General features: G+C 39.9%; 3 protein-coding genes across 4 annotated transcripts; all 3 read left to right on the forward strand.

The window, feature by feature from the left end:
• Positions 1-47,216: 47,216 nt before the first annotated feature.
• On the forward strand, positions 47,217-55,184 carry LOC126387955 (protocadherin beta-15-like). Its single transcript, XM_050040771.1, has 4 exons — positions 47,217-49,942; positions 53,061-53,122; positions 53,228-53,340; positions 53,704-55,184. The coding sequence occupies exons 1-4, from the start codon at positions 47,411-47,413 to the stop codon at positions 53,973-53,975; spliced, it is 2,979 nt and encodes a 992-aa protein (XP_049896728.1). The 5' UTR covers positions 47,217-47,410; the 3' UTR covers positions 53,976-55,184.
• Positions 55,185-61,053: 5,869 nt separating this feature from the next.
• LOC126387956 (protocadherin alpha-C2-like) lies at positions 61,054-71,139 on the forward strand. Of its 2 annotated transcripts, none has more exons than XM_050040773.1 (3): positions 61,054-63,644; positions 65,855-65,891; positions 67,747-71,139. In XM_050040773.1, the coding sequence occupies exons 1-2, from the start codon at positions 61,209-61,211 to the stop codon at positions 65,864-65,866; spliced, it is 2,448 nt and encodes an 815-aa protein (XP_049896730.1). In that variant the 5' UTR covers positions 61,054-61,208; the 3' UTR covers positions 65,867-65,891; positions 67,747-71,139. The 2 variants fall into 2 exon arrangements, with proteins under 2 accessions (XP_049896730.1, XP_049896731.1); XM_050040774.1 differs by having other exon boundaries at positions 67,750-71,139.
• A 10,520-nt stretch (positions 71,140-81,659) lies between these two features.
• On the forward strand, positions 81,660-109,798 carry LOC126387954 (protocadherin alpha-C2-like). The gene is made up of 4 exons (XM_050040770.1): positions 81,660-84,433; positions 89,484-89,542; positions 97,932-98,017; positions 107,064-109,798. The coding sequence occupies exons 1-4, from the start codon at positions 81,893-81,895 to the stop codon at positions 107,372-107,374; spliced, it is 2,997 nt and encodes a 998-aa protein (XP_049896727.1). The 5' UTR covers positions 81,660-81,892; the 3' UTR covers positions 107,375-109,798.
• Positions 109,799-116,206: the final 6,408 nt, after the last annotated feature.

The raw sequence follows: 116,206 nt of genomic DNA on the forward strand, positions 1-116,206 counted from the left end.
TGCTGAATGATTTATTTTGCTGGCACAAAACTATTTTTAGTCGCAAATGCGAGTAAAATGCTCGCACATAGAGCTCTGTGGAAAACAAATCACTGCCGACAAGTAAAAAGTCATAAATAATAACTTTCACTGCTCAAAGATACTCACATGTCTGGAAAACAAACCACTACAGCGGCATATTGAGTGCCAGGTGGCCAGCGCATTGCCGTTAAGCCCTTTTCACACAGAGCGCGCAAAGCGCAGACCTCCGCCGACGAACCCATTCATTGTGTATGTGCTACCGCCAGCGCGCACCGTTATTGGACAGCGCATGGACACTCACATAAAAGTGCCGCGAGAATAAGAAAAAGAAAAGAAATAAAGTCAGATTAAATATTCCTTCCGCAACAATTTTAAGACCTTTGAGTAATGAATTTAAGACCAATGTAAGACATTTCTAATGAATTTAAGACATTTCCAGGCCTTACTTTTAGATACATGAATTTAATTTTTTCAAGGATCCGCGGATACCCTGACACTAGTTGCCAACGGCTGCCAACTGCTAGTAACAGAAGAAGAGGAAAAACTTTGAGGCAACAACAACTTGAATTTCACGGGTGAGTTTCTTATCAAAGTCCTCTTTTTAAAAATTTGAAACAACCGGAGTTGATCCTACGAGACGAGACGTAGGCCACATAAAAGGCTTTTCTCGCAGCGCCGCCATGAGCGCCTGGAAATAGAGCAGTGGGCTGAAGCAGAGCGGCGCGGCGCGTCGGCCGGCGCCAGTGTGGGTTGGTTCATAGAATATAATGGAGGCGGGCGTTTTGACGCGCGGCGTACGGCGGCGGTGTGTGTTGCACTTTACCGATTCCTACATTATATTCATTATACTTGCTATACTTAAGCAAGTATATAATAAACACAAACAAACACAAATTTATTCTAACTGTTGCACAGTACAATTAGATGAAAATTGACATTTGTGTGTGGTGTGTATTTCAGATTTAGAGCTTGTATCATCTCCCTGAGAATATACTGTATAATAACAAAAAGTGATTCTCTGATTTCTACAGTAACACTATTAAAATTAACCACAACAAAGTAATAAAAAATACTTATATGCATTCATGCTTGGGCACTGTTATTTACGTGACAACACCTGAACATAACACACACACACATTGGCTGTTTGTTTCTACCGCTCCCCTCGCTGGAAGCGGACCTCCGCCGCCTCCGCCTTGATTAAACGCTGAAAATTAAATAAAAGAGGGAGACAGGTGTCTCCTATTTTATCTTATTTTGTTATATTTCTCCCTCTCCCCTCGCTGGAAGCGTCGCTCAGTGCTTTAGTGATTAGATAATGTCGGGCTCGGTCGGGTTCGGACAGAAATATGCGCCCGTGCCGCACTCTAATGGAAGTGCATGTGACGTTTTGTTTTGTTTTTTGTTTTTGTTTTTAGAATCTAGGAACCGTTACGCCAAATGTGATGGAACTTTGGACCCAGTTCCAAAAAAGAAACGGATCCGGATCCCAACCCTACTCTGAGCGCAGCGCTCGGACGGAAAATCAGAGCGGTGCGCGACGCCAAGGGTAGCGGTGCCACTGCTGCCCTCTCCATAGACAATGGGACAGCCTGCGCAAAGCGATTTTACAGCTGATCATGTGTAGAGGCCTTTAGGGACCGTTCGCCACGGTACCGCTGCTGGGCAGGGTGGAAATAAAGCCCTTTTCACACAGAGCGCGCAAAGCACAGACCTCCGCCGACGAACCCATTCATTGTGTATGTGTTACCGCGGCGCAAGAGCGCACCGCTCTGCCGCCGAGCTGAGCGGCACGCGAGGGGGGCGCATGTCGCGGCATCTGCACGCCGCCAGCCTGCGCTCGAATTGAAATTTTTTAATTTCACCACAACGCACTGTGACGACACCTCGGCGCCGCACGTCCAATAGCAGATAAGGGCCTGAAGTAGACCCGGAAGCGGTCACCATGGAGCTGTAGCTCCTGAACGACCCTGAACGACCCTGTACTCCCCCAAATCATGTCCTCTGCGCCCTACCCCGCGGTGGGTGCCGCAAAAGCTCTGTGTGAAAGAGGCTTAAGTCTTGCAGAGTTTCAGAGGACCTGGAGAATGTTTTAGGATAGTAATAACATTATATAAGATAATCATATTGCAAAGATAATATATATAAGATAATATCAGACAAAATTAAATTGCAATACTTTTTCAAAACTTGATGATTTTACCTTTCTGTACATTTTGTATACAAATTCATTAAATAATTTTGCATGTAAATGTCTATTTGCATCACGTTTATTATGGAAAACACATTATTTGATCAATTTACATTGTGCCCCTAAAGTTCTTTGTGCGCTCCTTACTTTTTCAACTTAAGAGCACATGTGCTCCTTGGGAAAAAAGTTAGCGTCAAGCCCTGACTACTCTACTGTAGTTGTGGAGTTCAAGCTTCTGCAGTTCTACTGGAAGGGAATTTCCTTTTGCAACTGGAAATGTCACACCCCTTGTGGATGAGGATGCAACTGAAGACACCTGGGAGTAAGAAGATATGATGGAAGCCACCTGTTCAGAATCCACCAAGGGTGGCATGATTTCTGAATGCAATTTGTTTCCCAGATGAATATTACTGCATGGATGTTTAAGCACAAGGTCCTATGGGTAAACTAAAGTTGTCTCACTCTATTGTCAAGTTTGAAAAATATTGTAATAGTTTGCTTTGTGTTATCTCCCTAGCACTTGACAGAAACACCAGCAATACATTGAATGGCATTATGTTTCTGTTGTTGCGTTGGGCATTCTTTACGACTTAGTGGAACCTGTCCACCCTCACCTTTTCATTCATTTATGAAAAACTACAATAAGGCATTACTATTTCTGTTTTACTTTAGACTTTAGGTTGAGGTCACTCTTCTGAATCAGTGCTGCAACATTCTGATGTACATGACCTGAGAACACATCTATAATAATGTTATTCTCAAGGCGATTTATGATTTGTGAATAGTTCTGAAAAACAAATTTAATATAAAGGGGTTTAACAAATTCTGAACAGTAGTGACTAACTCAACATGTTCTGATAACATCTTGTGCATAGAGATGACCTACAGTTTTATATCAAGCTTTTCATCATGACTGGAAAGTTATTCATCCTTTAAATGAGTCAGAATTGGTATTTCAATTTTTCATTCTGAGCCAGGAGTCAAATTATTTGGTTCGGTTGTTCAAAATATGATTCCATTGATCTAGATTTATATATCTCTTTGTATGGTACAGTTAAAGTTGACTTGAGACTGAGATAAGTTATAGTCTGTATGTTATAAAATACAGTAGCAGAGTTTAAGTCCCTAAATTAGTATGCAACATGATCATTATTGTAACAGCAGACCCAACAGTGCTAGAGAGTCACCTTTATAAAAGCATATCAAATATTAATCAGTTATGAAGTGAAAGTGTTAATGACCCTTTTTGATGAGGATTTAAGAGTGATGGTCCCAAGAGAATTAAGCATTTGGCAATTTAGTTGCCTCTTATCCAGTCAAAGTGTGGCAAAAGCATGCAGAAATGGACAGCTTGCACATGCCAGTGAATACAACCTTTATTTTTGTGGTAGTTTCAAAGAAAGTATGAAGATTGGGCTCTTTATATGTGATAAGAGGAGAAGAGATAGATAAGGAGCTCCGACCATTTTCCACACAATCTTCCACCAGTGACTGTGCAGCTTTAATGTGCAACAGTACCGAGGGATTTTCTCAGTATTATTGCTTTACTCACAGGGAGGTCTTTAAATCTGCAGTTCTCTTAGCAGGCTGTTGTTCATAGCACTGATAACTGTTGTTTTAAAAGACAGTGACTTCAGGTCAATGACACTCAGATGTGACTGAAAATTGAAACTGAAATACAGTAATAGAATATGCATAAAATTGAAGGTGTAAACATAAGAATAAAGTGAAAGGTACATTTATGCACGCAATATAAATCCAATGAACAATTATTTTTAAAACAATAATTCTGTCAAATTACTGTAAACCAGTCTTCTATGTATTACACTCATCTGCAACTATGCTGCATTTGCAGTTTACATTTAATGGCACCATTTAGTGTGAAAGGAGATAATGGAATATTCGCACAGTATAATGCAGTAAAAAATGAAGGGTGTGGGGGTCAGGTTGGTGATTGGATTTATAATCACGTGTCCACAAACCTGACACCCCAGGTTTGTATCCCTCTTTTGAAGCTGTCAGTGTTTAAGTTTTTTGTTTGTTTTTTTCTGACAAAATGCATGCTCTGTGCATGGGCACACTCTGTCTTGTTTAGCATTCCCAGGAGCACTACGACCAGTAAATGTGAGGATACACTTCCATCTGCTTCTAGAACAGCTTTTCACAATACAATGAGCACAGAGAAATCACACGTAAACATTAGAAATGAGAAGGGATTTAGTATAAAAATGACAACAAATAGTTATCTAACACGATATATAAATCTCACACAAGTATTTACTTAAAAAACGCAATTATAGATCAATGATCAAATCTTCTCATATTTCTGTAGGGTTGATGAAACATAGTAAAGATGAACATTTTTCCTACTGTGACAACACAAAAACCCACTTTGATGATTTGCATAAAACAACCTCAATCTTTATATGAAATGGGAAATGGCAAGATGTTCATACTTAAAGGGCAACTTCTGATTTTTCAACCTGGAACTTATTTTCCCAAGTTTTTGTGTCTAAGGGACTAACTGGAGCGATAACTTGTGTCCAATATCAGAGACAGCACTGCAGCTCACAGCAGTAAAACAGGCTCAAATGTAAGCACTCAAGGCATTTGTGCACATCACTTTGCATCCACTAAAAGTGCTTGTTTTTGCCACTGACAGGCTCAAATTATTATTATAAGTGTCTGACAACATCATAGAAAGATCAGTAAAGAGACAGACTTTAAAGACAGATCCTTTTTGTTTAACCCAAAACAGCCCTGAAGTAGCAACTGCTAAACCACCAGATTACATTTAAAAAAACAAACAACAAAAAAAAAAAAAACAGTAATTTAAGCATGTATAGTGGCAGCATATTTTCACATCTAGCTGGGTGAATTAAGAGTTTATTTTAACCAAACCAGAGTTTGTTGAAAGAGAGAGGGAGAAACAAACCAGGACGGCTTCCGTGACTTTTACTTTGTTTCTGTCGACTCTCAATGAAGTGTGTTTTTTAATGATAAACTTGCTGTTTATTTAACTGGGGTCAGGTGGGTTTGGCAATAGCAATTTCCAAGCCATTCTGGTTTAATAAAAAGGATCTTTCTTTTCAACATAAAGGTGAAAGGCGGAACGCATCATCCAGTGGATTTGAGCTAAGAGATGAGCAGGGAAATGCTGCTGGTAAGATGGAGGGAAGTTTACCACAGTCCATTTACATATACTACTCACATTGTTATTATACAAAGCTAGCTGAAAATTGGCAAAGTATCCCTTTAAGCTCTATCACACAGGGTATTTTCTAATAACAGTTTCAAAACCTTTTACTGAATTAATCACCTAACATAATATCCCAAAAAGTGAATCCTTAAATCACATTACTCTACAGCATTTTATTAAAAAGAATATCACCATAGGAAAGCTGAACACATACACACAAAACTTTTGAAAATATACTTTTTAACCACAGCTTCTTTAACAAAAATATAGCTAAATATGTTATACATTTACAACAACAATCAATTTAAGACTTGTGTGATGACATGGTTCAGGGACCTCCACAATAAAGGGGATGATATTTCCTGTAATGTTATGAAGAAAAACTCAAGGCTCAAACTCAAAAGGGCTTTCTGTTGTCGAAAAAAACAAACTGAGGCAAATTAAAATACTGAACAGATAATATTACATCCCGTCATAGTTATATAAAATGGGCACAAGGGATGAGAGTAAATGTATACAATGTGGTGCTGCTGAAGAAACACTGCTCCATCTGTTGTGGGACTGCAATAAAATTAAGAATATTTGGTTTGGCAGAACAAAGGAAGAGATAATCCACATTAATATAGCCATTCCACTCACACCTCAATCATGTACAGTGCTTTCAGAAAGTTGTCAGAGCCCTTCACTATTTCACATTTTGTTATGTTGCAGCCTCACCTTTAGTAAATTCAATTGATTGGACATAATTTGAAGAGGTAAACACCTGTCTATAGAAGTTCTCACAGCTGACAATGCATATTAAAGCAAAACCAAGGTCAAAGGAACTGCTTGCAAGATCTGAGACAGGATTGTGTTGAGGCACAAATCTGGGGAAGGCTCGAAAAAACAATCTGCTGCATTAAAGGTTCCCAAGAGCACAGCGGTTTCCACAATTCTTAAATGGAAGAAGTTAAGGACAATCAGGACTCTTTGCAGAGCTAGCTGACCAGTCAAACTGAGCGATCGGGGGAGAAAGACCTTGCTAAGAGAGATGACTAAGAATTCAATGGTCACTGTGGCTGAGCTCCGGAGAATGATCCAGTGCAGAGATGAGAGAAACTTCCAGAAGGACAACCATCACTGCAACACTCCACCAATCTGGGCTTTATGGCAGAGTGGCCAGACAGAAGTTTCTCCTCAATGAAAGGCACAGGAAAGCCAACTCTGAGCTTGCAAAAAAGCACCTTAGGCCGCATCTCATTAAGGGCAGCTCGTATTTTTCATGGCCAACATCATACAATATTGATTTGTCAAACACAGCAACAATCAATCCCTCCTCCAAGCATATTCCTTTGCTATTAGTTGAGGCTGCCACTTCACCGGTCAAAGTTCACCCAAGTTGAACTCTAGGCGATGCCAAGATACAAATTTGCTTGGCCATGAAAGAGAACGTTTTTGGGGGGTTTTTTGGTCCCTCTGCTCGTATTGACAGAAGGTGAACTGGAGCAAATATTCACCAATGTTAATTTCACTCATGTGTGACCATGCCCTCGTGCTATGGGGGTGTTTTCCAGCAGCAGGGACTGGGGGTCTGTTCAGGGTTGAGGGAAAGCTTAACGGAGCAAAGAACAGAGATATCTTAATGAAAACCTGGTCCAGAGCGCACAAGACCACAGACTGGGATGAAGGTTAACCTTCCAACAGGACACTGACCCTAAGCACACAGCAAAGACAGGAGTGGCTGATGGACAACTCTGTGAATGTCCTCAAGTGGCCCAGCCAGAGCCCTGGCTTGAACCTTATGGAATATTTCTGGAGTGGAGAGACCTAAAAATGGCTGTCCACCACCAATCCCCATCCATCCTGACAGAGCTTGAGAGGATCTGCAGAGACAAATGGCAGAAAATCCCAGATTCCAGGTTTGCAAAGCTTGTCACGTCATACCCAAGGAGACTTGAGGCTGTAATCACTGCCAAAGGTGCTTCAACTAAGTACTAAGTAAAGGGTCTGAGTACTTAAGTCAGTCAATACTTTTACATGGACAATTTAATTCCACTTTTAATCGGAATAAAAGGCCATTCCAATTAAAAGTGGTCATGTATACAGTCATTCCGATTGAAAATTAAATCCGATTAAAGGCCGTGGTTTATTCCGTTTGTCATTCCGAATTAAAGAATTTTGTGTGCATGTATATACTCATTCCTCTTTAAGTTCATTCTGGTCTTTCTGCGCATGCTCGTTTCCTTGCCCTTCTGGCGCGATGACGTATATAGCGTGCATAGCAACGGGCTGCATAGCAATGGGCTGAGATAGAGCAGTCAGACTCATTGCACTCACCGGTTTCCATTCGCCACAGCACGGTCTTCTACCTCCCTTCTCCTCCTCAACAGATGAAGCATTAGAAGAACAAGGTTGTTGTCGTACTGCTGCTTCAAGAATATAAGCAAAACACGCCTGAAAAAGGCACTAAGAACTGCGTCGTCAAGCATCTTGTTATCCGGAGCGAGGACTACAGTGTTTTCTTCCGGTAAACGTAAAACACGTAACATCCGCACCGCCCCCTATCCAGTCAGAAACCCTCCCTGCCCCAAACCTTGCGCAGACCTGAATAAAGGCGATTAAACTGATCTCCCATGTAAACCCTCATTTGGAATGAATATTTCCCATGTAAACTACCTGGAAAAACTTTAATTCTGAATGATTTCATTCAGATTTATTTCATTCCGAATGAGAAGCCATCATGTAACTGTAGCCAGTGTGATAGTTCAGTTTCTCTTTGTTCATAAATTTGCTACAAGTTTTAAAATCCTATTTTTGCTTTGTCATTATGGAGTATTGAGTGAAGATTGATGAGGGGAAAGAAGTGGAGGGGTCTGAAAACATTCTGAATGCACTTTATACTGGGAGCTTTGCATAACGTCAGCATAGTATACTCAAAGAATAAAAAGATCTTTCTCTTGTTATGTATAGTCACAAAGACGGTAATCATGAAAAACTGAATTGCTTTAAATATACCAACTCAGAAAGAATGGATGACTGCAGCAATACAAACGATTAAGTTGAAAAAAGGTAGCTTTCAGACTGCAAAATAATAAGACAGGATGCACTGAAACATGGGCGCAAGTACTTATTGTCGCTATAAAAGGAAAGAAAGGTAAAAAAAAAAAAAAAACGGGGGAAGAAAAATAAAAAAAATCGAAGCCAACCATGTTTTTCCCTTTTTTCTGATATAAACTTAGAATTGTTGTCTTCATCTTCTGTTTGAGCTGTTGTACAAAATTAACATGTACCTGTGCTGTAAGTTGAATGTACAGTTAAAACTGAAAGCAACTTACATTGTTTATGAGTGCTACTGTTTGAGAGGTGCATTGACAAAGGGTTGGTTTAGTTTTATATACTGGTGAGGAGGAGGTTTGCAACAGCAAGACTCACTTGTATGTTGACTCATTGTCAGAATTGTATATCTTTGTTTTTCTTTTTGTTTTTTGTGAGTCACTACTGAAAGAGAGAACAAAAAAGACTGGGGCAACTAAGATTAAAGGACTGAGAGGTGCAGATACAATTCTAGTCTATGACTGTATGGCTTTAAAGTGTAAGCACTTTTTCTTTGCACCCATTTGCAATAAAACAATTCAAGCTAAGGTTGACCTATACACATTAAAATTCTATAATAATTCTCTTAACACAATGGTGAGACCCTCAACTAAAAGAAAGAAACAGTAGAATAGTGTATGAAGACCTAAAACCAGATACTATCCTATGAAGAGCCCTGTCTGACTTAATACTTTCTCTAAGAAAATAATACATTGTATATTGTATGACATATTGACAAACTGTTCCAGAAAGGAAGGGACAAGGCTGCCTCCAATGTGTCCCCAGGGGAGCGGAAAGGCAAACAGTGGTTACAAAATAATGACGATCTCACAATGAGGACATCTGACAATGGGGGTGCAACTGTTATCTGGAGTAAGAAACAATATATTGATGAAACCCACAGACAGCTCAGTGATAGGGAAGTCGATGCTCCTCTCTCCTGTAAAATATTGCAACTTACCAAAACTGAACTCAAAAACATATCTGTCTCCACTATGCTTAATAAATGGTTCATGGGGAAAGAATGTGATTTTTTTGTTGCCCCACTGGCTTTCTTTTATCTGCTTTGTAAGACCCATAGTGAGACCTAAACAATCACAGAGACAGACCTATTATTAGTGTCCCAATTAGTGACACTAGGACGATCACTGAACCAGCAGTTAAATGCATACATTTTCATATTAAATCTGAAAGATGCTGTCTACTTGCTTTGTTTAAGTTACCATGGATTTAGAGGCTCTGCACAAAATAATACACATAAAGAAATTTCAGACTAGGGCTGGGTATCAATACACAATACCTATATTTACCGAAATAACCTAGTAACGAGTAGTTGAGTCCTTTTTGTATCCAGACCTAGAAAAAAAAGTATGTGTATGGTTTTCTCACAGCCAATCACTGCAAGCATTCTTTGATTTAATGCAATGTGTGATTGGCCCACTACTGCAGCAGTCTGCGGTGTGGTGAAGTCAAGTGTGGTGTATTTGACAGAGCTGGAAGCTCAGTGTAAAGACATGCCACTAAAGTGTTTAGAATTATGGCTATACTACATGCCTGTGGCATCTAGTGGTATTTTATGCAGCTGAATGCTTCCATTCAGGTGGCGGGTATTGGATGAAGTAGGAAAAAAATGTATCAAATGAAGTACTTTATTGATATCATTATGACTGTAAGGGTACTATATTGGTACAGGTATCTTCATTATTTAAACGATACCCAGCCCTTTGGCAGATGCAAAAACGTCACCCCCCAAAAAATAAATAAATAAATTTTTTAAAAAAAAGACTTTGATGTTTGTTGCCCCCACCTCAATCCCACACCCCAGGACAAATGGAAGGAAGCTGTGTCTACAGTAAATCATATATGAGTATACTTCATATTTTTTAAGCTCAAAAACACATCTTTTTGATTCCCATCAGTTCCTCAACAAAGTCAACCAAAATATTACTTCAGCTTAGAGCTTTACTACTTTTCACTTGTTGGACCTCAAAATCTCTGTCAATCATTATGAACATCTGCACAAATCTATTGTATCTAAAGTAAACACTGTTTTCATCTCAGGAGGTTTTTCTAATATTTGTTTTGGCAATGACTTTGAAGGCTTTAAGATATACAGAGAAGATTTTTTTATACAAATCCAAGCAATAGATGATCTATCAGTTTGAACTAAGGGGTTATAAAACACACTTGTAAGAGTGAACTTACTTGAGGGCCAAATCACTGAAAAGTAAAAATCTAAAAATAAAAACGAGTCCCAATGATCCAACCCCAGCACATTTTTTTTCCATTACACAGAACACACGAGTGTATGACATCAGACCGATAATAAGATTAAAAATTAGCATTCTTCTCAGTAACCCCACCTTCACCTTCCAAAGTGTCATGTCTACTGTTCTATAAGGGCTCCAACAATAAAAGAAAAAGCGGAAAGCAGCAATATTCATTCCCCTATACAAGCCACATCCTTATTTCCCCAAAACCCATGGGCAGCTATTTTGCCCATTTTGATAGCATGACTACTGACAGCACACAAACTAATGACTTTGCTAATTGCAACACCACATCTTTAACCATGCCAGAGTTTGATTTTGGTTGCTTTGCTGTATATTGGGCACACAAAACACACACTCAAAGTCTGCACAAAATATGAATATGCAGTTTGATCTCAAAACTCAAACCATCCAATAAACCAGAACTTCAAAGATGCAGGTCACAAGAAGCCAAACTGACCTAAAGTTCAGGTTATTGAAGTTTTTCGAAAACACACCAGTGATGGGGAGGGCCAGACTCAAAGATCTCCTCCAGCTGGAGACCTATTCAATAGAAACCCTCAGGGCAGCGTTTTCTCAAGGCCAGAATGCTGGAGTTAAGTTTAGCTTTTTCTTAAGATTTCATTTCTGTTTGTACATTAGAATATGTGACCATTTGGATATGTGACTTCTTTTAAGCAACTCATTAAAAAACATAACTTAGCACCCATGTGGAGATACTGAAGGATACTAAAAAACAATAGGAATGAATACATAAACTGGGTGGCATTACATTTCCCCACACAACATATTATGGTAATGTAACATCATTTGTGGGAGATGTGGCAGCTGTAAAAATACACACCATGTTGCTGCTGTAAAAATGTTTCTAGTTCTTGCTCTGGCACACCATTTTATAGTCTGGGACTTTCAAATGTTATCAAAGATATTCATAATGCAATGTCCCAGTCAAACTACCTCACCTTGTCATAAGTGTATAATGGAGACATTGTGACGGGACCTGAGGTTCAGCCTGTTTCAGAGTCCCACAGCTTGTGTGACATGTGACAAAATAAATCCCGGCGCACTTCTTTCAAGAAAGCCATATAAATAGATTTAGAGAGGAGAAAGAAGATTGCCTGATGATTGCCTGATGGGATGTTAACATCAGGTAGACAAGCGATTTATTGTACCATGGAGAATTCATTGTGGACCTCACAAAATAGGAGATATATGGTTTGTTTTTGCTTTCAGCTACAAAGCGAAGCTGCCAATGTCGTTTTCTCCAACTGTACTTTGGAAAGACACAATGAATCAGTCATCACTGTCCCTTAGCTCAATCCAAGCTGTCACAGTCTATGAAAGAGTAAATGAGTTATGGGAACATAAGCAAGAGCAAGTATTGTGAAAGCAATCATCACTGGCCAAAGAACCATCTCCTGAAAGGGGCTCTGGGAGGCAGTGATGTGTTGCTTTACAGGCTCAAATATATAAACATTAAAAATAAACATTATAGAGGCTCCAAACACTTGTTGGTTCACTTCATCTGTAGATCTAAGGGAATGGATGGAAGGAGCAAGATGGCAACAAAATGCTATTTAAATGAATGGGAATATGGTGCCACAAAATTACTTAATATTTCTTTGCATGACTGTTGCAACATCTATAGGTAAATAATGACATAAATGTAAGATTATTTGTCATTTATGATCCATTCAAAAACATTTCACTGGTTAAATGCATATTTTCAGTTAACAGTGAAATAACAGTGTGGACACTTTTACTGAAAGAAGTGTTTCACTGCTGGACATAACTAGGCTGTCTATGCAGTAGAAAACACAAATACTCTTGAAACTGGTGCTACATGACCAGAGATAACAGAGATAAAGGGCTACAAGAATCTCTGCACCACACTGGACCATACACACTCCTGCTGTTGGGTGACATAAGCTAACCACCTGAAAACAATATGGTGGCCAGCTGGTAATAAACAGTCTCATATTGCAGTTAACAGTGAGCTAAAACATGTTTCTTCAAAAATTTGTGTGATATTTGCAATATTTCGACTTGCTGACATATTGATGTCATACTGTTACGCACGGCAACAACAAGCATGACTGAAAGCAAAATTATTACCGACTTCGCAGTGGTTCCAAAAAGAGGAGCAGCTTCAGTAGTGAGGAATAAACTGTGGCGTCATGAGGCCTGGGGCATCCTTAAAGTTTTATGAATAGCCGCAGACTTCTCTGACTCTTTTAGCGAGTTACCACTGAAAGGGATCTCATTGAGCAGGTCCTTTAGTAGCAGCACAGTGTCTCTCCCTCTCCTATCTTGCTGTGACACAGGAGTCGGTGTCATCAAGTGAATTTGTCATAAACCTTTGGTAATGTAAACCTATGTGATGCTTGCGGCTCAACAAAAACTACATATATGTGATTGTCTAATAGTTATTGTAACATAACAGCCTGTCACAGGTTACAGCGTAGTTATTGGAAGAGAAATGACAGAGCATAAATGTCTAGGTGGAAAAAAAAACAACTCAATCGATTAGGATTTTGCTGAGACAGAAGGAAATTGCCTGTTGATTTATATATATAGATCCCAGGTTACATTTTTTGTATTTGGGAGCTGGTTAAATGTGTCATTTGTGCTAGATTTTATTTTGCTGTACTTTAAATACTGTATACAGAATGTGAATCTCACTCTTGAGTTACTGTTGTTGTTTACAATCTAAGGAAATGAGAGATCATTTTTGTTTAGTTTTTACTGAATAACTGAAGACAAACTGTTAGGTGAACATGAAAAATTATATCACTTATTTTGTTGCAATGCTTTGTTCTTATATTAATAACATTTTTTTTTACTAATTTGTCATATTGTTAAGAATATTGTTATAGCAAAAATACCTTGAAATACCGTGATATTATGTTAGGGCCATAGAACCCACCCCAATTGAGAAAAAGGCAATGCAGAGACAGATTCTTGTTTCATATTAAATCAGTGCTGCCTAGTTTTACTGTTTGATCTGAGATTTTTCAGCTTCCGTTTTCACAATAAAGTAAACAGTATGGTGACTACTTCCTGTTCACAAACTCTTGTATTACAGCTGAACAGTTGATCCAAGTTTGGTCTTAGTTTGAGAGAAAGAGAGAGCAAAAGACAGAGAGAGGTGCAGCACTCTCTCTCTCGATTTGCTTCTATATTCTTTGTGTCCATGGTGGCTGCAGGCATACAAAAATGAGGAAGTACAATCTGTAGTTAGAACAACAGCCCCACATTTGACAACAATGCTGGCAAATGGGGAAAGAGATCTTGGCACTAGCAAGGTGAAGGAAAGATTAACCTAGATAATTTACACATACTAACCACATTGTTATGATATGATACAAAACTGGTTGAAAATCTGCAAAGTATCCCTTTAATGAAATGACATATTGAGCTAATTATAATGAATGTGTACTGCATATATATGGAAATTCACAGATTGACTGCGCGCAGTAGGTGATACTGTAAGTAATTCATGTCTGTGAGGTGCTGATCCAAAACCTCAGCTGCATGTACCCCAACCTGCTGATCACAGAAATTATGGTTAAAGGGAAGAATGGGCAATGGGCCCCTGTGAAAAAATCCTCACCCTCTGGCAGCGCCCCACGGAAATGCCCCAAACGCTGTACGGATTCAAACATATCAGGGATTATTAAGAGACCTGAGAACAAGGTCAAAGACTTGCAGAAGAACACAGAGCAAGTTAAACTTAACTTCCACTTCATCCCCGAGGCTCTGAAAATACTTAGGAGATAGTTGAGGCAGGCTCTGTTGAAAGCTCCCCCGCCGGCACGCAAAGCTTTACTTTTGATGTTAATTCCTTGAAAGCTGTTTCTTTAGCTGGGGATTAGTGCATGAAGAGCTAGGCTTACCATGCTCTGGCTAATAAAGATGAAACATCTAACACAGGTACTCGTACATACACTCGCCTGGGAACAGTGCCTATAAAGTTGCCTTAATTATAGGGAACTCACTTCGCTTCAGTAACTATAAGAAAAGGACGACATTTGTACTTTGAAAATACTGTGGTATTAAATGTTGAAAATCCTTTGTATTCTTTAGACACAAGTCTTGAGGTAAAATAATGAGTATATAGGCACATCACTTTCTCAGCTCATGCGATCAAAGCTGCCTGCATTTCATAGCATGCTCTCAGCCTCCCCAGCTTAGGTCTCTTTACCATACTGCAAAAGACTGACAATTATGAAGTGTGTCCATTACAGCTGCTGATTAGCCTCCATGTCTGTTCTGGCTTGAGCGACTGTTGTAGCTAATGATTCTGTGGCAGCGTGCATAGAAAACCGACACCACAATTCATCTGCTCGGCCAAAATCTCCATGATTAATAGGTGTTTCACAAGAACATTCGCCCCTTTGAATATTTGAAATGGTTCTCCCCATCACTGAGTCTCTGCTTTGACAGTTTAAGAAGTAAATTAATCAATCCAATCACTGCATCCATCCTGCTTTCAAGTACAATGAATGGCTTTCCTTTCATCACTTACTTGGCTATTTTTCAATAACTAATACCAGGATGATTAATTCCAGTGACCTTTATTTAATAAAAGGTATACATATTACTGAACATCACAGTATACATATTGACAGGAAGACAATATCAGCTAATTATCTTAATATGCTTTAAAACCTGCACTGTGTAACACTAAAGCAATATATAGTGACCTCAAATCAAATCCTATTTCACAATTCAGCTTAATGGAATTTCATTAGCCGTTAGACCACACCATTCTTGTATAGTAAACATGGCTCTGTTTGTTCATTCTCTGATCATCCTTGCCATTTGTGTCCTATGAAAACTGTTTTTACAGATACATTTCGATTATGGATAAATCTATGACCCAGCTTGCTCTTATGGGAAATGCATTAATATACTATCGTCACGGTTGTCAACTTGCATATAGTTATATCATAAGGCAGGAAGGCACAATTATGTTAAAGCCAATGAAGTCTGTAAGAGGGCGGTAAATCTTATCTATCTAATCTATAATGATATGGCTGGAAAACACATTTGCCCCACTTGTCAGCATGCATATTTTGTCTAGCTAAAAAAACATATTAAACAGCTGCATAAAAGACTCTATGGGAAAATGGTCTCTGAAATTCCTGTCAAGTTGTAAATTTAAAAAGCTGTTAATTAAACCATTCATTTCCTTGTTTCATGGGGCCAAATTGCCTCACTGGCAAACACTCCCTTAGAGTTTAATAGTCTATGTTGTAATTACTGATTGTCAACAATATTGTCCTTGCATAATTGTCCCAACTTTGTCTCTCTGGGTAACAAATCTAACATCAGGTATCCTTCACATCGTGCTGGCATTTTACATTTACTGTTTCTGAACGCTCAAGCACAGTGAAGAAAAGGTGATTCACCTGTATATAGATGACATTAGAGTCCATTTCCTGAGGGCGCCAAAGGACAACATAAATCATCACCCTTGTGTCACTATAAATGGGCTCTTTGGTGCAATTTCACCATGGAAGTCGGGTACATTTAGCTGGTTCACTTAGTGCCCAAAGCCAAATTTAAGATTGAACAACCTTACTCCACTCCCTGGCGCCCAGCCTTTATTAGTCATTTCCAGTCAAAATCTTAACACAATAATTATTCAGCCCTTCACTTTAACATATTCAGTGTGCAACACACATACTGTACGCTCATGCATAAAACCATATAAATGTAGTGGGTTAAATAGAGAGAGTGACGAGGACGTACATTTAGGGCTGTGACAGTATGGATTTTTCCTCCAACAGTTAGAAAGCTATGTCTCACAACAGTCTGGCAGTTAGGAAGCCAAAGCAGTGCATTTTTCAATGAACTTACTATATTGACTCAAAAAAAATGCAGTTATGACAGTGATGACCTCATCACCCTGGTAGCATCACGTGACCATGCTTTTGTAGTGATGCAATTATCATCACAGGCACATTGTATTCTTACATTCAGTGTCTGGAGAATGATGGTTTGTATATTTTAAACACCCCAGGACTTGAACCCAAATGTCACCCATTAGTGTTTCGAGGCATATATCACTACACACATAAACACAGACGCAAACAAAATGCACTGAAAGGGAAAAAATGCAAGGAGTGCTAAATTAAATGCCCAAGGTAGTTAAGGCAGTGGGTGAATAGTCCAAAATATAGGGGAGGCAAATTATATGACGCATGATGGGATAAATCAAAACCTCAATCTCTTTTGATTTAGCCTAAGGACTGTCAAGTGCCAGTGATCTTTCTTGCCTTTTCACCAATATCAGTAGAACATTTTTCAAGAGTACTATCTCTTATACTGTACTTTAAATTCCACAACTCAGAATTGAGCACCTATGTGAACTAAACTAACACATTTTTTTGCTGATATCTGATATTGATATTAATGTTTTAAGTTGTGGGTTTTTTTTATTTATTTTGTTTTGTTTTTGTAGATGCTGTTTATTTTAGTTTTGTTGTCATTTATTCCCCCTTTTGTGCCAGGGAAACAAAGAAATCTTCATTAAAAAACAACAACAAAAGCAACAACAACAACAAAACTGAACTGTTTTAGAGCCATTCGGTCCTTCATTACTCTGTATTTAAATGAACACAAATCCAATAATACATTTTTATGGAACAACTTTTAATATAACCCTTCACATGAAAATCTTTTTTCAAAAAACTACTAACTGCTTCAAAATCCTTTTTACTATATTTAATATCATAATTTCCTCTCTAATATCTATTATATATTGCTGTGAAAACACCAACAAATGTATCCTTCAAACAACTGTATTTACTTGAGTTTCTTACCAAAAACTACACTTTACAACATCACATTTGAACATCATGAGAACAATAGTATTTACCTTTGCCCAATACTCATTTTAAACCACAGAGAGATTGAACACATTATAATGGAACTCAATGCTACTTCCGTCAGCAGTTACTTTTGGCCACCGGCTGCTAACTGCCAAGGTTAACTAGCTCTCCTCCTGCTAAAGTCAACACGGTTTTGTTGTTCACAATGTAGCATAATCAGAAAACAATAGGGTGCATCCCCTGACGCATCAATAGTGAGTTTTCTGCATCGTTTTGTCCCCATGGCGTCCCAGGGAAGATCACTGTTCGTCCCAAACACGTTTTCTATTGTCCCCGCGACAACGGGAAGCCATTCATTTCAAGCCCTGTTTTTTTGCCTATGCAAAATTGATGTGACAACAGAAAACAATGGACACTGCCACTACCAACGACAAGTCAAATATCGGCCTACACTGATGGGCAGCCAATAAATCAGCGGATCCCTTATTTTTTGGTACACAAATGTGACAATGTGATTGTTAAAATTTTAATGTGCAAGTGGCTTAACATTTTGGTGTGTAGCATAAATATAAAATTGCTAAGCAAAAGGTAATGCATAACAGTAAAAATATTTGCATTTAAGTTACCCATAAACTGTGTAGTTTATGAACTTCCCCACTGAAAGTGTAAATGGATAGGGTAAAATACCAAATGGCTTTGATTTTCTTTCAAAGTGAATATAAATCCAGTTTTATACTACAAAGTAGTATACTGCTGACATAATTTTCGAATTCTTGTAATTATTTTATTTTTCAATAGAATAAAACTCATTGCTATGAATTGCATCACATGAGAATTCAATTCTTACACCCAGGCAAAACAAGGGAGAGAATTGCATTACCCGGTGATGTCATCAGATAAGTTGGCATGGAGAGGCACTATTAAAACAGTAAGGATGAACGTAGCTTGTATTACTGAGACATGTCATCAGCACATAGGTAGCAGGGATTCTCCATGCATTTTTTTTCCATCAGGTGCCCGAATACATTTAGAACTGTAAAACCTGATAAAGACCAAATTTGTCCCAATAAACCAGGCTGAACACACCAGGTCATTTTGTTTGATAGAAAACAGAGAAAAGCATGTGTGAAGTTTACTTCCCCCCAGGATTTACCCTCAGTATGATTAATGTTTAGTGTTAGTTTTTAAAAGGATGAGTAATACAGCACTTCACACATTATCCAATAGCTTAAAGAGAGCAGTGGTCTCTTTGGTAAATGTTGAAGGAATGGGTTTGTGATTTAGCATGGTCCAATCCCACATGGAATTACAAAATGTGCACAATTATTAACCACTTAATTTTTTCCTTTCCGACTGGTAAGATGCTCTTCAACAAAGTGTCTAACATCAAGTTCACCTGAAAAAGAAATCAATTCAAATGACCATTAAAAACACCAGCAATTTAGCTGCTGCAGTTTCATCCCAGCCATCTCCCTTACAAGTGTAATGAACCAGGTCCAAAACAATCCATCTTGTCTTACCGTTACATAATTTTATGTAGAATTCATTCAGTGTTGTGCATGCAACAGGAAACTTTGTGTTCAACTGGTATGTTGGTATTTTAGCACATTTACTGATGCTGATTTGTTTTTTTAAAAAAGCATTTTTTTTATTTGTTTGTTTTGCCCAGCACTGATTCATGAGTGATGCTTGGTGGTGTTTAGTGTGTTTCATGTATATCTGGATCGATGAGTCTGGAGTAGGGGAGTGAGTTAAATTACCTAGCTTAATTAGCCTTGAATTACAGTAAGAGACTTATATAACATTATTGGACAAACTGACCCACATCCATTAAAATGCTCATTGATTTTATTGGACAGCACCTTTGTATCACATCATGCATACATTACTGTTAAAAAAAACAGCTTCCACTTGCCAAAACTATACTGAGTGAGTATAGTTTGATGTTTGAGGATATCAAATTAAAAGCTCTGGGACTCATCAAGCTGTTGGTCTTTCAAACTGGCAAGGCAAAGATCAATCCTAAACCTGACATGGACATGTAGCAGCTACAAAATGTCACTGTAGCTACGGTATACAGTATGTACTTGATAACTTTGTTCAAAAAATTTTAAAAGAAAAAAAAATGTTACCACTCCAATCCAGTACAGTAGTTATCAGACTACAGGTTCAGATATGTTCAGACTGAAACTAACAGCTCAAGTAACTAATCATTCCTTCAGTCATTACTGAATGGAAATCTCACTTTTTAATGTATCTTACAAGAAGTATCACATAGATAATTAAATCTAATGACAGTCTATACTTGGGCATTACCTCATTAAGTGCACTTTGTTTTATGTGATAACTGTGGAATGACTGCTGAGATGGCAGCTGATTGAGTACCTTGTCTGTTAATTGCAATCGTGCCTTTTTATGCTGCACAATGGATTGACTTGTTGAGGAGACGAATGTTTTCTTATCTAACCAAGTCCCTGGGCTGTTGTGTTAGAACCCGGTTATTAATAGCATCACTATTGATGAACTGTCAAATGCTCAGCATTCAGCAGATGGACACTTGTACTTGATAACATGTTCGAGGCTAGGGGCCATGTTCCATTTACAGAGCTGAGGGACAGTAGTGCATGTACTGAATCATACCTGACAGCTGCACCAATGCTAATTTAGAGTAAGCACATGTTGTTCATTACTGAGTGATGTGTGTTGTATTAAAAGATGAATACCACAGAAACACATAACAATGCACGTCCGACAACCCTTTTAAAAAATTAGCTTCAGTGTGTGTGTCAGTGTTTGAGTGTGCACACATGCATTTCTTTAACAGGGATCACTCCTTGTTTGAAAAGGAGACAAGAGAAAGGCAGCATATAAAAGGGGGCTGACCACCTTACCAGCTTTAACACTGTTGTCCCTATAGTAGCACCCAATCTGGATAAGTGCTTTATATCGATTCAGCAATCCGTTTCAGCCCCTGCTTTTGATTTTCCCCATTAGGTCAAAAGAGAAGGTGAACCTATTATCAGCATGCTTCATCTTGATAACTACCATTTGTTTTTTGCTTGTTGATACAGGCTGCTCCAAAACTGAATTGTGTGTGTGTGTGTGTGTGTGTGTGTGTGTGTGTGTGCAAGAAAAAGAACCAGAGATTGCTTCAGTCTCTCAAAGTGTGACATTTAGATGTGCGCTTGATGTATGAGATTCATGAGTTGTACTCATCCGTCTCCGATATTTAGTATTAAGTCTTTACATGCTAAAAACGAAAGGAAATAAGAGTGAGTAATTCAGAATGAGGACAGTTACGAAGAAGTTGAATTATAATCTCATCAAGAGCCTGTAGATAATCCTCTATACGTCAGTTCATGAAAAATCGAAGGCCCTGGATTTTGAGCTTCTGTCAAATCACAGAAGCTCACTTTTTGCCATTATACAGAAAAAAAGTCTGACATAAGTTTTAATGCAAACTTCAGAGTAGCAAAATAGTTGCTGCATACAAAGTAATATTTTACTAAAATGTAGGTCTGGGCAATATGTCGATATTATATTGATATGGTGATATGAGTAGGGATGCACCAAATATTCGGTAACCAAATATATTCAGCCGAATATTGCAAAAAAAACACACATTCAGTATTCTGTGGAATAAGTGAAAAACAAGGCCGAATAATAGCGGCGTGTTTTGATGACACAATCAAACAGCGTGCGGTGACAGACGGAGTAAAATGTCGGCAGTGTGGCGATATTTCAAAGTGTTGGGGAGTGATAGAAGAAAAGCGGTTTGCAAAGAATGTAATACTGAACTATCTAGAGTAGTGTTGTGGAGTATACTGGTATCAACGGTAGACTGCGGTACTAAAACACCACCGTACATGATACCATAATGTTGGAGTACCGTAGTACTACGGTACCTCAGGTACCACTACTGTGGGATAAGTTCAAAGTCCAATTGCAAGAGGGTGAGTGTCCATGCGCTGTCCAATAACGGCGCACGCTGGCCATCTGGCACTCAACATGCTGCTGCAGTGGTTTGTTTTCCAGTGACATTTCAGGTATTAACTGAGCTATTGAGTATCTTTAAGCAGTGAAAGTTATTATTTATTTCTTTTTACTTGTAGGCTAGATTTGTTTATACGCTACAGTGATTTGTTTTCCATAGAGCTCTACGGTGCGAGCATTTTACTCACATTTGCGACTAAAAATAGTTTTGTGCGAGCAAAAGAAATCATTCAGGAGCACGCTGTGCGAGTACAGATTTCAACCAGCAGCAGAAACGAAAGGTGAATCCTGCCGGTTGTGGGTTGAACGGGGATCACATATTCAACATTGTAACATGCATTATGACAACTTAATAAGGTTTATGTTTGTTTATAAATGAAGTGGAGGAGCCTACAAGTGTTTGGTTTAGTTTGTCTCAGAGGCTGCAAAGGGACTCCTGCGAGAGATCAAATTTAATTGGGGGCGGAGAAAAGTATGAGGGAGTCCGCAGTCATTCAGTTTGTTGCCCTAACCAAAGATACTGGATTACTACTGTACTATACAGTATATACTATACTGTACTATTACTACTATTATTACTGGTTTATCCACCGTCTTTGCCCTAACGTCTTGGGGGTCCTTCTTCTTCTTCTTCTTCTTCTTCTTCTTCTTCTTCTTGTGTAACCTTGTGTGTGTTGGCGGTTAATACAGCATTACCGCCTCCTAGTGGATTGGAAGCGCATTACACCTAAATTGGGCGGGCGGCGGGAGGTCCAACGGGAGGTCCAACGCTTCCAGCAAGAAGAGAGGGAGAAATATAACAAAATAAGATAAAATCGGAGACACCTGTCTCCCTCTTTTATTTAATTTTCAGCGTTTAATCAAGGCGGAGGCGGCGGGAGGTCCGCTTCCAGCGAGGGGAGCGGTAGAAACAAACAGCCATGTGTGTGTGAGTTCTGTTAAGGTGTTGTCACGTAAATAACAGTGCCCAAGCATGAATGCATATAAGTATTTTTTATTACATTGCTGTGGTTAATTTGAGGTAATAGTGTTACTGTAGAAATCAGAGAATCACTTTTTGTTGTTATATATTCTCAGGGAGATGATACAAGCTCTAAATCTGAAATACACACCACACACAAATGTGTATTTTCATCTAATTGTACTGTGCAACAGTTAGAATAAATTTTTTGTATTTGTATGATTGCATTTGTGTTTATTATATACTTGTTTAAGTATAGCAAGTATAATGAATATAATGTAGGAATTGGTAAGAGGAATCGGTAAGGAATCGGACCGTTAATAAGGAATCGGTAAGGAATTGGAATCGTTAAAACGAGTCCCAACCCTAGTGTTGTCTATGCCTGGATTTAAAGGCTAAGTAAGGTGATGTAATTTTCTGAACTTATCAGACTGCTCTAGCTGCTATTATTTACCTTTACCCACCCCCAGTCATTATATCCACATTACTGTGGATTATTTATGAAAAAACATACATATTTTGTGAAACCATCAATAGTCAAACATGCAATATCGTCACAATATCAGTATTGAGGTACTTGGTCCAAATAGGGTTGGGCAATATTGAAATGCCCCCACTGACAACACATTTTTATAAACATGAAAAAAGTTGAGGAGAGAGCTACCCAGCACACATAGCTACAAATAGATACAGATAGAGAAGCATATGACGTAATACCCTTAATTGGTTCCAATAGGCACTATGCGCTATTTTGCACAATAGCATGCTGAGATCAATAAACCAAATCAATCAACTGTAATGTTTTTGTTTTTTTTAACTTCATAACACGTTTATCAACATTGATGTATAGAATTAGGATAAAAAAGATGTGTCATTGAAACAAACCGACTTGCGGCAAGTCACAAACTCGCTGAGGTTAAGTTTTGCAGTAACGACCAAGTGAGAAGAGGAGCAGTACATTTTCAAATAAGAAAAATATCACTAACTGTTATTCCTTGTTGTTTGTTGCCATTAATAGGGTTGTCAAAAGTATCGATATTCTGAAAAGTATCGATACTCAAACGCTGTATCCGGATACAATACTAATTTACAAAAGTATCGATACTAACAGTGCACGCCACCTCAGCGCCTGTCGGGTGCGCACGACGGGTCCGATGGACACGCGCTGTGCACACAGCGTCTGGCAGGCACAGAGCCCTCGCTGCAACCCGGCTTGTTGTCGTCGCTGTGCATGCATGCACACATTTCTGTTGCTGTAATATGGCCAGCGCGGCTGCAGGAGGATCAGAGCAGCCAGTTTTGGTCAAAAATGATAAAGGAAAAAGCGTTCTTTGGAAATATTTAGTGAAGTAAACACAGCATCCTGCAGACGGCAGGTACAGCCCCTCCCCTCACTAGCAGCTGAGCAGCTGAGCAGCTGGTGTCGCCAGCATCAAACTAAAATATAACTTCTAACGTTATTGCGGGAGCTAAGCAGAAAACTTTATCAGTCATGCCCGTCTGTAACATTAATAGACAATGTTAGTTTAACAGGACAACACAATTATGTGTGTCTGAAAGGTTATGTTAACTGTAAAGTCACAGATTGAAGCTGAAAAAACGTTTGGTTTCCTAAACTACCAACTCTATTTGATCAGCAACGGAAATATGGTGCCAATTCACCAGAAGCACTTAAAATAAACAGGGCTGTAGATAAATACATTTGTATGGACAGATCTTGTTTCTGGTTGTTCCTAATTTTGGGGGATTTTTTTTGTTGTTATCATTGATGTTACTGTTCTGATCTTTATTTAAAAAATGACATGCCTCTTAATTTTTTGCTGCTGTATCGAAAATGGTATTGAGTATTGAATATTTTCCTGGGTATCGATATTGAGTTTGAAATTTTAGTATTGTGACAACCCTAGCCATTAATGGCATTTTGTTGAAACATGATGTACTGAAGGTACCTCAGATGAACAAGGGAGAGCCGCTTCCCAGTGAACAGCTGAGAGGCAGAGACTACGAGGATAAATAGCGTGCAGATCAGCATGTTTTCACATCTTGGTGAATTAAGGGTTTATTTCAGGCAAACCAGAGTTCATGGATCAACTAACTAGATGACTAACAAGACTAACTAAGATGGTGTTGATGAATTTTACTTTGTTTCTGTTGAGTTTCAATTAAGTGTGTTTTACGATGAGTTAACGAGGCAAATGAGGTGATGTTAAGATTGGTATACAGCTGTATTTTTCTGTTCAGTAAGGAAATTGGTGTACAATTAGACCAAAAGTTCTCAGTCTAGTGAGTGTGACACACTTTGCGTTTGTTGGCAACATAACAACAAACGCCATTTTCTTCTGAACTTGACTGACCATGGCGGTCATTTCTATTCACTCTATTTGTATGGGTGAAGCACAGAGAAAGCAGGAGAAAGAGAGACACTGAATATTGTGACAAATTCAAACGTGCATTGCATGATTGAATATAGTTCTGTTTTTGTGAACACAGATGACCATTATCGTGGCCAACCAATACTGATTTTCTCCATATTGCTCAGCCATATCTAAATGTATTGATAGTAGCACATCTACTATACCAGGATAGGCATGTTACAACAGATGGCACAATCAATGTCTATACATGCTCATTAATAATCTGTAACATATATTGTAAATGCCATATTGTGCTTTCGGTAACTAGGATGAGCCCAAATCCTAAATGTGAAAAACATGACCTTTCTAATTTGGATACACTTATGTTAATATTCTGGCATTTAATGCATGATTGCAATCAGTGAGCAGCACACAGTATGAAAAACATAGAGCCTCACCTAAAATCCTTTAGACCATGGCATGACAAAGCTCATATTTTGAATACTAATTAGCATTAGTAACACTAATGGGCATCACTGTGTCCTAAAAACACATTTATGGTCAGCATATCAAACAGCAGAAACAATGTCTGACTTTTGCGCCCATGAATTCATACTATCTTTAGCGAAAAGTCTAAAACATTTACTACTGACCATCATCTCCAACTTGCTCAAATAAAAAAGCTGCAGCTTTCTTTAAAAAAAAAAGAATAGCACATATGTTTTTCTCTGTGACAAATAAGGAGGATAAACATATCAGAACATATCCTGTCCAAGGATAAAGATCGACAATCAAGACTGTCCTGATATCCTCTGCGGTCCGCCACAGCTCCATTTCTTCTTGCTCCAGGGAAAAAACTGCAGTGTGTCATCCAGCTGAGAGGGTCATTGCTTGCCAGTTGCTCTCCACTGAGCAGTCGCCTAATGCCAGAGCAAAGAGGAGGGCAGGGAGGATTGCCTCCGACACTGCCCACCCAGGCAATCAACTGTTGGAGGATTTGTGGGAGGTGGAATTAGTCCATCTCCACTGGCTCTGCCTGCCGCTACTGCAGCCTCTTCCCAATACCTGTCCGCCTACTCAGCTAGCCCTCCAACCTGAACTACATCTCTCAACTGACTGCCTCAGTACAAACCCTATATGCTGAATGATCTTTTCTGTTTACCCACTAAAACTAGTTGTACTACCACGTTTTGCTTTACAGGACTGTTACCTTTCCAGAAAGAAAAATTCTTCTGCTGATGGTTTACAATTTCAGTGAGATTAAAGATTCAATCCAATTTCCTCCGTTTATTTATTTTTGTCTGAAGTCTGTCTCTCTTTAACACTCATTTTTGTGGTCCTGTAGGTTTCTGTATCATCTACTCCAGTGATTCCCAACCATCTTTTTATCTGACATACTCCCACAGCCCTGTCAGCTGAGCTCAAGTACACCTTCATTGACACCACCCATTATGTCCTAATGTGTTCACATCTGAATCTATTTTAAACTGGATGTTATTTAACACTATTAAGGGGATGGTTCTGTATCTTGTCTCTTTTGAAGTTGTATGAGGTACTTATCCATAGTGTATTACATACAGTAGATGTCAGTTGGCATGCCCCCAGTTTGGAGAGGCAGGTTGGAGTCTGACATGAAAAGCCAAGCAATGTACTTCTGTGGAGGGGTCAAAAACAAAACATTTTAGCAACCTAAAAAAGTCCCACCTAAAAAAAATGTTTAAGTATACTCTTAATATATTTTCACTGCTTTACCTTTGGAAAGCGATTTTCAGTGAGGAACTGAAATTGACATATAGCTCTCATCAAAGCCAGACTCCACTGAGAAAAACGGTGATTTAACATCAGTGAACACAAGAGTTTGTTGTTTTGTTCATGTTGTGACTTTGGCGTTTAGAAGGGTGAGTTGGGATTGACGAAAGTCACACAATAACACAAGCTATCTAAGTGATCAAGGCAGCAGTAGACCAACAGCTCCTCTATTTAGTAAGCGTAAACAAAAACTACTGGTTTTGTCAATGGAATCTGGTAGCTCTGACAACCACAAAAATGGGGAACTGAGGCCATTAATGGCTTCAGTTAAAGGTAAAGTAGTGTTAATACTCTAAATATAGCATACATTTGATCTGATAATGATTTTTTAAGGTTGCTAAACAAACATTTTACTGCTGCTCCCCATCCCCAGCAGTGCACTGCTTAGCTTTCACGTCGGTAGTTCAATTCACGGTCACAATTGTTAAAATGTTTTCATCCTCGACATATTGATGCGTAGGTCCATTCATTTGTACTACTGTAATACCACTTTGAGCGGCAGTGCAAGGCGCTTCAACTATTTAAGCCTATATATACATTTTGGCTATCTATTTGACTCCTCTGCTTGCTAGTAACTAGTTTTACTTGCTCTCAATTGCAGGTTTCAGCATGTGGTCTTTCTTATTATTCAATAATACTCATCAATACTCATTTATAATTATTATTATTATTATTATTATTATTATTATTATTATTATTATTATTATTTATTCCATCTTTTAATTCCTTTTTTAAGGGGGATTTATGGTTGTGCGTTAACTTGCGGTGGTGGGAGACATGTTGTGGGTAGTCAGCCTATCACTGGTAACTAGGACAATACATACACTGATCTGCTCTATGTAGATGGTTAGTGGGCAAGTGGAATAATGTCACTGTTGCTTTTTTTTCTTCTGTCAAATCCTTCATAACAGTGAAACTACAATACGGCGGTGAGTAGTGGGGTTGTGGACAGGAAATATGGAAGGAAGCTCCAAAGTTTCCTTCAGTGAGACACTGTTGTTAAACTCAGTGCCTCCTCAGTGTAAATACCATATATCAATGTGAAGCAGTGCTTTCATAAAAATGGACGTTCTAGCTCAGCAGAGTTTGAGAGAGTCCCATGCGGTTGTTTGTACTAGACTATATTATTCATTTAAAGAAAAAAATATCCTCGTGTCAGCCTTCACTTGAAGTTCATGGAATACCATGCTCTTTATAACACAGGGGTAGAGGAGTTTATCGTTTTATTCACCAACACTTCAAAACCTATGTCCTGCTGACAACTGGCGATGAAAACTCTCCTGGGGCAGTAGGTTGGGGTAGGGGTGCTGTCTGATGACTGAAAGGTTGCTGTTTTGATATCTGGTAGCAGCAACCTGTAGGTGTACAACGCGCAGGAGACTGGAGGGTGACTGATATTGCATCTATGTTACACAGAACCTCTATGGAGTCCCTTTGAACATGGCACTGAAGCCCAAACTGCTCAAGCAGCTCTGCAGTAGAGGCAATCCTGCTCTCTGACTTTCCAATTAAACACATGTCAAAGGGGCTATTTGTGTATGTATCTACAAGGGATGTTCCGATTACTCAGAGTAGATTAGCCGATGTACTGTTCATCTAGGCCTGCAACTAAAAAATATACTGGTTTGGCAATCAGCCATGAAAATGTGCCACTTCTTTAGTGCAAATTAATTTGCCAATTAAATTGCAAAGAGTGGTAATTAATTTATATGTTACAGGCTTTACCTGAAGCAATGAACATTTACAAATTTAGATATTAATCCAGTTTGGCATGTTATGACATTGATACATTCAGCTAATTATAATTGGCTAGATGAAGCACTCCTATAACTGCTCCAAATACAGAAAAGAGGAGGAGGAGCTTTGGGAGAAGCAAGTTATATAAAAATGGTACACCTTGTACATATACACTACTTCAAATATATAAATGACACATGTTTTAATGTCTAATCAAGGACATTATACTGAGAAATGCCAATTGCCAGGGGGCATTTTAGTTTTGACGAGTTCTGCCTCATAATTGTTAAGGCTTTGAATCACTGTGTTGGAAAATGGCAGTGGTATGACATGGCCACTAACAAGAACTGACACATAAATATTAAATATTTTGGCATGCAGCTGCAAAAAAAATGTATGCTAACTTGTTTTCAAGATTTATGAATATTTTCCCAAGCTGTTCACCTGTCAAAGTGTTGTTTAAATTACCTATATTAAGAAAGTCATCATATGCTGTGTAATCAGTTTGTTTTATCATACCAAGTATGCTAATTAACAATATTCATAGGTCAACACTGTTATTTTGTGCCAAAGAAACAAATATTATTTGTTCCACAGAATAAACCAAACTGAGACGGCAGAATCATAAGCACAAATATTGATATGCTGAAACAGTATTATTTCTTGAACTGAGTATTATGTATCAAATCCCTGTACAGAAGCAGTGGAGTATTACAGCTTTGGTGGATAGTTCAGTTGAAATCTGCATCTGCAATCTAGCCCAATCATTTAAAAAAATCATACATTGCAAGTGAAATCAACAATCTAGCCTTGTGATGAACAATACATTGCAGTCCGGTAAGCAAATATGTGGGAATCATCACTTATTTTAGACAGTTTGTTATTTTTGTTGAGCCATATTCATGGTTATGGGAGAGAAATGTTTTCCCTGTGAAAATATTGTTCCAGCTATTGAGGAGGAAGGCTGATAAAACTCTGTCCACATAATATCCATATTCCATTAGAAAAAGATTAGACAGATGCTGACCTCTACAGGTGTGATTCTGCCTTGCATTCTTGACAGATATCACTTCAAATTATTGAGAACATTAAGGTGCTTTTATCTGAACTAAAAACTGAAATGAACTACCATAATTTACAACTCACAAACACACACACCTTACCAAGCAATGTTTGTAGGCATGCATGCCTGTATGTACTGCATAGACGTTTCAAGATAGGATGACATTAGTTTATTAAATTGAGCAAAACGAGGAGCATGAGGTACTGTAAGAAATGCCGAGACACTGATAGATAATGAAATGTCTCACTGGAGCCAAAATATAGTGGCAGACCAACAGGGGGGCAGACAGCTAAACCAAATAACTGGGCTATCAGCCTCTGCTGACAAACAGCCACAAGCCTGACTGAACTGGGAAAAATAGAGCAGTGGAGAAGACATGGTGGCAATGGAGCACAAAGTGGAGATGACAGCCTTTAGGACACAAGTGACAGCAATTGAGGGTAGACTGAGTACAACTGAGTGTCAGGCAGAGGGAAAAGCCATGCTGGTGCAACAAGCATTAATGGTGACTGGCACATGAGCTAAAGACAGACACAGGGGTCTCATTCACAAGGTCCTCTCAGGCTGCAACTTGCTGCTCACTGGTCAGCTGAGTATATAATGATGTTTCACTGCACAGGTTTTGAAACCTTATTTATTCAGGGAAAGTTGATAAAGTTTTATTATACTTTTTCACTACTGCCAAGCCACTACTCTAAAAAAAAAGCTCCAAAGGAGCAGTTTGGGTTGCATCTTTAGTCTATTCTTAGTTAACAGAACCTTGCAGGGAAAAACTGACACAGTGGCTATTTAATTCTTACAGTGTAAAATTAACACAAACAGTGCTTATGTACTAGGGCGTTACTTTGTGTTGAAAAGTCTTCAACAAGTGCGATCTTAGGCAATGTAATAGGGTGATTGGCAAGAGATCAGAGCATTTCATTATGGCGATTAGGAAAAAACAGAGCGTTAAAACTGTCAATATAGGTTTCATTTCAACATTGGGGGGGTGCTTAAGAAGCTGGGGTACCTCCTCTAGGAAATTTGTTGAAATTTGGAATATTGTAGAAATGTCTATAATTATGTAAAGGAAAACAGAATGATTTCCATTCTGTTTTCCTTTCCATTCCCTGACATATAAAAATATTTATTCTCCTGTAGATCAACTTTTCTCATTTCATGTTATCCCTGCTGAGTCAACACACATGTGGATTTACATGATTTACCCTTTCATTCTCTTGGTTTGGGGAAGTAACTTCTTTCAATGTGAATGTGGCACCTATTCACATCACTGAAACATTAATTCATTTATAAACCCCTAAATGTGTTGTTATTTTCACACACAGAGAATGGAAAACTTGGACAAGAAGAAACTGGCAATAATCTGTTAAAGTTACTGAGTGTTTTGTGGTCATTTTAGAATCAGCAGACTGGGGGGATTTTTTAAAGCTTACATGACTTTTTTTGGACAATGTACATTTCTTTCTTCTATACTTGCATTAAACTGGATGTTTTCTTATTGTGCAAAAACCTTTCTCAAAGTGCTCTCATTTGTTAGTTATCATTTCTTGGTGCAAGCTATTTTTCCAAATATCCTACACAAATTGTACTTTTAAAACGTAATGATGACAAAATCTGCCTTTTCAAAAAGTGGTGGGGACATGTCCCCGGTAAGGATGCACGATAATATTAGCACTTCATCGGTATTGGCTGATACTGGCTTTAAAATGAACTATCAGAAACAACCAGCATGCGTTTTCTTAATTTGCAAAATTAATGAATATTACATACATTGGAAAGTATTGTATTTCATGTCTCCATCTGCTGGTGGGCAGCAGCTGGTGGACACAATAGGAATATGCATGCATAATATGATGTTCATTCCACTAAAGAAGAGACTTGATGATCACTAAAATTAGAGAGGGGAACAAGTGGATACATCGACACTGATACTGGTATCGGTCATCGGTCAAATGAGTTGTTACACATTGGCATATCAGATATCAACAACAAAATCCAATATCATGCATCCCTAGTCCCTGGTGTCCTCAGCATCCACAGTATAAATGACATCTCTGCTTCCACAACTCAAATCTAAATGCATTGACACTGATATAATGTGTATACGACCTTTAGCCTTTGCACTACCACACACCAACTTTAATTTTAAAAGAGAACAACTTAGGAGTGTAAGAACTCATATTGGAGGACAGATGGGTCCCAGACCAGTTCACAGAAATGACCAACGTGTCACACTGACTGGCCTTTATAAATAAAAACGGTTAGACATTTCCCAACACCATGTGAAATAAGACAATAAATCAAGAGGACATCCAAAGGTGGCAACAGAGGATCTTCTGAGTGAAAAGAGCGTCACCCATTATAAAAATATGTTCTGTAATATAACCCCTACATCCTAAGACGCACATACAGTAATACATCATATTACTCATCTACTGTACAAGTCAAAATTTATCACCAACATGACTGATGTCTGAATTAATATGAGTGGTATCCAGGGCAATATGAAGCTATAGTGAGACTGCTAGACTGAAAAACGGCTGAACACACTGACAAACAATCAGTTTTAGGATGTTATATTTTCAAATGATGATCAACAAACATGGTCAAAAACAGTAGTGATGGTAAATTCACTGTTACCATCCTCAATGTTATTAATGACAATAATATTGTCATTTTAAGACAAAATGTAATGCTCTTAGAGTCAGGCCAACAGAAAGTGAAACTTCAGTAAACCATCTAACTAAAGTGACATTTTGGATAACAACATAATGTATAGTTAGAATATTCTTGGTAACATTTAAATATAATGTATGTATGCACAAGACAGAGGGAAATAGGAACGCACTGATTTGATCCACTGGACCATATCGGGTGTCGCCCAGATGTGACTGATCCATAATGAATTAGTTTCTTTTCAACATTGTTATGAAATCCAGTGTTCATCAGTTACTTTCATTCAGCCAAGGCAGGACTCTATTTTAATCATACAAGTGTGACAACAGGCTTAGGGTAGTTGGTATCAAATGCTCAGGCTGTGTGGGCATCTCCAAGCACACCTGCTGTTTTAGTTCATGTTAAGAGCAACAGCGCAAAGCGCAGGAGGGCTAAGTGATGCAGAATGTAGATCGGAGGGTGTGGTGATTAACGCATATGCTCTCAGCCAGTCACATCGCTGGTTTCAACAGTTGTGCCAATCAGTGACGCTTGACAATAACTGCTGAACAAATGGAAAGATGCTTCTTTAGAAAATCACACTGTTGTCTGGATGGTGCAGTGACAGTGTAAACACACAACACATCCAATCTGCATCCAGAGGCAGATGAAGTGGGTTTTATCTAATTTGTACAATGATTTAATAAAACTGTTTAGTAAAGTCGTTTATTTGATCGCATAATTCCAACCCAAATTCAGTCATAATTCTTGTTGTATATACTGTAGTTACATCATATCATAAAATGTGATACAGCAGCATTTGCTTTGTACTGCTACTGATTTTTTTGTTGTTGTTGTTGGAAAAGAGGCTGTAATAAACAGGATTAATGAGTTCCAGTAATCTGATGTCTCTGACATAAACAGGCTGAATACTGAGTTATAACAGACCTGTCTGATGTGTATAAAGGTGTGTGTGGTTATTTTGTAGCAGCCCACTTTCATTTACATGTAATGTAAGGTAAATGCAGTGAATGGCTGTGCATTATACCACTACGCTCTAGCGCAGCACTTCACAAATACCATGCTGCAGATTTATAATCATATTTCTCCTGCTGCCTTCAGGAGGCTGCAGGTATTTAATGAACTTAAGGTTTTAGTAGAGCACAAAGTCTGAGACCCAATTTTTACCAAAATACCAAGAACTGTCTTTGTGCTACCTGGACCTCCCATCTCTTTGCACCCCTTTACCAACCAGTGCACCATGCACTTAGTGCTGGGCACCAAACTACCACACAGAAGGAAAACATCAAACAATTGGAGCACTGCTTGTACTGCTCATTGTGCCACCATCAAAAAAGAGCCCTTAGCCTGTAGAGCCAATACAACTCTGTCCACATGATACCTTATTTGTGCCAATTAGCTTCACACAGCAAGGTATACACTGCTTTTTTTCCCCCCTAAATTTAAGATTGGGAAAAGAGACACAGCACAGGTATGGGATTAAGAATCTATGTCATAAAAACCTATTATGGTTCTCTATTATTTTATGGATTTTCTTTTTTAAAACTGTTATGAGTCCTCATAGTATCACTATTTTTTATAATTCATTGTGTTGTGGATTTTTTTTTTTTTTTTTTGTACTGTGTAGTGTATTTAAAGAAAACTGTGCATTTTTACAGCAAAGCTTGTCTGCACACTTGAACATGACCTGTTCTTGTAATGTTTTAAGATAGGGTTTATCATCTTGCTCTTGTGTGGTATATGAATATAGCATTTTTATCGCAACCAGGGCATCTTACAGAATGCAATTTTCTTCAAAGCCAACAGATGTTTTCTCTCTTATCACAAGTGCTGACTGGTTCTTTGATGAAAGCAAGGGTCAAAAACACATTGTTTTGCTTATTATTTTAGAATGGCTTTCCAAGACCTTGCTTAACACACAAGACCAAAAAGGAATACAATACAGGGATTTATCTGTGTGTTTGTTTCATACAGTTTACCAGGATCAGGCAGAGGACATCTTAAATATTTGTTTTAGGTCCTTCGAGTTTCCATGTAACAGGATAGCAGCATACTGCATATTGTAAAGATATGGTAAAGACTTGAAAGTATAGTAACGTAACCAATATTGCCATTACATTAAAAGCCTTACAACTCTGACTTTACTAATGCAGCTTTAGTAATCTAGTGAGAAAACTGTGTTAAACATGGGGTGCCAAGAAAATCTCTTTTGATAGAATCTATAACCAGAAGCTGTAAAGTAGCCATTATTCCAATTACATACAGTTCATGAAAGCTATTACAGTACTTGTTCAGTGCACAGGATGTGATATGTGTCATAAGTGTGTGTGTGTGTGTGTGTGTGTGTGTGTGTGTGTGCATTTGTGTGTGGTAGCAGTCAGAGTTAACCTTATGCTGTGTTGACTATCAAGGTCTCAGTTTGTTTACTTTGAAGCACTGACACAAACGAGTCAAAGTGGCAAGTTGCACTTCAGAGACATGAAAGCTATGTCACTGAGGAGACGATACAGCTCAGCAGAACCAAAACTACGGGGAAAAAAGGCTTTACTTAGGTATGCTTGGTTAATAATTGCTAGTTGTTGATTGGCTGTTGTAAGAGGAGTACACTCTGCAGAGGGCTGACATAATAATAGGTTTGGGCTGATAGAGAACAAGAGGAGAGATTTAAGGAGCCAACAATGGAAAAGGCAGGCTGCTGTATTAGAATGTTAATGAAATATTAAAATGCAAGTAAAAATTTAAATACTAAGAACAAATCAGCATGTAACAAGAACCTGGAGACCAATGCAACACAGCAGAGCCCATATGAAAAGATGCACTAATGGGCTAAGATACAGTCATGTAGTGCATACGTAGAGTAAAAGTCACTTAGACATGGAGAGGATGGACATATTTTAACCTTACTGGGCCTAAGGGTTGAACAATTAATAACCAAGTCCAAAACTAATTTTCAAGACTTACAGTAAGGGGCGCCCTACACACAGTCTGAGCCAGAGCAAATGTGAGATGGACAGGCCTCAGATTAGCAGTCAGTTGCCAATTTATGAAATACACCTTGCTAAAACTAATGCAGTCTAAAACACACTGACCCAGCAACGACTGTGACCTTCAATAAAGTTGTAACATTCAGTTGTTGAAACTGTTTGTGGTGCTGCTGAATCATAATGTGTTAAGTGTTTCAATGATTTTGCTCAACCCCTTTATTTCAATGAGGGTAGATTAAATACCTGTGGGTGTTGTATAGTATAGTATAATGGTGGAGGAAAAAAATCCAAACAGCATAGTATCACAACATTTTTGTGTGGATATATTGTATTGTCCCACAATGCTAAGTATTTTTTCATTATATAAATCATTAATATGACAAATACAAATTAAACCTAAGGTAGCCTACTTGAATAATGTAATCAATTGCTTTTCAGTCCACTAGATACATTTAGCTACTACAAAAAATGGCTGGAGTGAAATGAAGAGTCTGAAAACTTTATCTTATTAGATAAAACAGATGTTGACAAAGTTTTCCTTTGGGGACATTATTTACAGTTGAAAAAGGGTGATAAATCACAATATATCACAATACTCAGCATATCACAACATATTTTAAATTGCAATACTATTGTATTGTGACTTGAGTGTTGTGTTAATATTGTGTCATGGATCCTCTTGTGATTCCCACCCCTATAATGTAGTGTAGTACAGTATATGTTTTTATTGTTTTGGTATGAGATTGCAATGCTTTTAGCTAGGTGCACATAATGAACTGGCAAATGAAAGTCATTCCACAGAGGGTCATGCACAAAGGTTTCAAAAGGTTTTCTAGGCAAGCTTAGGGGCTGTTAAACATGGAGAAATTACCAGTCAACTCTTCTATTAAAAGGTGAACATACTAGACTAAACAACCACAGAGAGCACATACACACTGCGCAGAGCCAACACATCACTGGCTGTCTTGCTGCATTCACGTTTCAATACCATGACAGTGACACTGTTATATGCTGAACAACACATCAGAATAACAATGCCATGATAGCATACTTAAAAAAACACGTTACTCACCATTTCATTCGTGAAGGGGGCAGTGTTAATCTCTCCAGTCTTTGGTGCACCTGGGGTGAAGTTTCTCTCTAAGTTCAACGGCACAAAATGGGCCCTCCGTATGTAAAGCATGGTTTTCCTGTGTTTCGTAAAAAAAGTGTGTGGGGGGGGGGGCTAAACTTTAAACCGTGGCAATTAAAGTCAGAACTTACTGAAAAAGTTACAAAAAAGGCTATCCACTAATGCTGCTGCTGCTGCTCGAGCAGTGTTGAAATTACTGTGAGAACAACGCCTTTATGCAGGACTTACTTACCTTAGCCAGCTTCTGTCCTCACGCCATGCTCTCTGAAAAGACTCTGGTTTCATTGTACAAACTGACTCGGTGACGGTGTACAAAGACGTACACGTCAGTTTAATTTGTCAACTCCAAAATAACTCAGGGTCGTCGGCTGCAGTACCATAGAGTAGCGGCAGCAGCGGGAACGTAGGAGAGGGGCCTGAACTGATAGCCGGTAAGATTTAAACTTCGCTGACATTGTTGAACTCTGAACTCTCTGGTTTTACTCACTTTCGCCTCCTCCAGACGCTGCTGCACTTCGCCTCCATTAGGATATAAACTTGCGTCAAGGGGAAACTAAGTCAATTTAGCAAACTACGTGTTTTGCGCATTGCGGTAACAAAGTCCTGCCATATCAATTGGGTGACTCCATAACCTGACGTTGACCCGCACGCGCAAATGGGGGCGTGGTTTCAACTACTAGTTTATGGTCACCTGAGTAAAAAGCGCGTGTGCTGTGCCGGGAGCCTAAACAAAACACAAGCTGATGTCTAAAACAAAATGCAGTGATAAATTCTCAGTGAATGTTCTCACTTCAGTTTGTTTTCCATTAGCCTTGAAGCGAAGACATGTTCCAAGGATACAGCAGTAATTTTACAGTTAAAATAAGAACCAGATGCTTCTCTTTTCCAAGTCCACCTAAGGCTGGAGTTTTCTTTAAAATAGTGAATAAATAAATAATTTACACATGTAATGACTTCTCACACCAAACGTTTCATTCGGATTTGAATAACTGTACTTTCTGTAACTCAGATATTGAAACCCTAGAACAAAAAACATGGTGTCTAAAGCTTGGCAAACTGCAAATACTAGGCTACATTAACACAAATACTGTACTTGAGCTGTTTGTGCTAACTTCCTACATGAGTAAATCAGTTTTGTACAACTTTATACTTCTACTTAAATACATTTTGTAGGGCTAAAATATTGTACTTTTACCCCAATATATTTATCTAAATAGTTACTGGTTATTTTACTGATAAATGTAAAATATACTCAGTAAAGATTATCTACGGTAACAGTATACATGAATTAGCCAAAATTAGCTTTATTTTGACCGATTAATAACAGTAAAATCCCTCCCTCTAACACCTGCAACAGGAATATCCTCCTGAAACCCAGTGTCCTCATATGAGGACATCACATTTTGGGTTTACTTGACCTTACTTCATTCTACTTAACTTAGACCTGTTGTCCTTGTTTGGGACACTTTGTTGTGCCATCTAGTGGTAGTAAGAGCAAAAAACAAGATGGCAGCCATCTCTGCAAAATTAGTCTATAGCCGATCCCGACACAAAAGTGTACAAGGTCCTGATCACATTTTGTGGTTGAAACTCGTTTATTTATGATTAATAATGTTTGTAGTTAGAAATGGCAACAAATTTGACAAATGTTAGCACCAGTAACAAGTTAAGAAGCTGCTGTAGGAAGTATTCGTTTGAAGACATTGGGACTTTATTATCGTCTTGTTTGAAGACATTGGGACTTTATTATCGTCTTGTTTGATGACATTGGGACTTAATTATTGTCTCGTTTGAGGACATTATGACTCAATAATCATTGACAATGTTCAGTTTTTTATACTTATTGGGTCCTACTGATCCCAAATAGCTAGGAGAAATTAAAATGAGGATATGCAATGCTGAGGAAGCTACTTTGAAAGCATAGCTTTGCAAGCTAACAATTACTTCACAATGAAAGGTGAACTATATCAAGGCTAGCCTCGGGAGAAATCCGGATTTGGTTGACCAGAGCTACTTAGAAAACTAAGTTCAAGATACTTTGTGCAGGAATGATCAAACTGACAATGAACATGTGATACGAATCTCAAATTTGGTTTTGTAGGCTTCACAGTGTCAGACAATTGCCTTACATAGGTCCAAGTGGGAGTAGCACACCACGCAGGTTTACTCAGTTAGCCATGTAACTTCTAAAATAGCACAGCATAGTTATACCTATGCTAAAATAGCATAGATACAACAATTTATCTGAATATTTATTAAAAAATAGTAATAATCAATACTCAATAACTGACAACTAACATATTCAAGTTTAGCTTTACAAATTCTGTCTGAGGAATGCATTACCTGGGCGTGTCTTCACAGTGGTCAGGATGAAAGAAAATGGGGTGGGGCTGTTCAATCGGTGTGCAGTGACAGTCGAGATTATTGTAAATTAAATAATAAAAAAAAACATTATTTTCTTTTAATGGACCAAAATTGTAGTAGTAGTTATCTACACAAAAATTGCAAAAAAGTACTTGAATCACTGTGCAGATATGAATGTAGCGGAACTACCAGCAAGCTACTGTAAAATGTAGTTAAACTACTAGTTTAATTACAAACAGTTCACTACTCTCCAACACTGATGCAGTGGTTAGCATTGTCACCTCACAGCAAGAGGGTTGCTGGTTCGAACCTAGGGTGGAGGAGCCCTTCTGTGCGGAGCCTGCATGTTCTCCTTGTGTCAGCGTAGGTTTTCTCTGAGTACTCCAGCATCCTCTCACAGTCCAAAGACATGCACATTAGGTTAATTAGTGATTCTAAATTGCCCATAGGTGTGAATTGGAGCGTGAGTGGGTGTCTGACTGTCAGCCCTGCGATAGTCTGGTGACCTGTCCCGGGTGTACCCCACCTCCTGTCCAATGTCAGCTGGCTCCAGCCCCTGCATGACCCCCAACAGGATAATAAGAAAATGAATGAATGAATATCTGACAATATACTGTTCACATTTTCTCTGCATAACGAGTCCTTTTGCATTTGATATTTAAGTACATTTCAATACAAGTACAAGTACTTGTAATGGAGGAGTGCTTCTTTGTTGTATAGGCTTTCTAAGAAGCAGGCATGTGACAGTGAGCCAGCATGCACAATACCAAGACCCTGAAAATAAGGCAGCTAATAAATTCAGCCATCATTAATTGTATTGTGCTTTTCCTTCTGTGACATGTCAAAATGTCTTCTGTGAAAAAGGTCTATTGCTACCTTTACTTTAAGGTCCTGAACACCGTCACAAGTGTTTTTAATAACTCTGCTCTGATTGAACGTAGGTGGAATGACTTGAGGTCACAGGAGAACTTTGCGTAGGCCTACTCAGAGTGATAAAGGTGTAATTTGTACCGCACAAACAGGTCCAACAACACTAACAGGAGAGTGGGGGAGACATGAATCAAGCACTGTCTGTACAAGCACAGTCCTGATAAATTGTCTAATCAGCCCAAATAATTAAAATCGCCTGTGTGGGTTTACCATGGGTGTGCAGAGCCTTTAAGTAAAGGGTCTGAATACTTCCCAGACCATTAGTGAATCTAGTGCTGACACAATTAGTCGATTGACAGCAAATTAATCGCCAGCAATTTTAAAAAGCGAGTAAGTCATTTGTCAGACAAAAAGTCCAAAACTTAGTTGGTTTTAACTTTTAAAATGTGAAGATTTGCTGTTTTTCTCTGTTTCGTGTAATTAAAAACTGAACGTCCTTGGGTTTTGGACTGTTGGAGTGAACAAAACAGGTATTAGATGTTACCTTGGGCTATGAGAAAAAGTGATGAACAGTTTCACTATTTTCTGACATTTAATACACTGAATGACTAATCAAGCCATTGCAAAAAATTAACATATTAATCCATTATGAAAATAATTGGTAGTTGCAGTCCGGGCTGAATCCAAATGACTAAAGTGTCCTGCAGTCTTTGCAAGCTGTCCAAAGATTAAATTAAAGTTTTATTCAGTGGCCTGAATAGGTAGCATACATAGAGATTGTAACTATGTCATCAACTCTGAATTAGTCTCAACTGTTAGGTTACATCCCAGCAGTGTGCACATGGTCTGTATTCTAATTGCACCCCTTTTAGTCACTAGAACAATATACTAAAATAATAGTATATAATACAGAATTTGAACATAAGACTGACTTTATTTGTGCTACTTGCAAATGCAGCATATATTAAGCTGTCTTTTTACTGCAGACTTTATTATGCCATTCTGTTTCTTGAAACCTCCCATGTCATATAATGTCATAAAAATAGGCAAAAGAAAATGATAAAAATGACATCTGTGATTTTCTTGATTAGAACTGCTGAAATGATAGCTGAAAGCCTTAAAATATAAATACCAAGCCTTTATGATAGGTCAACACTGCAGGTCAAACTCAGACGGAAAAAAGCAGCCTCCTCTCCTGTCTGCAGTCTGCCTCTCCTTTCCTGGAAAAGTAATGATCATAGCAACAGAGGAGAAGCTTCTCAAATTGGCTGTCTAACAGTCTGTCCTCTTGGGAAAGAAGACCATACTAGACAGACTGAACAGTCTCTCTATTGAAGCGTGGTGTTGGTGTGTAGTAGCGCAGAGACATCTGCTTGTTGGTGGGGTAATTGTTTAGTCTCTCAATAGCCGACGATGACCTGAATTGCTCTGTAATCTCTGAGTCTGCGTTTAAAGAGCCACTTTCTTCCTCATATGCAGAATTGTCCTCATTTTCTGCTGTTGATGTGTAAATGTAGGCAATTCTCTGATGACTTTCTGGGAGAAATGGTTATGCTTTATATTAATATCCTTGTATTGAGCATCAGTTGTTAGCTAATAACAGCCTTAGAAGTCCTTATAAAATGGTTATTATCATGTGTCAGTCAGAATGTTGTGTTGATAATAGCATCATAAACAGATTCTGATTATTAGACATTTGTAGGCACTTAAAGAAGTGTATTATTATGCATCTATTAGGAGATTACTATCCACCTATTAACAGTTAACTATGCTTCTTGCAGCTACTGGATCCACACAATGCCTTGTCAACCTTAATAAATCCTTTATTTTGCCCTTATTAACAGTTAACACTTTGTGCAGGTTTCAGATCTTAAGCGAGAACAATGCCTTCGGGTTAATAAATCCTTTATTTACATTTTTTTTAAAAAGATAGTAAAAGATACAGGGAATGACACATAGCAAAGGCCTATGGTTAATATTGAACACAGGCTGCTGCAGTGCAAAGTCGTTCTTAGTGTGCTCACTCAAGGTGAGCTACTGGGCCACCCTATACAATTATTAATAGGTAAGTGTACTTTCCGCAGCTCCTCCATCAGGAATAAGCACAAAACACACTTTAAGACAGCCTGACCCTTTGCTGCATGTCATCCCATCTCTCTTTAGATATCTTAAAAAAAAAATAAAGTAATAAGTACATAATAAAGAATTTATTAACACTAAGGCATTGTTCTTACTTAAGATCTGCTGCAAAAGCATAACTGTTAATAAGTGCACAATAAAGCATTAATTAACCCTAGCAAGGCATTGCTCTCGCTTTAGACCTGATAGCTGCAAACAGCATACTTAGCTGGTAATAACTGCATAATTAACTGCTTATAAATGCATAATAATGCTTTTCTTGTAAGTGCATATAAATGTTTTATAATATGAAAATGTGTATGGTGCTATTATTAGTACTTCAATAGTTTTATTAGATAATAATGTTATTAAGCATCTTAAGGACTTATAAAGCTCTTATAACCTACTTAATAAGACTTATAACAGGACCTTAATATGGAGCGTTGCTGGAGAAACTACCAGTATTTGGAACACATAAGATCAGAAGGGGAGTAAGAAGTTTGTAACAGCAGACATGATGACTTAGAAAGTGAGAAGCCCATGAGCACACAGTCATAAATGTTTGTAAGTCATTATTAAAGGAACCCATCTACTCTGCAGTTACAGATATTACTTAAGAAGTCAGCAGTGACATTTAGAGGACATACTCTGTCAGTGTGGAATGGGGAAACCTGAAATGCTTATATAAAGCATTATATTCCCATATGTTACTGTCAGCTTCCCTCTGCAGACATGTCTGTGTACCGTCAATGCCATGGCAACAGTGTGTCATACTGTCACTGTTTGGCAAGGAGGCAGTTGCCTCATGCACACATCAATTTGTAAATGGGAAAACAGATAGAGAAACAGGCTCTCCAGCTCTGCCTTTCACTTCTTGGTGGCTGTGGGTTGCCCAGACAAGAATTTAGTGATGATTCCAGAAGGCTTCTGAGCAACTATCAGTGTCAAGAGGTTCCTATGTGACAACTGCAACAATAACTGTGCTCCCAGCTGTCCCTCTGTTCCTCTGACATCCATGTCAAGTTCCAACAAACACACTGAGTCCAGCTTAATAACTCCGGTGGTGACCCATGTGCTGCCACATTTATAAGGGGCATAGAGAAGGATAGGTTCACACCAAACTGAGCTTCCAAGGTTTTCTTTACAAACAATATACACACAGTTTAATGTTGGTAATAATACTTATGTAACATAATATTGAAAAATGACGATAAATATCAAAGCACTGGCTCCATAACAATTTCTGTAAAAATGAAATGAGAACAAAGGACTTTACATTTCATCTCCTCTAATTCCTTTCGATTGCTGATTTTTCTGCACTCTGACAGAAAAGAAAACATTTTTTGTGGTGCAACAAAGATTTTAATAACAAACACAATCAGCCATACGCATGAGGTAATATCCAAATTGATTTTTTGCAGACTATTGAATTGCTTAATTTATTAATGAAAATCTATGTTTACAGATGGAATACCCAAATTGAAGCCAAAATCCTTTTCTTCTGGTAATGTTATTTGCTCTGAGTGAGTGCTTCTGATCAACTCAAACCATCACTTTCTTTCTGACCAACCCACATGTGAATGTTTGCACATGCCTCACACTAGCGCAGGATCTCATTCCAGCCCAGTCGTCAGAGGAAAATGTTGGCATCATACATTTCTGCAAACTACAAATGCCTTACATTTGCATGTGTCATATCTATAATATCAACATTTCTAACGTGATGCAGTATATCAGCCAACTTTGTCTTTAAGAGGTGGAGGGGTTGGTGGATAACGTGACACCCATGAGAGATGCCTGCCAAGCTGCAGACCACTGTTCAAGACAAGCAAACAACACTGGCTGTTTTTCAACTGAGTGTCCAGCTGCTTTTTAGCCTCCAAACGTGGGTGTTCTTTAGAAACCCCTTGCTGTTTTTCCATCAAGAATAGTGCTGGGGAAAGTGATTGTTTTTTCTAAAACATCACTGCTTTTCTGCTGTAATAGTGCAATGAAAAGTGAGTGCTTTTTGCCAAGATATCAGTGCATTTACTGCCAGGATAGTGCCATGAAAAGCAGTTGTTTTTTACAGAGACATCTGTGTTTATCCAGGCAGGATAGTGCCAATAAAAATGTCTGTTTTTACAGAGACATTGGTGTATTTCCAGATGAGATAGTGCCATAAAAATTGTTTTTTACAAAGACATTGGTGCGTTTCCTGCCAGGGTAGTGGCATGAAAAGCAGTTGTTTTTCACAGAGACATCTGTGTGTTAACTGCCAGGATAGTGCCACATAAGGCGATTGTTTTTTACAGAGACATGGTTGCATTTCCTGCTAGGGTAGTGCCATGAAACGTGATTGTTTTTTACAGAGACATCTGTGTGTTTCCAGGCAGAATAGTACCATGAAAAGCGATTTATTTTTTTGTAGAGACATTGGTGTGTTACCAGGCCAGATAGTGCCAAGAAAAGTGGTCGTTTTTTAAGATATCACTGCTTTTCCAGCAGGGCTTTTGCCCCTGAGACCTGGTATTTTAAGCCAAAACATGATCTTTTCCTTGCCATAACCAAGTGGAGTTTGTACCTAAACCTAACCACATGATAACCACAATATTGTTGAAAAGTAAAATTTCAACGTATCCGATACAAAAATTTGCAGTGTGTTTAATAAGTCCCATGTTATTTCATTTTTCTGTTTTGAACCTTGCTCTCATAGTCTGTTACTAATATAACAGGAAATACAAGTTGTATTTGTATACAATGTGGCAGGACAAACAGGAGAATAGATGGAAGAATTTCCCTCATTACCACAGCAGTCAATCATGTGAGAAGTCATTGCTGTCAGTTTGCTGCTGGCTCTTCATACCAGGTGGTGCAGAGCATCTGTAATGTCTCACAAGAGGTTAAATAAAATTCTAAATAATTAGGTACACTCAGACTACATGACAGACATTTTACCATTAGAGCGGAATGCACAACACTGTGTCCAACTAAAACCGCTTAAGTGTTAAAAGCTGCAGAATATAGGCTAACCTGTTCTAATCCTGCAATTTTAAAACTGGGAAGTAGTTAAAGACAAAGGGATTGATATTCTACTTTTGCCCTTGAGTGAGAGAAAGAGGGAGGGAGAGAGACTGTGTATGGGTGTGTGTGTGCGCATGAGAGAGAGAGGGGGAGTGACAGAGAGATAATCTCTTTTGTATTTTTGATCCCTAAATGTGGTGGTTGTGTCCCCTTATCCCAGCTACTTAGTCTCTGCAGTGCGTAAGTGATGCCATGCACTTAGGCTGTGAAAAGCAGGTCAGTATGACCACTGAGAGAAAACCACATGTGCATCACATGGATAGCCTTGGGATTATTCCTCACAAAATGTCTTAATTCCTCTGTTCACTAATGATCCAGGGAAAATGCCCTCTAATCTCCATTCCATTAATTAAAAAGAGCATGAGCCCATGGAAAACCTCACCATCTGCTGCAGTTTCATTCCTGCAGACAGATTGTGTTTTCAGCTTTTAACCAGGGGAACTGGGTTTTTCAGAGCAAACGGGTGGAGCATGCATTGAGGTGGATGGTAAACAGATACAACTGCTCTGTTTGAGTATTAATACACTGAACTATATGCTGAAACGTCTGTTTTATTAAACAGGAGCAATCCTTGCCGGGGTATACTGTGTTGATGTCTGGGAATTGGAGCTGCTTCCTGAGGACAATTTTACAACTTACAGATATCAAACCCACACTATTCATAGAGTCACTGCACATTCCGCTTTCGAGACTTCATAGTTGTTTTATCATGAGTTTCTAGCAACTGTTTTTTTTATAAAAAACAGATGTACTTTCCTTTTTATAATGCGAATGCTGTAATGCAGTCACTGTATTCTACTTAACGGGGAACTACACCCATTTTGAAAACTCATACATGTTATTCCTGTGGTCTAAGACAGTCCAAAAATATTAGTAAACGTGAACAACTCTCTCCTAAATCCACAAACTAGAGTGCTAAAGCTCAAATTTGTGATATCATAGATTATAAAATGTGGAGCTGCTCCACTGATGACATATTCACAATCTGACCTTGTCACTTATCGACATTTGGTCATGGACTTTCAACGTCAAGATATGACTTGCAAGGTACCCTTAGTGCGTTGGTTGTTGATGTTCTGGGAAGACGTATCAACCTCTGCCTGTTACATGCATTGTCTGTTTTCAAAATACACTTCCGTTTTCACAGGAAATGTACAGTTTGCACACAGTCTCTTTCAAAATAAACACACTATGTAGGTATAACACCACAGATTGAGTTTTTTTCCCTTCAAGAACAAACGCACGTGGTTGAGTTTAGGAAAAAGGAACAGGGTTTGACTTTACAATCGTACAGAAAGTGAACACCAGCCTCCTGGGTGAAAGGCGGTGATTATTTGACCCATCCACCACCCCTCCTGCCCACCCAACTCTGACTGACTGCCACCAGCTGAACTTTTGCTGTTGTCCTGTTGCGTTTCCCTGTGATGCTGCTGGGAGATGTTAAACAAAAAACAGCGACGATTGTGTATCACGCTGATGTGAAAAGATGGCTTTTTTTTGTCAATGTGTGACACCAGAAGTCAGTGACCAAGCGCTGGTTTTTGACAACACTGGAGTGAGACCAGGTTGCCATTGACAGTAAATGGTGCAAGATTTTCTAGATGACACCTAGGGGAATTTTCTGAGCATATAAGCACATTTTTTGTTTAAGAACTGAGAACACTACAATAAAAATAAAACTCATTTAAAAAAACAAAACATTTTGTGGGTCCATAAAATCAGTCTCCCATGGAGCAGCTCCAGACTTTATACATGATGACATGACAAGTTTGAAACTTATTTCTCTGGTTTCTGACTTTGACAGAGAGTAGCTAATGTACATATTGGAATTCTTAATTTAGGTGGTGTTCCCCTTTAAGGATTGCTATCACTCTTTATTAACTGGGTATGGTCTTGAAAACTGGGTTGAGTAGAGGCTTCTTCTTCTCTTTTAAAAGAGAAGAAGAAGCCTCTACTCAACCCAGAATTGAGAACTTAAGTCATCCATGGATGACTTAAGTTCTCAATTCCAATCATAAACAAAAAAAAGGATTTTCACAGTGATTTCCTTCCAGTCTCAGCTTGTTATGAAAATTAATTTATTGAAAAATAAATAAATAAATAATTCCTCTCCAAATCTTTAGAAGCACAAATTCAAATACATCTTTACTGCACTGTAACACATAACAACACTTAATCGAGTAAAACATTTTATTCAAATGAAAGTAGCTTGATAAAGAATTAAAAGCCTACAACTGTAACTTTTTATTGGTTTAGTGAGATAGAGTAAATATGCTGTTTATATCCGCTTATGCTAAACTCCATCCGTTGAAAATAATGAAACACTCCTATAAGAAATTGAATCAAGTACGTCTGACCTGCGGTCAAAGCCTGGAGACTATGACATGAATTTGATCGGGCTAGTAGGCAGGAAAGATTATCAGAGCAGATGTCGTTTCCCTCCTATTGGAACAGTAGGGCCAATAATAAACACACGCACACACAAACCCACACTAATCTGAGACAGGCTAGTAGCCCTTGCACATCCCTTTCTCTCTCCTCTCTTTTCTCTCAGGCAGACAGCCGCTGTTCCAGTCCCACCAATGTCAAGTTTTTTCCACACTGTATTTTGCACAATTCTGCCTTAATCATCTTGTATGAGTGCACCAGACACATAGTGCTGGGTGTGAGTTGCGGCACTGCTTCAGCCTACAGATGGACACACGCGGAGAGAAGAAAAGACTGTACTGTGGGAAATGGCACGTAGTTTGCCATTTTGCGTTGTTCATTTGTTTCTTGGATGCAGTCCGGGGACAGATTCGTTACTCGATCCCTGAGGAACTGGAGCATGGAGCTTTTGTTGGCAATATAGCAGAGGACCTGGGCTTGGATTTGGGAAAGCTCTCTGCGCGCAGGTTCCGGATAGTCTCAGGTGCCAAGAAGCAGTATGTGGAGGTAAATTTAGAAAACGGAGTTTTATTTGTCAATGAAAGAATTGATCGGGAAGAACTATGCGAGCAGAGTTTGTCCTGTTCTTTTCACTTGCAAGTGGTCATTGAAAACCCTCTGGAGCTGTACAGGGTGGAGATGGAGATCTTGGATGTGAACGATAACTCTCCTAGTTTTCCGTGGACCGAGTTTAATTTGGACATATCGGAGTCCGCTGCGCCAGGATCCCGTTTCCCACTTGAGAGCGCACAGGACTTAGACGTCGGGTCCAACTCGCTCCGCACTTATTTGCTAAGTGTAAATGATCATTTCCTTCTGGATATACAGACGCGCAGTGATGGCAGTAAATTCGCAGAGCTGGTCCTTCAAAACCCACTGGACAGAGAGCAGCAGAGCGCGCATCAAATGGTCCTGACAGCGGTGGATGGAGGCGCGCCAGAGAGATCCGGCACTGCGCAAATTGATATCACCGTTTTGGATGCAAATGATAACGCGCCTGTGTTTGATCAGTCATTTTACAGAGTGAGGCTGGCTGAAAACGCACCCAAGGGCACAGTTGTCATAAAACTCAATGCGTCCGACTTAGATGAAGGTCCCAATGCTGACATCACCTATTCATTCAGTGGCCACGCGCCCATCAAAGTGCGCCAGCTTTTCAGCGTGGACTCGCGCACAGGGGAAATCAAAGTTAAAGGAGTGATAGATTATGAAAAGTCCAGGATGCATGAAATTTATGTACAAGCAAAAGATAAAGGCCCCTCTGCTGTAGCAGTTCACTGTAAAGTGCTGGTGAACGTTTTAGATAAAAATGACAACCTTCCAGAGGTGATTTTAACATCAGTGTCCACACCTGTGCAGGAGGACGCACCACCGGGAACGGTGATAGCCGTCATCAGCGTGATGGACAAAGACTCGGGTGAAAATGGGAATGTGGACTGTGAGATCCCCCATCACGTCCCATTCCAGCTCCACTCATCCTTTAAGAACTATTATACATTAGTAACGTGTGATTTTCTGGACAGAGAGGCGGTCGCAGAGTACAACATCACCCTTACTGCGCGAGATATGGGCTCCCCACCTTTATTCACAAGGAAAACTATTTTGGTCCAAGTGTCTGATGTGAATGATAACGCGCCCCGCTTCAAGCAGCCCTCCTATACGGTGTATCTGACTGAGAACAATGCGCCGGGAGCATCTGTTTGCTCTGTGACTGCACTGGATCCAGATTCTGGTCAAAACGCATACCTCTCCTATTCTATACTGGAAGGTGACATACAGGGAATGCCCGTGTCCACATACGTGTCCATAAACTCGGACAACGGGAACATTTACGCACTGCGATCCTTCGACCACGAACAACTTAAAAACTTTCAGATCACAGTTCAGGCTCAAGACGCAGGGTTCCCACCTCTGAACAGCAACGTGTCAGTGACTATTTTTATTTTGGATCAAAACGACAATGCACCTGTAATTGTTTCACCGGTTGCGCAAAACGGCACCGCGCCCAGCGAAGCGGTGCCCAGATCAGTTGACGCCGGTTACCTTGTCACCAAAATCAGCGCGGTGGACGCAGACGCAGGTCAGAACTCGCGTCTTTTTTATCAGATGCTCCAAGCAACAGACCCGAGCTTGTTCAGCATCGCTCTATACACAGGCGAGATCAGGACGATACGCCAGTTGGTGGAGAAAGAACCCACGAGGCACAGATTGGTCATTCTTGTGAAGGACAATGGTCAGCCGCCCCTCTCGGCCACTGTTTCCATCATTCTGTCAGTGGTTGACAGCCTGCCAGATTCGCAGCCCGATTTGGGTGACCTGTCACTAAGCCCACATCACAGCTCCAACTTCACCCTGTACTTAATCGTGTCTCTGGGCGCAATCTCCTTCACATTCCTGGTGGCTATTATCGTCCTGGTTGCAGTGCGGAGACTGAAGGGCAGGCCGTCCAGCAGAGAGTCCAACTTCCCCTCCATCGGCGGGTGTTGCTGCTGCTGCTCCCGCTCAGAAGCATCCACCACCACAGAGGTGTTCAAAAAGTCCAACTTAAATGTTCGGATGTCTTCAGGCGCGTCCGGCTGCGCGGAGGCAAACAGCAACGGGACGCTCCCTCAGGTCTATTGCTACAAAATGTGTCTGACACCGGAGTCGTCCAAAAGTGACTTCATGTTCCTTAAGCCTTGCAGCCCGGTAATGTCAGTTCAGCAGAATAATGCCAAGAGCACAGATTACCTCACCTCTGGCTGGAGCGCACTGGACCGTAATGAACTGGCCAACAACAGAGCAGCGACCCCAAACGAGGTAACACACTGAAATCCATCGAAGCATACACATCAGCACAATAGAGGGGTTATTTCTGTTATCATTTCAGAATTACACTTATCCCCAAACTATATTCATCCAGCTATGTCTCTAACTAGTCCGCCTGCTGTCTCACTTCAATTAGAAATGACAGACAGGTTGACTCAGGGGCAAATGTCAAAATGCATTTTACACAGTAGGGGGCGCTCTAACACATTATGTCATTTATTATTAATATAATTATGATTTTGATATCATTACTAATTGAAATATTATCGAAAATGGTTTTGCAGGAGATGTTGCCAAACTGTTAAATACCATAATCATTAAATATGTGGAAAAATAATCAGATGAACCTCACATATATGATATTACAATTACTTCAACCCCAGTTTGTTATCTTGGATAAAAACTGTTTTGCAGTTTTGTGCAAGTAATGCTCTGGAAAATATATCCTCAACCCAGGCCTACTGTAATGGGGGTGGGAGGCGGGTTAAAAGGCAGAGGTGACCCTGGCCCAAAGCCCCGGGGGCCCTTGCTAAGAGTTATGCACCGCTGTTGGTGCAGGAGTTAGTTTGGATGAGAGGCCCAGTTTGGAAAATTTAGTCCCCCTGCCTTTAATTCATAATGGCTGGCCTACTTTAACTAACCCACAAGTAGTGAAAACATAATTATGATAACAATATGGCAAATTACCACAGTATGTCATGGTGTGTGACATGCATAAAAGGTGTTGCAGGGATAGAAGAAATATATGTTTTTATCACTTGAAGTTGTACTCAATACTGCTGCTGTATTTTTGCTGAAGTCAACAACATCAGTAAAATATCTATCAAAGTTAACCCTCACATCAGTCACACTAACTTTGCAATTGATGTGACATCTTCTCCATCATTATGAAGTAGCTCTGGGGAGCATTTTATGTCCCTTTCTCAGTTTAAGACATGTATTAGATAATGTAGTAAAACTTGACTTTGTTAGAGTTTCTTTTTATGGAACTTGACTGTCGGCTTTCAACATGAACGTCAGACACAAAGTCATGTCAGTCACACCGATTTCGACTATACAGTATGGTGCCTTTAGCCCTGCCATTATAGAGTGCTGCCAGGATGACGTTTTTCTGTAGGCTGATGCGTAAGTAAGCGTCACACTGGTTCCCTTGTCAAAAAGCCTGGGGATTTCTCCATTGGACTTTGGATCATTGCTGGAAATCAGCTCTGTGGCAAACAAATGTTTATGATACTTACATGTTCTGTTCAGCAAGATAATCCTCATAAATGTACACCACTTTCATGATTATTGAAGTCTAAATGCAATCGCTAGAGGTAAAAGGCTAACGTTGGGCTTTTAACAAACTACACTACAGTCGCATTATGTAATGTCACCGCCATAACAAGACTGTAAAGGCTTGGCTTGGCTTGGTCTGATGATGTTTAGTAGTTTGATTTAGCCCCTTGTTAGCAACCGCCTTTTTTAAGACACATAGAAGCTCCAGAGTTCACAACTGGAGTATTTCCTAATGTATTTTATGTTGTAGAACAAAACATGAATGTCTCTCAATCTTGTGTTAACAGCAGAACTTGTTGCAGACATCTAACCAAAAACCCATTGAAAAAACCATTGACTATGAGATAAGGGAACTGGGAGTGCAAAAATGCTAACTAATTTCTGGGTTTTGGGAGATCTTTCTTGGGGCGCTGTATACATGACTGCATCCAGACAAGGCTGTAGCCATGCAGTAACCATTGGAGGGGGGGGCACATCTATTGGGGATAAAGTATTATTTATTGTCACATTTATAGTTCCAGTGCAAAATGACACATTGATGTTAACATTACCTTTTCACACACTTCCTGACTGAAGTAGAGTATTAATATTGGTACGGTGTGATAATAATACATTTCCATTAATCAACAACCAATTAACAAATCTTAATGTTATGCAAAGCTAGAGAGTGGAATGTATTCAGAATGTACAGCTATCGGCTGTTGGCTAGAAAATGCACGGGATGTATGCTTGCGATATAACGTTCATACAGGTGTTTAGAATAACACTGTAAGGAGATAACCATTCATAAGGTGTTCACTTTCATAACACTTAAAAAACTATCACAATCAACAATGATTTAGCCAACATTACAATCAAAGTACACTCTAGTTTTCCAAATTTTATACATTGATAGTAATAAAACAGAGACACATTAGGGTGTTTGACACTGACTGTACCTGCCTACAGCAGACGAGCAACGGCTTCTGCTATGACAAACCACACACCGAACTGCAGCACACCGCAACACTAGAACTGATAGTAGTAATAACAGCATTTTTTAAAGTTCTTTTATGATTATAATTACATTTGCGAATTATTATTTTGGACTAACCAAGTCTCACTCTGAAGTCATCGAAACCTGGTGGTTGGTCACTGACTTCCGGCGTCAGACACTGACAAAAAGCGTCAGCATTACACGCAGCCAGTTGCCATTATTGTGTAACGGCGCCCAGCGGCAACAGGAGGAAAAGCAGTACACAACAACTTAAGTTAAGGGGGCAAAAAGTCCAAGTGGGTGTGTGGGTTGTGTCGCGGATGGGTCCAGCAACCACCGACCTTCATCCAAGATTGGATCCCAGATTGGATGAAGGTTGGTGGAAGGTCGGTAAGATTGTAAAGCCAAAGCCTGTTCTTTTTTCCTAAACCCAACCATGTGCTTTTGTTGCCTAAACCCAACCACCTGTGTGCTGGCTACACATAACATGTGTGTTTGTTGCTGAAGGAAAGAAATGTCAATTTGCGGTGTTGTACCGACATAGGGCATTTATTTTGATAGAGACTGTATGCAAACTGCACATTTCCTGTGAAAACGGATGTGTATTTTGAAAACAGACAATGCATGTAACAGGCTGAAGTTGACACGGTGTCCTAGAACATCAACAACCAACCCACCCAGGCTACCTTCCACGTCACATCTTGCTGTGGATAGTCCATGGAATGGTTGGAATGAGAATGTGTTGTTTAGATGGCGGTGTGCAGTTTCCTGTTGACATAAGACATAAATGCAGTGCACATGTTCAAACTGAGTAACTGAGCTGGTCACTAAGTGTTTTTTGTTTCATCTGTACAGCTTAGGTATTCAAACAAGGACTGGACCTGGACCAAGAACCAGCGCAACTCAGCATACAAGAGGTGAATACCTTGGTTGACCTACAGTAGTTATAATACATACACATGCACACAGACACGCATAAATGCACGTGCCTAAACTTATATGTTTTATCTCTTTATCTTCAGATACAGTTCAGCTAATATGGAGGGCACTCTTACTCGTCAACAAAAATATGATGACCATGGGTTTTCCTGCTCTGTGGCACCACAGTACTGGACCTGGGGAAACCATATGAACGGTGGGTGAACTGTGCAATTTGGGTTCATTATTGTTCACATGAAAGAGAGTGGTGGGTTGGGGGCTCTCCCTGTGTCTGTGCCTACGGATTTATTCTGAAATATAAAATGGTAAACTGAAAAGCAGATAATACCAGGCCCCAAAATTGGTGGTGGTGGTGGTGGTGGGGGGGGGATTTTAATGCATCAACATGAGGATTAGTTAAGTCCCTGCAAGATGTGTTTGGCTTTTTTTTCCTAAGCTGAAATTAAGAGGATGCCTTTAAAGCCACCTTATTCAGATCAAGTATACTGTATGTAAATACGGGCTCTTTGCAGAAATAATCTTCTGATACAAACTGTAATTTATGCGCATTTTTTAACAGACTGCAAGATGTCTCTTCAAGAGGGAACAGTTCCTCACTACTCATGGACCCCAAAGTACACTCAGCCTCATTCTGAACCACCAGACTACCAGCACAATGTGTACATACCTGGCACCACGTCTGACTACAGCACTCTGAAGCTGTCACCCAGAGGAGAGCTGGATGTGTACAACACTTTCTCTACTTTTGGAAAGAAAAAAAAATTCATCTCCAGCTACGAACAATCTTTTGACAATGACGATGGTCTCATAAGTAATGACATCTACAAATGACACACCAACTATACTGTATATTCTGTGTCTGACATACATATATACCATTACTAGTTCCATTTATAACTATAAGACAGACTGTGTTTCTCCTTTCCAGTGGAATTTAATAGCACTACTTACCAGAAGCTATTTTTTGTTTGTTTGTTTATACTGATATAAAGAATAAATAAAGTCTATTTCGAGTCATGGTGGGATTAAGTGATGACTTTTCCATCATGAAGTTGTATCTTAATTTAAAAGGAGTAAACCACTAGAGAGAAGACTTTACTTTTCCAGCAGCAGTGAGCTCAGGTACACGTGATTTGATCTATTTGGAGGCTGCTGGTTCTCAGTAGGGTTATAGTGAATGTCTAACTTCAAAAAAGGCTCGCAATTTCAGCAGCTTACAGTTTATTGCACAAGGGTCGTCCATGTACCAGTCACTTTTATGTAGACCTTTTTTGTTGTGCAGGGACACCTGCTGTGTGTCAAAGTTGTGAACTGACTAACTGTACTAGCAGGAAACTTTATACTTCATAGCCTTCAAAGTAGTTTCTACTTTAAAGCTAACACACTATGTATTTCAAACATCATAACTGCTTTAGTCCACAAGAACAACCTTTGTCGACATGATTTTATCCGACCAAGATTTACAACATTTTCTACAGTTGCAATTGTCTTATAAGTTCAGCCTCTTTCATCAAGTCATGCCTGGTGCATTTAGTGACAAGTCATTTGTTCACAGTCTGAATGCAGTCCAGGCACAATGCACAAACAATGCAAACAGTTAGCAGAGTTGCTATTATACAATAGCAAAAAGACCCAAATACATCTGATTTCAGAGATATAACATTGACATGAGGAGTGTAACCAGCTATGTGTCCATCAACCAGGGGTTACAGGGTTTTACAACGAGTATCATCACAGCTGTGACTGTACTCATCGGGCCTGTGCAGCAGACCATTACACTGACACATCACATCCAACAGTTGGCACAGAGAAGGGCAATAACACAGATGTAATGTTGCTGCAGGCAACACACACGTCCCAAGACTACTCAGACTGTTTGATTACAAGCAACTGCTGGCATGATTCAGTCACTGGTTATATGCATTCCAATTTGTATTTATCTTTGAGTGGGATTTGTGTATCTACAGATGATTACACAGTTATGCTTGGTGAAACTATTCTCTCTGTAAATACTCTATGTACAGTATATATTAATATCAATAAATCTGTCTGAAACTCTGCAGCTGTTGCCTTTTTCACAAAACAATCATGCTTTTATTCCTGTGATTAATGGATGATATGCAGAACCAATGTGTTTATGTGGCTCTGAAATAACTGCTAGAATAACTTAGTGTTCATTTCATTATGAATAAATAACCCAACTGCCAGAAAAATGTTGGCATATGTTACATTTGTATGCAATATATAGTGGATATGTTGAATTTTTTTATAGTTTCAACAGTGTTGTTAGGTTTAGGCACAAAAAACACTTTGCTATGGTCAGAAAAAGTCCATGTTTTGGCTTAAAGTACCCAGTTTCGGGGCACAATCTAGGCTAAAAACACAGCGACATCTTGGTAAAAAACAATCGCTTTTCATGGCACAATCCTTGGAGCAAATGCAGCTATGCCTTGATAGAAAAACAAATGCTTTTCATGGCACTATGCCGGCTGGAAGTGCAGCAATGTCTAGGTAAAACACAAATGCTTCTTTTGTGAAACTATCCCAGGTGGAAACGTAGTGATGTCAAGGTAAAATACAAATGCTTCTCATGGCACTTTCGGGGCAGGAAGCACAGTGATGTCTCTATAAAAAAGAAACAAGTTTTGTGGCACTTTTCCAGACAGAAATGTTGCATTGTCTTGGTAAAAAAAAAAACACTTTTCATGGCACTATCCCAGCAGAGAGTGCAGTGATGTCCAGGTGAAACACAAATGCCTTTTGTGGCATGACACCGGCAGCAAATGCAGCGATGTCTTTATAAAAAAAACCAAATGCTTTTCCTGGCACTATCCCAGCTGGAAGTGCAGCGATGTTTAGGTAAAACACAAACGCTTTTCGTGAAACTATCCCAGCAGGGAACGTAGTTATGTCAATGGAAAACACACATGCTTTTCGTGGCATTATCCAGCAGGAGACGTAGTGATGTCTGGCGAAAACATGAATACTCACTGTCTGTCACTGTCTGGGCAGGAAGCACAGTGATGTCTCTGTAACAATCAAACACACTTTGTGGCACTTTTCCAGCCAAAAATGCAGCAATGTCTTGGTAAAAAAAAAACAAGCACTTTTCATGGCAACATCCCAGCACAAAGTACAGTAATGTTTAGGTAAAAAACAAATGCTTTTTGTGGCATGATCCCAGCAGCAAATGTAGCGATGTCTTGATAGAAAAACAAATGCTTTTCAAGGCACTATCTCAGGTGGAAACACAGCGATGTGTCTGAGGATAAACATGCCCTTTTCATGGCACTATCTGGGCAGAAAGCACAGCGATGTTTGCACTATCCAAGGTGGAAAAGGGAAGGCAGCACACAGACAGTGTCAATTACAGTTAAAATTACAATTATGGTATTTTTGCACTGATCAATATGATCGAATATTATCTCATGGCACTGAGAGTGTGGAATAAAATGTGGCAGCTGCACGATTAGCTAACTGGCTTCAAAAGTGCCTCCCTGAAACAAGCTCAGGGCAGAACTGGCAACACTGCTGCTAATCTGGCTTGCCCTGACCTTTCTATGAAAGAGCTCTTTACAAATTCAGTCATTTTGTGCCAAGATGTTGACATTGAGTTTCGTCTCCAGAGGGGTCAGCGGTGTGAACCATGGAGTCACATCTTTTTGGGACACCAACTATGAACACCACTGCACAATTCGAACCATTTTCCCCCATGCTGAGATGCAATCAAGCGTAGTTATTTCAGCCAACCTCACTAAATCTATAAGTTAAAGGCAAGAGCTCAAGCTTTGGATCCTTGCTCTATGACAGGCACACCAGTGTACATGAAGCCTATGGAAGAAGAAGCGGTTGTGACTTATAGTTCTGAGTGTCATTTAACCTTTGCTCTTGATATTCTGGTCAGCAAACCCAGCATTTCAACTACCACTCTGGAGATAATCCTCAAGATCCATCACATCTAACTGGGCTATTGCAGTCCGAAGGGTTAATCTTGGGCCTGACTGCCTCAGTGAACTGCTTCATGTTCAAAAATCCGAGTGCCAAGGGCCATTTTCAGATTCATTTTGAACTCTGAACATGGAGTCAGAAAAAAAAGTCTGACAAAAAAATGAATATATAGCTCCATCATTTAAGACTAGGATTTAAGAAACAAATCCAGATAGGCCCACAACTATATCCTGCCAATAATTACAGATAACCAAGCCAAGACTTATCTTTGACTGTATCACAACCAATACCAAAAACAGCCAGGCTTCGCCTTCACAATATGTCCCTTGTGCAATAAACAGAGACACACTGCATATGTCTTGCTTCTGTGCCATGTAAAATCTGTTCAGAGCCCAATCTGTGTTGCTTTATTTCTCTTCATAGCTTTCTCTCTCTTCCAGCAGTCACCAACTCCCACAACTCTGGTTTCTCCCCTTTTCGTCCACTAGAGGGTGCCTTTCCCTCACATATACCTATTTAAAGAGACTAGTGTGTGCACTATGTTGGAATTCACCATTTTATTTCCATATTCGAGCTAAACAGTAATTCTCTCTTGTTTTCATCTTCATCTGATAACTTGTGCATTTGCATATATTTAAAGAAAATCATCCCATTTATTTAAAGGAGTCTGACAAAAAAGGTTTAGGATCAGACTTGACTATCATTTAACATGGTGGAATTGCTACATACAGTCATATATGGTACGGTCAGTACATGCAAAACCAGATTAAATTGGCTATTTTCATGCCTCATGCGTGCCAGGAGCTCAAGCTTGTCCTCTCCACTACTCTACACACTATTAGGCAGTGGGTGGGTGGCATTGCTTCTATAATAAGTACGTGACACCTGGTATGACCATGACTCCTATATCCTACATTTAGTTAGCAGCTGGGTGAGAACGGCCTCACGAAATACAACTCCAATTCCAAAATTTGGGACACTGTGTTAAACGTAAATAAAACAGAATGCAATGATTTGTAAATCCTTTTTGACCTATATTCAAATGAATACAGAACAAAGACAAAATATTTAATGTTCAAACTGATAAACTTAATTGTTTTTTGTAAAATATGATGCCTGCCATACATTATAAAAAAGCTTAAAAAAAAACCTCTCTGGACGGACACAAAGTGGAAAAGCGTGCTGTGGTCTGATGAGTCCACATTTGTGTTGTCTGCGTTAAAGAGGAAAAGGTCAATCCAGATTGCTACCAGCTCTAAATTAAAAAACCAGCATCTTTGATAAAATGGGAGATCCTAAGTGCCCATGGCATCATGGGTAACCACACATCTGTGGAGGCTCCATTAATGCTGCAATGTACATACAGGTTTTGGAGCAACATATGCTGCCATCCAGACAACATCTTTTTCAGGGACATCCCAAGCCACATTCTGCATGTGTTACAGCAGGGTGGCTTTGTAGTGCAGGGTGGCTTTGTAGTGAAAGAGTGCCATACTGACCTGCTTGCAGTCCAGTCTCCCACCACAAATTTGTGGCACATTATGAAGTGCAGAATGCAGCAATGGAGGCTCTGGATTGGTAAGCAACTGAAGTTGTAGATTGAGCAAGGATGTGAAAGAGTGCAGCCTCAGCCCTACTGGGGCTTTATAGAGATGGTTTGGATGGACCATGGACACTCATCAAAGAATATATAAACAAAAGACACGTACATTTAGTTTAAGAGCTGTTATGAATGTTGAAGATAAGCCAGCACAAGGAAAAGAATTCTGAAGGCTTTAAGTAGAAGGCAGAAACCTTTTCAAGAAGGAGTGGTGATATAATGATCTCTTCAGCAAGTATATTATATTGATGTATTTTAGTCTGTAATCTCTGGAAAACTGTCTTTGTGTTGTGTTTATGTGTGGTATTTGTATTTTGGTCCTTGTAGTGTCATTAAAATATCAATTAAAAAAAAAGGATGGGAAGGAATATCACTTTCCAGACTTCAACAATTAGTGTCCTTGGTTCCCAAACACTACTTACGTGTTATTAAAAGAAAATGTGATGTCACACAGTGATAAACATGCTCCTGCCCCAACTTTTTTGAGCTTGTTGTAGACATCATATTTAAAGTGAAAGTTTATTAAAGTGAAAAGGGTACATTCTATGAGCTATAGTAACATAGATTTTCATAGTTTTATTGATTTAATAACATAAATCGTACTTTTTTGATTTACCTTAGAAGTACTTGACTCAATTGGATGCATAATTTTTATATTCATTGAAATATGTAAACCTGACAAAAAAGACCAACTAATTTCTTAAAGTGTGGGAATAATATGTATGAATTTTAAAAATAGGCAAAGTACCCCTTAAATTCAACTTTAATCATTACAACAAAAAAGTTGATTTTAAAATTGCATATGAAATTTATCTATGTATCTAAATGTATCTATTTGAATAAGCATTTTTGCTTTACTCATGTACATGAACCATGTGCAAAATGAGCCACTGGGTCGTTCTTTAATATGAGAAACCTTCAAACGATCTCCAACACATATGACTTGCGTGTGTGTCTTTTCCATATTTAATCATCATATAATTTAGATACACACAGTTAGTGCAACACAGATATATTTTGAATGCACACATGAAACAGAAGGACTTACAGTGAAAAGGTAAATTAGTAGAAAAAACTTAAAAAAAAAACTTTAAATGCATTTAAGTATAAGATAGTATCTATGTGTGAGTAGGTGGGTGTCCTCCTGTAATTCTTTAAATTGTCACCAGATGGAGCTCAAGGAGACCATTTTTAGGACCATCCTCCTCTTACTGCCCATGATGTCAGTATACAACCCCTTTAGTTGGGGAAACCAAACACATTTAATTAAAGCAGCAAGCACAATAATAACAGGAAGTAAAATATGTGGTCAGTGGGCAATGGTCGTAATTCCAATATAAAGCTTTAAACTGTAGGTCACTCCAAAGAAAAATGTAAGGATAAAGTTTCTTATCATTGCAGGATATATATTCAGGTGTATTTTAAAACAGTTTCATGCATATTATCTGTTTGTTTGGTGAGGTCAGACTGAGTGAGAATTATCCTGTAAGACAGAGGTGATGGGATGCAAACACAACCTTCTGCTTAAAACATTTTGATAAAGACCATATCTTAAATGCAGAATGAGATACAAAGTGATATCATTTTTCTAACTATTATCTGAGTGTCTATGACATATTGCATTACAATATTAGCAGTATCCACCAAAGGGATGGAGACAGATATGAATGATGCAACATACCCACCAAAAAACAAAACAAAACAAAACAAAACAACAACAAAAAACAAAGAGCCTTACATGGCTTCCTTACATGTTTCTCTCATATTTCCATTTGGTAATATCTTATTTTGTTTTTTTCAGAATTAAATAATTCAAGAAAATAACAATCTAAAATTGTTATGTTCAGCAAATACTTTTATGTAGCATTTGCATTCCCTACTTTTCTTTTTCTTTTTTTTTTTAAAATTTCAACATAACTTTACAAAACGTGTGGAGAATGTTCATTGAAAGTCTTCTAATTATGACTGGCAAATACATTTTTTAACCACATATGGTTAAAAAATGTATTTGCCAGTCAGATGCATCTGTGTGATGGGAGTCTCATGAATGAGATAACTTAAACATGCCAGGTGAACGACATGGGAACATCACTTTGTAATCATGAGTTGTATAATTAGACATTTCCTCAAATAATATTAACTTTGAACTTGGGCCACTTTGTCATCACATCCAACTGTTGTTTTTTTATATTTTAAATGAGCATAGAATTCAAGTTGCAGCACAAAATTCTGAATAGAAAAAAAATCTATGCTTAAGTTTTAGAAATTCAAGTATCAGTCTGTGTGCACCCCTTAATCTCAGTGAGCCCCCCCGAGCAGGCCACACAGACGCTGCCTCCGCCCCTGCAGAGCACTGCCGTGTGAGCCCCGCTCCTCCAGCGGTACTGCACCGTGCATGGCCTACTGCAGCTCCAGCTACAACTGGTGGAGGCAAGAATGACACCGGCGCTCCCCAGCATCAAGACAACCTGATCGTAAGGACGGATCTGTTTTAATTTCTATTATTAAATACCACAATGATGATGCTTGTGATTGCACCCTTACGGACACGTTTTATCGCGGCTGTTTTCACATTCATTGCACTATGGGGATGTGCGCTCTCCATCACTCGGTACTCTATTCCGGAGGAGATGGAAGAGGGCTCCTTTGTTGCCAATCTGGCCACAGATTTGGGTCTGGATGTTCGCAGTTTGGTGGAGCGCAGAGCCAAGCTCGATGTCATTCACAGTAAGAATTACCTTGACATTAACAAAGAAACGGGGGAGCTGGTAATCCGCGAGAAGATAGACCGGGAGAGCATATGCATGACTAAAACAACCTCGTGCTTTCTGAAAATGGATGTCATACTTGAAAACCCCATTCGCATTTTTAATATCGAGTTAGAGATCATGGACATCAATGACAACGCGCCCGTGTTCCGCAGAAAGACAATGCACTTGGACATATCGGAGGCAACCCCTCCCGGTGAGAGATTTTCATTGACAAATGCTGTGGATGCGGATGTGGGGGCGAACTCTATCAAGACGTACTATCTCAGCGAAAGCAAATACTTCAACATTGATATACAAACTGGCAGCGATGGCTCCAAATATGTCGATTTAGTACTGAACGGTCAATTGGACCGGGAGGAGCATTCAATCCATAATTTGATTTTAACCGCTGTGGATGGAGGGGTGCCTCCCCGCTCCGGCACAGCCAGCATCATTATTAATGTCTTGGATATCAATGACAACGCCCCCCTGTTCAGTCAGCCGGTTTATGCAGTCAACGTCTCAGAGAACTCGGCTGCAGGGACAGTGGTCATGACCTTAAACGCAACAGACTTGGATGAAGGCACGAATGCTCAGCTGATATATTCATATACGCTGTACACCTCAGAGAAGACTCAAGAGCTCTTCTCACTTGATCCAAGCTCAGGTGAGATCAAGGTGAAGGGGGTGATCGACTATGAGGAGAGTCAGAGATTTGAGATGCACATACAGGCTCAGGACAGAGGGGCCAACCCGAAGTCTGGACACTGTAAAGTCACTGTGTACGTCACAGATCTGAATGATAACTACCCCGAAGTGACCATCAAGTCTGTGAAAAGTGCACTGACAGAGGATGCCTCTGTGGGGACGCTGATTGCTGTGGTCAGCGTCAGTGACAGGGACTCTGGTGTCAACGGGCAAGTAGAGCTCACTTTGAACCGCCAAGAATCTTTGCCTTTCCGGCTAAACAAATCCTCAGAGGGTTACTTTGAGCTGCTGGTTTCAAAGCCACTGGATAGAGAGATAATAAGCAAATATGACATCACACTGAGGGTGACAGACAAAGGGTCACCGCCCCTATCTGAAAACGAAACCATCACTTTAGAGATTCTGGATGTCAATGACAATGCACCCACGTTCCCCCAGTCCTTCTACACAATCCATGTGGTGGAGAATAATCTCCCAGGGGCGTTATTGACATCTCTTAGTGCGTTTGACCCAGATCTCAATGAGAACCAGTACTTGGTTTATTTCATAATGGAGAAGGAGATTGTTAACACGTCTATGTCAATGCTGTTCTCCATCAACCCTGAGAATGGTGATCTCTATGCCCTGAAGACCTTTGACTATGAGAGAGAGAGGGATTTCCTTTTCCACATCGAGGCGAGAGACTCTGGTGTTCCCCCGCTGAGCAGCAATGTGACAGTTCACATCATCATCCTGGACCAAAATGACAACACTCCTCTCATTGTGTCACCTTGGCGGGCGCAGGGCTCCGTGGTAGAGGAGGTGATACCAAGGTCTACAGATAAGGGGCACTTGATTGCCAAGGTGATCGCCATCGATGCAGATTCAGAGCAGAACGCCAGGGTCACGTATCAGCTCTTGCAGATCAGCGACTCAACCCTCTTCAGCCTGGATCAGTATAACGGTGAAATCCGGACGACAAGGATGTTCAGTTACAGAGACCCAAGACAACAGCGGCTGGTGATTGTTGCCAAAGACAATGGCCAGCCTGCTCTATCTGCCACTGTCACCATCAAGATATCAACAGTGGAACATGTCATGTCCTTTTCAGAGACCACAGAGCTGCCGCTAGAGTATGACGTCTTCACAGACCTGAACCTGTACTTAGTCATCGGTTTAGGGGCTGTGTCATTCCTGCTCCTGATAACCATCTTGGTTATTATTGTGCTGAAGTGTCAAAAACCAAAGCCAAAGGCCATCAAGATCCCCCCGGCCAACAGAAACAGTGTGATCAGCAGGAACAGCGTGATCAGCCAGAGAAGCTCCACCATCGCAGATTCCACCCTGATCTCCAGCGATGCCTACTGGTACAGTTTGTTCCTCGCAGAGACCAGGAAGGGCAAAGTGGTCGTGAGACAGCCGATAATCCCCAAAGGAGCAGGGTATTTTGTGTCCAGTATACCCAGGAGCATAGGGCCGAGTGAGACCACAGACTCCAGAGCATCCACACTGGAGGTATGTATAAATTAAATAGTAGATGAGTGCTTACAGACAACACAGAGGGAACCAGAACATGTTGGTAAGACAACTAAGTGGAGTGTTCAGAGTCTTACTGCGGTCTAAAAAGTTCTTACATGTCATGCTGTATTTCCTGAAAGGCCAACCAATGTCTTGTTATATTTACTGAACATGCAGTTTGGTAATGCTGTTAATAATGTTTGCAGATTCAAAGAAGTGCTTTTACTACTGTATAATTCCAACAGTGGCATAATTTTTGTAGTTTAAAATACATCTGAAATGGACCACATATGCAAAGTTTGAAACACATTTTTGCAGTATCAGGTATCAATCTTTAATGTTCCTTATTATTTTATTTCATACACAATATTGATTATTCTAAACCTAGAGACACTTTGGTTGATATCGCATTGTGCACAGGTTTAATTCTCCAATGGGGAATTCTACACAAAAACACAAGATAAGTTTATGAAATATCATAAGTCATTGGTTTCCAATCGTTTTGGCTTGTGGTTGCTTCCAAAAAAGCAGTGTGCCTTTGGAGCGTGCTGTTGAAACTTCTGTTGATGTGTATGAGTTGTAACATTTTCCCTCTTAACATCTCAGCTGGTTTAGTTTAAAAATCATTTGAGGCTTGAAAAGGTAAAATGATGTTGTTATTTATTATTTAAAGGACTCTAGGTTGGGACCCACTGGACTAAACCACCCTTCTGTATATAAAGTATACATATATAATATATACAGTTGTTAAAACTAGCTCCACCTAGACCAGCTACAACATTAATATGGGTCTGCATATTAGATAATTTCATATATAATAGCCTCAGTAACAGTGGCAACTTTTTCTGCAGTAAAAGTACTTTTATTTTTGATATTTTGAAGTACTTTTTGTGCTACTGACACTTATGTTCTTTTACTTCAGAAAGGTTTTGAATACAGGACTTTATTTTATAGCGAAATACTTTCACCATACTTTTACTTCAGTCGAGGATCTGATTATTTTCTCCACTCTTACTTTGAAATACATTCAAGCTGAAAACTCAAAGCAGTTTGTGTCTTGGTTATGAGTATGGAGTGTCCACTGGCGGATATCAATGGAGCAATGAAGTTGAAAGTTTTGGTGTCATTTATTTGAATAGTCCACCAACTGTTTTGCTTTATTCTGTAGATGTTTAGCAGAGTTGCAATAGAGTTTATGTGAGTATTCATGAACATACCTACATATTCTCAGAATAATTTAGTTGAACTTGAACTACACACTCAAACTTTGCAGCAAAGGTGGAGTGAATAGTTCAAGTTCGACTAAATTATTCAGAGAATGTTGTGAATTGCCACATGAACTGAAGTGAAACAGTGGAATTTTTTAATCTCAGCTAATATGCTGTCTAAACAATCTGTAAACTACCTGTAGGCAGACGATGTAATTAAAGTTGTTCTTCTGTGTAGTCAGAAGTCAAATTAAAATGTGATGCATTGGGGTTGAGGGTGTAAAAATACTGCATTTATTTGGTCAATTTTTTTGAAAATTTTCTCCACTGATATATTGCTGTATACAATGGGTTGTAATGCACCAACGGCAACAGAAAGAAAATCTGGGAAAATAGAAATTACAACTAAGAATATAATCATGCTGATGTTTATTATCAGCCTATATCTAGCACAAACTGTCTCAATGTAATCAGGCTAAACAAATACCCCCACAAAATGGAAAATGTGCCACTGTTCGATGTCTTATGTAGTATGTAGGTCATTTATTGGAGATGCATAACACACAATCAGAGCATAACTAGTGGGTGTGAGGGGGGGAGTAAACTTCAAAGAAGCCCAGACATGGAGGGGTTCTCTTCAAGGACAAGAGATCTCGCTGTACTGAGATACATCACGCTGGGGGTCTGCGGAGTCTCCAGCGGCGCTCCTGCACAGAGAGAGCAGACTGTAATCAATGTAGAACGGCTGAAACCGATCCAGATGTTGTTTGCTTTTGTGCAGCTGGACCTGCAGACTGAGTGATCCGCTGAAAGATTAAACAACATGAATATGCATAAATGCACAGGTGCATGTGGAGAGAGATAGAGAGAGAGAGGGGGGGGGGACAGACAGAGGGAGAGACAGAGAGAGAGATTTATGTATGTTGTGTATGCATTGTAAGTGTGAGTGTCTGAGTTTCACATAAACCACTGAACTTGTCTCTTTTTTCTGTTCTTAAGTACTCAAAATGAAAGGAAGTCCATTCTACAACTGGAGGTATGCTGGTTGCTAACTACATTCTGTAGAGCCACTATAATTGTGTAGACATTTTGTCTCCTTTTCCTATTTGGTATATATTCTTGGTTTGGCTAAAAAATCCTGCTTTGATAAACCGTCACAGTTCCCAATATTTGGTGTAATCCTTTGGTCAACATACTGTCCTGATTAAATAGAGCAGAATCAAATATTTCCATTTGTCCCCTGTCAGACACTGTCCCTCTGCAAATACAACACTCTGTTCCACTGCAATGCTACTGTGAGCAGTGCAATTTAAATTGGCCGGTCTCTCAAGTGCGAAAACCTATCAGCTTACTGAGAGCTGAGATTAGAATAAAATTGGCTGCTGGTCAGACCTGTGTTGTGCACATCTGGCGAGCTTGGCAGAGATTCAGGGCAAATTTGTGATGGCACAGATAGAAAAAGGGATCAGGTTATGAATTGTCCCGAATTGGTTCTCAGCATGTAACATACCTGAGAGCACAGACCGTATCGAACTATCCCCACATCCAAGGGCATGTTTCAAATGGGCAATGTCCTATAATAAAATGGAGCCTATCCTACCAAAAATGGAAACACAACACTTTTGTTTTTGCCCCCCTTTTTTTTTTTTTTTACAGGTTTCAGTTAAAGATCTAAGACTTTTTTATGAACTCAAATATATTTCTCTTAAATCTTGGTCACAAATTTGTTTAAAAACCATATTAGTGAGCACTCATTTTTCAAGATAATTTATCCACCTGACAGGTATGGCATATCAGCCTACTGATTAAACAGCATCATTACTACACAGTTGTGCCCCAGGATGGTCACAATAAAAGGCCACTCTGAAATGTGCAGTGTGATCACAATGCCACAGATGTCACAAGTTTTGAGGGAGTGTGCCATTGGCCTGCTGACTGCAGGAATGTCCACCAGAGCTGTTGCTTGTGAACTGAATGTTCATTTCACTACCCTAAGCCGTCTCCAATGTTTTTTTAACGTGAATTTGGCAGTACATCCAACCAGCCTCACAACCGCATAAGTCAGTTATGATGACAAACTGCTGTCAGGTCAAGACACTCAGCTGTTCCGGTGGCTGGTGTCAGAAGATCATGCACGTGAAAACACAGGATGTCGAGATCCTGAGCTGGTATGGTTACATATGGTGTGCTGTTGTGAGGCTGATTGGATGTACTGCCAAAAAGTATGGAAATGACATTTGAGACAGCTTTTGGTCATGAATTAAACATTCAGTACATAGACAACAGCTCCTGCCAATGGCATGCTCCCTTATAACTTGTGGCATTGTGTTGTGTGATCAAACTGCATATTATCTTGGAAAAGGACAGGTGCTCGCTAACATGGATTTTGCAACCAGAATTTAAGAGAAATACATCTATTGAGTGCATAAAAAACACTTAGATCTTTAACCTAACCTTGTTAAAATGGGAGTAAAAGCAGAAGTGATGCATTTAGGTTTGGTTCAGTATATTTTCCCTCCATAGATGTAATATTGGCCCACCAAATACCAAATAGCACACTGTGATGCCTGCTTGTGCATGCTTTAATTACACGCCTTGCTTCCCTATTATAGTTTATGGCTTTGTCATATTTTATTTTAGCTGTGTATGTTAGTCTGACTTCTATGGCTGATTTGGTGAAAATTCTGAATCCTCAACAACTCTGATTTGAAAGAAAAAAAATACAGAGGTTCTGATTAATCCCTGAATTTAGATGTCCCTGAAATCCAATGACATGTCAATGATGGTGGCAGTAACCAGTCACGATCCACTGTTGCATGAGTGAGGACTTTCCATGAGTTTATATCGAGGTTGACTTCCTGTGTCGGCTAATTCTATGTTCTCTCTCTTAGCAGGAACCCAGAAGAGAACTGCCATGATATAATCATCTCTTCATGGTATTCTCTGGCTGGAATTCTTCCCCATGACTCACAAAGAAGATGCAAAACAACTGTCCTCCCTCAGTCCCGCTGCTCCAACTCATTCTTTCTTTCTAGCTCCTCCAGTCCCCTGTACAATCATCGACCACTAATCACCTCAACTTTCTACCTGCTTTTCTCTTCTAAGCATGGATCTGCATGATTCTACAACATGTTTGAAATATTTGGACATAGACTTTAAATCATTTATGGCATTTATAGCAGCATATTTGGACATTTCTAGAGTTGCCTCATGTAGTAAATCATTCCCTCCTTAACGCTTTGAAACTCCTCAGTGGACAAATTTGCCTTCTCTCCAGGGTTTACGCTGTGTGCTGTAGTTTTAGAAACCAACAGTTAGTCACCTATATGTAAGCTGCCATCGACCTTTTTTAAGCAACAGTTCAAAACACGCCTATTCACAAATACACATATGAATCAGGGTGAATATGATACTTCCATAAGTAATACTAAAGTGTAGCTGGTTATGTCATTGATTCAGGCTTTGCACTTGGTGTTTATGTTTTTTGAATAACAATTTTTACTGTATTATGAGTCTTGCTGTTCAGCAAGGGTCACACTCTCAATTAGTAACTTGCAGATAAAATAATTGATCTAATTTTAGTTAAGTTGTTTTTTTTTTACAGTGTTTGTTGTACTCAGCAGTGATGAATGTGCGAAAATGATGAAAAAAGAATGAAAGAAAACTGTAAAACTGAAAAAAAAACAAAAATATAGGAGATACAGTGTTTCTCTTTTTATTTGATTGTTGATACAGTAGTTCTATAGAAATTATAATGAGGTCAGAGAAACAAAATGACTTTTGACACCCTCACTGACATCAGGTGTGCAATTCAAACCTTACAGACATCTGCGCTGTTTTAAAGTATCTGACTTAACACACAGTTATCTTGCTGTATTAACACCCAAGTTGCCAGAAGTAAAGGTTGGCATTGTACATTTCTGCAAACCATGAATATGTAACATTCGCACATACAGTATGAGCTGACTTTGTCGTCATAAGGTGGAGAGGATGGTGAACTACATAGATGAGACACCTGCCAAGCTGCAGACTATTGTTCAAGACCAACAAATAACAAACTAGTTGTGTAGTAGGGAGTCACTGCTGTGTTTCCAGTGGCTTTTTAGCAACCGTACATGGGTGTTTTCTTGTTGCTATTTTTCCAACAGGGATACTGCCACATTGCTGCTAAAATAGTGGCCCAAAACGCAGTCGTTTTTTAACCGAGACACTGCTTTGTTTCCTGCTGCGGTAGTGGCACAAAAAGTAATTTTTTATTTATTTATTTTCAACCAAGCAGGGATTGTGCCACAAAAAGCAGGTACTTAAAGCCAAAACAGAATCTTTTCCTAACCATAACCAAGTGATTTTGTGCCTGAACCTAACCAAATGTTAGCTCCAGTGTTGTTCAAACATTAAGTTTTAATGTTTTTGCTATATAATAACATACAGATGTCATGTATCTGTGGTTTACCAACCTTTATTCTGGTGACTGGGTTGTGTATTACACTGCAGTATTAAATTTTCTAAACTATGGTCATGTTCAAACTCTAGCATACAGTGTTTGAGCCTGTCTCCTCTTGTTGAGGTCAGTGAGCGAGGGTGCATGGGGGAGATGTGTTCTCACATCAAATTTTCATTCAGACGCACTATGACATAACAGATTTGGGCGGGGCCAGAGTGGGCCGCATGTCAAACATGAACCATATTTTTCAAAACAGAGTCAAATGTCAATTCAACTTTATTTGTAATAAGATTTTATTGATGACGAGCGATTATTGTTCCTAATTCTCACTGATAAAGCTGGAATTGAAATATGAACTGCATTTATTAATTGCACACAGTGCAAACCATATAAATCAATAAAAAAAATTACAATCATAGTGGAAATTAAAAAAAAATATTTTGTAATGAGAAATACTCTGTTTATTGAAAAGATTGAGAATATTAAAATGTATTAATCTTTGCTATGGTAAAAGGGAATATAAGATCCAAGCAAGGTATTGTTTTATGAATATTCATGTTTTTATAGATATTTTATGTATTAACTTTTAATGCTGCTTTTGTGAGCTTCTTCAAGGGCATTTTGTGTTGCATATTTGTAGTTTAGTGCATATGATGTTGTTTTGATAGTGTACATAAGTTACTGAAACTAGAGTACTTTTCTTGACCTCAGAGGTAGTGCCGTAGCACTACTGTGAAGCCCAGGACTTTCATTTCTCAGAAACAAGGAGCTCATTAGGACAGCTTATTAGGGTGCTAAACGATCAAATATAATTGGGTGAGGTAAAGAGATGGGAGAAGGAGGACACGGTGTTAATTATAGTTGCAGTATTCCAGTGCTGACTTTGCAAGTAAAAAAAAACAGCCGAACACATCCATGGTGCATAAGAAATATTAAGCAGCTGACAGTATTTTGAAATGTGCACTAGATCTAAATGTGATCTCAGCACTCACTCAGAAATACAGCGGAGACAGAATATTTCTAGATGTATCGAGCTACATATTCTGAGTCAGTGAAATCTAACCTCTCTTATCCTCTCCCGCTGTTGCCTGGTTTCAGTTGTACACCAGGCTTCCTAGACATCAACACAGCCGGCTGCCTGTCTGTCAGCCCGAAGATGTCACTTAATGAGGGATCTCTTGTTGTGGAGTACATGTATGTGCACAATTAATGTCTGAACCGGTCGATTCCAACAGTGTTTAAAGAATTAATGAATTGCACATGTGATGAGCTCCTTGCGTGCCTTCTGCATTGTAAAAGATATATGTGACTGTTGATGAGTGAAAAAACAGCATACATACAGTATTACAAATTACAGTTATAGTACCCCACCGATAAAATACCCTAAATAATAAGGCATTGTTGGATATGGGCTCAGCCTTTTGGTTTCAGAGCAGACGTTCTACTAAGAGCCGGTAAATGCATTTACTGTAAATTAAACTGCTTTATACTTTGTGTTTTTTATACAGTAGACTTTTTTGATATCTTCTGTATTCACTGTGATCAAAAGGCACAGGAGGTGCTTGTGCTTGGTATAGTAAAAGTGTGTTCTTTCTCATTTGTGTACGCAGCTCAGTTTTTTCCTCTTTGCTAATTTGCCAGTCAGATTGTACAGTATGCTTCGAGAGTTGCATCAAACCTAATCCGGTCCCATCCCACTTAGTGGATCAAAGACAGTATGGGAGAGAATGGTCTATCTTTATTTTCAAGTCTGGTTAATTGTCGAAATTTTTGATGTTGCTTATTTGGCTTAAATGTTCTGCCTGATCATGCTAGTTTGAATAAAGCTTTTTAATCTGTCTTTCTGTTGCTTCTGTGATGAAAAATGCACCAAAGTTATCGGAAGTGACTTTTGGTGTGTGACACACTTGCTCTCTCTCTCTCTCTCTCTCTCTCTCTCTCTCTCTCTCTCTCTCTCAAAGTCCCTAGCATACACACATTTTGACCCAGTTTCTCTGTATAACGCTCTGTGCTAATTCTTGGAAATTGAAAACTAAATAAAGGAGATGTGCCTGCAGTTCAAATCGCAGAAGCAGACAAATAATAGCTTTGTCAGGATTAGTAAAAGCCCAGAGCCAAATTGTACATTCTGCTCTTCGCTGTGACCACACAGGGCCTCAGTCTGCAGTCCTGCTGGACACTGATGTGTGAGGGTGCCATGAATTTGTCCTGACATGATGCAATTTCTATTATAATCAATGGCATCAAGTTTGTCTACCACAGTAATATCTTAGTTTGAAAAGGATTGCGGTATTATTACCAGTTATTGCTGGAAATGCAGGTCAGGGTGTCTGGAGGTCCTGAAAAGCTCTTAAAATGTCGATTTTATAAATATTAGACCTTAAAAGTTGTTAAATAGTCTTAAATTTAAATTTCCGAGGCCTAAATTGCCACAAACATCTTCTGTAATTTATCTATCTTTTAGTTTCTATTTATCAAAAATGATAAGCTTAATTCTGCCTGAAAGTCCACACTTCTGATCTCACAAAACATCTATCACTGATCTTCACACTGCGTTTGCAGGGTTATACTTGCAAACTCATTGGCCAAATGTAGATAACCAAATCACACTAATAATTATGTTCCTACATAAAACCTGCCTCTCCTGTACTGCTGGAATAATAAAAATATGATTTTTGCAAAAAATTGGTCTTAAATCTTGTTTGAATTTTATCTTGAAACAATCTTGAAAAGCACTAAATTTCAGTGTCTGATACCTACAGACATCCTTCAAGTGCATTTGCACACACCTGGGGTATTTTGATAAATACAGCGTGTCTTACAGTGCTAGAATGTCACGTAAATGTCCATCAGTCTTTGTGCATGCCAGGAAAAATTTGCAGAGTTTAGTGAGAAATGCAATACAGTTGTAATCAGTTAAATCTAGAAAAATGAAATTCAAAGTGGTCATATATTTTGGATAGTTGGATACCACTCACCTCACCAGCACTTTGAAACACATGCACTACTATATTAAAGGCCTTAAGGTCTTCTGGTTACTTGTGCTTTAAAAGAATTGAAAGTAGGTTGGAAGAAATAAAGCAGTGCACCTGTGGCTACACTTGTGTGTGCTGAGTATCGCTGTAATACTTAACATCAATCCTCTTCCCCCAGTGGTCTGCATTTTCAGAGCTGGTGCTGAAAGTGTTGTGCAACCCAGCTGTGATAAACCAGGACACTGGGGTGCAACAGTTTACTTTTTATTACACTGTTTACTTACAGGTAAAATTGGACATTTTTCCTTGTAAACCATTCACTCTGCAGGTGGCCCTGCAAGTGTTTCTCACATATTATTTCAGTAATTTCTCTACACAGTATCTTCAGTAAGAACAGTATGTGGGGCAGCTTTGGATCACCACCCACATCTCTGATTTGTTTAGCAATTCAAATATTATTTGTGTTGTATATCATTTTCAGGGAATTCAGTCTGATTATCAGGCTGAGGTCAAGTGTTCTGAAACCTTCATGTGCTGGCCCTGTGATGGACTGGTGACCTATCAAAGACTAGAGTCCCGTCCTGACATGACCCAGAATAGAAACAGGCCAGTCTAGAGAATCAATAAATGGATGGTCCATGTTGTTATTATTGTCTTTATATGAATTTTAGAGGGGGAAAGGATTTTAAATTTATTTACCACCAGCTCTTTTTGTTGGGTGCCAACAGCAGCTAATGTCTACAGTACACTACACTGAATATCAGTCACTGAAAACTTTCCTCTCTCCACAGCAAAGAAGTAGCTCAAGCTTTATCAGATGATGATTTGTGGTCTTAAAAAGTTATGCAATTAGGCAAACCCATTAAACATCATTAAGATTTCTTAATGCAGTGCTTTCATTTCTAGTCTTCAGGCTTCATCATAAATCACTTTAAAATCTGCTTCCTTGACAGTCAGAGAACTGCTTTTGTTTGCATAGAGCCAGACCAGCATAGAGCAGCGTATTGATCCAGTAAGTGTGTTCACTATTGAGTACTGTCTATTTCACCGTTGAGTACTGGATTAGAGTATTAAACATGGAGATTTTTAGAGATGGGTGAAAGCTGATAAAGCATATTTTAACCATATTTTGTTAATTTGCTCAAGCCTGTCTAGATTTGGCAACTATAAAAGTAAATTCTAATTTTCAGTATATATATTGGCATTAACAGACTAGACTCCTTGTCCTAGTCGCAGTCTCCTTTTGTACAAATTCATATAATGCTGCTTTAGTCCTTAATAGTGATATTTGGAGGCCAGTTCCCTGCTTAAGGCTGCAGATGGCAACAGTCAATTCAAGCTTTGGCATGCAGTGGCATTTCAGCAGAAGGTGTTCTCTAGTGCCCTCTGTCTGTGTTTTTAGGCCTGGAGGATGTGGAGGATGTGAGGGAAGAGATTTGGGAAAAGGATTTGGGTACTATCATAATCAGTGCAAACCACAGCTATTATTACACTGGTGATTTTGATGTGATAGATTCTAAAGCTCAGACAAAATTAGGTCACGTCAGAGCAACTTTGCCAACTAGACGAGTTCAACAGTGCAACTGTCTACAGCTGTACAACTCATTTTACACTGAAAACAGTTACTGAATAAAATGCACAGTGGTGGCTTTTCCTCAAGGCAAACTGGGGCAGCCGCCTTTAAATCCCCTCCACTCCCAACCCACAAAAAAATTCCAGAAAGAAAAACCAACAAAAAAACATAGATCTAATGCTAATGGTTGGTGGTAGGGGTACCACCTCTAGTCCTGGCAATGCAGTTCAACATAATCATTAATAAGTGATCATCACAGTCAGATCACGCTAGAACATTAACAGGTAGAGTGGAGTGTATGTGGAGAGCATTAAGGCCCTGACATGCCAGGCTGATGGTCCATCATCGGTCAATGTTGGGCTGTCAGTGAGCATCAATCACCCCAGTCAGTGTGGTCTGTCCCACCATGTTGCCCCTCGTGGGCCTTCGTCTGCTTTTTTTTTGGGGGGGCCAATTCAGCATGTTGAATCGACGTCGATGACAGCAGAGCCCTTCGGTGAATGCAGTCACCCTGATTGGCAGTTCAGCTCAGTGCACAAGAAGAGAAAAAGAAATGAGGAAAGTAAACAAACAGCTAAGGTCAAGCTTGTTTCATAAAGTAAGATTTTTTTTTAGTCATTTAGCTCTTTAGTAGAAACGTTTCATGATGGTTTGAGTTATTGTTCACTGGCACATGGTAAATGTGATTTGTTCTTTCAACATAAGATTGTGTTGTTAATGTGCTAACTGGCTAACTTGAGTCATGACGGTCTTCCAGTTTCCCTTTTTGAATGACAAACACAGACTACCACCGTCTGCTGGTGTGGAGAGTTATTTCCTCCCATGCTGGTTTGCTGGCACCTGTAGTCTTTGTGGTGTGTTCATGTGCAACTTTTTGGTTGAGACTCAGGCTACATGAGGCGACACAGCAGGGGGCCTAAGTCGGTTTAGTGTGTCTGGGCCTTCAGTGTAAGAGAAAATAAAACAGGCAAAAGCTATCAAGGGGTGAAAAAAAGAAGAAAACAAAATTTGCAAATTTGCACATGCTGTATACTTTGTTAGTTATCATTATTGTTTTGTTAGCTAAGTACTTCATTTGTGCTGATTCTCATTAGCTCTTTTTCTTGTTTGTTATAAATACAAGATAATACACTGATTTTTTTTTCTGGGTGGGGGGCACCTGGAGAAGCTTGCCTAAGACACCAAATGTGCTAGGTCCGGCACTGAAAACACAAATCAACAGTGGTCATATTCCAAGCTTCTCTTGGATATATTTCTAAGTGTTGGACCATGCTACTAAATCAATAAATCTTCACATCTACTAAATGTTAGTGTTGTTTATTAAAACCACATTGCAATTACAATTATGACAATATCAGTCAAAGTGTGAGACAGGCTGTGGGTGCTTGACCCATTTGTATGAGTGAGTCAGATCAGAGAAGATACTCTGGCTGGGGCCCATGCACAACGGGGTCATGAGTCTTAACACCTAGAGCCTCGGATTCCACTACAGCTGGAAGGATAAAGTGAAGAGGACTTAAACAAGTGTCCAGTGCTGTGCTGTTGGAGCAGAAGTCAGAGGGAGGACTGATATGTCATTTGTTTTATTTCATGACTGGGCTGCGTGAAAAGATAAAGCAGATATTTCATTGCAGCGGAAATGGATATGAACAGATTGTCACTTTGATTTAAAAACATATGCTGGACGAGACAGGAACACAAATCTATTACTGCATCTGCAAAGTTTGTGATTTTATGCACTAAATCTCCACAGACAACATCTGTCCTGTTGCCTTTACATTACACCACTTGGATTTTGTTTTGATGAGGCAAACGCTGCTGTAGATTAGAGAGTATTTATGTCTTACATTATTGTAATATTTATGTATAGAAGTGTATACATGAATAAGGAACATGCTTGGCATTCACATGGGAACCAGTGACTGTAGTAGTCTCTGCTGATCTGGTGGCCAGGCTGATGGAGTACTATGATGGAGTTAAGTGCAGTGAAATTTAGGCTCCATCTTGAGTGATGCCTGTGGCAGTTTTTATTTATTTATTTATTTTTTTATTTTTTTATGTGTGGCTGCCCTTGCCAAAGGGTCACTGCTGCACTAGTTTGCGTTGGCCGTTCTGTGTTGGTTGTTTTAGATGGCTGCATGTAAGCTGCTGCACAGATGCTGTATAGTTTGTAGAAATGTCCTCTTAAAAACTTACAGACAGGTGGATTGTTATGATTTTTAAACTGCAACAATAATTTGTGAACTTGAATCTTTTAGACAATTGGTACCACATGTGACGGACAGATGGACAGACAGTCTCGCTCAAGGACACTGCAGCTGTCTCTACAATCACAGCTCCATCCTGCTGCCCAATAACTTAACTCAAATTAAAATGCAAATTTTAGTAACAAATGTGAATTGCATAGCAGGGTGTTTTATGTCTTGTTTTGGGATGCCTAACATTGCTTCCACAGACTTTCCAGTATGTTGGCATGTAAATAAGCAGGAGTTTTGTGTGGGGACAGTACATCTAATTTAGAATGTTGATCACAGCTGGCACAGAAACATTCATCAAATTGCTGTTGCTATGGAAACACTATTTTCTGAGGCTTATGCAACAAATCCAAAATGGTTCCTATAAGCAGGCAGGTTAACAATCAGCAAAGCATATTTGAATGGGAATGCATATTCAGTCAATTCAAAGCCCTTGAATGTAACACATCATTTTTGCATGTTTATTGTACAGTCAGTGTGGGGGTGAGTATTTGACTGGCAGTAAACACTAGGACTGGATGTTTTCCCCCAAACTTAAGTATTGTGTACTTGCATATGCTTTTCTATAATTTTGCCCACATTAATATGAGTCTTTGCTGTTTTGCTGATGTTGATATTATGCATTTTTTAATGTATCAAAATATGTGTTTTGATGAAAACATTTTATAAAACTAATTATTTTCATGATTAACACCATCGACTCTGCATGGATTATTCAAAGGAGCCATTATGGCTCTCCTCCATTAGATGTATTCACCCAGTGATCTATTCTGCTCAAGGCTATCAGGACAGCCTTGCCCTGCCAGCTGTTGTGACTGACTTTGCTTGTCTGTGTTGGACGGATTTCCCAGACTCCCTAAGCTTCGGCCAAAAATGGTGTAGCTTCACTCTCACAGTGAAATAGTAATGATTCCTTATCTTTAATGATTTTGTTGCTTTTACCGAGGCACAGTTTACAGCTACTGTTCCTTGTTAGTCAACTAAAATGTGTGCTATGTGTGCTCCATATTCAGCAGTATCCCTCCAGTTTCCTTTTTGGTACATGGAGCAATGGCTGCTAATTCAGCCACTGCATGATTGTTGTTATCTCTAGGCTCTACCCCAAATTTTACACAAGAGGGCCATGGTTACTGACCTAGCAATCCCTGTTTAGTCTCATTTTTTATGACTCACAGGCTCCTTCAGTGTGTTTCCATATAGTTGCCTGTTTAGAGATAAACATACAACCAGATATTTTCCAAAACCCTTATGTAGCAAGTCGAGTAAATTTAATGGTAAACAATGAAATTAAAGAATGTAATTCCAATGCATTCACATATCTGTAATCAGTCAATCAGACTTAATTTGCATAGCACTTTTGCAAATTAAGTCTGATTGACTTAGTTCCAGAGACAAAAGCTATACATGAGTAACATCATTCAATACAAATAAAAACAGGGCCTGAGGAAACATTATCATAAATCTCATTACAGTCAGGAATCACTAACTTTGTATATACATGCATATACCAAAATGTAAAACAGACTAAATTAATAAACAAAAGTAAATAAACAGATATAGTTAAATTAAAAGCCAGACTAAAAAGATAGGTCAAGATAGAGAACATTCTGTGCTGCCCTCATCTTCATGCATTTTTGGATGTTGTCCATCATCCTTGGGTGGCTGTAAGAAAGCAAAGACCATGATGATGTTTGTAACATTTTACTCAATCAGAAGAATTTCACACAAATGCTATGTAGATTTTCTTAACACTTCACTGTGGGTGGTCCAGTCACATTATTTACTGTGTGCATGCCAACCCAGTCTACAGGATTTTTTTTTTTAATTTGTACTTTATTATGTGGAGCATGCATTAATATGTTACATTTCAACAATACTGTGGTTATCATGTGGTTAGGTTTAGGCACAACAACCGGTGAAAAACAAATTAATGCCACTACCCCAGCTTGAAAATCAGCAATGGGTTGCTAAGAAACACCCACATTTGGGGGCTAAAAAGCCACAGGAAACACAGTGACAGGTTGGTAAAAAACACTCATGTTTAGGGGCGAAAGCTGCTGGATTAACAGCTACAGGTTATTAAGAAACACCCATGTTTGAGGGTAGAAAAGCCGCTGGAAAAACAGCCAGAGGTCACTACAGAACACCTATGTTTGAGAGCTACAAAGCCGCAGGATTAACTGTGAGAGGCCCTCACATAACACCCACATTTGTTGCCTGAGAAGCTGCTGGGAAAACAGCCATGGGTTGCTAAAAACACCCACATTTGGGGACTAAAAAGCAGCTGGAAATGCTGCGATGACTTACGACAAAACAACCAGTTTTGTTGTTTATTGGTCTTGAACAGTGATCTGCAGTGATCTGCAGTGGTCTGCAGTGGTCCACCATCCCCTCCGCACCCTGATGACAAAGTCAGCTCATATGCTACGTCACTTTAGAAATGGTGATGTGATATATGATACATATGAAACATGCAAATGTAATGTATTCATGGTTTGCAGAAACACACAATGCAAACATTTGGACTGGGCTGTGCATGCAAAACTGCATCAATATATAATTTTCCTCATATAACTAATACAACCAGATATAAATTACATTTTAATCTAAGTAAATGGGATTCTGATCCAAATCACCACAATTTGTGACTCTGACATAAGTAAATAACAGATTATCATAATTCATATCAGAGTAAGCAGTACATCTTCACCAGATCGATCTTGATTAAAGTAGGAGTTTAATGGGATAATTATTTTACATCCAAAGACTCAGATCAGGTCAGATGCACACATAGCCAGTATTTATACAAGTGCACCCAGATTTATCCACAAGTCGTGGCTAATAATGCCGTCATCCCGTCACCTCAGCCAGCCTGAGCCTGAGGAGCTGTCCCTGGTGCTGAAGTCATTCTGGACCTGAAGCTTTCCTTGCTGTGCTGCTCATTCCTGGTTTGTGTAAGTATTAGTGCTAAACAGTTAGTTCATCACCAAACAGATCATTTTGATTAACTTCACTGAAGTTCACTTTGTATATATAAGCCTGAACAGCTGCCATCAAAATAAAACAAACAGTAGCCAGAAACTCTCTTGAGATCTGCTCTAACTGAAATAGATGAACAGCTTATGTATGTGCTTCAGATTTTATGTCCATCAAACCAGTCAGTGCACTAAGAGCCTGTGGATGACAACATCTTTGAGAACGCCACTCCCATTAACGCTTTAACATAAGATACAGTGCATTAAGCCTCAGAACTGCTTTGTACTGAGTGTTTTTTACCTTATCTCTGGGGTTAACTGGACATTAACCATGCTATAAAATGCTACCCTAGACCACAAGAGTCATCAGAGTGTATGTGTTTTATCTTAACTTTCCCCACTGATGTTTAATTCATCATACATCAACAGCAATATATGCTGATGTGCAACACCAGGTACACTTTTTCATTGATACGACCTAAATATTAAAGACTAAAGTTATAAAATCATACAAATTATACAAACACACAAAAATATAAATGATATAATGAAATATATACTTTTGGGGGAAATCCAGCACCAGTGCTAGATCCAGCACTGTCAAAGCCAAAAATGTTTATTGTGCATACACAGCAAACAACACTGATCCAGGCAGCGAAAGTCGTGATCTAATCATCCTACCAGGCCCTGGCTTGAGCAGACACAGGACCCCTATTCTGGTTAAGCTCTGGAATAGGACAATGACAGAAGACACACATTAGGGTGGACAGATGGTAAACATACACAAGAACTAACCTTCAAACAAAGAAAAAAACAAGAAGAAGCATCTTGAACTGCAAGGAAAAGGACCAAAGGAACAATCACACACTGACAAGAGCCAGTGTTGTCAGTGTGTTACTCCAAATGTTGATTACACACTGACATTTAGAGAGCAGAACTCAAGATAGCAGCAGTTTAGATCTTCAAGTTCACCTGCGAGAACATGCACACTCTGGGACAAGAACAATAATTGCTTATGTATTCATTGTGTCATCATGTAGGATATTTCGGTGACCGCCAGCTGAAGGGATGGAAAGCAAATTCCTAGACATTCAGTAAAGGAGCATGTGAAAAGGGGGAATTGTTGCATTCTTGAAAAGTGGAAATACAATAATGAATCTTGTAATGTAGGCTGGATCTTCCTGACAAGGCAAAAAACCCAGTTATGAATCATGCATGTTAATTAATACAGCCACAATATGGATTTATTTTATATTAGGCTATATACAGCACAGTAACCGCCTCCTGGTTTCCATGCCCATATATGACCCCATACTGTATCATGTTTCTCTTCGGGATGTACTCTATAGAGAGGAAATGAGACTTCTGCTTTATGGGGTCCACCACGGGCATCTTAAATACGATTATGTGACCTGACAGTCTGAGGTCTACCACTGACAGTGATCCATGTGGAGGGAAGGTTGTGATTGTCAGTGCAATGCTTTCTTTCTGCTGCGCCTTGCCCAAATGCTCGCCATGCGGTACGCTGCGCTGCAGAATCGCTACCGGCAAATTAACCATCCTTACGACTCCAGTGTACAGACAAAGGAAGACATAAGCCAGTCCCCAAACATGTGTCCGTGTACAGCATGTGGCCACGCTTATTGCATATATCTTCCATTTCGGAGGAGGTGTTGGTGCTGAATGTTGTGCAGATTAAAGTCTTGACCTTGCCTGTATGAGCAACAGTGAGTCCGCACTCATTAACCCCGGTAAATTAAATGTTGCAGCCACGTCTTCGGGTTACATTTTCCATTTTCACCATATATTTTTCAGCCACGTGCTGCACAGATATTGAGATTTGTGGAATGAATGACTGGTGTCGCTGAATGCACATGTATTTGTATGGCTGTTTTATGTGGCCGCCATTCTTTTTCTGGAGGTGCTTTAATGTGTTGGTCGTCTATTAGCTCCCAGACCCTACAACGACATCGCTATGGAAGGATAAGAGGAGAGAAATGGGTGGGGAAGGAGGAGGGGAGCTGCGCCACAGTGGAGGGGAGAGAGCTGGAGTCTGAGTGCGCGCTAGGGTGGGATGCCGTCCTTCCAAGGTCAAGTCAGCTATATTCAATTACACAAGTTCCGGTTGCTGTTTTCAAAATAAATCCCTTTTAAATGAACAGATACTGTGCGGCTATGTTTTCAATGAAACACATAAACACCGGGTATCTGGCACATGGTGCATGACAATAGAGACTAAATTAAAGGCGGCATTTATACAGCCAGTGCAATGCGCAATTATGCATAATGGAAAAACAGGTAAACACTGGAAAGTATAAGTTAGGAATTGATAGGAACCCTGACAAGCTATAGCTCCCAGCCCTTTATTTCAGCACTTCACTAAAACACTGGAGGGACCTCTCCAGTTTCGGGCTTCCTGTCCGACTTTCTCCTTTCATTTCTCTAAGAGAGCTGACTTAACTTGTAGGAGAAAAAGCGACACATGTGTCATTTCATTTTGAAAGACACACACCTCTTTTCCGGTTTTATTTTACCGAATTTCGACAACCTTGACGGATTTCACAGCTCCAGCAGCAAGGAAACACACCCGTCAGCAGCGCGCATTGGAGACAAAAAAGCGCATCACGGACAAAGGAAACATGGGTGCGCTGGAGAGGATTCACCTCAGCCGGGTAACACAATGGATGAGCCGCTTGTGTTTCGTTTACCGGGAGACCAATTAGCCCACCTTAATGAGGTGCTGGGATGCAAGATACTGCAAGCTAAAAAGGCGGAAGGCTGCGTTTAATCCGTCTGCGGATCCTATGAGCTTGCAATGGCTGTGGCGGGGATATGCAACTGGATAGGGAATAATGTGCCTTTTTATTTTGTGATATTTTCCTTATTTTGTGGCCTTTCGTTTGGACAATTGCGATATTCTATTACGGAAGAACTCGAAAATGGGGCACTGGTCGGTGAACTGGCGCATGACTTGGGGCTGGATATTCGAAAGCTCGCCACCCGAAAAATTAAGGTAACCTCCAACAGCGGTAAACGCTATGTGATTGTCAACCCCAAAAATGGCAAATTACTCGTCAATGAAAGGATCGACAGGGAGGCACTGTGCGATTTATCCAACACCTGCCTCATTAATCTGGAGGTGCTGGTCGAAAACCCCACTGAGGTGCACCATGTCGAGGTGGAGATTGTGGATGCCAATGACAATGCGCCGCAGTTCCCCAGAGACGAGTATCAACTGGAAATCTCAGAATCTGCTCTGCCGGGGTCTCGTTACCCGATTGAAAACGCTCAAGACCCAGACATTGGGTCAAATTCAGTTCGTATGTATCAGCTCAGCACAAACGACCATTTCGCGCTGGTATCCAATAAACCCTCCCTAAACACAAAGCACATCGAGCTTGTGCTCAAAAAGCCCGTTGATCGAGAACAGACGCCTTACCACCAATTAATTTTAAGTGCTGTGGATGGTGGGACACCAGAGAAAACAGGCACGGCTAAAATCAATGTCAGGGTCCTGGACTCAAATGACAATGTTCCCACGTTCGACAGCTCAGTATACAAGGTGAAACTGTTGGAAAATTCGCCCAAAGACACCCTGGTTATTAAACTGAATGCTACTGATCTGGATGAGGGCACAAATGGAGAGGTTTATTACTCTTTCAGCAGCTACACTCCTGAGAGAGTGAGGCAGATGTTCAGCATGGACACCAATACAGGAGAAATAAGAGTGAGAAGCAATGTTGACTATGAAGAGACCAACTCCTATGAGATGTACATTCAGGCGATGGACAAGGGCCCTGGGGCCGTGGCAGCACACTGTAAGGTAGTGGTAGAGGTGGTGGATGTGAATGACAATGTCCCTCAGATAGTGCTGTCATCTCTGTCGAGCCCCGTGAGGGAGGACGCCCGTGCAGACACGGTCGTGGCCCTCATTAGCGTTACTGATCGAGACTCTGGCGCTAACAAGCAGGTGAGCTTGGAAATCCCAGCAGGCCTTCCTTTCAAGATCAAGTCATTCAGAAATTACTACACTCTGGTTACCTCAGCCTTCCTGGACCGCGAGACCACCGATGCCTACAATGTCACTCTGAGTGCCACGGATGGAGGAAACCCTCCGCTTTCCTCCCAGAAGACCATACAGGTGGATGTGGCCGATGTTAATGACAACCCACCGCGATTTGAACAGACTTCATATACTGTCTATGTGGCTGAGAACAATGCCCCCGGGGCCTCTTTGTGTACTGTGAAAGCTCAAGACGCAGACATCAAAGAGAACGCACGCATCACCTACACAGTGCTCAATGACAACAACCATGGCATCCCTGTCACCTCATATGTGTCTGTGAAGGCCGATACGGGGGAGGCTTATGCCCTAAGAGCCTTTGACTATGAGTCACTGAGAGAGTTTCACTTCCAGGTCAAAGCCCAAGATGGGGGCATTCCTCCACTCAGTCGCGTTGCCACTGTCTACATCTACATAATGGATCAGAATGACCATGCACCACTGATAGTCAACCCTCCCGGCAATGGTACACGCTCACTGGAAACGGTACAAAAGAACGCAGAGCCTGGTGCCTTGGTGACCAAAGTGGTGGCATACGATGCAGACGCTGGTCCAAATGCCTGGCTGGTGTACGTGCTGGAGACAGCCACTGACCTGGACTTGTTCAAGGTGCACGAACACACTGGTGAGATCAGGACCACTCGGAGGATCCTGGAGGACAACTCCACCTCCTTCGCTTTAACCGTTGTAGTGAAGGACCATGGGCAGCCTGCTCTCTCCTCCACTGCCACCATCAACGTGGCCGTCATGGAGGTGCCCCCCAAAGTGGCTCCTGACCCCAAGAGGATCATCCGACCTCACAGCACACTACTCTTCTCCAATGTGACCCTCTACTTGATCGTGGCTTTGAGTGCTACCACCTTTGTTTTCCTGGTCACTGTAGTGGTGTTGGCCATCGTTCGCTGCCATGCCTACTGCACCCAGCCTGGGTCCTGCTCCCCTTGCTGTGTGTCTCAGAAGCCCCCTCCAGATGGCGGGAGCAGCAGCGTAAGTGCTGGTGGGGCAGGCGGCGGTGCAGCCGGAGCACAGCCTAATAACAATGTGGTGCTTCGGAGAGACCTTAAAGTGGAGCCTCACTACATTGAAGTGCGCGGGAATGGCTCCCTCACAAAGACTTACTGCTACAAGACCTGCCTGACAGCCACCTCTGGCAGTGACACTTTCATGTTCTACAACACGGGACGCCCCATCAGTGGCACCTGGGGCAGCGGTGCTGACCGCTTCTTCACGAGTAACAGTGGATTTGTACGAAGACTGAGTATGCCTGATGCCTCGCTGCAGCTCTGCCCAGAGGTGTGTCATTCATTTTTTATGTTTACCTTTGCACGCATAACCGGAAGGTCATGAATCATCATGTTTACATAGTAGTGGCTTTAATGATGTTTTAGTGAGCCTTAGACAATACAAGACCTTTTCAACCATATGCTCAACATGGCTTTTCATCAGGGTTATTGCTACAGTATCCATTTTTGTCAGAGATATTTTGTTGGGTGAAGATATTCCTGTGTGTCAGGTTTGATCCCCTACTACAATGAATCGAATCCTTGCAGGCCTCATCCTCTTTTGTTCAGTTCCCACTTGCACTGTGCTGTCGCTCAGCCCAGCCCAGCTCAGCACTCACACTGCATTAGTGTCAGGCCTGATGCTTTTCAGGGTCCTGTGTTATTTCTGATGATTCAGAGATTTGTGTTTCAGTTTGAGGTTGTCATCACATCTACACTAAGAACAGGTCATGCAGTCTTTACTACTGGCTCATTCTCTGTGCAAGTGGGTTTGACTCGTGTGTTTGTGGCTGGGTATGTGTGTGTGTGAGTAAAACTGTTACACTGGAGCACTTGGGGTTAATTGAAGTGATCAAAGGCCCTGCAGGACTAGTTGTTGTTGCCTCTGACTGTGGCGGAGAAATGCCTTTACCTACTGTTATTTTATTTTCTTGGTCTTAAGGGCTGCATTACACTTTATGATTCTGAACTGCAAATATGCTAGATGAGTGAAGTTAATGCCTTTACTTGCTAGGCCATATCTTTATTAATAATGACTTGATTTCTCAGACACTGTATCAGCAATCCCTTATTAATATGAAATATTGTCACACAACAGTCACATCTGAAATACTATCAATACGGAGGTAACAATTGCTGTTTTACTGACTTGATATCAATCAAGAAATCCTACATATCCGCTTTCCTAGCCATATGCATCATTTATGTTGCTCTTAAATGTTGAAATCTTCATGTCTATTACATTTAAGAGATTTCGGGGTGGATATATTCTGCTATTTTGCTCTAGAGATTGGTGGTAAAAAAAAAAGTGATAATATGATTTTTAATGCCAGATTGTTGATGCAGTGTTCACTATGGTTAAGACATTCTCTCTAGGATGCATCATCCTAATTATCAGGTGCCAGCCACTGGTACATTAGTTATAAGAAAACCTCTGACCAAGACAAGTGTAGCAGTGTAAATTAAATTATCCTCCAGCCTCTGTTCCTCAGCCCTGCAAATTAGATTTACTCAAAGAGGCTGGGTCTACCAGCAGAAAATACTCCCCTCTGAATTGAACTCAGGAACATAATGTGCCATCTTTATCTGGGACACTTGCTACTGCCTGAGCAGGTTCGTGTCTTAAACACAGTGTCTCTTATTCAGTGTTCTTGAGGTCCAAGGCTACAAGCCACATGATGCTGACAGATTTTAGCATTAGCTGTAATGCAGATGTTCACAATCATTTCATACGGTGCATGTGCGCAGAACCTACTCATGAGAGAGTAATGAGTAAGCATAATCAGGCATAATTAATGGCCATGAAAGATTAGCTCATTAAAATATGGCTTTTGCCCCCTATGAGATTCTTATGGTTCTTTGAATTTAAAGGCGTAATCATCAGCAAAATTTGGCTATCATCAAAGGCAAATGAATCCTGGCACGCTTATAGGGGAACTACGCCCGTTTTAAAAACTCATACATGTTATTCCTGTGGTCTAAGGCAGTCCAAACATATTAATGAACATGAACAACTCTCTTCCAAATCTAAAAACTGGAGTGCTAAAACTCACATTTGAGATGTCATAGAGTAAAATGTCTGCAGCTGCTCCATAGACAATAAATTGGAAAAGATGTTCGAGATGACCCCCAAGAGCAGCCAAGGGAATGCTCTGAGTATATGGGTATATCTTCTGTTCAGAACTGAGAACACTGCAATAGAATAAAGCTTATTTTTATATAAAGAAAAAAAGAAACATTCTGTGGGTCCACTAAATCAGGCTCCAAGTCATTGTCTATGGAGCAGACTTTTTAATCATATGACGTCACAAGTTTGAGTCTTACTTCTCTCGTTTCTGGCTTTGAGAGAGAGTGGCTCATGTTCACAAATATTGATTGCACATTTCTAGGTCATGGAGATAAAATTAGAATCCAACCACATAGGGGATTTTTACAAGTCAAAATTACAACCTGTATTTATGTTTTTTGTTAGGTGGTGACCTCTAGTGGCCATAGTAATTAATGGAGTAATGGAGGAAGCCAGGTGACGTAGTATAAGGAGTGAGAAAATCCACTTAGCGTGGGATGGTCAAACAAGCACTGTACTTTCATCCAGGAGGCCAGTGTTCATATTCCATGTGAAACCAAAAGTCAATGTAGAGTTTTTTTTTTGTTTGTTTTATCAATGAAACACAGTACGTCGACATATATTACGTGATGTATGTCAAGTTAGATCCATAATTAACAAATGTAGTTATTTTAAGCCAAACCATGATGTTTTTCATAAACCTAACCAAGTTTTGTTGCCCAAGCCTTACCATGTAGTTTTGATGCAACTGCAACTGTTTCATAACGTTACCCACATGTTTAAAACTATGACAGTTAACGGTCATATGAGCTATTCTGTCCTCCACTGGTAGGAGCACTAATTTAGGAAATGCTCCTGTAGGTTGCATTCAGAGGTTTGACGATACGACTTAAGTGGTCATGTGGGTTGGATTACTTGTTGGAGATGTTTTCCCATTTAGCATGGTAACTCCAATACTCCAAAAAAAAAAAAATCAACATTATTATATTAGTAGGAGTAGCACTGATAGACATACAAACCCAGTTAATACTAATATCTCTGACCAGTATTTCATACAATGTCTTTATTACTCCAAAATGATTCTAAACAATCACTGTAATGACAATTTTACCAATTGTAGCTACTGATGAATCAGTCTTTATTTTAAAGGGACAGTTTGTCCCAAAAATTAAAAATACATTTTTAACTAATAAAGGGTGATTTCCATTTAGCATTTACCATTTACTTTATATTTATAATTTAAATATTTAGCCAAAAAATCCTTTGTCCAGGCAGTGCATTTTTGATTTCACAATACTTCTTAATGCTCTGTGTTCTTAGAAACATCTAAATATATTGTTTATCATTTATTTTAGTGCAAACATGCACTATCAAAAAGGTGTCCGTATAGTAGCTGCAATTTGATAATGGCCATGGAGTCATGGAGATATACAGAATCAGAAGGAAGTCATGTAAATCTCCAAATTAAGACAGATGGAAGAAGATGAAATCAGTTTATACAACAGTGATAATTTGAAAATATTATTGATGATTTGTCCCATACATTTGTCTCACACTGAATCCTACACATATGTAATACATCATATTTGTAAATGATTGCCCCTTCAACATGATCCCACAGAAATATGAAATGACCACAACCTCTTAACCAACCTGGTCTCACTCTCACCTCATCAAACACTCAGCGTCAGATACCAACGTACCGAGGCACCCTTTTGCGGCGGTATGAGATGACTGGGCAGAAGCATTTATTGACACTTTGAGCAACTGCTGTAGTATAAAGAGCGAGAAACTGCCTAGGGTGGTTGGGAATGGAGGTGGATGGTTTAAACAAACTCTGGACTTTCACGCGTGAGACCGCTGTTTGTGTCCCATGTCAAATTAAAAGTTAATTGAGTTATTTTGATAACAACAGTGTGCTAATATGTGTTGTAGGCTACGGTAGTGATGTATGTCACGTGACGTTACATTACATCATGGTAGTAACAAACTTACTTATTTTAAGCTGAACGATGATGTTTTTTTCTAAACCCAACCACGTTTTTGCTGCATAAACCTCAGGAAGTAAACCCCCAAATTTTTACATACGTTTTAAAAAAGGCTGTATTTAACTAGCAGAAACTGTCTATTTTCTGTGAAATAACAAATTTGAGTGTAAGTTGACATGCTGCCCAGTGTGTCTCATACCACTGCTAAAGAGTGCCTCAGTGTGTCGGTGGTCGATGCTAAGACCCACTAACCAAACGTCGCTATTTGACAATTTAGGAGTGAGAATGTGTTGTCCTAACATCGCATTACATGGCGTTGGCCTGTATTGTGTTAAAGCTACGACCCCATACTGTAGGTAGTTTAAGAGCTAGAAAGTCTGCGTAGGGAAGAAGTTGGGGTGGTCGATGGGTCAACAAACCCTGGACTTTCACCTGGGAGATTACTTTTTGTGTTGATTTCTTTTAACTCAACATATTTACATCCTTTATGACATACTTGAATTACATACATGACAAATGTAGTTACTTAAACCAAAAACAATCTTTTTCTAAATCTAACCAAATAGTTTTGGTGCCTCAACCCAACCATGCCACCACCATGTATTTTCGACACAATACGTGCCACCACCCTGTAATGCGGTGTTAGAGGTCGTGGTCATTTCATTTATTTCTGTAAGGTTGCCCTGGCGATGATGGCTCTTGCTTATTGGTTTTTAAAGGCAATAATATACCAGAGGACTGCTGAGAGTTCTGAGCACTCAGCCCAGGTTCATCAGGAGCAGACAGATATTCCAGTTACCCACCAACACGTACACAACATTCTGTACAAACACCCCGGCTCTCAGGGAAAGGCCATAACTCCCCCAGCTCTCACATTTATAGAGCCATGAAGTGAGAGACTGTCCAAAAACTCATCAATATGGCTCTCAGTCACTGCCCTTTTTAAAGTCCTTCTGTGTCTATGGGGGGATATCAATATGTATGCGTGTGTGTGTGTGTGTGTGTGTGTGTGTGTGTGTGCCTGCAAAGGGGGACACAACTGCAGTGTTCCTATCACGTCCAGAGCTGGAATGTGTATCATGATTAATTGATGAGACCATGGCCCAGCCTGGCTTTGCACTGTATGAGATCAAACTAAACTCTCTCTTTTCCCTCCTGTCTCTCTCTCTCTCTCTCTCTCTCTCTCTCTCTCTCTCTCTCACTCTCACTCACTTCTCTTTTTTTCCACCTCTTCCCTCTCTTCTTCTCTCTCTCTCTCTCTCTCTCTCTACCTATTGCTCGCTCAGCCGAAAGCCCCGAATGCTGACTGGCGATATTCTGCATCTTTGAGGGCAGGGGTGCAGAGGTAAGCACTTTCTGTCTTTAACTCTTTTGCAACTTTTGATCATCTAGAAAAAGTTATTCATCTTCCTCACAGTGTCTACAGCCTGTCCATGCTACCACTACAGTGACCCTTCATAATGCTCTTGACGTTACCACAGCTGCAATGTATGGAATCTTTAAATGCAATTTTTGTACACCTGCACCTCAAAATGACACTGCAACACAATACAGCAGATCAGTGTCTGCCATTATCAGAAATGGCTGTTAGTGGCCCCTCAGCATCAGTTTGAACCTCAACCCTGTCCTCTTCCTTTGGGAAAAGCCATCTGCAGCTCCCATCAGTGGATGCGTAGCACTCCTCCTCTGCAGTGTAACACTATATAGGTCATCTACATTCTGAGCGTCGCTCCCCCCCCAGTTACAGTCTTTAAGCAGGAAGCATGAAGGACAAATGAGCTGACTATGACCTTTCTCAGATCATCAGATGCACACATGCATCAGTGTCTGCATGTACAACTGCCTCACAAGTGTGAGTTTCTGTGGGGTTTTATATATTTTTGTCCAGAGATAAGGGGAGAAGTTGTGAACACAGACAGCAGAGGACATTTTGGACTCTAGACACACTTGTTAATGCAGTGGCATGCACTGTTACAGATATGCCTTCATACGCCTTATTGCTTGACCAAAATCCTAATTACACCATAATCTAAAGATCTCATTAGCTACCTACTGCAAATTAGAGAATATTCATATTAACAGGATCTGACAACAATTAGGAACATTTTTTTTGTGTGTGTGTCTCCATCTGTCTCTTAAATTTTGTAATGATCAGGTCACAAAAGTTGTATTAAAATACATAATGAAGTGCTTTGCTAATTTGATATGAGGACAGCTGAAACATGAGGGCCTAATGAGTTTTACCTCCACATGTTTGTAATGTGTACTCTATTTTCATAATTTCATGCCAACAATGCTGACTGCTCACTTGTGCAGTCTTCTGCTCTGTCTAAGTTTGATTTAATTGGATATTAGTGTTAATTTCTATGGCGTGGAGGGTATCATAATGTGCATCATGTCATCAAGTCACTGTAACATGACATGGATTAACATAAATCATCATTGCAATTTGCCGCTGCCATCTCTAAAATGGCAGCGCCTGTAACAAGCACAGACACAGAGAAGCTCATATTAACACGTAACCCTGACACACGCACGCTGCAATGTCTCACACCACACACGGCGCGTAGCACCAACATTACTGACCCACATTTCTGGTGAAGTCAGTCAGTGTAGAAAACACCAGTAACTGTGTCATACTCTCACACATTAAATCAGCACCTTCGCTTGTGGAAAAAGCTTGAAACCTGCACTGCTCAGAATGTACATGACCATTTTATATTCATGACAAATCCCTATTCAATGTAACACATAAGCGTGTTGCAGTTTAAGATAGATGCTGAAGGTGCTGCATTGCAGAGGCCCCAGTCAGGGTTGGTCCTCCTGTACAGTGAGCTCTATAGTCATTATGAATGTATGGGGGGGAATATCTCGAGCCTATGCTGGATGCTGCATGCATGCACTTGGCTTTGTGACTCTGTGTAGGGATTCTGTGTGGTCATATTTCCCCAGTATTATGTTTCTTCGGGAAAGCTTGAGTTAAAGTTTGTCTTCAGCCCCGCAGGCCTTTTTCAGGGCAGACATTTTGACTTGTCACAGTTTGAAAAGTACAAGTTTAAATAATAAAACGAATGATAGCTGAACTCCATTTAGCTGCTTTGATTTCAGGCTCCTGGTACTGTGCATGTCGGCTCTCTGTCACTCTCAATGGAACGCTTGGATAGAACAGAGCCATCATTGGTGTTATTATGTAGCACCTGTGCTTTTCCTGCCATCACAAGTCAAAATATCTGCTGTGAAAAAGGCAAATTGCTATTTACTAAGAGCCTGTTTACTCCTGGTATTAATGTGTTTCGGAGATTTGAGCACAAGTGGACAACCGAGGCACATCGGCAGTCACACGTGTCCATCATGCATCTCCAGCTGACCACCTCTATTCAGATTTCGTTATTACTGCGTCACTTACGCTAGGATGCCAACAGTTATTACACCAACATGTTCGGTAGCTGCTCACAAGCATGCTTGCCAGTCACATTAGCAGTTGTGTTGATATAGCTGAGATATCACTATCAGCAGAATTTAACACTTCTCCTTTCATAGGGCAAAACAATGAACAATGGTAAAACTTCATCAAGCTGGTCATAAAATGGGCAAGTTATAGAGCGCAGGCAACCACCGTGTCCTGCATTGATGACGTAGTCCTTGTTGAGGAAGCATCAGGATGCATTAGCATTTACACTACAAAAAATATGTGGTTAAATACATTCCAAACAGCTTTGGTAAGTGGTTTGATCGATCACAATGCGCTTGGTGGTTGTTTAAACAGCGAAGCCATAGCCACCAGCCAGTTGTCTTAACTTTGCCTAAAAACTTGCATCAGGAGATCCAGATAGACAGCTGATATCTGGCCCAAGATGTCCTCTTCTGTTTGCTGGCTAATCTCTGTAAACACTTTTCTGCATCTTCATATAATTAAAATTTTAAAAGACTAACATACAGCTAAATCGTCATCAGACGATAGCCAATGTGCCTAGCCTTTCTTCACAGACTGTTTACCTGTTGCTCGAACATGATTGGTTAATACTACTTGTAATGCAAACGGAAACCAGAGTGCTCCCACTAACAAAATCTTGTCCCTTTGCCTACAGATTCTGCATACATATGAAGATATATGTTATGGTAACAAAATACACCTTCCAGCACCTATAAGGGTCACTAAAACAGGGTCCCCACATTTCCATAGACAAAATTTCTAAACTTTTCCATGACTTTTCAAGGAGCCATTATAAAGTTTTTTTTTTTTTATTGTAACAATTTTATTACACACAAAATTCCAGGACATTTCCAAAACTTTGAATAATTTCAACCAGTCCCATGTCTTTTCCAGGTTTTCCATGACCATGTGAATCCTTACTAAAAACACATTGTATCTCTTTTTATTTAATCCATACAATCCATACGTTGAAAACAAGAATATTTCCTCGCCAGGCCGAGTCGCAGCTGGTTGGTTCACTCGAAATTTATGAAATAAATTTTTCAATTTTCCCAGCAAATTGTTTTGTAATTGTCCGTTGTCCAGTGAAAGCCAAAAAGTGACAGTAAACTGTAACAGTGAAAGAAGAAGGAATTGTGTGTGCTGCATGCCCACCTGCTGAGTCGAATGAAACATAGAGCTGAGAAAATTACACCCTCTAGGTTTTTTACATCTGGTGAAAAAAACTTCTGAAAAACATCTGAAACTTCAAGAATTCCACTTTGGGGCCATCCAGAGAGTTTATGTTGTGCTTGTAGTGTGAATTTTTTATATTTTTCATTTGGGTGTAGGAGTGTCCTAGTTTTATTTCACATAATTAATAAAATATAAATATGTAACAAGATAAGCTGGAAATACTTAAATACATTAAAGATGTTATGTATCCTAATTGAATATGTAAATAAATGTCATCTAAAGTATGTTAACAGATCCAAAAAAAAAAAAAGCAGCAGTAGAAAGTGCTACTGTGAGGTATAAAACAGCTGATTTAAACTCCATTATCCTTGATTTAAAAAAAAAAGTAGGGGTGGGCAGATCGATCCTAAAATATCGATACTCTTGACACTATGTTTGCATTTTGAAGATCAATCCGAGAGTCAATAGGATTGATACCAAAAAAGGGATCAGTTTCCCTCTTCTATGTCGTACCTATTTGTATTTGTAAATAAACACATCTAATGCATGTACTTAATCCAGACCCAGCATCATCTTCTTAGTTTCACTTTCATCCGATTTCAGCAGTAGGACAGTAGGGCCACCTCCCAGCCCTACCGTTTACTGCTGGGCGCTGACACGGACCCTCAGTGGTACTATGAATAGAACCATTAAGCATCTGCGTGACTGTAGCTGTCCACAGATGTTCAATGTGGAAATTATATCTGCGCCTCACTAGTTCAATCAGAAACATAGTAGCAGTGATGGATTAATGAAAAAAGAAAAACACGAGAACGAGAACTCGGAGCTGGAATCGAAAGGGTGGGAGGATGAAGGACCTCTAACAGAAGTCAGAGTCGTTTTAGAGAGGCTCAGGCAAGTAATATACAGGCATACAGTAGTCAAAATAGATATGTACTCTTGTTATATTGTTAGACTCAGGGGCGGACTGGCCATCTGGAGGTTCTGGAGAATCACAGAATGGCCGGTACTACAGGACGGCCGGCGGCCGCCACCACACAGTCATCACCGTTTTTTTTTTCCTTTTTTCTCCCTGATAATCTACTGTTCCACGTCCAGTCCGCTAGTTGGCAGCCTTTAAACTGGATGCCAGCCGGCCCATAGATATCTATGAGCCAGCCGGCCGCCAATCAAATTGAAGAAGAAGGAAGCGCATACCGTATGTGAACCGGTTGTTGTGGGCTGGGCCGAGTCAAAGTCCAGGGCTGTTTTATAGTCCCAGTCCGCCCCTGGTTACACTCTAATTGGTCATCATTAGCTATTATTTAAAGAGGCAACAGATAGGATTCCTTTTTTTTTTTAGCTTGGCACCACCTAGCGTCAGCAGTGTTGCTCGCATTGTCGCAAAGACCAAATTGACCGTGGGGATCAGAGATAATCAATAAAGTGTAAGTTGTAAAGCCACCAGTATACCTCTACAGTATGTATATGTAGAATGAGAAGGTGTGTGGACACTCTACTAAATAAATGAGTAAAGAGACCGAGCAACAATTATCAGATTTATCTGAAGAAAAAACAAATAGTAATGCAAATAATTATAGCAGAATGCACAGTACCAGTACAAACAGCTCACAGTAAATTATACCAATATGTACAGTATCAGTTCAAACAGCAGTAGACACGTAAGGGATAATGTATAGTGAGCCGGTGACTGTTGAAAAATAACTCCGGACAGGGGAATGGAACCCCTGACACGCAGCGGAGTTATTTATCAACAGTCACCGGCTCACTATACATTATCCCGCTTAGAACATGGCTTACTACTAAAAGATTCAAATGTTACAACTGGCATCAATATTATTAAACTGCTGGCAGAGTGTATTGACAGAGGAGAGGCGTTCACCAGACAAATGGGAGCGGAGGAGTTATCACTGTCTGGGGGCTGTCGTAGAATGGCAACGAGGATGTCAGCCGACCAACACTCGCTACCTGGTCCCTGGTTGCGGTGATTTGTGATGCTGGCCAGCTAGGAATTAACTAGAAGCCAGTACAGTAACTTGTTACAGTCCTCTCTCATCTAGCTAACATTTAGCCGTGTTACTTACTGATCCATTAGAAAGAAAGCTAGCTGGACATCGGTTTTGAAGCCTCTGGTCACGGAGCTCCCTCCATCTCTTGAACGCCTGACTGAGCTTAACTCTTGTTTTTCCTCTTCTTTTATCCCTCTCTTTTTGCCCTTCTTTGCCTCCTCACACAGAGGAGCTCATTTTCTTTTGCTAGGCTGTTTTTCACTTGTTTCCAAACTTTGTCCATCTGCCATTGTGCTCGTGACTCAACTATCTCATGCCCAACTCCCCATAAAGACCAGCTCCAGTCCCTGATTGGCTGACCGACCAGTTTCGCAATACATGACGCATTTCCTGCTGTAAAGCAGATTTTTTCTGCGAAATTTCTCCCCCGGTGGCAGAAGCTTATTACAAAGATGCAAAGTCACTAAGTAACCTATGTAAACGCTGATAGTCTGATTTTAGTGTGGCCACTACCCTGTGCAACCCACATTATTTTCATAATCATATATTTAGGAAAAAATGCTATCTGTTGCCTCTTTAAGTAGATTGATTCGTTACCTTATAAATCATGGAGTACTGCTTTATCCTTCATAAAAAAGTCACTTTTGATAGTAAAAAGTATCATATTAGTATCAATATCGGAGATTCTGGCCTTGTATCGCTTCGGATTGGATGGAAATCAATGGGTATTGCCAGCAAGGTCTATGTAACTTGGAAGCTACAAAATAACTGAAACAGATGGGATCAGTCCCCTCAGTACAAGTATTCACCACTGCCACCAGTTATATGATGAAAAGATGAAAGGATAAACTAACTTGACAACGATGCCTACGATATTAGCACTTATGATTACCATAACCTGTATGACTGAGAATCTTCACCGGCTAGCCATGGTGGTGTAGTGGTTAGCACTGTCACCTCACAGCAAGAGGGTTCCTGGTTCAATCCCGGGAGGGAGCCTTTCTGTACGGAGTTTGCATGTTCTCCCTGTGTCTGCGTGGGTTTTATCCGGGTACTCCAGCTTCCTCCCACAGTCCAAAGACATGCAGGTTAATTGGTGACTCTAAAATGTGTGAACCTGAGTGTGAATGGTTGTTTGTCTCTATGTGTCAGCCTGTGATAAGCCCCTTTAACACTGCCAGATTTTCCGTGAATGTTGGGCCGTTTTGCCGGCAAGCTGCAAGCGTTTAGACACACAGAGCCAGACTGGCGAGTTGATCCGAGGTGCCCAATTTTCCGCCTCGTAGGGTAGTCATATTGGCAGAACCCTTTTAGTTTAAACAGACCGAGACGGCCTTCTGCAACGGGAGGGGCTGTTGTTGACTTGTGGGTGGAGCTGTTGATGATGCTGCACCTGTGACCCACTGGCGGTGGATAAACAGGAAACAGCTGATAGCAGGAATTAGCGAGCAGCTAGTAGCAAGAGGTAAACGCAAACCTGAAAGACACTGTAAAGATTAGCAACTGGGGAGACAAGGAATTGCGTGCCCTCCTTGCCCTCGCAAATGAAGAGGGCATTAACCTTCAGATGACGGGGATGGTGAAGAACGGGCCGACTTACGAAGGGCTGACCAGCCGCGGCTTCCCTCCCACGTCCGGCTCGAAGGAGAGATTTTTGGGGCGGCAGTAGCTCAGTCCATAGGGATTTGGGTTGGGAACCGGAGGGTCGCCTGTTCAAGTCCCCGTCCGGACAAAAATATGGAGCGTGGACTGGTGGCTGGAGAGGTGCCAGTTCACCTCCTGCCGAGGGCACTGCCGAGATACCCTTGAGCAAGGCACCAAACCTCCCAACCGCTCGGGGGACCCCACCAAGGGCAGCCCCCTCACTCTGACATCTCTCCACTTTGTGCATGTATAGGTCCTGTTTGTGCATGTGTGTGTCTTTCGGACCTGTGTGTAATTGACGAGCAAGAGTAAAAACATTGAATTTCCCCTCAGGGGGATTAATAAAGTAAATAAACTTAAACATCACTGTTTACGTCACACGCTGAGCTACACATTTTGTTACTTGCTCACGCCCCCCATTGCCCCGAAAAAGGCACATTCTGTATAAACAAAAGTAGGCAAACAGCATTTTGCCGCACTCCCTGATTTTGCTTGCTTACTGCCAATGCTGAAGGAAGACTGATTGGGCTTTCCTGCAAATTTGCACAATTCTAAAAAGGGTTATAGTCTGGCGACCTGTCCAGGGTGTACCCTGCCTCTCGCCCAGTGTCAACCTGGCTGACCGTGAAAATGACAGCTGCATCAGTCCGAATCTAGTAGTTGCACTGGGCTGTGCGCCATTTTGTGTCTGGTGTAAGATGGGGCCCAATGTTACTGCCATTATTATATGTTGGATTACTTAACACTGGTCTTAATTTGGTCCACAGCAACCAGAAAACCATTTTCGTTTTCAAGAGGCATATTTCTGTTTTAGCGGTTCTCTTATTTTAGCCACATTCTCTGATCTTTATTAGATGTTCTTTCAAATACAAGGCTTGACGGGTAGGTATTACAACTGGTTGCCAGGCAACTAGTCATTAACTTTGATTTCCAGAGTTAACAAAATACTTGTCGTTTTTGTCTTTTGTAGTTAACAGTGTAGGAATGATTTGCAGATTTCATGCATTTTTATTCTAAAGTTTGACATCAGCCTTTTCGTGTGATATTTTGACATTTCTCAGGTGTAAATAACAAATTCAATGAGGACTCTATACAACTGCTTCATTGTAGGGTAAAAGGTCATGTGTCACATTGTTTTAAGGTGGAGGATTCTACATGAAGGGTTTGATGTTTAAAAAAAAAAGAAAAAAAGAAACAAGACCACAAGAAATGGTAGCCCAAAACGGATTGCTCCAGGCAACAAACCCTGAACAAACAAACAAACCTTTAAAACTGTAAGCATTTAACGTGTCGATTATAATTTTAGTTGAGGTTTGGAAAATATCTACACAAACAAACAAAAAAAAGCAGCTTCTTTAAGGAAGGGATGATTAACAGCTAGATGTCTAATCAGCCCATATTTTATTTAAAGCTTTAATAATTTTTGATTTGACATGTCTAACTGAGTTTGCTGAATGTGTTCTGCCTTTCAGTTCGGTCCACATGGAGGAGTCCTCTGTGATGCAGGGAGCCCAGGGGATGCTGGTCCAGAACTGGCCAACTGTGTCCAGCGCTGCAGGTCAGTAGATCTCTAGCAGTCAGGATAGAGTGAAAAAAGTAGATAATGACAACTTTTTAGGGGCAATGGTGACAGAGAACTGATAGAAGAAAAGGATTTGCCCTTTTACATCTACATTTGAATGGAAGGAAACCTAGCAAGATTTTATTTATCTTGCTTTAAAATGTATAAAAAGTAGAGAAAGTGGTATACTGAAATGTCTATGAGTAATGTGTGCAACTCCAAGCTATTTGTTAAAAGGCTTGTTAAAGCAGGCACCTGGGATTTGAACCTCTGGTAACCTTGGTTTGCCTGCCAAAAACATAATGGTTGGGAAGCCAGCAAGTGTTCTTGTCCTTGTCACTGTACTCCCTGTTGATAAAGCTAACTGCCGGCAGGTGAAGAGGCTCAACACTGGGGTTCATAAATACAGTAGGCTTGGAAACTTTTTTGGCACACTTAAATCACTTTCACAAAGTGAAACACTGCATAGATGTAAGTGTGCGGAAATCTTTTCTACCAGTATCTAGGAACCTAAAAGCATCATTTCATGAATCAGTTTGCAAGTAGCGCCTTCTCATCATTAGTGCCGGTGATAGCCACAGTGGTTTTGCAGATGCTAACATTCCATCAGCAGGCTCTTTGCTGCTTGGAGTGGCACTAACGTTACCTTGCAGCTTCTTGCCTGCATTTAGTAACATGGGATTTGACTTTCAAGGCTCTGTTGTGTCATTTTCTGACTCTGTTCTTATTCTCTTTGTATTGCCCTTTTGGAGTCAGGACAAAGTTATTGTAATGTAACATTACTTAGACTAACCGTTGATAGAGTAAAGCAGGCAGGCGAGAGGGGGAACAGGTAGGCATCACATAGTGCCCTCTGGGTGACCTATGTAGTGCCCTCAGGGCCCCCTGGGAAATGCAGTTTATCGCCTAGAGAATGTGATATAAAGTGGGCAGAAAAGAGTAGTGGCAGCTTATGAGAAGTGCCAGTGTGCAAGAAAAAGTCAGGGTACGGCAAAGAGTAAAATGTACTCTTTGGAGTACCCTGTCCCCCCGAGTTTAGCTGACCCTGACCCTTGCACTTTGACCTGACGTGATGACGTCAGATGTTTAGATAGTCCATCAGTTAAGGCAAAATAGCCAAACATTTACAGACTATGTTATTCCACCCCTTGTCAATAGGGGGTGCTGCAGCATCCACCTCCCCACGCCCATGTATCTGTTTGAGGTTACAGTTAGCTGTGAGGTCTCCAGTAGGTTTATTTTTAGGGTTAAAGCAAAGATTAGGTCAATAAACAACTTCTTAGGTTATGGTTTTGCTAGCCTTTCCAAACAGTAATCAGACAATCCAAAGCGAGCCGATGAGAATGCGCACCAGGCACACAACACTGAAATAAGATTTTAGGGAGTCCCAGGTCACCACACATAAATGCCTGTTACAGTTACACATTAACTGTCCATTGGAGTACATTGTATCAAATATGTTGAATTCATAAAGTTGGATTCATCTTTGTCCTTACTTGGGTTCAGATAATATGGTGAAACTGGGGATTTGACAAAATTGTGCTTTGAATATCTGCATGATCTTGAATTCCAGTGTGATGTTCATGCAGAGCTTAAGTGAGGTGCCAAAAGCCTGGGGACCTTATGCAGAGCCACAGATAAACAAGTGTATCCTCCCATAAAAGCAGCTGCCAGCATGGAGAGCTACAGCTTGAAAAAGGCAACAGTGTTTTAATAAGAAATGAGTTGTCCTGAGTGGGCGGCAACATTGACAATATGTAGCAACACAACATAAGTGTAAATAGAACTGGTCTCGGAAATGACCTGTCTTTCCTAGGCACACTGTCTCAGAGCTAATGACTAATAGCTTTTGTTGGCAGCCTGGAAAACTTTTGAAACTTAGATTTCAAAACAGTGTTTGGAACATTGTGATCTGTTCCCTCCTTCCCTCTGCCAAGCTTTCATTTATTGATTTTCTGTCTAGCTGCAGGAATTAGAACATAGGTACAGACTTGAGGTCGAAGTGTAGCATCACAGTCAATCACTCGGCGAGTGACAGAATATGTCTTACCGTCTGTCAGCTTTTTAAGAGAGCTGGGGAATTGTTCGAGATGCAAGCTGTACCACTTCTCAGCATCTTTGAGCCAGTTTGTTGCAGAGGAATGTGTCTTTCTGTAAAAAAGATTGAAAGCTGCCTATCTGGTCACGTAAAGACTCAAATATTGTCTTTAAGCAGAGTGCACAGCATACTGCAGACCTATCAGGGGTGCATTGGAAATAATTTGTTAGGAGTGGCTCAGTGCTAAGGCATAGGCATGTGCTGGATTGCAGGTTGATCCTCTTTACTGTGCATTAAGAGGTGGAGCTTTTTTTTGTGACATATTGCCATGTCTGCACTGAATTGTTATCATGATGAAGTTGTCTGATATGCTGTGATGCATCTAAATGCTGCACCCTCAAAACTGGGTTTATGTAAGTGACCCATGGTGCAGATGAGGAGACATTTGTCTAATGCCAGAGGGGGAGAGAGGCTATTATCAGTAATAAGAGAGTACCATGAGAAAAAAAGAGAAATCCGGTAACAGTAAAAGCAATTTTGGAGAGGAAGAGCAGAGGAGACGTACAGGGGGATGGAGGGAAAAAAAAGCGAGGTGTGGGGGGATGGAGAAAGAGAAAGGTTAAGAGGATTGGCAGGTTCCTGCAGTAGTGTTGTTGCTAGGGAACGCCATGTGACCTGTTGCCTGGCAACACTGTCTAACTGAGAGATTGCTGCAGCAGCCGCACCCTCCATCAGCAGGGAGTGGGCGAAGGCAGTTTCCATGGCAACGGGTCATATCTCTGAATGGAAGATTTAGAGACAGAAAAAAAGGAAGGAGTAGGGAATGGGAAAGGGAAGGGGACTCTGCAAGGGCAGGTATTAAGACAAAAAAGAGGGCACGCAGTTATTTAGAAGAAATAATGCAGGAAAGAATGGTTTAGGCAGATGCGTCTCATGCAGAATATATGCGGTGTGCCACATATATTTACACAAGCACTGCACGACTGTCAGATTTGTGCATGTGCTGCAAACCACCATAGAGATTCATTTTAGATGGAACCGTATTGTGGACTAGACAGGAAATAACATATCCTATTTTAAATGTAGGACATCAGGTTACATGAAATGAGGCTTCAGACACCCACAAATCTACATCAGGTGTCATGGCAACCTCCTTACAAGGAGCTGTGCTGACCTGCTTACCAGCAGTTACACCATAATCCGTTTCAGATGAGCGTTTGCTGTGAAATATAGGCTAATATGAAGCAATGGCAGAGATACAAGTAATCCTCCATGTTAGAGAAACAGTGGCACAGGGGAAGCAAAGCTAGTTGTACCGACTCCTCCGAGCAGTGACGTGACCTGCTTGTTCTGAATTATTTTTTCGGGAATATCTCAAATTAATACCTGGGCCAGGATTCTAATTAATAATCGCAGGGTTTTTGATTTGTCACAGCCAGTGCAGAGAGCCCTGGGATGTCCCAAGACGCAGAGACAATATTCACTTGATTAGACGCTACACAGCCACTTGACATTTTAGCTCAGTTGGTCATGTGTAGGGACATGAACTGCTCGAGCACCATCAAGTGTACATAGGCCAGACGCTGTGCTGCTGTGTGGTAGTGTACAATTCTCTTCACTGCAGGAAGACAGTCATTATAGCACAGTTTGTAGCTTTTATACCAGTCTAGTAATCTTGCACAGGTTTAATTATAACTTTTTTATTATATTACTGTGATAAATTGTCTGATACAATTAAGTATACCAAAACCATTAGATGGACAAATAACCAGTATAGTTAAAGATATTGTGTCCACATACTTTTATCAAATCAATATATCTTAAAAAATTACAGGCTAAATTGCCATAAAATTTCACATTAATACTAATTTGCCACAGAGAATGGATCCTAATGCTTCAGTGAACTCTTCACCTCTCCTCTGGCACCTTCATTAGAGTTTATCAATTTACTCAGCACATTCATAGTTTGCAGAGGATGAATTCTTTCAATTTTGTGCACTCATTGACCATCCTTCTGTAAACATAAACTGGGTACATTCATGCTCCCAGAGGCAAAACCCCGTTTTTAATTTCAAAGAAAAAATCCACTGTATTTCAGCCAAAATGTAGATCCCTGATGCTGCTGACAAACATGATTACTCCAGGGTGCTACTTCCTGTGTTTACTTTCAGTTGGACTCAGAGAGCCTGTTTATATCTGGTATTAATATGTGTCAGGGGTGACACAAGTTTCCAAGAATAGCAAAGACATGACCCGTCTTGCTCTGATTGATCTACCCTGACATTCTTACCCCAACCCTAACTAATCCCACTCCTCTTGCCTAAACTGAACCAACCCAACCAACGAAGGCAATAAGAACTAGCCAATCAGGGGGAGAGTAGGATGGGTCATATCTTTGGCGTCCTAGGAAATGTGAATTTGCATGTAGGACGTGATGGTTGTTTTGATGACAGTGTGCTCTATAACTTTTTGGATGAAGTGTTGGGTGACTGTCCGTTATTTTGGCCTATGGAAGGAGACATGTTGAAGTCTGCTGACAGTGACATCTCAGCTCTACTGACACAACTGCTAACGTGACTAGCAAGCAGCGAGCAGCTAGCAAGAGTGTGGACATAATAACTGTGTGTGAGGCTCTTTGACCCTCTCACGTAAGTGACATAGGCAGTATCAAAATCTGAGCACAAGTGGTCAGCTGGAGACACATACTAGACACAGGTGTGAACAGCGTGGATCACAAAAATGCATGCTACATCCAGGTAAACCTATAAACAGGCTAAGAGACAAATGGTTGCAAATATTAATATAAAACTCATGTTAATTTGGACAACTCTAAAGGGCTTGCACCGTCTCTTCCGATATATTTTTGTTGTCCTCGTTTCCCTGAATCTCTACAACAGAGGTGACAAGTGTGAAGCTAGCAGCATCCAAAGAGTCAAAATGGCCACATTTATGTAAAATATGCCAGGTTGATCCTACCTGAATTTCCCTTCAATGACCCTATAGCTTTCCTAAACGACGCACAAAGTTACCTGAGTTCATAGTGAAAAGTGGTCTGCCAGCTCGTTGTCATCCCCGGGTCATCAAATACAGAAGCTTTGTCAAGTCCCATGGCATGTGATATCGACGCCAAAGGCACCATGGAGCATCTGTATGAGACACATTGTGCTTTAACTGACTCTAATGTAAACCCATCTGTGGTAATACTTAACACTGAGAGCGACCAACATAGTAAAAAGAGTAAGAAAGTCCACACAGGGCGGGACATAGAGTGGATGGGTCAAACTGTGTGAACTCAAAAGTCCATGTTGTTTTAACAAAATGTAACATAATGTACCATCATCGAGCACTGACATCACTCACCTAACGCATTTATGTCACATTACCGTATTTTAGGTACTATAACAAAGATACTCATTTTAACCCAAAAAATGACCTTTTTTCTAAACCTAACCAAGTAGTTTTGTTGAATAAATTACAACACTTTCACAGCATTAACCCTGTGTTACAATGTGTTCCAGCCATGCGTCACATTGACGCTAAAGGGTGCCCTGTGCATCACTAAGAGATGCTTAGGGGCATGACAAAGCATCAGTATTTGACGACATGGGAATGAGAATAGGTAAAGTATGCAGGCATTCAATGCCTGCCATGGATTAGGTTTAATGCTATGGTTTCAAATTGCAGAGTGACATACAGTCACCAGTAAAAATTAAATGCAAAATTTGCAAAGACAGAGGCTTCATAGGTCTTTAGTCATCTATCAATACGAGACTATCTAAATAAAGTATTGCCAAACTCTTAGCATCAAATCTCCTTTCTTAGCATCAGGTAACAGGAAATGGTGTATCAGTTATATAAAATGGAGGTGCATTGTGTACATAATGACATGCACTGCATCACTAGCTCAATAAGCTCATCCACATTCTGTCGCACCGTATTTTGCACATCTCCTTTTCATTTTATTTTAAGCATATTTGTCCTCCTCCACATGAGAAGCCATCTTCCTTACCTAACCACTGAGAGCCATTGAATGGGACTTATTTAAAATACTTCCTGGGTTTAATACCCAGATTAAATACAAACAGACAGACCATACCATCAGATGTCATAATCCTCAGAAACAGGCTGGCATTACAGTATTACAGCACTAACTCCACTAACGGTAAGATAAGATGATAACATCTGACACCGACTAATCATTAAACAAGCTAAATTACATAGGTCAATTAGCAGCAATTTGCTGTCTTTAGAAATTATGTAACATGAGACAAAATGTTTCCTCAGCAGTCATGGCTTGACGTGGTTTATTTCTTACCCCGGTCCTTCACGTGCTAATTATTTAATGTAACTTAAAAATGAATACATCTATTTTTGCAAGTAGATAACAAATTATTTATGTGTCTGTGTTCTCATGTCCCTGTCACAATGGCATGCTGCTGCTTTGTTACTAAAAGCAAAAACATCTGATCTACTATATTCCAAACATCAATCCCTTACAGTGTTAATATATGATCAATTTCCAGTGAGTCATGACTCAGTAACATATAGTGGTTAAACAGGGTAGCAATGCAGAGCTAAAATATCGAGCAGCGTAATAGTGTCCATTACATCTGCTGTTATTATAGTCTGTACATATTCTCATTCTTGATGAGCTCATTTGTAGGTACTCAGTGATACACTGTGCGTATGGACAAGTATGCATTTTCAAAATAGTGTACCTCCCAATGGGACATCGTTTGAAACCATTTCAGCGCTCCAGCAATGTCATAAATAGCCTACAAAGAAAAATCAAATAGAATCTTTTTGCAAGGGCCTGTGTTTGATCTAAATAAAATCCAGACTGAAAGTAGGTCAGTGCAGAGGGAACTGGTGTGGGCCTGAGAGCACCGCGTCTGCAAAACCCGCCCACCCCCATCTTTCTTGCTGCCACACTCCCTCGCTCTCTCTGCCTCTCTCTCCTTATCTCATCTAACATCCTCTTTCCTTTTCACTCTGCCGTCTTTAACCTTTTGACCTTAATAGCTATGTCTTATTTTCACTTTACATAATAATTGTTCTATATATAGATTTTTTTCAGTATCTTTTTTTTTAAATTTGCTCCCTGGGTTCCTTTCTCTGTCATATTCATGCTTGAGCACTGAAGGTTGAATCCCTGTCTCTGGCCTCCTATGAGAGAAGGATTAAGCTGCTGCCATCATCCAAATACAAATACAAATCACACTGCCAAGCTAAACATCCCTGTGGTTTAAAGGTTAGCCTCCTCCAGTCTTCCCTCATGTGGTCTCGGCTGAATTGCTGTCCTGAAAATATCTGCTCCCTGTGGCTATTTCTCTGTTGTCAGGCTATTGCTCTGCATGCTTTTGCTTGATTTTAAATATTTCTTACATGTCAGATTTTATGAACATATCAAAGCCCAAATAGTGAAGTCTAAATAAGGAAAAATGCACGACAAGCAGGATAGGCTGCAAATGTGAGGGCTGCGATCATGTGTCCAATGCACTGATGGATGGATGTAAGGAAGGAAGTAGTATACAGAGCAAAAGTCCATGTAAGCAGGAAGGGGGTGGTGGATGGGTCAAACAAACACACAACTTTCCCCTAGGAGATTGATGCTCCTGATGATCCTGTATAAGACAAAGTGAACTTTGAATTATTTTATGGTGCGTTGTGCGATGTCATGTTGTCATGTTATTTACGCCGACCCCTGGCCATGATTCTTTTCCTTTCCTAACCTACGAAATCCTAATCCTAATCCTCCTAATCCTATGAAAAAAATCCTACGAAACTTAATTTTCCATTAGCCTAATGTACATAACTTTACTTTCAGTAAACCAAACCTATGTAACTTTACTTTCCTTAAACCAGACAGATGTAACTTTATTATCCTAAATCTACCCTATGTAACTTTACTTTCCTTAAAACTAACCTACCTAATTTTACTTTCCTTGAACCTAATCCTACAAAACTTCATTTTCCTGAAACCTAACCGATGTAGCTTGACTTTCCTTGAACCTAACCTTTTTTTCCTTAAACTTAACCTACGTAACTTTACTGTCCTAAATCTGACCTTTGTAACTTTACATGAAGTATGTAACGTGACAATTCCCAACCATGATTCTTTTCCTAAACCTATCCTAACCAATAGGGTGCTAATTGATGAGGCGCTAATTCTTAAGCTATAAGCAGGACAGTGGGGGATTTACTTCTGTGAAGTCCAGGTCAGTGTGGACTGTCCTACCTCTGGCACTAGCCAGCGATCAAAAGATAATGTAAAGAGCTACTGTGGAATTTATATTTAAAGGAATAGTTCAAATATATTGGGAAATGTGCTTATTTGCTTTCCTGTTTGATAACAACACCACTCTCATATCTGTATGGTAAATATGTAGCTTTAGCCAGCAGCCAGTCAGCTTAGCTTAGCACAAAGAATAGCTAGCCTGGCTCTGTCCAATAACATAATCTGCCTACCAATACCTCTGAAGGGTAGACACCACAAGTGAAAACATTGGATTTTAAGTTAATTTTTTTCATGCACTTGTCAATTTTGAGATTTTGGGCTATTTCGCTTATATACAATGTCTTTCTTAGACTGCGGAAAGAAAACGTTAGAAAATGTCTGTTAAATTAGGACAGATTCAGATAGTGCCTCATTTGCATATTTAAAAATACAATTTTAGAAAACTTGGAATACAAAATATAATTATCTTAATGTGAATAATCAGCTGGGGAAGTTTTATGGTGATATCTGTTAGTTAAATTTTTACCCTACCCTTCCCCAAAGCTCAATAACTAACATGTTATATGTCATATGTTTAATTTGTACTAAAAACATTGATTTCCTTATCTTACTCTACAAGAAAGCTGATAAGCTTACTTCCCAAGATGTGAAACTATTCCTTTAATGATGCAGTGTGGTCACAGTGATGATTGAATAAAAATAATGAGTAGCATGATTTCTAATGAATAACATGATTTCTCTTTTTTCTTTTTTTCATTCTGGTGTAGATGGAGATGGTGGTGAACTATCGCCTCCAGTGGGTGCTGGAGTCAACAGCAACAGCTGGCACTTCAGGTACGGTGCCGCACAGGGTTACGGCCCTCCTCAGCCCCTGAAGCCTGGAGAGATTCCTCCTGAAGCCTTCATTATCCCTGGATCCCCAGCCATCATTTCTATCCGCCATGACGCCGGCCCTGTGGATGACAAAGGTGACTTCATAAGCTTTGGCAAGAAGGATGAGGCCAAGAAGAAGAAAAAGAAGAAGAAGGACAAGAAGGACAAGAAGGATAAAGGAAAGGATGATGGGGGGGATGATTAGAGGAGAAGGGGTGACTTGAAAACAGAGCTACCAACAAATCCCAATTACAGAGCCAGAATAAAAAGCCAAATGCATATTGTAGATGCAAGGGAGCCTCCTTGCACTATATTTGCAAAGACATTGTACAGTGGCCAACCCTCATTAGACAAGTCCTGGCTCCCCACACCATGTGAACTTGCTAAACAAATGTTTCTTTTTCTTTCTTGGCTCATTGGCCCATAACTTTAGCCTGTAAAAGTCTAAGGTTTACGGTTAACAAATGTTCGGAGTCGACGGACTTCATCTAAAGGTTGGACCAAATTCAAACAGAAAAGGTTTTATTGGATTAGATTAGCCTTTCTGTGATTTGCTGCCCCCACCAGTTTGTATAATGAAAACAAAAACACCTGAAAAGGTGTACTATTTGTATCTGACCATTGTCAGCTGAGGCTGCCTGTGTTGGCATCTCTGTCTTTATGCAGCCCCCTTCCTTTTTGGCTCACCTAGTTGGAGGTGAAGTGAAAGCCAAACAAAAAAAAAATGAACCAGAGGCTTTTGTCTTCAGTATTATGGAGGCCTTGTAGAAATTCAGAAAATGTGGTCTTTTGTATAAAAAAAGAAAAATGAAAAAGTAACAACATACAGTATATGTACCATGAGATTAGCACCTTGAAGAGAATGAGGTGGCTGAGACAAGCAGGACCACGCTCGAGCTCTGTTTCAGTGTAACATAGCACATTGCTGAGGCTGAGGACCTGGACTGGGTTGCACCAACTATGCGCAAGTTTGTTCCCAGGTTAGGGTATAAAGTAGCGGCTTCATAACTGCTAGTTAATTTGCAAGAGCAAGTTACTAAATTCGATTGTACCATGGGTAGTAAGGGGGGAATACTACGGCTCTAGCTAGTTATAACATAAGACTTTACATGAGTAGCCAATCAGTAATAGCATTACCTTGCTGCCACACAGATTTGCAGTTGACAAGATTGGCATAAAAATTACGATTGGTATAAAGAATCCATGTTTGACTCTTTAAGGGCAATACTAACATGGTTTAGTCTCTTTTCTACAAATCTTATATCCTTAACCTCACTGCTGATGTTTTGCGTTTTCAGCATTTTAAAAGTATTTTCCTATCTTTCAGGCAGCCGTCGTTTTTTCACATTAAAGCTGGGGTAGGCCTATGTTTTTGGCATCGTTGTCAAAAATCCTATGATAACCTCTGAGCATATTGTAATTTAAGTGGTCTGAGAGAAAACAAGACTTCTGCACTGCCTCTTGGCTCTGTTTTCAGGCCTTAGAAATTCTAGCCCATGACAAGAGACTTGAGCGAATCACAGGTCATTTCAAAGACAGGACGTTCCTATTAGTTGTTGCTGCAAATGTGCACGTCCATGGAAATTGTGAAAGCCTGATTCAATGGTGGAAAATCCTGCAGAAAAAGTAGCTGTTCAAACACTGACAACAACTGCCAAGTTCATGTTTATGTAGCTAATGTTGAATGACAGTGTGTCATCTCAAAGGGCTTTACAGGCCCACAAGTTTGCAAAGAAAACAGGACGATATTTCTACCTCCAGTCCTACATAACGGCATTGAGATGATTGAAATCACTAGTCCTCATGCACGTTATTGTATAAGCGTATATGCCTGTCTAAACGTCTGGCTTTTTTTGCCTTCTCCAGAAAACTGCCTACCCCAGCTTTAAGAAATCCATCAAAGTGAACACAGCATCTGGTTTTATTGTGGTAATATGCAGATACATTTAAAAAACTGCGTCATGTTATCACATAACATGGCAATGAAACACAGACGTGATGGATTAAAGTGCGTCTCACCATGTTGATTTTCGTGTTGTATGGAAATGAATGGGAAACAAATTCTGCCTGAAAAAAGACAGATTTAAAAAAAAAAAAACGGAAAGCAATCATCAGTAATGTATAATTTGTAGAAAATGGGCTGAAACATCCAAAATCACTGTTAAAGTCCTTCAAGTTTCAAAATGACATGGAATTATTAATGAAAAAAAATAATGCTGTGTGCAAAAAAAGAAAAAAAAAATCCTGCTTTACTGTTAGTGAGTACAATTGTGTGACTTCGTATCATTTGCACCTGCTTTATTGCTTGCTTAACTATTTAGTTGTTACTTAAGGTTACGTTGTAACAGATTTTTGTGGTGCTACCGCTTGTGTTTTAGCAATGCGTGAATCGGGATTAGTGGCTACTTCGGATATAACTAGGGAACCTACGTGCAGCTGATGCAACCGGCCCCTGACCTTGCCTCTCCTCTTGGAATACGGCACAGGTCAATGGGGTCTTATTCCCACTGTGTATCGGCACACCCAGTCTGACACACATTAGTGTACACAAACACTGATTCTCTCTGCCTCCTACTCACACACAGACATACACACAGTACATACAAACGACAAAGATATACTAAAAGAATACACACCCCTTTCTGGAAACTCCAAGACTGAAGGCCAGTGCCATCCTTAACATGGAAGTGTATTATATGGCTGGGACGCAGGAACGTTGCTTGTTGCTTCATTTCTGTTCAAGCCTGATCCCTCTGATTCTGTCTTTGAATGTTAAGTAGTTGTTCTTCAAGCCCTACACCACTGCCTCGACTGCTTCAGTGCTTGTAGGATTTGCTTGCCCGCTGCCTGTTTCCTCCCTCTACTCCTGTTTCTTCAAATCAACATGGTTGGATAACATCTTTCAAGTCACTCTCCTTCAATGAACTGTGCGGCCCTAACACAGTGACATTTGTGCATTTGCATATACAGACTGAAAACACACATAGACATGTGCACATAGACTCCACACACACACACACACACACACACACACACACACACGTACTTTGTTGGGTTCAGCTGAGCTTAGATTGCTTATTGTCGACAGCTCTGTCATTTCTCGCATATTGCATTGTAAGGACCTCTGACAAGTTAGCAGAATCTGAGAGTATGTTGTATTGGATATAATGAGACAAGATGGAGAGGCAAAGGAAGAGTCATTGTAGTGTGTAGCTCCATCGTAGAGGGTAAAGAAACCACAGCAGAGTTAATTGGGCAGGTCATTCTTCCTTTGCACTAGCAGAGGTACTGCAGTTATTCCTGCGTCAGCCATTAGTGACAGCTGATCAACTTGGGCCGACTAAAACCACTTACACAATAAGTGCAGGGCAGTTCAGCAGCAGCAGTGGAAAGAGGTTGACTTGTGGTTGATTTGGAAGTGGGGGAAATCCACTTAAGGATTAATGGAGGGGAAGCACACTGTTGACACTGTTTATGTTGCACCAGTGAGAGGCGATGATACCAGAGAGCAAGCAAAAATCAACACAAGTCAAACCTCACAGCTGGAAAGACCTTAAATGATATATTTTTGGCTTAATTGCTGCACAAACATCATAAACAATGCAGCTGTACAGGAGAAATGTCCAAGTTGCAGCGACCCAAGTGTGAACTGTGTGACGTGATCAACTTTATTTGACCCCGACATTGTGAATCCCGGGTGTAGCGTGGTAGAGAAAGTGCAGTAGATAGAGTGCAGAATGAGCAGTAGATATTGGAACAGCATCAACACGATGAAAAGTGTCATAAAATCTCACCTCAGTGTTCCTTTTTTTTAGAACATCGTCTTACCAGTCACAGTAGGGGTATATAGGTGCTGCTATCAGGCTCAATCCCTCCCATGCACACGTGTCTTTCCCCCCTGCTGTCCTTCAGGTGTACTTCTGTGCTGTCAGATCACCAAGTGGCTGTTTGCATGTTATAAGCAAAGGAAACAGATACTATATAGATACTATATATATACATAGATATGTTTTTCCACTGGGAAATGCGTATTGGAATACATATACCTCTGATACACATTCTCAAAGACGATACACACACATTGAACGACCCACACTCATCCACACATTCATATACATACACACATATACTCTATTGCAAACAGTAATTTGTGGAAAAACCTAAAAGAATCACATTTTTTATCCTGTTGAAAATTTAATCTTCTAGATATACATAATGCTATTGTGTTATGCTATGAAATGCTTTTTTTCTGTTTTTACCCTTATGATTTTCATAGATAAGAAAACCGATCCTTAAAGTTGTGTTAAGCTTTGAAACAATGATCAAACAAACACTATTGTGAAATCGAATCATTTACTCACCCTCCATATGTATCCCTTAAAAAAAAGCAGAAAAAGAAGAAAAAAAATCAAAATACATAAAATGGTATTAAAAAAATAAAGTTGATGTATTCTCTGCTTGTGTATAGTGAATGTTCCTCAGTCGCTGGGTGTGGCAGTGAGTGGTGCGCACCAGTCGACTGTGACAGTGCAGATCTGTTAATAACTTTTTTGTACACCTGCTTATCATTGTAAAGGTGATAATAGTGATTCTTATAATTTCATCAATCTGGTAATGTGTTTTGTTAATAAGTCACAAATAAAGTTTTTCTTAAATATCTTAATATCTAAGCTGTGTTTTGACTTGATTTCAACTAAGAGTGGAGTTAATACTAATGTGATAACCCAATGGCAGGATAAAATGTGTTGGCAGACCACAGATATGTTACATTTGCATGTTATCATGGAGCAGATACGTTGAAACTTTACCTTTCAGTAATGTTATGGTTAATATGTGCTTATGCTTAGGCACAAGAGTTCGGAAAAGATCATGTTTTGGCATAAGATATCCACTTTTGATGGCAAAATCGCCACAGGAAAAGCAGCGATGTCTCTGGTCACTAAAAACATGCACGTTTGGTGCCAAAAAAGCCGCTGGAAAAACAGGGATAAATTGATTTTTGTGCATCATCCCGTCCAGGGGTCTCATTTACACCAAAAAATATTCAACAATTCCTGCAATCAGGTTTCCACCTTACTATCTTTGTTGCCGATTCCCCATCTCCAAAATGTTCTTAAGCATGGGTCAAATTTCTACGATAAAGTCTGTTTTTATACATTACAACTTTGCATGGGAAATGGTTTAGGCCTCTTTCAGGCCTTGTTTTGTGCGTACGCAAAGTTTATTAATGAGACCCCAGATGACAAAGTCAGCTCATATACTCTGTCACTTTAGAATTGTTGATATGATACATGAAACGTACAAATGTGACGTATTCATGGTTAGCAGAAACATACAATGCCAACATTTTCTCTTAGTGACTGTGCTGGATGTGAGAATATCTTAGTTTTCAGGTTTCCTGCCCACAGTTTTTCCTCTGAATCTTGTATAATATGGGGATGTTTACTCTTCATATTTTGTTGTTACAGTTAGTCATTATTTGGAACAATAAACTGCAAGTAATCAAACACAGAGTTTGGTTAATAGCCTGTCATGGCAAGAAAGAAAAGGGCCTGACTACTTCAGTCAGTGACACAAAGGCTGACGTCAAAATGTAACATTTACTATTACCACATTATCATTATAGTTTGAATCTATTACATATTTGAGAACATTGTGAGAGTTTATATAAATAACCAACCTGTTCTCTTTACCAGGTCGTCAAATATTGACATTTTCTCACACCCCTTGGCGTGTGATAGTGACGCCGATGGTGTCTCTATGAGATGTATCAGGCTTGCAAACCCATCTGTGGCAATATTTAACACTCAGAGCAACTGATGTAGTATGAAGAACAAGGGGGTCCATGTAGGGCGAGAGGGAGGGGAGGTAAAATTGGTCAAACAAACACTTTTACCCAAGAAACCACTGTTTATATCCCATTTGAAACCAAAAGTTAGTGTTGTTTTAAGGTAATAGTATCTAACTTATGTCAATTGGTCACATATTTACAACATGTTACGTACTTATTTTAACCAAAAACATGTTTCTTATAACCAAGTAGGGTTTTTTTGACAATGTTTACCACATGTTCCAACAACTTCAACTCAGGAGGCAGCTGTGCGTCACATACAGACATCGAGGGGTGTCTCTCAAAACCAAGAACAGGTACCTTCAGCATCTGTATTACACACCAGGAGCACAAAAAAAGTATCAGTATTTGAAGACCTGTGATGAGAACACATCGTAATAACCCAGCAAGTAAGCCAGCAAGAAGTGTTAACTTTTTTAATCTTTCCCGTCAGACAATGTCACATTTATAAATGTGTTCCTGGAAGCGTCTGGCCATGAACTGAAATATTTTGTCCTTCTACTGTTGAGCAATTTAAAAAACAATGCTACCAAATCACCCCCCCCCCCCCCCCCCCCCCCCCCCAAAAAACCACTTCAGCTCAGCCAGGTCATAAACATCTGTGTTTATTGGCAGGAGCGAAAACTATTGAGACACATTTTGCACAGCCATTCAATTACCAAATAAAAAACAGTGTGGTATTAACTTGATAGAAAACACATGCAGGAATCCAAGCAGCTGACCTATGACTGAAAAAAATCAATGAAACAAATAAAAGAAAAAAAAATCTGACTTGTGAAACCTTTTGTGCTTGGAATTCTCTGCTGAGCTCAGGGTGAAGGGGTCAGAAACATCACAGTACATTTACAGCTGGCAGGGATTCAAGGGCACTGGCTAACATGGGAACTTAATCTTTTCCTCCATTTGAACAAAGAGTTCCCATTTTTAATGTTGTCTAGGAAGAAGGGGTCTGCTGATTTCTGTGCCACGAGCTCCATCTGTCTGTGGACTGGAGAAACTATTCATTCACGCCCCCTTCCTCCTCCGGGAGTCCATCTCTCCAGTAATACTGACACCTACTGGTGAAAGCTGAGACTGTCAACTGACCCACATTGTTCATATTCTGTAACATTATTTTGTGTGTTTAAGAAGAAAGAATAATGGGCAATGATGATACACAGAATATTTAGCAGAATATCTGTTAATTACTAAAGTTAGTTTCATAATTTCACATTCTGTACTGTCCAGCATTAAAATGTATGTATGACAAGTTAATCCCAATGATACTGGCACAGAAAAAGTTTAACAGTCACAGTTACATTATTTTTTTTGTTCTTTACTTTCTTTATCATCTATGCTTTCTTCAATAATACGAGAGATTTTAGGGTGGCAGCTGTCTTGAAAATTAAATGCATGTATAAAAAACATATCAAGGAAGCACACAGGACAAACATACAACAGATTTTGAAATAGAAATGCTGTTATGCTCTATCTGCTGGTCCCTGTTTTAATAATGATAACTCCACACTAAAGTTGTACTCAAAGGCTTTGTTAGTTATCTGTTTGACGCTCATCTGCCCCTCAGTGGCCATTTTTTAAAATGCAGCTTTAGCTTTAGCTCTGACATCCCATATTATAGTCATATGAAATGCTTTGGAACCTGACTACAATTGTTTTTAACTGCACCAGCCACACTGCAAACATGTATTCAAATGAACAATAAAAACATCTGGCGTTAACGTGAAAATGTGCTCTTTAATGAATTCCTCCATGCAGCATTCCTTACTTCGTACCTTTATGAACGCTTGTGATTAAAGAGAACAAGTCGTTAATCAGATGTTATCTCACAAGCATGCTAGCTTTGATAAAATCAGTGTATTTAAATTTCAGCTGTTTCAAATAGGATTCAACATGGAGCGCATTTAAAGGTTGCTGCACTTAAAGGGATAGTTTGGATTTTTTAAGTGTGGTTGTGTGGGGTGGTTATCTATAGTCAGTGTATTACATACAGTAGATATTTGTCTGCATGCCCTCAGAGAAGCAGCAAGAGTGCCAACATGGAGGAACATGGAAACCAAGCAATGTACTGCTCTGGGTGGGGGGCAGCAGCAAAACATATTTTAGCTACATAAAAAAGTCTCCCTTAAAAAATAAACAACATTTAAAGTGTATGCCATATTTAGATTTTTCTCATCACTTCAACTTTATGTCAGAAAGGCCTGTTATGACAGGGAAAGTGTTAACAGCCTCAGTACTCCATCCATGCGCTCGTTAAAACCACCAGACTCCATTGACAAAAACAATGATTTAACATTGCTTAACATGGGAGCTGCTGGTCTACTGCTGCCTAGATCACTTACTTTGTTTGTGTTATTGCGTGACTTAGGCATTTAGCTAACTATCTAAAGGTTAGTTTGATCACACAATAACACAAACAAAGTAAGTGATCAAGGCAGTGGTAGACCAGCAGCCCCTTTGATCAGCAATGTTAAATCACTGTTTTTCTCAATGGAGTCTGGCTTTGAAGAGGGTGATATAATGGCTTCATTTCCCTGTATGAAACTGCTGTCTGACAGTGAGATAAAGCAGAAAAAATATTCTAAATATAGCGTGGGGGAGTGCTTCTGTGTAGAGTTTTCATGCTCTCCCTGTGTCAGTGTGAGTTTTCTCCAGGTGCTCTGGCTTCCTCCCACAGTCCCAAAGACATGCAGGCTAGGTTAAAATGTGACTCTGAATTGGTTGTAGGTGTGATTGTGAGTGTGAATGGTTGTCTGTCTCTTTGTGTTAGCCCTGTAATAGTTGGGTGCACTGTCCATGGTGTACCTCACCTCTCGCCCAGTGTCAGCTGGGATGGGCTCCAGCTCCCCCGTGACCCCTAACAGGATAAGCGGTTATGGAAAATGAATGAATGACTGAAAAAATATATCATACATTTAATTTAATATTGATATTTTTAGGTGGCTAAAATACATTTTGCTGTTGCCACCGTTTACAGCAGTGCATTGCTTAGCTTTCTTGGCAGTACTCCTGTGTGCTTCTCTAAACTAGTGACTGACATCTACTGTATTTAATAATATAGTCAGGTTCATTATGTTCAGATTTCAACTTTTGTGGGATTTTTTTGGGGATTTGCAAAACTATACATTTTTGGAAAGGTTATTGTATAAGGATTCAGAAAATCAATGTTTGCATTTGCCCAGATGTCTA

The sequence above is a fragment of the Epinephelus moara genome, chromosome 3, assembly GCF_006386435.1.
Source record: "Epinephelus moara isolate mb chromosome 3, YSFRI_EMoa_1.0, whole genome shotgun sequence".
Classification (NCBI taxonomy): Eukaryota; Metazoa; Chordata; class Actinopteri; order Perciformes; family Serranidae; genus Epinephelus; species Epinephelus moara.

Excerpts from the sequence above, each read along its gene's own strand:
- LOC126387955 (XM_050040771.1), top strand. The coding sequence starts at position 47,411 with ATGGACACACGCGGAGAGAAGAAAAGACTGTACTGTGGGAAATGGCAC. Across the intron at positions 53,123-53,227 it reads CGCAACTCAGCATACAAGAG|ATACAGTTCAGCTAATATGG; the intron begins GTGAATACCTTG and ends CTTTATCTTCAG. Across the intron at positions 53,341-53,703 it reads CTGGGGAAACCATATGAACG|ACTGCAAGATGTCTCTTCAA; the intron begins GTGGGTGAACTG and ends ATTTTTTAACAG.
- LOC126387956 (XM_050040773.1), top strand. The coding sequence starts at position 61,209 with ATGATGATGCTTGTGATTGCACCCTTACGGACACGTTTTATCGCGGCT.
- LOC126387954 (XM_050040770.1), top strand. The coding sequence starts at position 81,893 with ATGGCTGTGGCGGGGATATGCAACTGGATAGGGAATAATGTGCCTTTT. Across the intron at positions 84,434-89,483 it reads CGCTGCAGCTCTGCCCAGAG|CCGAAAGCCCCGAATGCTGA; the intron begins GTGTGTCATTCA and ends TTGCTCGCTCAG. Across the intron at positions 89,543-97,931 it reads TTGAGGGCAGGGGTGCAGAG|TTCGGTCCACATGGAGGAGT; the intron begins GTAAGCACTTTC and ends TCTGCCTTTCAG.